This window comes from Carassius auratus, chromosome 30 (assembly GCF_003368295.1).
Source record: "Carassius auratus strain Wakin chromosome 30, ASM336829v1, whole genome shotgun sequence".
Taxonomy (NCBI): Eukaryota; Metazoa; Chordata; class Actinopteri; order Cypriniformes; family Cyprinidae; genus Carassius; species Carassius auratus.
This window is the reverse complement of record NC_039272.1, coordinates 15,354,515-15,484,658: the sequence shown is the minus strand read 5'-3', so window position 1 is coordinate 15,484,658 and position 130,144 is coordinate 15,354,515. Positions and strand designations below refer to the sequence as shown.

The 130,144-nt window shown below is 37.0% G+C and overlaps 11 protein-coding genes, 1 long non-coding RNA gene and 2 other non-coding genes across 26 annotated transcripts in view; 6 read left to right on the top strand and 8 right to left on the bottom strand.

Annotated features, from left to right (window-relative positions):
- glipr2 (GLI pathogenesis-related 2) overlaps positions 1-5,630 on the top strand; it is a 7,301-nt gene extending 1,671 nt beyond the window's left edge. Inside the window, exons 2-13 of one of the 2 annotated variants that reach the window (XM_026211674.1) lie at positions 311-337; positions 637-846; positions 1,131-1,208; positions 1,292-1,474; positions 1,558-1,680; positions 1,944-2,153; positions 2,313-2,390; positions 2,469-2,651; positions 3,912-4,034; positions 4,587-4,805; positions 4,895-4,972; positions 5,154-5,630. In XM_026211674.1, coding sequence (XP_026067459.1) covers positions 331-337; positions 637-846; positions 1,131-1,208; positions 1,292-1,474; positions 1,558-1,680; positions 1,944-2,153; positions 2,313-2,390; positions 2,469-2,651; positions 3,912-4,034; positions 4,587-4,805; positions 4,895-4,972; positions 5,154-5,314 — 1,653 coding nt within the window. In that variant the 5' untranslated portion in view covers positions 311-330 and the 3' untranslated portion in view covers positions 5,315-5,630. Of the gene's footprint in view, positions 1-310; positions 338-636; positions 847-1,130; positions 1,209-1,291; positions 1,475-1,557; positions 1,681-1,940; positions 2,154-2,312; positions 2,391-2,468; positions 2,652-3,911; positions 4,035-4,586; positions 4,806-4,894; positions 4,973-5,153 lie in introns of both variants that reach the window. The other variant, XM_026211673.1, reaches the window with a different exon arrangement.
- A 3,781-nt stretch (positions 5,631-9,411) lies between these two features.
- On the top strand, positions 9,412-11,570 carry LOC113049375 (tubulin beta-4B chain). Its single transcript, XM_026211672.1, has 4 exons — positions 9,412-9,604; positions 9,970-10,078; positions 10,167-10,277; positions 10,366-11,570. The coding sequence occupies exons 1-4, from the start codon at positions 9,548-9,550 to the stop codon at positions 11,424-11,426; spliced, it is 1,338 nt and encodes a 445-aa protein (XP_026067457.1). The 5' UTR covers positions 9,412-9,547; the 3' UTR covers positions 11,427-11,570.
- A 23,726-nt stretch (positions 11,571-35,296) lies between these two features.
- On the bottom strand, positions 35,297-48,563 carry lmo4a (LIM domain only 4a). Of its 5 annotated transcripts, none has more exons than XM_026211667.1 (6): positions 48,170-48,563; positions 42,589-42,675; positions 41,546-41,791; positions 38,236-38,332; positions 36,436-36,594; positions 35,297-36,229 (listed from the first exon to the last, which is right to left on the bottom strand). In XM_026211667.1, exons 2-6 carry the CDS (start codon positions 42,603-42,605, stop codon positions 36,221-36,223), a joined length of 528 nt encoding a protein of 175 aa, XP_026067452.1. In that variant the 5' UTR covers positions 42,606-42,675; positions 48,170-48,563; the 3' UTR covers positions 35,297-36,220. The 5 variants fall into 5 exon arrangements, with proteins under 5 accessions (XP_026067452.1, XP_026067453.1, XP_026067455.1 ...); XM_026211668.1 differs by having other exon boundaries at positions 42,589-42,672; XM_026211670.1 differs by lacking the exon at positions 42,589-42,675 and having other exon boundaries at positions 48,170-48,562.
- A 2,630-nt stretch (positions 48,564-51,193) lies between these two features.
- On the bottom strand, positions 51,194-55,473 carry ccn1l1 (cellular communication network factor 1, like 1). The gene is made up of 5 exons (XM_026211666.1): positions 55,197-55,473; positions 54,194-54,407; positions 53,209-53,550; positions 52,777-52,979; positions 51,194-52,010 (listed from the first exon to the last, which is right to left on the bottom strand). Exons 1-5 carry the CDS (start codon positions 55,269-55,271, stop codon positions 51,693-51,695), a joined length of 1,152 nt encoding a protein of 383 aa, XP_026067451.1. The 5' UTR covers positions 55,272-55,473; the 3' UTR covers positions 51,194-51,692.
- A 9,277-nt stretch (positions 55,474-64,750) lies between these two features.
- pole3 (polymerase (DNA directed), epsilon 3 (p17 subunit)) lies at positions 64,751-66,576 on the top strand. 2 transcript variants are annotated; one of them, XM_026211664.1, is made up of 5 exons: positions 64,751-64,914; positions 65,118-65,198; positions 65,376-65,461; positions 65,547-65,665; positions 65,768-66,576. In XM_026211664.1, the coding sequence occupies exons 2-5, from the start codon at positions 65,133-65,135 to the stop codon at positions 65,941-65,943; spliced, it is 447 nt and encodes a 148-aa protein (XP_026067449.1). In that variant the 5' UTR covers positions 64,751-64,914; positions 65,118-65,132; the 3' UTR covers positions 65,944-66,576. The 2 variants fall into 2 exon arrangements, with proteins under 2 accessions (XP_026067449.1, XP_026067450.1); XM_026211665.1 differs by having other exon boundaries at positions 64,751-65,198.
- Positions 66,577-67,798: 1,222 nt separating this feature from the next.
- rpl12 (ribosomal protein L12) lies at positions 67,799-70,506 on the bottom strand. 2 transcript variants are annotated; one of them, XM_026211662.1, is made up of 7 exons: positions 70,323-70,506; positions 69,514-69,587; positions 69,183-69,281; positions 69,013-69,094; positions 68,284-68,370; positions 67,936-68,048; positions 67,799-67,843 (listed from the first exon to the last, which is right to left on the bottom strand). In XM_026211662.1, the coding sequence occupies exons 1-7, from the start codon at positions 70,357-70,359 to the stop codon at positions 67,838-67,840; spliced, it is 498 nt and encodes a 165-aa protein (XP_026067447.1). In that variant the 5' UTR covers positions 70,360-70,506; the 3' UTR covers positions 67,799-67,837. The 2 variants fall into 2 exon arrangements, with proteins under 2 accessions (XP_026067447.1, XP_026067448.1); XM_026211663.1 differs by having other exon boundaries at positions 70,219-70,494.
- On the bottom strand, positions 68,118-68,244 carry LOC113050086 (small nucleolar RNA SNORA65). The gene has a single exon (XR_003276728.1). It is a non-coding gene; the product is annotated as a small nucleolar RNA SNORA65 (small nucleolar RNA).
- LOC113050087 (small nucleolar RNA SNORA65) lies at positions 68,808-68,934 on the bottom strand. Its single transcript, XR_003276729.1, has one exon. It is a non-coding gene; the product is annotated as a small nucleolar RNA SNORA65 (small nucleolar RNA).
- Positions 70,507-70,568: 62 nt separating the features above from the next.
- Positions 70,569-80,999, top strand: lrsam1 (leucine rich repeat and sterile alpha motif containing 1). Of its 2 annotated transcripts, none has more exons than XM_026211659.1 (25): positions 70,569-70,729; positions 70,951-71,107; positions 71,208-71,264; positions 71,387-71,431; positions 71,514-71,591; positions 71,684-71,752; positions 72,603-72,687; positions 72,772-72,893; positions 73,017-73,107; positions 73,295-73,404; positions 73,503-73,532; positions 73,619-73,741; positions 74,213-74,352; positions 74,494-74,538; positions 75,232-75,302; positions 75,603-75,702; positions 75,990-76,077; positions 76,267-76,341; positions 77,062-77,142; positions 77,421-77,516; positions 78,282-78,380; positions 78,468-78,599; positions 78,715-78,784; positions 78,889-79,058; positions 79,185-80,999. In XM_026211659.1, exons 2-25 carry the CDS (start codon positions 71,036-71,038, stop codon positions 79,305-79,307), a joined length of 2,172 nt encoding a protein of 723 aa, XP_026067444.1. In that variant the 5' UTR covers positions 70,569-70,729; positions 70,951-71,035; the 3' UTR covers positions 79,308-80,999. The 2 variants fall into 2 exon arrangements, with proteins under 2 accessions (XP_026067444.1, XP_026067445.1); XM_026211660.1 differs by having other exon boundaries at positions 70,583-70,620.
- Positions 81,000-81,326: 327 nt separating this feature from the next.
- fkbp15a (FKBP prolyl isomerase family member 15a) lies at positions 81,327-88,798 on the bottom strand. 2 transcript variants are annotated; one of them, XM_026211661.1, is made up of 22 exons: positions 87,904-88,787; positions 87,221-87,327; positions 87,024-87,102; positions 86,861-86,930; positions 86,348-86,422; positions 86,163-86,261; positions 85,849-85,998; positions 85,361-85,429; positions 85,118-85,261; positions 84,906-85,018; positions 84,504-84,546; positions 84,291-84,410; positions 84,120-84,204; positions 83,938-84,017; positions 83,425-83,512; positions 83,157-83,263; positions 82,961-83,059; positions 82,777-82,865; positions 82,591-82,645; positions 82,256-82,432; positions 81,974-82,081; positions 81,327-81,901 (listed from the first exon to the last, which is right to left on the bottom strand). In XM_026211661.1, exons 1-22 carry the CDS (start codon positions 87,948-87,950, stop codon positions 81,809-81,811), a joined length of 2,097 nt encoding a protein of 698 aa, XP_026067446.1. In that variant the 5' UTR covers positions 87,951-88,787; the 3' UTR covers positions 81,327-81,808. The 2 variants fall into 2 exon arrangements, 1 of the variants encoding a protein (XP_026067446.1); XR_003276602.1 differs by lacking the exon at positions 81,327-81,901 and having other exon boundaries at positions 82,256-82,488; positions 87,904-88,798.
- Positions 88,799-89,449: 651 nt separating this feature from the next.
- Positions 89,450-96,004, bottom strand: crata (carnitine O-acetyltransferase a). The gene is made up of 14 exons (XM_026211658.1): positions 95,844-96,004; positions 94,991-95,269; positions 94,782-94,900; positions 93,617-93,670; positions 93,304-93,469; positions 92,900-93,074; positions 92,428-92,606; positions 92,230-92,330; positions 92,010-92,129; positions 91,775-91,897; positions 91,522-91,657; positions 90,815-90,877; positions 90,562-90,699; positions 89,450-90,327 (listed from the first exon to the last, which is right to left on the bottom strand). Exons 1-14 carry the CDS (start codon positions 95,868-95,870, stop codon positions 90,112-90,114), a joined length of 1,896 nt encoding a protein of 631 aa, XP_026067443.1. The 5' UTR covers positions 95,871-96,004; the 3' UTR covers positions 89,450-90,111.
- An 886-nt stretch (positions 96,005-96,890) lies between these two features.
- ptpa (protein phosphatase 2 phosphatase activator) lies at positions 96,891-111,562 on the top strand. Of its 2 annotated transcripts, XM_026211655.1 has the most exons (10): positions 96,891-96,962; positions 98,190-98,299; positions 102,734-102,820; positions 102,956-103,081; positions 103,365-103,482; positions 105,416-105,515; positions 105,672-105,796; positions 106,168-106,268; positions 107,669-107,776; positions 109,564-111,562. In XM_026211655.1, exons 1-10 carry the CDS (start codon positions 96,938-96,940, stop codon positions 109,636-109,638), a joined length of 975 nt encoding a protein of 324 aa, XP_026067440.1. In that variant the 5' UTR covers positions 96,891-96,937; the 3' UTR covers positions 109,639-111,562. The 2 variants fall into 2 exon arrangements, with proteins under 2 accessions (XP_026067440.1, XP_026067441.1); XM_026211656.1 differs by lacking the exon at positions 96,891-96,962 and having other exon boundaries at positions 102,731-102,820.
- A 2,073-nt stretch (positions 111,563-113,635) lies between these two features.
- Positions 113,636-115,935, bottom strand: ier5l (immediate early response 5-like). Its single transcript, XM_026211657.1, has one exon. The coding sequence runs from the start codon at positions 115,751-115,753 to the stop codon at positions 114,845-114,847; it is 909 nt and encodes a 302-aa protein (XP_026067442.1). The 5' UTR covers positions 115,754-115,935; the 3' UTR covers positions 113,636-114,844.
- Positions 115,936-118,528: 2,593 nt separating this feature from the next.
- On the top strand, positions 118,529-128,116 carry LOC113049363 (uncharacterized). 3 transcript variants are annotated; one of them, XR_003276600.1, is made up of 3 exons: positions 118,529-118,844; positions 122,665-122,897; positions 124,877-128,116. It is a non-coding gene; the product is annotated as an uncharacterized LOC113049363 (long non-coding RNA). The 3 variants fall into 3 exon arrangements; XR_003276601.1 differs by having other exon boundaries at positions 122,665-125,041; positions 125,958-128,116; XR_003276599.1 differs by having other exon boundaries at positions 122,665-126,046; positions 126,739-128,116.
- The last annotated feature ends 2,028 nt before the right edge of the window (positions 128,117-130,144 follow it).

Below are 130,144 nucleotides of genomic sequence, written 5' to 3'. Positions count from 1 at the left end.
CCTTTCTTCATGAGCTAAACTCAAAGATATAAGACTTTTTCTATATACACAAAAGGCCTATTTCTCTCAAATATTGTTCACAAACCTGTCTAAATCGGTGTTAGTGAGCACTTCTCCCTTACCGAGATTATCCATCCACCTCACAGGTGTGGCATATCAAGATGAGCCACAATATTACCACAATAAAAGGACACTCTAAAACGTGCAGTTTTAATGTACTGGGGGGGGGGGGGGTCCGAAAACCGAAAAAATCTTTGAAAATTATCACTGTGGTTTATGTAACTGTCATGTTGATGTGTTTGTTTTGCAGTCTGTCATACATCTTTCTGCATGGCGGGTGAGTCTAGACAACTTTTTTACTCTTGTTTTTACTCCTTTTTATCCATGTATGATTTATTTATTTATTGTTTATTTGTTTATTTGCTTGCTTAATTGTTTTATTATTAATATTTTGTAGCATTCGTCCAGTTTTAATTTAAGTAGCTAAAGTTTTAACATTTCATTTATCTAAACTCATCCAAAGCTGATACTGAATATTACCCGGCTACGAGTAATTGAAATACACCTTTATACAATATATAGCTAAATGTTCTTTTAATTCAGTTCATTATTAAACTCTGTGTTCTTTTGTGCCAGGCAACAGCTTTGAAGCTGAGTTTCTACAGACTCACAATGCATATCGCAAACAGCATGGAGCGCCGCCCCTCACCATAAACAAAAACCTGTCCCGCACCGCACAGGCATGGGCAGAGCATCTGCTGTCAATCAGGACCCTCAAACACAGCAACAAGGACTACGGGGAAAATCTGTATTATGCTTGGAGTTCAGCTACCAAAAAACTCATAGGTTAGCTTTCGATGCAGTCAAATTCTTCTAAGAGGCAAATCAGGGACAAATGCTATCAGACATTTAATTTGATCAGTCATTTCCAGTTAAACCGCTCTGGTCAAAGTTGAATGAATTAGAATTAGAAGCCATTATGCAGGTGTAAGAACTTTTTAAGACATTACACTGGAGATATATAAAAAGCATTAGTGTTTTGCTTTAATAAACGTCATTTGTATTGCACACTGTGAAGAAATCCATTGTTTTAGAAGCAATTACATACCCTTGTTCTCCACTCTCTTCAGGGCATGAAGCAGTGGAAAGCTGGTACAGTGAAATTAAAGATTACAACTTCAGCAGGCCTGGATTTAGCTCCGAAACAGGTGAATCCACCTTTAAACATACTGGTGTGCCTAGAGTTTGCACTAGTCTCTTTTACAACACTGACTCCTATTGGTTTCTCCAGGTCACTTCACACAGGTGGTGTGGAAGGACACTAAGGAGGTGGGCATTGGACTGGCCACTGACGGCAACGCAACATTTGTGGTGGGTCAGTACCTCCCAGCAGGAAACATCACAAATCCTGGTTATTTTGAAAAAAATGTCTTACCGGCAGGTGCCAAAGTAGATTCAAAGTCCACTGGCACAAGTGAGTAAACTTTCAAACAAAAATTTTTGTATTGTATTTTTATTACAGTATAGTAAATATTTGATAAATCTGGAAACATTCAGCTGACAAAGTGGGGCAAGTGCATGGTGGCACTTATTCAAACAAAGCACCTTCAGTTCAGCGCAGTACTGAAAAAGCACCACCAGGGGTTCGAGGAGAGCATCAAGTTCAAAGCAGCTTAAAGGGTAAGTTGGGTAAGGTTATTTGTTTCATGTAAATGCTGTATTATGATTTCAGCTATTTTATTCTGGTGGAATCATCTTCTTTACACAAATACTAACATGGACTGTGGTTAAAACGGACCTTTCATCATATTTATCTAGGCTTAATGTAATGAAATATGATAGTCCATTCAGTGTACTAATGCTTTATGGCTTCTGAAATGAAGCATGTGCACCACAATACATAAAAAAAACTTCAAATGACTCTTTATGTTTGTCTGTAGCAGGCAGCAGCTTTGAAGCCGAGTTCCTGCAAACTCACAATGCATATCGCAAACAGCATGGAGCACCGCCCCTCACCATTAACAAAAACCTGTGCCGCTCTGCACAGGAGTGGGCCAAACACCTGCTGTCAATCAGGACCCTCATGCATAGCACTGGAGATTATGGAGAGAATGTGTATTATGCTTGGAGCTCAGCTAACAAAAAACTCACAGGTCAGAATTTAGTAGCAACTGTATCTGTAACATTTGCTCACTTTGCAGTCAGCCGTCTTAGATATAACCGGAACTTGGGTCATGATCTAGTTAATTGCCATTGTTGTTTTATGAATTTACTTGCATGTTTTCAACATTTTATGTTTGTAATTTATACAGGACGTGAGGCAGTGGAAAGCTGGTACAGTGAAATTAAAGACTACAACTTCAGCAGGCCTGGATTCACCTCCCAAACAGGTAAATCCATCTGTAAACACTCTGTGGTGGTTAGACATTTGCTCCAGTCTCTGTTCTGACATCTGTTGGTTCTTCCAGGTCACTTCACACAGGTGGTGTGGAAGGACACGAATGAGGTGGGGGTTGGACTGGCCACTGATGGGAACACAACTTTTGTAGTCGGGCAGTACCTCCCAGCAGGAAACATCAGCAATGCTGGATATTTTGAAAGAAACGTCCTACCAGTAGGCTCCAAAGTAGACTTCAAACCCACCCCATCTGGTGAGTTTAATATGACTATATGTGCATGGATTTAATACTGAATAAAATGTAGACTGAAAGTGTGACCATATACATTTTTCTTATATTAATATTCATATATTCATATTTTGTACTATATATATATATATATATATATATATATATATATATATATATATATATATATATATATCTATCTATGCTTTTTTCATAGAGGTTGAGCAAACTACTTGAACCCCATTCTGATGATCACAGCACACTAATTTTTAATATAACATTGTTAATTTTTATATATATATACACTCAAAAAAATGTACTTTCACCTTTGCTAATTTTACTTAATCCGTTCATGTTATGATTACTTAAAAAAAATTATTTAACAATGTGAACTTGATTTAATCTAGTTCATTCAACAAAAAAGTGTGTATTGTCAGCTTTACTTAAAAATTATTTGTTCAGCCAACATAACATTTTTGCGTAAAGGTAACATATTAGTGAAACCAACACAGACTTGCATCTCATTGGCTGAGGATTTCTGCAGTGTATTATGGGTAATTGTTATTCTGTCACCCTCTTGGAGAAGTGTAGCACCATTAGATAGGTAGATGAGTAATACAATTTACAGCAATTAAGTTGTTCTAATAAGTTTTAGAACAAAACAAAGAAAGAAACAAATGGTTTGTAATTTAAATTTGTTTGTGATATGCTTGATAAGCTGTACTTATAGAAAGGTTTTAATGAAAAGTAATTTTAATCAGCTGCTCATGATCCTAATGCAAGGGGGTGGCATTCCTAAAATGGCATTATTCAAATTTTATGTCATCATTATTTAACTTTTTCAGGTACAATTAACTCATTTGTTGTTTGTTGACTCTATTAAGGGTTGTTAAGTTTACTTAAACTTATTTTGTAAAATGAACTTAATTATTAAAAACATTGTCCAAAACATTGCAGATTAGTTGGGCTGACACTATTAAATTAAGCTTTGCCCAACCATAGTAAATAAGTTGAATCAACCTTAATAAATTAAGTTGACCCAATGTAAGTACATTAAATTGGAGTAACAGAATTGCATAATGCTGAAATAAAGCAAATTAATCATGTGGAAATCCTTTCCATGATTTTTTTTATGTTCGTTCAAAGAGTTATTTTTTTGAGTGTATATATATATATATATATATATATATATATATATATATATATATATATATATATATAGTATCATTGATTAGACATTTACTGAACAATATTGACAGTTTTAAACATATTTCTGGTGTTCAGCTGACAGAGTTGGACAAGCACTTGCAGCTCTGAGCATCAAATCAAACCAATCACCTTCATCTCCTCAAAATTCTGGACCAGCTCCACGTAAGAGTCAGTGTCCACAGAGCAGCAGTTCACAAGGTAAGCACTCAAACAGAGACTATGGAAGCTTATTTCGAGTTTTGACCATATTAGAAAAAAGCATGCTTTGATAAAACAGAATTATGATGTAAAAAGTCATAAATATTAAGTCAAGATGTTGATAAAATGTGGAAATACAATTATGAGATTAGAAGTCATAATGAGATTTTTATGAGAATTTTAATTAGAAGTTATAATAGTTACCAGTAATTGGTAATTTTTTTTTTTTAACCTTTATTTAACCAAAAAAAGCTCTCTGAGATTAAAAATCTCTTTCACAGGAGTGTCCTGGCCAAAATGTGCAGCAGTACAATCAATTCCATCACAGATAAACATCACACAAACAGATTAAAAACACTTAAAAGCAGTTGCATATAGTTAGATCAACTTCCATTTGTCGAATAACTGATTTGAAATGGTCTAGGGTCAGCAGATTTTCTAATTTTAATTTAGATTGGAGGAAATTCCAATCAAACGGCGCTGCATACATAAAAGACTTCTTTTATTTTCCACTCACAATGATTCACAGTTCTTTCTTTTCCTGTGATGAAGGTGAGAACTTGTCCCAGTTTCGTCAGTCTCTCCTTGAAGCTCAAAATGATTACAGACGGCAACACGGAGCACGGCCTCTGTCACTATGCTCTGTCCTCAGTAAAGAGGCCCAGGATTGGGCAGCACATCTGATTAGCATTAATGCCCTTAAGAACAGCAGCAAAGGTTATGGAGAGACTATGTCATACAAGTGGACGTCCACCATGGTGCCTCCAACAGGTAAATTGGTTATTCATCCAAATTAGCCTACTTAAATGTAACACATTGTAATTACAATGTTCATAGAGCAACTTATATTTTTCAACTAGGAAAAGAAGTGGCTGAATCATGGTACCAGGAAAATGTGAAGTACAACTTTGCAAACCCTGGCTTTCAGAATGGAACTGGTAGGCTTTATGCACTAAAATGCAATAAATTGTCAAATATTGAGCACATATTTAAGAAATGGTTATGTTAATTTAGATATCAAAGGCAATACAATCAAATTATAGTTAAAGTTAAATTACATTGCAATCCATCACAATCTATGAAAATGTGGGTCAGAAAACCAGTTTTATATGTGCATAGGTAACTTCACCCAGATGATCTGGAAGTCTACAGAGCAGGTTGGGGTCGGCCTAGCATCGGATGGAAAGGGCAAATTTATCACTGTGGCCTTTTACAAACCTCCTGGCAACATTACCAACCCTGGCTACTTCAGTGATAATGTCAAACCTGCTGGGAGGTGATCTGTTGAATAAGAAACATTAAGTAGGTCTAATGCATTTTACTAATGCAATTTTTAAAAAATGATCCGAGATGTTATTCTTATGTTAACAGGAAGTCAATCATCAAGATATATTTCATATACAAAAACTCAGAACTGCCCATTTGACAGTATGTTTGTTTTATTTTTCATGCTTTTTATTGTTGGTTCTGATTCTCATTCTTTGCTGAGGTGGTATTCCTTCCTTCACTGTGACTTATAATGTATAGAAAGATGATAAATCCTAATAAAATCTCAAAATATATTTTTGACTGAATAAGACATAAGACAAATGCAAATGTTCTGTCTGTGTAGTCTTTTATCTCTTCCCCAAATGCACACATCCACACAGATTTCATTCCCATAAATATGCACTTTGACATATGCATCTAGATGTGAACACTTATCTTGCATAGCCCCAGAGAGCTTGGGTGGGAATGCAAAACTGAAACGAAGGTGTCATGTTGCAGGAGCATCTCATCACATTGTGTTGCTGGCGAAATATGAGATGCTCTTATCTTCATTTTTCATGCCCTCTTTCATGAACACTCACCCTGAATAACATAAAGGTCCAAAACTCCTTTAATAAACTGAAAAGTAAATACCTTTACTGGTGTTCAGGTTTTTGTAGCAGTATGGTGCTTGTTGTTCAAAAAGAAACACGTAAAATTGCTTTATCAATAACATAAGTAGACTTTAAGATAACATTTTGATTTTAAAACTATCATAAGAGCATTGCATTTTAAAATAAGAGTATGTAAAAGAGTGTAAAGTGACAATATACAAGAAAGGCACTGAGAATGTTTTCAGACCCATGCAATTGTTAATATAAATTTTACTTCAATGTGTTTTAGGTCTGTTCCAACTTCAATAGAACAAGGAAATGAACATAGAATGATCAAAAAGGTTTTCTTGTGTACATGTGTATGTTGGAGAGCAAACAAAGGAAAAATTGCTTTGTTTTGCGTTTCCTTGGTCGTGAATGTACAATACATAGACATGTATCACTGTATGAGTCTGAAAGTAGACCTCTGTGTGTGGAGAGTTTCTATAGCACTACTGCTGTTTCTATAGAGCTGTTTATGTTGTGGCTTTGGATGGTGGAGAATGTTTTCCAGCTAGGTTAGCTTTCCTCAGAGGGTTCACCAGCAACAGGTGGGAAATGAGAACAGGGTAAAACTTTGTCAAAAAAAAACACCTGCAAACCATAACATATCTTATATTGTCAAATTAAACTAAAGAAGGTGAAATCATAAAGTTTCAGGTCAGCTACAGTGAGCGTGCATGATGTCCCACTTTGCCTAAAGTTCCTATCCATATTTTTACCTGGTTAAAGGTAAAAAGGTGTGTGCTGTGTGTGTGTGTGTGTGTGTGTGTGCAAAGCAGCTGCTTCCAGAGTTGTTACATGTACAGAGGTGTCATGCATAGTTTTGCCTTACACACACACGCGCACACACACACACACACACACATGCAGCGCACATACAGTATACATAGCCTCTCAAGTTCAGACTTTCCCCATCCCTGGGGGAGTACCTCATTCACACATCAGTGTCCTAGTTTCGAGTCTTGCAGAATACTGAGCAGAGGACATGCATTAATACAAAAAAAAAAAAGAAAAAAAATACCATTAATATCTTGAAAATACACTAATGGTAAGAATTGTTAATGTTTTTGAATATCTTCTGTGCTCACTAAGGCTTCATTTATTTGATCAAAAACACAGTACAGTAATATTGTGAAATATTATTACAGTTTAAAACAATGGTTTTCTGTTTTAATATATTTTAATTCATTCCTGATATGGCAAACCATTTTTTTTTTTTTTTTTTTTTTGCTGTTTTCTTTTGCAGCCATTACTCCAGTCTTCAGTATCACCTAATCCTTCAGAAATCATTCTAGCTGCTCAATAATTTTTTCATTATTATTATCAAACTTGAATATTTAAAGAAAATCATTTGCTGGATTCTTTGACGAATAGAGAAAAAAAGAAACAAAACTTTTGCAGTCAAAATGTCTTCACTGTCCCTTTTGATCAATTTAATTTAATGCATGCTTGCAGAAGAAAAATTTAATAAAAAAATAGATAAATACTGACCCCAAACTTTTGAACAGCTGGTGGGTATCATGTTTAAGAGTTGATAGAATTGCTCTTTTGCACTTGCATAGGCACATAGTCGGAACAACTATAAAACAGTATTTATGAAGGTTTAAACTATCCTCTTACATGTCATAAAATCTTGGATCCCTTGGTCTAAAACATGCTTTTGGTCTTTTTTGTGGTCTGACAAAATGCTGATAAGTAGACTTGCTTATTACAAAGTATGTTGAATGTTGTACATCAACTGCTAGCAACAACTTGTAGAATTGCAACAATACATCCTGCTGTGAAAATCCATCCTGCCTTCGTCATTAATCCTATTTTGTTTTGTGCTTGCTCAGCCTACGTGTGCTGCTGTCATAGCATGCATGAACTGAATCCCCTCTAAAGATGTATAACACCTGTGATACTCATAAATAATGAATCGATGTCACAAATCCTTATTGTGCTAGTGCTACAATTTAGGCTTTCCCAAATACTTTGCTCTATTAGAAATTTGAGAAATCTTGCAAAAGTAAGAAATAATTAACTACTTTTGAGTAATTGTGTTTTATAGCATGTAATGTGTATATTTGTGAACGTGTGTGTGTTTCTGTCCGTGCCTATATTGACAAGTCTGTCAAAGTGTCAAATTAAATAAAGTTGCTGAAATAGGGTCAAACATGTTCATTTCAAAGCCACAGGGTATTATAACTATTTTCTCATGCTCTCATTCAGTTGTTATTTTCATCAGCATCTATGTATCATTATCAGAATGGGGCAACTATTTTACTGTTATTCAGAAAATACAAAAAACTATTCCAGCACGTACATATTTTTTGTGAGCTCTCATTGATAAAGACACAGACATCTTAATGTTGAGATGTGGGCTACAGTTGTTTGCACTGGGCTTACAGGGGAAGAAAAGGTGAGTGTCAAGAAGATAACCCCTGAATTAATTTCAGAAGGCAACACTCTCATGGCATATTTCTTACTATTTAAATTTTTTCAAATCTGTGGGTTATTTAAAATCATTCAGGCTTACGTTTTTTTTTTCTTTCTCATTAATTCGGGAGGCATGAGGCAAAAATGAATTGTAAATATAAAGGTATTTAGAGTCTTGCATGACTCTCAACTGTGTGCATGACTCAGAATTTACACTGTATATCACACTAAAATAAAAAATTTACCCAACAAGCCCAACAATATGCACTACTATATAACAGTCTGGAAATGAAAATGGACCCTTTTGGTTTCTATGTCAGCCACGGATGTTAAATAAGTAGCTTACTTTGATTTTTCACATTTGAGTTTTTCAAGTGTATGTCTTTACAAGCAACTCCCCCAGCCATATCACTGGTGCTTTACATGCACATTTCAAAACCCAGCAAATGTAGCTTCCCTTCCATTAATTATCTTTTTATCTTGCCATTTGAGCTGGCATGCCTGAAATTAAAAATAAGCAAATGTCAAACTGATTACAATTTTAAAAATTGTTTTTAATGATTAATAATATGGTTGTTCTGAACAGCAATGCAAAATAAATAATAATAATGAAAAAAAATATAAAAGAATATCTACCACGTAACCTAAGTATGCATGTAATCAATGTTCAAATGCTTTCACTTTATGGTAATTTATTTGACATTTAAATACTGTCAAGCGCTAGAAACTGTGCCAGTTAAGCAAACGCTTTCAATTTAATGTACCAACCATAGACGGTATGGTACCAACACAATTATACTCAACAAGTTCAAACATAACATGCACTGTTTGTTGAAGGTGGTGCTTGGCAACTTGATTCTCGATTAGAAAACATTGAGGTCTGTTCAATAATAAAAGCCGTTATATTATCTGGTTACCAATACAAAACGGCTTCTGTGGGGCGCTGTAACCATTGACAACATCCAATCAAAGGCAAACGCGTCATGAGAGCGCGTGCACCTCAACCAATCATAAGCGGTCATAGAATGATTGACATCTCGTTCATCCACCTGTGTTTGAATGCGAAGGTTGGCATTATTTAAAACTGGGAACCGTTGCCGTGCGCTGCAGTTTAGTCGAATCGCGGTGGAAGAGAGTTCACTGTATTTGTTTTAGAACAAGTGTTTTTTTCTTCCCCTATAACAATTCAACATGAGGGAAATTGTTCACCTGCAAGCTGGTCAGTGTGGAAACCAAATCGGTGCCAAAGTGAGTTTTAAGGGTAACGTTATTGATTACGATATCACCCCCCCCCAAAAAAAACCTGGTCGCGAGGGGCATAGTTTGTATGTTGTGTTGTTATTATATTTAAATAACTAATTTCCGTTCAGTAATTATATTAACATGTTCTTTTTCTTTTTATATTTTATTAAGTGTAACTAACGATCTGACTCATTGTAGATGTACATAGTTTGGTTTTATTCTTCTGTAAACTTGTGTTTACGCTAACCTAGCGAGTTGCCATGACAACAGTGCAAAAGAGGACGTTATTTAAACGTTTTATATATATATTTTCGATATTAATTTTATACAAAGTGATAATTTTACTTTAATAATAACTCCTTTTCCTTCAGTTTTGGGAGGTGATTAGTGATGAGCACGGGATTGACCCGACGGGAACTTACCATGGAGACAGTGATCTGCAGTTGGAGCGGATTAATGTGTACTACAACGAAGCCACTGGTCAGTTTTCAATTGCAATATATAAAACACAAATAACTTGCAAATAATAAAAAAAAAATTAAGTTTGTAATTTTTTTCTCTGTAACAGGTGGAAAGTATGTACCCCGTGCTGTTCTTGTGGACCTGGAGCCTGGAACCATGGATTCAGTGAGATCTGGACCATTTGGGCAGATCTTCCGACCGGATAATTTTGTCTTTGGTAAGTCTGGAATAATATGTCATTTTAATTGAATAATAAATTCTAGAGCAATATGAGCCTGGTATGATCTGGGTTTCTTGAATCATAGGCCAGAGTGGTGCTGGAAACAACTGGGCCAAGGGTCACTACACAGAAGGAGCTGAGCTTGTAGACTCCGTCCTCGATGTGGTCCGTAAGGAAGCAGAAAGCTGTGATTGCCTTCAAGGCTTCCAGCTCACACATTCCCTTGGAGGCGGCACTGGGTCAGGCATGGGCACGCTCCTCATCAGTAAAATCCGTGAGGAGTACCCAGACCGCATCATGAACACCTTCAGCGTGGTGCCTTCACCCAAAGTCTCAGACACCGTTGTGGAGCCTTATAATGCCACGCTGTCTGTCCATCAACTGGTGGAGAACACAGATGAAACGTATTGCATCGACAACGAGGCACTGTATGACATCTGTTTCCGTACGCTCAAACTCACTACTCCCACCTACGGTGATCTCAACCACCTTGTGTCTGCCACGATGAGCGGGGTCACCACCTGTCTGCGCTTCCCTGGTCAGCTCAACGCTGATCTGCGCAAACTGGCTGTCAACATGGTACCTTTCCCCCGTCTGCATTTCTTCATGCCGGGCTTCGCCCCCCTCACCAGCAGGGGGAGCCAGCAATACCGGGCTCTTACGGTGCCCGAGCTCACCCAGCAGATGTTCGATGCCAAGAACATGATGGCTGCTTGTGACCCCCGCCACGGCCGCTACCTCACCGTTGCTGCTGTTTTCCGAGGCCGCATGTCCATGAAGGAAGTGGATGAGCAGATGCTGAATGTCCAGAACAAGAACAGCAGCTATTTTGTGGAATGGATCCCCAATAACGTCAAGACCGCTGTGTGTGACATCCCACCTCGAGGTCTCAAAATGGCAGCCACGTTCATCGGCAACAGCACTGCCATTCAGGAGCTGTTCAAGCGCATCTCTGAGCAGTTCACTGCTATGTTCAGGCGCAAGGCCTTCTTGCATTGGTACACAGGTGAGGGGATGGATGAGATGGAGTTCACAGAGGCTGAGAGCAACATGAATGACTTGGTGTCTGAGTACCAGCAGTACCAAGATGCCACTGCCGAAGAGGAGGGAGAATTTGAAGAAGAGGGAGAGGAGGAGCTGGCATAAAAGGGTTGAATGCTAAAGTTTTTGTTCACTGTTCTGTTCAGTTTCCTTGTTCTTCGTTTTGTCTTCCTGTTCTCTTACTTTCACAAGCAGCTAAAAGCTCTCCATGTAAACAAATGTGTAATAAAAGTTTTAAATTTGACCGCATTCTTTTGGGTGTCTTGTCTTTGGCTTCTTTTCCTTGTATTATACCCTTTGTTAGTTGAATAGCGATACAAAAAATTTGTAAGATTAGTGGCTTCTTTAAAAATGAAAAACATCCCATTTTAATACTTAAATCAGTGTGCAGATCATTAAATGATGCAAGAGTGCCAATCTCATTCAAAATGAGATTTCACACACAGATACAACACTGGTAGATTTCAAAGTGCTTTTTAAAGTTCCTAGTTAAGAAAATGCACTCTCAAAATCCCCCTCAGATTTAATGAAATGTAGCATTGGCCATTTTGTCTTGTGTAAAAGCCTAGAAAATGTATAACAATCTACACTGTATATATTTAGAAAAGTATTTTTAAGGTTGATACGCACTAAGTCAAGAATATTAAATCATTGTATAAATGTATTATAGCCTGTTATAGAAAAATCCTTATCAAATATTGAGATTATTTTTTTTTATGTATATTGTCTTGTTAAAAAGTCTATAAAAACGCAGAAGCTAGTTAAGGAATCTTTAGAGAAGTATTTTTAAGGTCAATACACAGTAAGTCAAGAATATGAAATGACCTATATAAACGTATAAATATACGTATAAACTTATTATAGCCTGTTATAATAACATCCATATCCTTGGCAGATGCTTTTATCCTAAATGAATTATATTGCAGTCAATATTTTTTATTTTTTATTTTTTTTACTTCATTTTCTGGGAGTCAGACCCCATGACCTTTGTATTGCTAGTGTCATGCTTTGCTGGAGATTCATAGATGAATATGAAAAGTTTCAGTCTGCAAATATTAGAAATAGTTGATTAATGCAATTTTTTTTTCAATGTTTTGATTACTGCTGGTATTTTAATTTTTAGCTAAATGTAAAATACCACTGTTATTTTTGTGTCGATTTCCTGTTCTCGCCGGCAGATGGCGATAGAAAGTTACTAAAAAGAACGCTCGTGAGGTATAACTAATTCCAATTCAAATCCTGTGGTCTTTTAAACTATGATTGGTGACGAGATGTTCTGTCTTAAAACTGGAAAGGTATGTGAACCAGATTTACACAGCTTATTCAGTTTAGTATGTTACTCATGTAAAAGAGAAAACGTATGAAACCACATACAATTTTGCATAAGAGTGTTGTCACTCTGCTGAGTCTTCCACACCTTTCTTAATCTCGATTTGTTGAACTTTGCTAAAATAAACAAAATGTAATCAAAGCATATCTAATTATTAACTTGAAGCTCCTTCAATGCAACAAAGATTACATTAATTAACGTGACACAACAATCTGGCCCAATTTCATGGAACATTGAAGGAAGAAAGCTCCTAGTTGAATTGCTTTCAGTCAACACCGGAGGAGAGGGGGAAGGAACATTAATTGAGTCAACTAGCAGATCGCAGATGAGGGCTTCATTTATTGAGTAATGGTGTCTTAAGTTTGTAATTTTTAGATGCTTCCAGTCACCATTGGTATTGCCTTTCTCTGATCAGTTTCCTGTAGATTGACAAGTGTCATACTTCAATCTACAGACTAGCTTTAATGCTCTAAATTTATTATATTTGAGGATGGACAGTTTATCAGTAGGCCACCATATCAGTTATTGGCCTGTATTGGATATTTAATTTAGTTTGGATATTATACATTTAGATTACATTTGCTGTAAGTTTAACACATTAAGTTAATCCATAAAAAAAAACTAATGCAATGTAATGAATATAAGTTTTTAAACTGTACATCATAATGTTGTGATGCCTAAAATTATATTAAATTGATTGAACAGTTTCACAATTAATTAATTCATTTATTTATCACACAAATAGTTTTTTTTATATATCCACCATTCATCATTGCTCAGCCATAACATGATCAATTTACAGAATTTTAACATTGGTGCATCCCAATTTATTTATGTATTTTTTTTTTTTTTATGGCAAATGTTTGACAAAATCCAGCATGTATTGCTATACATTTATTAATAGTAAAATTAAATAATGACATAAAACAATTTTATTATCATGAATTTTAATACAATACTGTTATTTTCATTTGGAGTATATAGAAGTACATAGAAGTACAGTACCATGGTAAAGTACCACAGAAGTTTCTTGTAAGTTCTATTTTAGAGTCTCTGTAATCCATATCTTGGATTACATAGAAAGAGGTAATACAAGTAAAATACAATAAAATTAAATAAAAAGCATAGAGCAAAAGGCAAGACTTTTATACCATAAAAAAAATGAAGAATTGGTTTTGTAAAAGGTTCGAAACAGATTGTAGTCTGATACTGTGAGCACCAGCTCATGTGAGAGCCGCTAATGTGATCTTTTGTTGTCTCAGCTTTCACAACCTAATGCATGCATGTTATTCCTTTTAATTGGTTTTTGTGATTTTATACCTCATCCATATGGCACTGGAAAAAGCTTCTGTCTGAGCAACATAAATCCTCTGTTTTAGCACTGCTATGTACACAATGTTGATGAAGCTCTCTAAACAGATGATGGATTGCTCTTTAACAGCCAAAGCAACTTCACTGTCACTGCCACTGAAAAGAGAGATGCGGGGAGAGAGAGAGATAGTATGTGCTATGAGATGCAGAGCGTGGCGGCAGCAAGAGGTGTGAAACATAAATTAGGATGGTTTTAGGCTGCACAGATGGGCCTCTGCCACTCTATATACTGCATACAAATGCTTAGAGCCTGAGGAGCACCTCTTCATACAAACAGATTGAATGGGCCACCCGTATAAGCCAGTCCACAATGACTGTGACTGTACATGAGGACACAGACTGTTGAAAGGATAAATTTAATGAATATGTGCTTTATGACTCTCACAAATTAATTTTTTTTTTTTTTTTTTTTTTTTTTTTTTTTGCATAGTCTTTTTTTTACCTTCTGAAATTTCTTCTTGTCTGTTTTGGCTTTTGACAAGGCCTTTTTAGAAACCCATCCAAAAGCTATTAGAGCCATATGTGCTAAATTTATCAAGTAAAATTGATCTGGCAGGGAATAAATATGAATAATGAAATCTAGGAATGACAAATAAGAAGCAAGTTGAGCTGCAGACGTTTGATAAAGTTACTGTATACTCTGAAATAAAGGTACAAAAAGTTGTCACTGGGGCTAGTACCTTTTAGGTAGTAATATGTACTCTTGAGGTACTAATATTGACCTTTTAGGTACAAAGGTGAAACTTTTGAAAAGGTACCACCCCAGTGACAGTTTTTGAACCTTAATTTCTGAGTGTGTTTATGTATTTCAAAATGAAAACAATTATAAGTAGCCTACTTCATTATAAATACAGCTCATTCAATACAAGTACTGCATTCTTGGTAATGTGTGTCTTTTTTCAAAAAGTTCATCAAAGTTGTCCTAAGACAAGAATGCTCTTTGGGTTTAGGTTTTAGGACAACTTTGATGAAAGGTTTTGATCCACTTCAAATGTTGACTAATATAAATTTAGTTAATACTGTACACTACTGTTCAAATGTTTGGGGTCTGTAAGATAAGAAGTCTCTTAAGATGTAGTCACATTTACTGTTTGAAACAAAATGCAGTAATTTCAGTAGGAATCTAAAGGCCTATAAATTGTAAAAGTTCAAGGCCTTTTTAAACTTTGTAAAATTCGAAGCTTTCAACACAATATTAAAAGTTTGCTTTGAAAAGCTTTTCTTGTTAAATGAATTTCTCTGATTTTTGGTTCATTTTAATTCTGCATCCCATTTGCTACCTCATTTCCAATACAATTCAAGTGCATGAATGGAAATAGAACTCACAAAGAAATTCTAAATTCAATTCCAAGTGTGGCACGACCATGCGTCACAGGCCTCCAAATACTCCCCATCCCAAGCTGCTTCGAAAAATATCACATTGCCCTACTTGCTTTGTTCTTGACAGTTCACTTTGACGTGAGGAGATTGGCCAAGCGGCACTTCTCCCCTATTTTTTCCCTCTCTCCAGTCGCTCTCCTCCTCGCCCGAGGCGCGTGTGTGTGGTTGTCAACACACGTGTCTATGTGCGGAGCTGATGGCTTCCGTCGCGCAGGGTGCCACACATGCAAAAGGGGTCCTGTCACTCACTCAGAGCGGCCATATGTGTGCCTGCGTGAGCTCAATGCCAGCGGCAGAGGCTCCCGCCAGAAGACATTAGGGGAGCAGTGGGGCGTCATTACCCAGGCACCATGATTGATTAACCGTGAATCAGGAGCACCAGGGCCCCTTGAAAGCCCAGTGTCGATAGGAGGAGGGAGCCCCCTGCAGATGTGGGGGTGTAATTGCATCAAGGCTTGGCAGGAGGAAAAGTAGGCAGGGGAGACAAACACACAGTTGAGTGCCCTCATTAGTGAGGGAATGAGATCAGTGTTTCTCCTGATGGAGCCGGTCGGGTATGTGGCAGGGATCGTTTAAATATAGCTATTAGATGGCTGAGCTGAATCTTGGGGATCTCGGCGCTCCAAACACACGAAATTAAATAAGCAAATAGCAACTGAGGCCTTTGAAAAAAAAAAAACATAATTATTTCATGTGTATCTACATTTAGGTTCAGATTCACAAGGTCTCGCAGTGAGCAGCAGAGCTGATCAGAAACTGCTGAAGAATAAGGACATTTTCTCTTTTTTTTGTCTCCTCTAACACTCTGATCCTTAGCGGTAGGGAAGCTCGGATGAGATGATGATCCCTTAATGGCCCCCTGCCCTTCCTCTCCCTCTCTGCCTCTCTCTCTTCTCCATGTCCCGGAGCCATGCAGCGCATTTGTGTGCTGTGGAGGGGTGACTAATGAAATCCAGTGAGAGGCAGCCAGCCCTGGGAATCCGACACTAATGTTTTGTTTGGTATTAAGATGCGCAAAGGCAACTCAAACTCCCACTGACTTGGACGCGAAAACATTTGGAATGGGCTCATCAATCAAGCCCCTCCACGCTGGAACTGTCTAATCCTGGGGTGCGTCACGCGCCGTGGCGACACATTGAACACGGCGCACACACATTAAATGTCATTCACACATGTATGAATTTAAAGTTAAAAAAAAGTGTCTTACAAACTGACATTAGTGGAAAAGTCTTTGGCTGCTTGGATTTTCCCTCTGGAGTTTGTGCTCTCCTGAGACGCCGGGATTAGATTCGGTTAATTTGTAAAACATCATTTTATCAGATGAAACCATGTGGTTCTCCAGTAGACAGAAAGCTAGATAAAGTGAAATCCATCCATATATTTATATATTTGGATTTTATTTCTTTGTACCGTAAGGAAGGTTTCCTAATACAGGAACCAACAGATTATCGAATGAAAAGCTATATAAAAACACCAGTGAGTTAGATATGTAGGTTCTAACAATGATTCATTCTCATTTGACACACTGTGCTGTGAATAATACATATGTGTGTTTGTTTAGGAGCCACAACAGCAATGACAACTACCTATGAAACTACCAATATTGTACTATAAAGTACTTCAATGTATTATATACTGGTTGTATATAGAGTTTGATACTCTAAATTGTACACTATATATTATGTTGTGTAAAAAAAGGTGTGGGGGGTGGGGTATTCTTTCCCTTGCATCTATATTGTACAGTTTTCCTATTTGGAAATGGATTAAGGTTTGTGGAATTCCTCAAACCAATCAGTCTCTCAACGGTTAGTGAGCGAGGGCTGGTGCGTCAGTCAGCTGAGATTAGGGCCCGTGATGACAGAGATTTAGGTTGACTGGAGCACACACTGTCACACCTCTCTGTGGTGGGCTTTAATCAGAAGAGTACACATCACTAATGCCATACATTGATTGATGAGTGAACGTTCTCTGGGGGCTTTTCCTCCTGATTGTGACTCGCAATACAAAACCAACTTTGTTTTTTCGCAATCTAGTCCACTTTCTTTCACAATATGGAGTAACGAGGACATGATTACAGTGAAATTCCGGTTCACATTTCTTTTGAGCAAACTGGTAGGGGACTTCTTTGGGAGATTTGTTGGTGTGTCTTGCTTAAGACGGTATCTGAACCAGTGGATCATTTTTTCATACCACAACCTCATCATTGTTTGTTTTTAAAGGCTTATTTGCTATTCTTTTATATAAATCTGTCTGATCTATCTCATCATTCCCTTATAAATTCATTTGAAAAACAAAAGTAGATGCTTGATGGACCTAGATGGCAGATACGACTTTGAGGTTGCATGATTTTAACCACCAGGAGGCAGCGGCAGGCAACCACTGGAGAAGATTGAGACACACTCAGCTTTTGTTGTAAATTAGCCGGTACTAAACACACCTGGAAAATGATCCGTTTCAAATAGGGTGGCCATTTTATAGCAGGGGGAAATTTGTATTTCTGCAGTCAAACAATACTCAATTGCAAAAAACACATGAATGCATATCAATTAGTTCAACAGCTTGTAGAAATTATAACTGTTTGGAAAACCATACTATTCATTGTTTTCATCTAAGGCTGAGGTGTCTGATTTCTCATTTTTCTATCTTCAGAATGTCCTGGGAGACTGAGAGCCTCACTGGCGAAAGCAGAATAATGAAAAGGTGGGATTTTGGCCATTTGACTTCAGTGGCAGCCTTTAAGATATTGCACCAAAGAAATGTCAGACCAGATCTTATCAGTGTGGTGATAAGAGGACAGCGCCCCCTAGGTGGCACTTTTTACTGAAGGTCAGAACGGGGTCAGGGTGGCAAGGCAAAGGGAGATCCAGGTTCAGGACTGGCCACCCACTGTGTACTATCCAGTTCCCGTTGAGGGATGGGAATAGAGGAGACACAGATGGGAGAGAAAGAGTCGGAGTGGAAGGGGGAGAGCAGACAAATCTGAAATCATGGAGCTTCTCTGTCCTGTATCCATCCACAGTGCTTTATCTCTCTCCCTTGTCTCTCTCTCTCTCTCTCTCTCCCACGCTGATTATTTCCTTGTCTGAAGCCCCTGTGGTTTTCCAAATGATTTTAAAATGGATTTCATTTCCTGTTGGGGGGAAGGGGGGTAGCGATAGTAGTAGGACAAACCCGAATGCTACTTGTGTGGGAGAGAGATGAGGAAGGGAGATGGAGAGCAGAGGATCTGAGAGAAATAGAGAGAGAGGGGGCTTCTTTTTCCTGGATATGAGGTTTTAAGTTGTGCCCTCAGGCCTCAACACCACGCAGCATTCAGTTACAATGCTCATTTCCTCGCACAGACCCTGGAAGACTTCTCTTATTTGGCACCATCCTTATTTCTTCCTTATTTAGCCTTTTTTTTGAAGAAGAAGAAACAAGAATTGCCAGGTTTAATATTGCTCTGCTGCTTTTAGTTTGTAAAATCACTTCACACAGTTCACCCAAAAAAGATAAGGCTGTCATCATTTATTCACCCTCATGTCATTCCAAAACTGTATAACTTACATTGTTTTATTTAGATGTTTTTTTTTTTTTTTTGCATTAAATTTTTTTTACAGTGTTTTTTCCTCCAAAAAAAAAAAAAAAGTTAATTGTTAATTCTTAAAAATATCTTCTTATGTGTTCTGCCAAGGAAGGTTTTGAAATGACACACGGTGAATAATTTATGAATGTATTTTCATTTTTTGGTTGAATTATCGCTTTAATTATCCCTGTATTTTGTGAATCACCTTGAATGCACCTTTTCCCACTTCTCTCTCAATGTATTGCTTTCAATTCTTTCTCCCACAAGGCCCGGGGAATCGGCATGACATAAGCGCCTTCCTCTCGAGGCGGAGGTCGGAAGACAGAAGGAGAGGAGGAAGGAGGAAAAGAGAGACGGGGCTCGATAAGCACCACTATCAGAACGCACCCAAACACAGCGTCCGGCTGTTCTCCCTTCTGCAGGCAGAGGAAAACAGATACCCTGAGCAGGTTTGGGCACTTTTCCATGCTGTCTCTTCCCTCTTTTGTCACCCATTTCAATAGGTAGGACTCAAAGAGGATGTCTGTTAGGATGTTCGTGACAAAGAGTAAATACAGCAATTGTCTTCTGCACAAGAGGTTTTATCGTGTGTGTGAAACTCTCCAGAGTAAGCTGAGGGAATAAAGGCTTGTTCAGTGTGTGTTGTTGGCTGTTTTAGACAAGTAGAAATAATTCAAGAAAGAAATGAAAAAACAAGCATGTGAACAAATACACGTGTCATTACTTATTTCACTCACATCTTTCTTTAGCTTATCCTATATCCGCTCATCCTGTATCCCCCACTGAGCCATCACTTTCCTGATCTCTCCATCTCTCCTAATGAGCAGACACTCTTCTTAACCTGTGCCGCCATCTACTAATGTCTTAAATCTAATTACCATCGGTTTGTCACAGCTTATGCAGATGGAGCTCACTCATTCCCCTCAGGTTCAATATAGCACCTCTCACGAACTAGTGTGAAACCAGGCAATGAACATATGTTTGGTGGATCTTTGATAAGACTTTTTCCCAAAAAGTTTACCAGGTTTAAAATGCACCACCACAGAGCGGATGCAAAACAAAAATGAGTTGTCTTATGACGCATGTATTGACATGTTAAAGAGTTTAAAAAAGTAAATGTGTTAGGGATAGCTCACCCAAAAAAGAAAATTGTCATCATTTAAACTCCCTTGAATCGTTCTATACAAGAATATTTATATGTAATAACCAGGATTGTTGTTTTATATATATATATTTATGTCCAAAACAGTTTTTGGGGAAGGCCTTCCCCTGGCCATGTAGACATCGGGTAAAAATGCCACTAAATTGGGCAAAAACGCCCCAGCACAAACAAATTAAATCTATTACATCTGTTGCTAACAAAGTGAAAATGAACAGACAGTGTCAATTGTGGCATCCAGTTAAAATCTGCTCATGTTGCACCACATTTCATTTTAGGCATTTTTATAGTGTTGCACATTTTACCCAATCACACGCAATTCTGTTGAGCTTAGGAATTCAATGACCAATCAGAGGCGTTCAGATGAGTCATCGCCAAAACTCATCAATTTTGAGTGTGCGCTGTATTCCACGTAATTCTCTCATTATAAACAACAAAGTGCAGATGCATGTACTGTACAATGTAAGTAAAGATTCATTTCACAGTGTATACAGCTTCAGTGACTATTATGAAAGTTGGTTCACCCTCCGCCTATGCCTACAATGCTCTACATGAAGAACCCTGGCATTAATTACTGTTTCAGGTTTGACAGTGCGACTCTGATTGTGTGTTAGTCAACCTGGGAAATTTCCCTCTGCGATGGCCAAAATCTTGATTTGAAACAGAATGTACAGCATCTAACGCCCATAGCTGTAACACGGGAAGTAAGGCCACCCTAAAAGTGCCTCTCAAACAATAACCAGGAGGGCTGTGCACTGGCCAGATATTTTTATATGTGGACTTAGGACTTATGTTGATAGAAGGAAACCCAATCGAGCATCATACAGAAGTGGAGAGAGAGAGAGATATAGCAAGAGCTAGAGAGAGAAATAGCTCATGTGTGACCTTGACCACCAGCATAAACAGTAGCATCCTGTGAAACCGGATTGCATTCACAAACCGGATTGCATCAGTGGTCAGCAGGTAACCAACAGGAGGTTCTTAGTTCAGCTTTGTTTATGAAAAATTAAGGGAAAGCAACACCTTTGCTCTCTTGCGATCTATGCCTTATGTCCACTCCTTATCAACAGAGATAATGAACAAGTGTGTGTGTGTGTGAGTGAGAGGAACACAAGCTGTTTGTCATTAATTAAAGGAATATTCCGGGTTCAGTCAACACCACTTATTTCCACTTGAACCTCCTTTTCCTTTTAAAGTCAAAACCTGGGTTACAATGGAAGTCAATAGTGCCAATCTATACATTTTAAAATGCTCACTGTTTCAATAGTACAGCCACCACAAGACATATATTATATATTTCTACCATTGCAACATCGCTTACTAACCTTTTCTTTATAAATATATGTTAAATTTTAAATCTTTTTTGAAATGACACCATATTAACCCTATGTAGCCCTAAAATAACTATAAAAAATGTTACCAGAAGACTATATTTAGGTTAAGCTTCACATTTCTGCCTTTAAGGCATCCAAACAATTTGCCATCATTGTAACCCTGGTATTTATTTATTTGAGAAAACGAGGGGTGATTTTTATTTTTATTTTTTTAAAGGTAATCAACATTATACAATGGCGTTGACTAATCTTAACTTATATATGATCCGGTATATTCCTGTAAGTGCAAAGACTAATGCCAAACCCCAAGAATGGATCTACTGAAGGTGCTCGTTCCTTCGGTTTCCTCAAGGTGGAGCAGGGCGTTGGAAAGGAGAATCTTCAAATGCACAAAGAATTCAGTCAGTTAGTAGGAGGTTTCTGGGATGGATGAAGCCTGTTTCAGGGTGGGGGGGTGTGAGTGTAGGGAGGGATGGGGTTGGCCTTGGCTGCACTCGGCGGGGTTTGATCAGCCTGGCTCAGGGCTAATCACACTCGCGTTGATTAACAAGCTGCGCAAACACACTGGGCATGATTGAGCTGCCCGGGTAAAGAAAATAACCGGCAATCTACGAGAAGCCCAGGACACACATGCCTTTCACTCGTCTCTCCTCAACCCCAAACAGCCTCATACATACACGCACACATCAGAAACAGCTCTCTCCTTGCTTTAGTTCCTCTCGTCAGAAATCTTTCTGTCTTTCCCAATCATTTTTCACCCCCACTGTTTTGCTTTGCTTAAATATGCATTGCACAAAGTGCTGAGGTAATCACATACTCTCCATAGTCTATCATATGGCTATTCATAGTGGTGATCCCTCATGACTTTTTTTTCTCAACTTTGTTGACTGTAACTTAGCTTGTCTAAAGCTCACTGATCACACTGGGGCAGCAATCTGTGGACATACACCCACACACACACTAGATTTCTACTTAAGCATTGTGTTTAGGTACTTGTGGGGGGTTAAAAAAAGAGGGCGCACCTCCGCCTCCTCACTCTCCTTCACACACACACACACACACACACACACACACACACACACTTACCCTCCTGCTTTTGCAAACTGCAAATGAAACCAGATGGACTCATTTATTGCCAATTAGCTCCAACGCTGTAAGAGAAGCCTCACCTATACAGTTAAAACTTTTTTATTGAAACCTCCCAGCACCTCTAACACTGCATCTCAATAAGAGGGCCTAACATCTTTATAACCTCCACCTCCCACCAGTGCCGGGAAAGAAAGAGAAAGAGGCAGGAATCTTTGAGGTTTCTTTCCAGGCAGATTTAAATGTATACAGAAATATATACCTATACCGTTGGCTCATTTGCTTACAAGGCTGAATTTATTTGATCAGAAGTAGGCCTACATTGAAAACTAAAATATTGTGAAATATTATTACCATTTAAAATTATTGTTTTCTATTTTAATATACTTTAAAATGCCATCATATCTATGGTGGCAATGCAGACTTTTCAACAGCCATTACTCGTCATAAATCATTCTAATATGCTGATTTGCATCGTGAAACTTTTTTTTCCGGAATTCTTTAAACAAGAAACACTTAGAAATATTTTGTAAAAATGTCAAATAAAAATAAATGAATCTCAAATTTATATTCCATGGCTGTGTATTTATTCAACTGATTAATTATCCCTCACATATCTTTATTTGCTCAGTGTTCGTTAAATGTCTAATACGTTTGTTTAGTTTGGATTTATATACACACATCAGTCATAGTTATAATGTGGTTCTGAAATGTATAGAAAGAACACGGGACAGCATTGAAGACTCAGAAGGTCTTTGCACAACTTTACACCCACGGTAGTGAGCAAACAGGAAACGGCTAAAGAGGGGTGAACACATGTCATTAATCCATGGAGCCACACATTTGGAGTTCCCAAGAGGAGGATTTCCCATTAACATGTCTTTTTAGTCATTTAGGCCAGATGTACACTGTGAACTCCAAACCAGTTTCAAACAATAATGCTTTCTTTTCATTCTTGTGGCATGCTGTTACTCAGTTAATTTGTAAACTGCAATGATGTTAAGGTTGAGGAGCAGACCTTTGGTGTTTCTTTAATCTAAAGGCCATCTGTATGCATTCATGCAGCTCTAACTTGGTGGAGCCAAGGTCATGGGTTTTCCTTGAAAATGCCAAATTTTAGGCTAAATGTATGATGATTTATTGAAGATTTATAAAGTGATTTATATTTGGTCATTTATGACATGTTTACTCTGTGGCCTTGCTTTGTCTACCATTTAATTTCCTGTTGATCTCACCATGGGTATCGAACAATTTGATGTTTAATTTAATGAATAGGCATCCAATCGCTTTCCATTAATTGTCAGATGCATGGCAGCTGGTTTTATAGACTTTGGGGCTGAAATTTTTTCAAATGCCAGAGCAATAAAGTCTGAAAAGTCGCACATGTAAATGCAGCCCCTTGCATGCTTGCTTATTAAATATTTGGGCTTCATTGATTATGCTTTCAGCTAACAATTCATTGTAATATTGGCAGCTCTACTTAACACATTTCATAATGGTGAGGTCCGTTTCCCTACAAAATCTGCATGAAAAATGTAAGGGGGAAAGGTCCACCCATTTAATCTCTGCTCTTTAGGTTTCAGTTTTGTGGAATGCTAGCTTCTGTAAGTTGGGAACATTAAATGTTCCACATACAATCTAATTAAGTACAGGGCCTACCACTGAAACCTCATATCAGACACACGCACCTCATGACTTTAATTAAGACTTCACATAACTCTGACTGACTGTCCCTTGATCAATTATTTGACTCGTTTTGTCACTGTTTTGAATGTGTGTCGATGGACATGAACCATTAGCCTCGTGTTCCATGTGACTTCGCTCTTGTTTTATTTTTCTCTCCACCCTTTCTAAGCAAAGCCATATGTCTGCTGACTTGCATGTCACACGGCTCATTGGCACACAGCCCCACCCACCTCCTAACATGTCCTGCCCCCTTTCTGCTCTCGTCCAATCAGTTTGCTGCTAACCCAAAATCACTGTGGGGAGCATTTTAAAGTCATTTTCATTTTATAATGTTATTTTCTTCACCATTTTTTATTTTTATCAGTGCTACTCTTCTGTTAGCCAATGTAAGTGCTCAAAGAGAGAATGAAAAGTTTCTTGTCATTTTCTCATTTAATTTCAAACCTGTGGAACCAAAAGGGAGTGTTTTTTAAAAATATATATTGTTCACTGTTTTTGCCTATAGACACGATGGAGTGCAAAAATTTTTGCTTTAAGGGTACAGGAGTCTGTAAGATAGCAACCATTTTTGCACTTTCCTTTCTGATAGTTTATGACAGAGACATTAAACATAAAAAAAATTAGCCACTGGATAAGTTAACAGACTCAAAAAGAATCCACACAAGTACTGTGAGGGAAGAAGACTCATTGACGAAGCACTGAAGTTATTTGTGTCCAGGCTGAAGGAAACACATCCAGCTAAATTGTGTGTGTGCTGTTTCAGTGGACTGAAAATGATGAGGAAGAGGTTATTTTCAGTGCTCCTCATTGAGACTGGCGCTAATTGTCCCTGCAATGCTAATCAGTTCCGCCAATCCCTAGTGGGCCAGAAAGAGAGACCAATTTTCCTGTTACTGATCTCAAGTGTGTGTGTGTGGGGGGGTTGGGGGGTGAAGGTATGTGTGTGAATTTATATGTGTGTCTTTACATTTATGTTTATGTGTGAATCCACAGATTCAAAGAAGTGCAAAACACCCAAAGAGTTCCCCGGAGAGTCACAGTATAGGTGCTTGGTTAGTGGGTCTAGCCACTTTGCTATTGACATCTTTTAAATTCAATTTTAAAGAAATTATTTCAGGCATGGGTGTGATTTAAATAACCTTTTACAACCCATTTGAAACTAAATTATAAATGAAACCTTAATAGCCAATCGGGGATTAACCTGATCTAAAAAGTTAACCGTTCTGTGGCAGGCTTGATCAGCACATGACCAGATGGACAAGATTATTTCTGTTGTGTTTACAGTTTTAGTTACAAGATTGTGCATGGGTGCAACTAACATTAAATACATTAAATGTGGAAACACCATAGCGGCAATTTCAATCTGGTCAACCAGCTGGATTCTCCCTGGAGGATTTAGCCCAGCGAGTGCAATTTATGTCTGACAAACTATCACAACACATTACATGTGACTATGTGGAGCTACACAACGCACCCGGTGGCTACTGCACAGATGTTAGAATCACAGTGGAACTATATCTGATTTCTGTATTCAGTCTTTATGAAGTCCTTTGAGTCATGCTAAGATGAAATTGTAGGTCTTGAGTATGTTAACAGCGCAATCAACCAACCTAACATTTAAATTAAGTTCTACCTACTATATAGAAATATGTAAACAGATGAAGACCATCTTGCTCCATTCCTATATCCTCATACTTAATTACTCATAAAAATAACAAATAAAAGTTGCCAGACAGATGGTGGAAATGAGACCTGAAAAAGTCATTAACAAACTGGATTTCTTCACTCAAAGCAAACATAATTCTTAGCACTGACGACTATATGGTTACGGTCATTAGTTCACCCATTTAGGGTTGGCTCTTTACCAATTATTTACCTTTATATCATTCCAAATGTGCATTGTGCATTTCTTAGTCTATGGAACATGTTTTGTTTTTGTATCCCATTGACTCTCACTGTATATGGGCAAAAACTGTCTTTTAAAAATTCTTGAAAATATCTTTTGTGTTTTAGAATGACATGAGGGTGAGTTACAGAAGTTGTAGTTTTGAGTGAACGATCCCTATAAGGCAGAGTGCAAGTGAAGCTCTGCTTTGTTCTTAGTGGAGAGCATTTACATCTCATAGTATGTGGCATAACATCTTCTCAGAAGAATATTTATAGAAGCAGTGTATATAACAGGTGATGTGATTTCAGCAGGACATTTAAAAGTGTGACGTCTGACCAGTCTTTCCTGCCAACAGTAGCCTTTTCTAGATGAGGAGTGCTGTGGAGACGTGGGAGGGGTGGAAGGGGTGTTAGCGGCCTTAATCAACAAATGACTGTAGCACTATTGTCAGCTCCAGTCCCCCTCATTAAAACATTCCCCAAACTGCCCACGTTGCCCGTAAAGTCCCCTCTTTATTTTTAGGTGTCTAATTAGGGGCCTTTGGCTTAGGCTTCTCACTCTGTGTCGACTTTAAAGGGGTAATTAGGGAGATTATGTCTAGGCTGCTGTGAGAGTTTAGGGAAAACCGACCAAATGGATGGATGGATCAGGCTGGAAGTCTGGAGCAGGCAGAAGAGCATAAGGTTGCGTTCCTATTCGGTACCAGCTTGGCATTATGAGGCTGGCAAGACAAACGTCCCACAAACCAGAAGTTATGAATAACCACTGTTTCCATTACAGTTCTTGAAAATGAAGTAACAAACACTTTTGTATTAAAGTAAATGTATTAAACAAAATATCTGATTCAATATATCAAATAAAGATCAATAAAATATTTTTGGAAGTAATGGCTTAGTACAATCAGTTTACATTTAAGATTTGGGTTCATCTGTTAACTTGTGTAAAGACTGGTATGGAGGTTGATTTATACAATGGTGCTTTTTATTCATCTCAGTTACGCTCCTCCAGAACAATACACCACTCTTTTGTATTTGTTCCATTTTGCTCTTTATTTCTCAGACTAAATTTGAGAGAGGAATCTGCTAGATGAGTTTTCTCTCACGGTACAGTTTTTTTCAGTGATATATTAATGCTTTATATTAATAATATATTAATTCATCTTTAAAAGAGAGTCATTGCAATATTGAATTCATCTTTAAAAGAGAGTCATTGCAATATTGAACGTTAATATTATTAATGCAAATGCTAAATGACATGCCATTTAATATTATTTAAAAGGAATGCATTTTCTGTTTTGTGTCAATGAATGACACTTGAGCCTTCCTGGTGGCACTGTAGGGGAACATAATACAATCAAGTTTTGGAAAAACTGAGAAATGTGATATTGAAAGTGTAATTAGCAAATCTAGTATAAATTCCTAGCTTGTCTTAAACAGCATGCATGCTGTTTTCAAATACCCAGATAAAAATTCCTAGCAATTTCCTTTAAATTCCCACAGGGATGTCTGCAGAGGCACTCATTACAAATGCATACACTGCCCTTTTTAGGAGACAGCTGAGTCAGGCTAAGATTTGGTGCAAAATCTGAGGTCCATTTAATTTCTAGCTCTAGTCCTTAGAGAGTGGAATTATACATTATAAATAAAAGCCATTTCTGGCTTTAGCATGGAGCGAATCTTTACTAGAGCCAGACAGAAAAACAGAGGGGGAGTGGGAAGGGTGGCACTGGACCAGCATGGTGTAATGGAGTTGGAAGTGTCCTTAAATACACATGTGGCTCTGTGACTGTGCAAGTGTGAGGTGAGTGAATCTGCTTGAGAGAGATAGAGACACACTGTCAGAATAATCAAAAGTATAAACCATAACGGAAGACATAAGCATCATTATCAAAATCATAAACCTAAAAAAAGGAGAAAAAAAAAAGATTCTAGAAAGAGAAATAAAATGATTCTGTATGTAGACAGAAAAGAAAGAGGAAGCAGAAAAACAGGGAGGAAGGAAGAGAGAGGAGTGCTGCTTGGTGTGGGCCCCGTGCTGTAAATTGCATCTGTTCCTAATTAGGGAGTGCTAATGAAGGCCCGTGTTCGTCCCGGTCCCACTGAGAGACGGGCTGGCTCACAGCCTTCATCACAGAGAAACGGAAAAAAGCGAGCGAGAGCGACTTTAATATCATTTGGTTACTTAACACAGTACCAACTTTATTCCAAACAAAAGACTGAAAGGAAATACGATGGTAAGTGCAGACAATTTCATCTATTTGGATACTCGGGTGATGGTGTCTTGTCTCTTTTTAGGCTTACACACTTGCCTGTGTAAGTGTGTGCATGCACGTTTGTAAGCAGCAGGTGTAATTAGCAGGGATTTCTCAGATAACAAGTTTTTCCACACGGTAAGGTCAGGCTGAGTCGGACATTCCCACACCCTGCAGTGAATACAGGTGGCCTTCCTCTTCACCACACCCTCCATGGTGCACACACGCTCACTCGTTTTTGTTGATCACAAGCTCATTGCTAGCATAAAGTCACCATTCCTAAAGGGCAAGTCCATTCCAGTCTTTCAAATACTTTAAACCCAAACAGTGAAATTAACTAAATGAAATAGAGTTAATTTTACTCAAATGTTACTTAATGTTTATTAGACTTAACACTCTCTGAAGAAAAGGTGCAAGAGCTGTCACTGGGGTGGTCGAATGAAGTGCTCATATGCTCATATGGACCGTTTACGGGTAAACGAGGTACGAAGGTGAACCTTTTGAAAGGGTAATGTCCCAGGGACAGCTTTGTTTTTCTGAGAGTGAATGCAAAAAAAGTTCTGTGAGCTCAATATTACTTAATGATTTCTATTTAGGGTTAGGGTTTGTATTTTTGCATAAGATCAATGCAGGGAGAGATATGTTGATGCACTGCTGTCTATGGAGGGTCATAAATTCTCAGAAACCTCTCAGATTTCATCAAAAATATCTTAAATTGTGTTCTAAAGATGAACAAAGGTCCCCCACCTACAATCCCCGCCCATACCTGAGACTCAAACCCACAACCTTTGGGTTACAAGGTTGACTCTTTGGGGGTTCGGTGCCTTGCTCAAGGGTCACACTTCAGTCGTGGTATTGAAGGTGGATGAGAGCGCCGGTTATTCACTTCCCCCACCTACAATCCCCGCCCATACCTGAGACTCAAACCCACAACCTTTGGGATACAATGTTGACTCTTTAACCATTAGGCCATGACTGCCCCATTATCATTACCATAAATGAAATTTTGGGAGCAAATTCCTATAATTTCTACAGGAATTTTTTGGAATTAGTTTCACATAAGGCCAAAAGATTTCCCCACAGTTTTCACTCAATTTCAAGCTTGTTGTATACACCAACAAAAAGCTACTTGGTTTGAAAGTGAATTCTGTGTGAGCTGTACATTGTACGTTCATAACCTCTACGCTATTGGCAATAAATGATGGACCTTTTTTGTCACAAAATTTGGTCTCACCCTTAATCTATGAGTTTGAATTGATGTAGCTAATTATCGCAAATGTTTTGATCTCTGCTAACTTATTATAGTTTACAGTAAAGCTAAAAAAAAAAAAAAAAAACATCAGGAAGTGGTCTGGAAAGGGTCAGCACTCCCTGACTGGAAGCACCATTTGACCAGAGGATGGAATGCAACCAAAGTGTAACGCTATTGGTGTGGCCCTCTCACAGTCCTTAGTAAAGGTATTTAACTCACACAATAGGAACAGCTTGTGCGCTTCCCCTCCCAATTACTGACCACGAAAGGGGTAAACAGAGCTCCCCTCCAATCTCTCCTACATCTCCCGCCACCCAGGCCAAACTGCGGCCCTTTGATCAGCCTGGAGCTCATTAATGCTCTTATCTGCTTTAATTAGCTCCCAGGGTCACGGCGGCCCCTCTAAAGCCGACCCTAGACCAGCTGTTCAAGAACTCAGATCAGCACGCCATGGAGGGCGGGTCTGGGTGGAAGTTGCTTCCAAAAGCGGATACAGGATCAGTTTTTCTGGCTGTAAGTTCAATCATGAAGCTTTATGCGTGTGGAAGTGGAACAAGACCTGGATCAGTAGCTTTAAAGTTTTTACTTGTCATTCCTTTAGATGGGTCAAATGTTATTCCACATACCTTATTTATGTTTTAATATGCCTGCATTTGTGCATGACAAAATCCTAATTAAGGAGTTTTTTGGAAGATTAGCTCCAGATTAGGTCATCCCACCCAATGTTACCCATCGGCCAAGAGCCACACACTATCAAGTTTCATGAGGTCCACTGACTATAAAAGCTTACAAAGTTACTCAAGCGTTCAGCTGTGCTGCTGGAACTGAGGACAAACATTTGTGTCATTCAAAACGTGTTGTGTTCATGCATACATGTATACAAGCAGGTGTCGGTCCATAGTTGTATAAACGAGCACACAGCATGTCTCTACTGTACTCACAAGAGAGGGGAATAGTGCATACAAACCAAAGCAATTAATCCACAGCATGCTCTCCTGCTGCTCTGTAGGACAAACTGCCTTTGAGGCAACTGAAGGTAACCCAGACAATTAACTAGAGGGATCAGGTCTGGACAGAGCCCCCAGATGCAGAGACACAGGGAACTGAGAAGACATTACACGGAGAGTTTTTAATATAAATAAATGGGTCATTGTTGTTATGAAGTACATTTTGAGCTCTATACAGTACAAATCGCAAAGCCTTAGTATTAAAATTTAAACAAAGTGCTCTATATTTTAATATATTTTAAATATTGTTATTTATTCTGGAAAGCTGAATTTTCAGCAGATATTACTCCAAACTTCAGTGTCACATGATCTTTCAGAAATCATTCCAATATGCTGATTTGGGACTCAATAAAATGTTCTTATTATTATCCATGTTGAAAACAATTGTGCTGCAAAATAGTTTGATCAGTTCTTTTCAAAGCAGCAGCCACACTCACTGAGGTGAGTCTACACATTGCTCGTGGCATCTGCAAGCACCTGTAAGTTTGTGACAGTGTATCAATAATGATTCATTTCATTAACAGCAGACGTGTCGGGTACTCAAATGTGTGCATGCAGCATGTGCACAAAGTTATTCGTAAGAAGTGAAGGTGGGTTGTTAAAAAAAATGAAGCGAAGACCCTCGATGTTGCTAATTCATTTACAGATTTAATTAGATGGATGGAGCCCCTCGCAGTTATTAAAACAGAGGGGAGAAAATGTTGCCAGCACCACAGCACTTTTTAATTATGACTCCAGATCCCTGCTTGCTGACGTCTGGGGAACTGCTTAATTAAAATCCTCATTATTTTACTTTTAATTAGTTCCCCCCTCTTTTGTTTCCTCTCACCATATGGCCATGTTCCATGGTCAAATCAACTTAATTGAGCTAATTAAGCTGATCAGTTTAATTATTCAAAGTCTTCTGATTGGATGGAATTGCTGTCCAGCATCCGTGCACCCCCATCCCCCCTTCATCACCCCCTAATGAAGCAGTTTTGTCATTCTCTTCTCCTCTTGCAACTGGCTGTCTCCTTCTCGGTTATGCTCAGATCACGCTCATTTCTTTATCAGTGACGTACAAACTATGTCCAGTGACCTCAAAGCCCCTGCTGCTGGGACAACAGGCTACTATTTTTATGTCCCTGAGGTGCTTTACTGACACATAAACCAACCAAAAACGAAGGCTACTTTGACCATAAGTAAATTATATTCTCACAATATTTATCTGTTAATAAAAACTGACACTTGCACTCTAGTGTTGTCTTCTGAATCTGACTGGACTGTCTGAGTAAAGTAGGCTAGTTATGACCATTAGGAGCATTAAGGCTGCTAGGCTTAACTCTTCTAATGAGAGCCACTAATGAGGGCTGACCTGTTACCTTTCATTCTTCTTACAGATTTATTTTTGTGTTAAAAGAAAGGATACTGCTGTGTCCTAACCAGCTACATTCACGGTAATCTTACTGACGCATTTTATTGATCTCTTGCTTCATGCTTCTGCTGTGTCACGCCAGGTTGCCCCGCCCACACTACAATCTCATTGGACCGAGGTATTGTTGCTCGATGACGAGTTTTCGCTGCTTGTAAAAGCTCGGTTATCGGGTCTGACAAATCCTTCACATTCCACAGGGAAACATAACGTCTTAAAGCATATCCATACTGTGTGCTGAAGCATTACAGAAGTCATGAAAATACAACGTTTACGTCCTTGGTTTTACGCTCTTCAGCTCAGCTGTGGTGCATTGCGAGTGCAAAAGAGTGTTCAAACAGATCCACTTTTGATTGGATGCATCTTGTGATTTATTGCATCACGTCAATAATTAATTAATGACCTATTAATAAAGCATACTATGGACAAACGAGTAGACAAACCCAGAATATAAATGCATCATGCAAATTTTCATGTTAAGTGAAAATAAAATACCATTATTACAAAAAAAAAAATACCATTGCATGTTTTGTGTTTGTATTCTTGCCTGTGCATCTACTTTCCTACGCATCATCAATAAGGTGTATTGGGTATATACCAAATTTAATCTTTTAATAACAATAGCCTATAATATTTAATATTCTAATGTTAAGCATTTTAGAATATCCCAAAGACTGGTTGCACCTGGTTTAAACACAGTGTCTATATTTTCTCCTGGAGTTTTTACTGTAAGATTTTTTTGAAGGAGATGCTATACAAACAGCATTCTGCATCCTAAACTGACTGTAACGTTTCCTAACCCGTCTTCAGTCACTCTCTCCCGTCTCTTTCTCTCCAGTATGCTGTTTGGCACTGTTCTTCACTGCTTCTCTAACACTGAAGCCAAACAGCTGTGGACTTTATGATGCTGGCAGCTTAAAAACAGAGCCGAGTCAAGTAAGGAGGTCTGACCATGGCCATATATATATCACAGACAGGCAACAGGATCTGACTCCACAGGCTGCTGAAACAAAAGATAGGTCAAATACTCTGAAGTAACATAGGCAGGGTATTAAACCAAAAGCCTTTTCCTATGACTTATTATACTAAATGACTGAGCGTTGGATTAGATTTTCAGAATTTGTAACCTTTGTGGGACATTATTATTTATTAGAGTTAGTTACTGTGGTTAGCACACACTCGACGACACATGGGCATAATGGACCATTCCACAGAGAGAGTGAGAGAGAGAGAGAGAGAGAGGTTCCCAAAAGGTATATTTTTCTATATTTATGAATCTGGCTGATTCATCGAAAGGGACTTGCATTACAATCAATGCTACATTTATTAAGTTCTAAACCCTTGTCACAGATCTGAACAGTCTGAATATTTTTAGAACAACATCACATAAACTTCACACAGAACAATACATAATCTATAATAGCGTTTGTTTAGGTTGTAGGTTATCACAGAGTGGTTGACCACTGATTTGTAGAAGCCATGCTGGCCTATTGCTGTGATTTGATACCTGATGTTCTTAAAGAGTAATCTAGAACTCTATGCTCTGTGCCGCCCTCAATGTCTGATAAAAAATATCCCTTCTTCATCTGTTCTGCGTTTTCCCCATCTTCACACAACATGAGGTGAGGAAACAATGTAATTACACCAATTTGCATGTGTTAATTGGATTAATTAGTGAATTGAAGAAAGAAGGGGGGAAATCTATATGCCTCTGTCCTCACAGACAAGGGCTTCTGGAAATCAGTGCACTTAAAAATAAAGTTTCTCCTTTTACAAGTTGGCAAAACCTTGTGGTAAAGCTCTGATTTGAGAAACCGTTAATTGGCTTTTGAATATGTCAGACTAATTAGAAATGCACAGTTGAAGTATGATCCATTTGAATGCAAAGAGCTACTCGAATGGCCAAGGGAGTTTTTATTTTATTTTTGAGATTCGCTATCCCCTCCTCTCACTTATCAAGATTTGGAGATAATTGCAATTAGGATAATTTGCATAAGTTAATGAATTTCTTTTCTACTTTCTTTAATGATCTCAGGCCACAGAATATTTATGGAGCACCGAATACATGGACTCAAGATGTCAGGATGCATGGGACGCCAGATTGGCTTTATGAGAACCTCCAAATGATTTGAGTTGGTTAAATGGTAGATTTGACAATCTGAATGCAAATGCATAATACTGTAAATATTCACCATAATGTGACTGTGACACAGGAGTTTTCATTGCAAGCTTTTTTCCTGATTTATGTTTGCACTGATAGTGATACCTGAGATTTTTATTTATTTATTTCTTTATTGTTATTTTTTACCTTTTTGATGCCAAAACTTCCAAAATGTGATCCCTGGGAGAAGAAATTTTAATTATTTTAAGATAACATTTAACATTAAAAACAGATTTTAGCATAATTATTTTCATAAAAGCCATTTTCATAATATACAGGGAAACGTCATTTTTTAAAAAATTTAGGTTGTTTTTTTTTTCCTCAGTGTGATTTAACTCCGCACGGTTAAGATTCCACAAACACACATGTAATTCTTCAATGTGAAAAGTCACAGCTGGCTTTTACACCTCCTTCCCATCACACACACACCAACAGCCATAATGAGGGAAGTTTGGCTTCCATTTTTCTCATAAGAAACGCAAAGAAAAGGAACATTTTTTATTAATCGTAAAAGTAAATTGGAAAGGAACACCTTGTGATTGCAGGCCAAAGGTAGTTGAAAAAAAGAGAGATGGGTTTAATTAGCTAATTAAATAAACAAGATATGGGGGAGTTTAATGCCAAAAAGCAATTACCAGAAATGCCATAATGAGAAATCTTCTCGAACCTCAGCAAATCAGATCAGAAAAAGGCAGATTTTGAAGTAGTAAATGAAATCTTGAGAGGATAGCCGGAAGAAAGAAAAGGGCAGAAATATATCATTCCTTTCTGTAGCGACGTTCACAAAGACGCACAAGAACTCCCTTTAGCAAGACCCGCAGACTGAAGTCACTGCAAGAGGAATAAAAAGTGCCAGCTCAAATGCCTTTCATTACTCTCTATAACGATGTGGATGCAAGAGTGTGTGTTGAAATCTGGAGGTAATGAACCATGCTTTTGGCCAAGGACTATTGGAGAGCCATCTCGACTTCCAATGAGTGTCCAACACACCGAGCCAAAACCATTAAATGTTGATGTACACAGAGCAGAGATGTCAAGACTGTATTTGTAATGATTATAGTTTTTTAATTAAGTACTTTTCTTTTACAGACATCTTTTTTTTTTAACGCTCCTCCGTTTAAACAGAGGACACAAGGAAACAGGTCAACCATTGAACACGATACAACAGCACATGGGATATGTACAATTTTACTCTCCATCTCCCTCACGCTCCCAAAAGTCTTGGCAGACACTGAATAGCAGTCTCTATTAGAGAATATGCATACAGACATAATTTATTCTACCAAACCATGGAAAAAAAAACATGCTGTTTCCTCTGGAGACTCTGACTCTTTCAAAAAGAGCACTTCATACATCATAAACGCGAGTAGACAAAACAATACATTTTCACGTGTCTGTACTGTGTATGTGTATAATTACTTGCTAAGAAGAAGTAAATGACAAAGGAGAAAAAACTGGACATGAAAATGTTTTTTTTTTTAGAAACCAAAGATGACAGAATGTTTTCAAAAAATATCAAATTACACTTAAAGTGAAAAGGGCTTGTAAGCTAAAGGCAGCCACCACTGAAACAAAACTGTGAGTTTTAACAGTCTTTTGATCTTTGAATGTCATTTTGTGGGCAAGAAGTGATAGCTTTCATAATCCATAGACCCATGCAGTCCAAAAAGTCAGGTAACGTCCACAACATTGCTTGAGAAACTTCTCAAAAGGGAACAAAATCACCCCAGCTTTAATTAGCTGCTCTTTAATAGAGTAAGGCTTCAGCCATCCCAGCCATAACCAGATGGACCACATATGAGGGATCATTCTCAGATTTCTCCAATTTGATTGTGTTTCCCTCATTAGGGGTGATTGTCTTGCAAGTGACCCACAGTACTTGCCTAGTTCTGGCTGGATGCACGAAAGAAAAGTGGACATCTTGGGTGTGGGTGGACATTCACAATGATGGATTGAAGGGAAGATGTGAGGAAAAATACGAAGAGAAGGCACGCCGCAAATCATACATCCTTGTTTTCTCAGCACACCTGAGTAAAAAGATCAAATAGCCAATCAGTTTCATTTTTTTAAATAATGCAGTATAGCAATCTCTATTCGTTTTTGTCATGTTTTTCTACCAACTGATACAAATTTACATTTGCAACCTTTGTTAAATTTACAGCTTTAAATGCAAGTTGAGGGATATCATTGACACTAAAAGGTTTCTTATCAATTCGGCGTGTTTTTATCATACCTTTTGGTCGGGTAGGAGGGTGTTGTTCTGCAGGGGGGTCAGGTGACTACTGAGCAAAGCTCCACCGGGTCGGTCATGTTCACAAAAGATGGTGCCGTTGATGTAGTGAAATCGGTCACCAGGCACCAAGCGATTTCGACATGTGGCACAGGTGAAACACTGTGAAGAGAAGAAAAACAAAGCAAAAGGTTATTTTACTGGACGTCTGGTGTGCCATTTAATGAATGTCTTCAACTAAACTAAAAAACAATTCAAGTTGAGAGCAAATGGAAGTAGTGACATCTTGTGTATTTTTAGATATGAGAAAGAAAGTCCTATAGATATATAAAGTGTCCTATATGGAAAGTCATATAGATAAACAGTTTTTCCACTACTAGAAGAAATAGGTGAGGGAAAAAAGAGACCAGAAGAATAACACATATGGTACATTTGCATTGTTTGAAAAAATCTGTTACACTCCATGCTCACATTTCTTCAGATCCTCACAAATTAGAAATATTGTCAGGATGTAGTTACCCAATTTTGCAAACTTATGCAAACATGGACCACTGGGAAACCAAACTGATCCACTCAGCTTAATCATGGAATGGTTTCCTTTTCCAATCAAATATTATTAAGACAGGTTGACACCTACACGACTATAATTAAGAAGGAATGTGTGGCGCAGTTGGGAAAACGGTTAGTTGATGAGTTTCGGTCGATATCTCTTGAGACTATCCTGCTATCAGTGTTCACTGAATGCAAGACTTCAGCTGACAATTCAAAGAGAAATGTATTTCCTCAAAAAAAGGCTACTTCAAGTCTTTGCAGATGTTTCCATTCCAACCAAATAATGTGAAGTATAAACACATATGTTAATATGAAAATCCTTTTATTCTCATTCTGGAGATATGGGATGATGGTCCAAGTCATTGTTTTGCAAGAATTATAAATCTCAGTCTTTCAACTTTTCCAGTCTTAAGGGAGTTGCAATACAATACTCAAAAATAATAAAATTTCATAAATCTAAATATGAATCATCAACTTATGTTGAGCAATTCCTGCTGGCTTACATGCCAGTGTCAAAGGGAATTAGGTAATTGCAATGTATAAAAACAAATGCCTTCATGTTTTGGACTGGTTCATAAATTGCAACGGTACGATATTCGATGTTGAGTAATTCGATCTATAACCTGTCCTGTGACAGATAGGTTTGGCTCATCTTTTCTCAGATTCAACAGTGAAAATCCACATCAAATCATTTTTTTCAAGCTAGTCACATGCTACTGTGTTCTGCAAATGTAGGGCAGTACAACAATTTTGTGTCTATGCAGTCTGATCACAAAAGATTCATAAAGAGAATTTAGTCAACTGTAAATAATTGAGTCTATGACAAATTGCTATCCATCTATAATGTACGTTATATATAGTACAATAAAAAGTGTATCCCTGCTGTGTATAATGAAAAATAATGACAGCTACATCTTTTCTATATTCTGGTCTTTATCCTGTTTGTTTCTACTAATTTGTTGTCAAAGTAGCAACATATATTTTCTTCTGACGTACATCTGTTTGAAAAAAAGCGTTGATAAGGGACTTGGTTCTATTCATCAGTACATGTGAGCTTGCAATCATTGTAAGAAAGAAGTAGGGTTTAGGTAGAGAAAATTATTGGATAAGTCTAGAATGAGTCTCCAGAGAAAAGTCTATAGTTCCACTGACTGAGCTCAAAATAAAAGGAACCTATGGACAGGTGTTTCGTTCATTAATAATTTTTAATACTGACAATGCATGAGTGTTTTCTAACAGGCTATGGCTCACCTTTAGATGGTAGACATTACCCTGGGCCCTCATCACCATCTCACTGGCAGGGATAGACTGTCCACATGCACTGCAGGCTCCACTGTGACCAAACAACCTGCACAGCCAGGGGAAAAACAATTATGAATTAAATATATAATAATATTTAAACAGTGACAAAATATCAGTTGAAAGTCAACACATTTAAACATCCAAAATACATGTTTCCTTAAGTGATTTCTCATTTGAGGGATACAAAAAATATGTTTCCCATATTGCAGAATCACCCTGAAAATAAAAGACTTAAACTGATCCACTTCTTTTCCTTCCACAATTGGGGAAATTGATTTTTGCATCCGTAGCTTGAGTGCTTTTGCAATGTGTGTGTTTGTGAGTGTGTGGCTTGGATGGCAGGGCACCAAAGCCCCTCTAGTCCTAGACTGCAGCCTATCAGCTAATCTGGAGTGGCAGTGTAATTGGTGGCAATGGGTGGGGGGTGGCTGTAGGAGCCTCTGATCCATCCTTGGCTCCTAATTAGGGTGCACTTGATTACTCAGCTGCCTGAGCTTGAGGTTGTTATGGGCAATTTTAGGAGAACACTCAAATGAGTTCAAGTCGCGCTCTTGATGAGCTGAAAGAAAAAAAATGCATCTACACACACTCAGCCATATAGAGATAAAATCCAGATGCACACAAACAACACGCAACATACATGCATTCCACTCACACACATGCACACAAACAACTTGTTTTCATTCAGAACACCTGGAGCCACCATGACACAGTCATGTTTCAATAGGAAACATTTCTTCCCTCTCTGGGGTCTTTATAGTGACAGTAACCAGACCAGTTTGGCAGCTAATTCTCACCGCCTCACTTTCTCCTCTTCCCCCTGCCCTTTCTCTACCCCTCCTCCGCTATCACTGTCCCAGCTCTGACTGCTCGCAGTAATGAATTTTTGATCTTAATCCAAACAGTAATTTAATAAGAGACGGCAGAAAGGAGCCCTGTTCTCCCTAATTAATGCACCCTACTTTTATCAGACCTCAGGCTCCACGCTGTGTCATTTTGTAATGAAGCTCTGCCCTTTTGATTAGCTGTATTATACATATTTAATACACTGCAGATTGAGTACACCTTACATGCACTCTTAAAGGAAATATCCATAAGAACACCCTTGACATGTAGGCCTATAACATGTTTGCTAAATTACAGTGTTGTAAGAGATAAGTTCTTTACCAATGAGATTTTCTTTCTCAGTTGAGTTGTTATAGAACCCAATGTTGTCTTAAAACAACAACTTATCATAAGATGTCTGAACAGGTAAAAAGGGATAGATACAGTATATAATATTCAGAGAACAAATCTTGACCAGGGGTGCATCAGGTACTCGCAGACAAAACTATGGGTGCTTCAGAGAGGGAAAAAATTTCAAAAAAGAAAAATGGATCCTATTGCTTAATACAAAAAAATCCACATATAGGCACTCGCAATATGATCCACTTTTCTTTTTTTGACAGTATAATATAATGCATCACAAAAGTACCAACAAAAACAATAACAACAACAGTAATTTTATTTTAAAGTATTTTTTGGCAGGTGAGCCAGCCTTACATGCTAAACTATTTTTAAGATTATGTAGGTGTAATAATAAGAAGAGCATCTTTAATAAATAATGTAATAATAATAATAATTTTAAACAATTTTTAAATCATTTGTTTATTACAAATTGTATATACTTTTATATAAAGTAAATAATATTTCAATGTTTAATTTTATTCTAAAATATTTTTAACAATGTATAGTTATATTAATATGAATAATAATATGAATAAACATATATTAATAAATAATTATTTAATAATTTAATTGACATTTAAATAGATTAATATAAATAAACAGATATAATAATTCTAATAATATATACAGTGTATAATCTTATATTTTATATTTATTTATATATATATATATTATACATTTGTATAATAACATGGGAATGATTGAAAACTGTACACTGTCTTACAATTAACGATAACTCTTCTGCGTCTTTCATTTTTATTTTAAATATGGCAGGGCTGCACAATTTCTTTTCAATTTGGGATCTATGAGATTGTTTGACTTTTCAGCAGGCATCTCTGGCACTTCTACAGCAATCACAGACAAAAAAAATATCTGTGTGGCAATGCCAAATAGTCAGACATCCCTGGTTGAGGTCCAAAACAGACCAGTGTGGGTCTAACAGGCAACAATGCCGTGCCGTCATGGCCCGATGCATCACTGCACACATCCAAACACACAGAGGTCAATTTCAAAGCCTCAGCAATTCTAAACAAATCTAATCTCCGCACCTCTGGAGCCTTCAGCTCAAAATATACAAGGGAATAGAGGCCAAATTCAATCAAAGGGCTATGTAATCATCATACAGACATACAAGCAATCATAGACCCCAGCGAAAACCACCAGAAAAATAAACGAATGATTTTTAGGATTTGCAAAACAAGGTTATGGTTGTTTTGTAGACTGGTCAAACTTTATAACAAAATTACAATTCTGAGTTGACTTCTAATTTGATCACCGACCATGTGGTTAAACAGGACGGCTTGAGTCTAAAGTGGTGTATGGCACATGAAAAGCATGTGGGGAGTCTTTGAGGAATATGGCTGCTCCAGATGCCATGTTAAATGCACCCACACACTTCCTGTCATGATCGGTGCACTTCTCATGTCCTTTTCTTGTACAGTTTATGCAGTAACATGAGTTCTTAAGTGAGGCCTCAAAAAAGATGTTCAATATCAGTATGACAGACAAAGCTCTATAGTCATCCCAACAAAATCTGCTAATTTCAGATGAAGTTATTTTTCACAAATGGACAAATTAACATTTGGTTTATTCATTTAAATGTAAACTTAAAATGATAGTTTTGTTCAAAATAAATATGAAATAATAAATAGAAAAACCTTGCACAACTAAAAGTCATACAAGACAACATAATCATTTTTTTTTTTTTTTAAAGGCTGTTTACGTAAGATCTGGTAGTGTGTGGGGTTTTATCTATTTTCTTCAGTTTAGGCCAAAATAAATATCAACACGTTTCTAAATATCCTCTGTCTGGTAAATCAGAAAAGGAGATTTGCCAAATGATATGAAAGAACGATCAAGTTTACAAATTGAAGACATTTTATTGATTTGTCCCAGTTAAATCCGCAGATTTCCTATCCTTCTTGAGTAACATTACGACTCATGCTGTGACCAGAAACATTATTTATTTGCTCTTATTCAGCATTTCTACAGCAGTCCAACCAAATCCCCTACTGGCCGTTTCTTTTAGTACCTGATGTAATCGTTCTTGCAGAGGATCATTCCTCCTTTGCTGAAGCAGGTGCTGCCGATCTCTCCCAGCTGAGCCTGGCAGCAGGAGCACTTGAGGCAGCGCGTGTGCCAGTACCGATCCATGGAGAAGAGCAGGAAGCGATCCGAGATCCGACCTCCGCAGCCTGCACAGGAGCGCACTGCCCCGCCGCTGCCTCCTGTTACTGCAACGGCTGCGGTTTCCACACGGCTGTTCACCATCGCCTGCCTGCACACAAAAAAAGAGCGGAGAAACTCGTAAATCAGCAGATGTGGCCTGTGTTATCCAGAGGCATCGTTCTACCACTATCAGAAGATCAGCCATTAGAGATGTTCCTCCAATCCTCTTCAAACAAATCACCATAATACATTCTTATCATCCTGAGGAAATGTCATAGCAGAATGAGGGGACAGATGTACTTCTCGCCCTGTTGTTGATTGCATTTTCAATGTCTCCATCCAGACAAGTGAAAAAAGGATCAAATTGACTGACCAATTGGGATTGGGGGGGGGGGGTACTACCCTGTACCCTAACTTACCTGTAATAGGGATAAGTTTACAGTACTACCCTGAATTTACAGCAACTTGAACACATTATGTGGTTACATAATGTTGTTGTTTTCTCTTTGCCATTTTACTTCTTTCTATTGTGGCTGTGGTCACCTTTAGGTTCTTGTTCCGTAATGTTCAATGTTTTATTACAGCTAAAATTATGTCTGTTGTTTACCACCATTTATAGTATTACAAAAATGTATTTGTTGAATGTGGAATATTCAAGTTTTCAATTACACATAAAAGTCAGTTATAACATTTAACTTATTTTCTCAATGTAACATGGTGCAACCAATTGTACTCTATAACATTTTTATACTGGCTAAATGGAAAAAAATTAAACTAAGGTTCCCACTCACAGGAAACAAAAATCAGCATAACAAAATATTTTTTATCCCACAATAGGTGCAGCAAGAAAAGAAAGCATTTGTGGTTTATATCATAAACGGTTAATGAAACTGAGAGCAAACTTCCCTGTATGTCATTGTCATCACCAGTGCAGAGGTACACAAGACCTGTCCAGAAAACCACCCTCTCTTAGCACGAGAACCTGTGGAGCTACTGAAATGAATGAATAACAGATAAAGTCATTTCTCGGTATGAAAATGTCTTATCACGATTATAGAGACCAAAATTATCATGGTTAAAATTTGTTGGAAATGTTAAAAAAATATTACTGACCTAAATCACTTCACCAAGTTTTGCATTTAAAAAAAATAAAATAAAAAATAAAAAAAATTACTTTTTGTTTGCATTGTCACCAAAACAGTAACATTATCAATCATGTCTGGATTTTAAAAGACAAAATGACTGACAACAACTTATCTAATAGCATGTTCAAATATTCAATGTAAATGTTAAAATAAAGCTTTGAAAACGTTTCATAAAAAATATAAAAACTTCACATTTAAGTCTCTAAATAAAGCAAAAGGTTGAGTAAGTCAAAATGATAATTGATTAATAAATGATTATATGTATTTTATCTGCTCCATAAATAATTCTAGGTAACTTATATGAATTATTTTAAATGTGTAGAATCCACATAAGCTTGTTTTTCATCAACCAGTCAAAATTTACAGCACGACATACAAATTTGGTCTTTTTTTTTTGGCCAGACAAAACCCACTGCACACAAGCTGAATATAAATATATCGAATAAGTCTCTGTGTATCCACTCTATGACAGTAGGTGGCGCTTATGGAAAAGCTGAATTACAGCTGTTTCCCCTTGACCTCTGTGGGCAAGACAGCACTGCGATTAAGAACACTTCTTTAGGTATTACAAAGAGCGAAGATGTTTTTTCTAATGACAGTAAGAACCCTTCAGAGGTACATTCATATAATTAATTGATTCATATACTTTTTTGTATTGTCTCTTTAAAAACCTCAAAGCTTTTCCGCCATGTTCTCACTCAAAATGAAAGTATTCTGCGTGCAGTGCACACGTGAGACTGTTACTCAAAACTATACATTTTATACTGGATAGTATTTATTTATCCATTCTCGGTTGTTCAAATCGCGCTAATCGAATACGGTTATAATGATAATTAAATTATGAAGTGGTAATACTAACCATGAGGAATTTTATCATGATTTATTATCAAACTGGTTATCGTTACATCTCTAAATCTGTATTAATAACAAATGCATTTAAAATATGTTTGTACAAACATACTGGTGTTGAAGTACCTCTTGGAAAAAAAAAGTCACATTTTAAAAGTTAAAAGAAAAAAACAAATCTTAAAGTGCAATGTTATTGCCACGGAACCACAATAAAACTCATGCTGCAGGCAATTCTATGGAAATGATGTAGTCCACAGATTTTTATATCTGCCTTAACATTATCAGTTTATATCTACAGCTCATTTCCAGAACTTTCATTGCAAATATGAGTGGAGATCAAGCCCAGCTGGAGGCAGTGCAGCTCTCAAATGGCAGTAACTGGAACCATAAGGACAAACTTAAGTCTGTTCCCTTTCAGAGTACGCAATCTCAGAGTCTGAATGCTGATCCAAGAACAAGGGTCATATCTATATGTTGTTTCTAAATAAGAATGCTAATCTAAATCAGAATTTTCACTTTTCCCTTTTTTCATGGTATGTCCAAGTTGTAGTAAGTATGCCTAGTGGTAAACAGCCTTCAACCAATATGAGAACTCAAACTAACTATTCCCGCTTTCAATAAACAGCCTTATACAGTTCCAGAAGGATGAATTCAGACTAACCACCAACCATCTTCACCACACACAGTACAGTGTTAGTACCTCTAGCTTCAGACCAACATATTACCTTTTCTAACTTTATTTAAATAAGCACGAAGACTGTGGTTTGGAGACGGTTAGACTGTCTAAGCAAAAGACATTTAGACTCAATACACCTAACACTTATAATACACTTGCTTGAACACATTTGGAAATGCTTGCACATTTTATTTCTAAAAATAACTTTGTATCTCTGCATTGTTTTCTGAACAGACACAAAGCGAGCTTCCCTGCTGCATTTGGAGAACTTCTGCGAAATCCAGTGAGGAACAGACGGTGCAGTCTGCTCTTTTTGGAAGGCAGCAGCAATGTGAGGAAGAGGTTTTGGACATCTGGCAGAGGCTATATCACTTGTTATTTCCTCCCTCTGTTGTTCTGAAGGAGAGGTCAGTCGGCAGCAGACTGGAGATAGAGGCCAGGTTAGAGGTCACAACTGAGCCCTGTTGATTGGTAGGGTTGACCAGGGGTCAAAAGAGGACAGGAAAGAAACAGGAAAGCTCTTTGTGCTTCACTCTAAAGGATTGGGAATGCTTTCCTCTGCTCCTATCTGTTTTCCTATCCTTGTGTCGGACATAAGATTTTGGCCGCCACGTGTTTTCCCAAAAAACAGAAGCATGAACATCAGGTATGGTAGAGTCAGCCCAAAAATGAAAATTCTGTCATCGTTTACTCACCCTCACGACACAAAAAATGTATATTTTGAATAGATTTTTTTGACTGTACTTTTAAAATATATTTTTTTGTGTTACACTGAAGAAAGTAAAGGCTGGATTACACTACACAGCTTTTGCCCAGATTTGTGCCCTTATAGTCTGGATGAGCTGACACTGGTTGCATAAAGTCAAAGAGTTGACAGATTTCACAGAAAATCAAATAGAGTTTGATGGGCATGAGTCTTTTAGCATCAGACTATGATTCTGTATATTCTGAGGATGTCAAAGTTGTTTGAGATTTTGAGCCGATTTGTCATGTGTCTCCTACTAATGAAGTGAGTGTTCTGTATAAATTAGTTTTGTTTGGAAAAACTTGAAAGTCTAGTAGTCTTTTAGTGATTTAATTTATTATCTCTAGTTTTTCCTCAGTAACCCTTTATGCAGCTGACAAGTTCATAATGCCTTGTGTTTTAAAATCATTTCAGATTTTAAAAGTCAGTGTATGACAGTGTAGGCAAAATGACAGAATATTGATTTTGGGGGGAACTATCCCTTTAAATTTTTAATGATTCAGGGGTTTATAACACAGTCTATATAGTAAAAAAAAATGGTGGAAATCCTAAAAGCCAAGCATTAGCAGTCTGCAGAAAAATAACCAGGAAAGAGAGACCTTGTGTGCACGTGGTGAACATTCCCTCACCTAACCTAGTAAAACTGACCGAGCAGGTCTAATACAAAGCTCAGAGAGCTGCGTAAGCATTTCCTCCACAAACACAAGTATCCTGAAACTGACATGAACCTACATGCCTGAATTCATATTGGAGAATTTGCCAAGCAATGGTTTAAACCAATTCCTGACACCCTCAGCTCTAATCTTTTCATTGTCATGTCAGAGTTGGGGATATTTGTAAGTCATACATGAACTATGAGCCTGATATCTTATTAAATGCATCGGGACCCGCTGTACAAGATTACAAACCTGAACCAAAAGTACATTTATTCAGCGCTTCTACACAAACAGATTTTGCCTCGGGACCTTTTCTCCATAACTGACACTGGTAACAAGCAAAATACATTGTCATTCCCACACACCTGCAGAAGTGCAAAGCAGGTTGCCAAATAACTTTGCAACAGCTAATTTCATGAAAATGCAAATCCCCCGTTTTTAATCATGCCTTTCCTGCAGACCTGAGAGCGAGAGAGACAATGCTGCCGAATGGGACCCTGGGGGAATATCACACGCTTTGAGGCTTGGCTGTTTCAATACAGAACAATTACATTATCCCTCTAATAACTTAGGTAAGTTAATCCTTCACTGGAAACGCTCGACGACAAGCTTTTTTAAGCTATGAGGCTTAATGTAGTGTGTTATCACAGAGTAGCAGGAGTTTGCGATGCTATAGGCCTACATCTTTGGCATTCTGCATTGTGTTATGACCAATTCTTGACTTAAAAGGCAAGCCAAAATATAGCATACAGTACATACTGCTTAAGCAGAGTGCAAAGTTTGTTTAAAGGTCACTGCTAACTTAAAACAGGCAAATCTAGGCAAATAGGTAATATATGAGCACAGTTGTACATCAATGGGCAGATTTATCAAAGAGTTTGATATATGCCAACATTTTTGGCAAGAGTGGAGAATGTCATAAAAGCTCTACAGACTCACTTTAACTATTTTTTATACCTATTTTAAGAGTTTTTTAGTAATTTATATCCTATGTGAGTTTAATATACCAAATGTTTAAAGCATAAATATCAATTAAAAACGTAAATATCTAAACAAAAACTGGCGTGTATGTCGAGAATTCATCCTGTTTTCCCAAACGTAACTGAAACGGTCAACCAAGTTCTGCTAGTTTCGAAGTGAGGAGCTAACGTTACTCTGGAAATAGACCAAACTCTTTCTTTCTCTCGTTATTTAAACGCTGTCATCAGAAAGGTCAGAGAGGGGGAGGCTCGTTCAGTTCCACTTGACTAACGGGCTGATTGATGAAATGAGAGGCAAAAACAGAAGCTAATGAAGAGAAACACAATACCGTCGCTGTCCGAGCGCAGACTGATGGATTGGTGTCGGCTTGACGGAGCAAATGATGGGTCTCCGCCACGAGACAAATCACATATCATCAATTACTAGCCTAATGGTGTAGTAGGAGACTTAAGAACACACTATTATGTTTTTATGGTTAAGCTTCAACTTTTCCTTTTGTTGGGCGGAACGTCTGTTGAGAACTAACCGCACGGTCACCATAGAAACTCGGCAACGCGAGAGAACGACCGTATAATCAAGTGACTTGTTTAATGCTGTATCTGTGAATGTTTAGTGTCATAACACGTCGCTTAAGACAGCATATAACTGCGCAAAAACCCAGTGTGAGTCCCTGATAATTAAAATAAATGAGCATAAAACCACGGTTCGCAGCCTCTAAAAATAGTAAGTTAGCGAGTCCAACGAGCAAATGACCAAACCCTGGTTGGCACCGCCGCAGATTAGCAGTATATCCTTCTATTTTAATAATGCGCTCTGGGGCCATATAACTACACGCTTCGCCGTTTCATTAAAACAGGTCTCTTTTTAATTAACACTCCGCGCACAACTCCCCATTGTGCACAATTCTCTGCTTCAGTGACAGCATACATCAAGGCGCTGTCTCAAAAAATAGTGTGCTTCCTACCTAGACTGCACTTTAACCTAGACCCCAACTGAGCCCAGCCGTCTAGGTTGACAGCTCACTACGATTTGAGATACAGCCTGCGAGTTACAGTACAGTGAAGTTGCAGCCAATGCGTAGCAATGTAAAGTTTGGTTAAACAAGGTTGGGGAATAAAATAAATTATAATCATAAAACTTACATTTTTGGTCCATAGTTCAAGTGTGGAACTTGCAACCCCAAATGTATTGTCACCAATGGTCTCTATGATCTATTTGCGCAATTAGGACGTTTTTGAGAAACGAAACTCTGGTAAATGTGGTGCAAACAGCATTACATGAAAGGTTCTAAATGACAAATAACTATGTTGAGGTGCGTGTTTGAGTGGAAACTGTTAAAACAGAAAGCCATCGAAACATCGGGACAGTAACGTTACTCCAACGATATTGGAATTATCTTTACCAGTTCACAATCTTTATTAATGTTTTTACTCACCGCTATTTGTAAGTTACGGAGTCTGGAAAGAAGCCAAAAGTTGGTGGGATCAATCTCAAAGTTATTGTGAGTTGATAAACAGTGAGAGACTGTCTGTTTTTTGTATATGTATTTTGTTTTCGTCCAGCAAAAGAAAATCGTTGAAGAAAATGCGCTGTTGATAATCCGAGTGTCGCGTGTTCCAACAAACTTCAGAATCGTCCCCCTCTCAGAAGCGCTCTGCTGCCACCGTCAAACTCATATTAATGTAGAGCCTTTGCCTTTGCACGTGATCTTTCTGTCGCTTTCTTAAAACTAAAATGTATAACTTGCTTTCTTATGACTTAATGTCTAAAACCTCCTATGAGCTGCAAAATCAGTTTACACTGAAATTACATACGAACGAACAGGGAGAAATTTTTAAAGTCACTCCTCTGATGACGTGCCATAGGTGCAACCCCAACAGCCAATGAGCGGCAAGGGGGCGTGGCATTTGACAGGATGATGGATGGCTGTTTGGGCAACTTTAAACTATTTGAAAGTGAACTAATTTTAAATTGTCTATAATCACCACGGCTGAGTTATGCTGAAATGGCTTAAAAGCCGTCTTTATCCACAACATTTAAGCCTGCTGACGACTGGCGCGGCCACGTTTATTAATTATTCACCTACGCGCTGACACAAACGGAGTTTTCTATAGCATCAATTTATAAATAAACCGACAATAGATGCAAAAACAGACAGTCCAAATAACAGATGTGCTCACGCAAGAGGAAAACAGGCAGCTGTTAAATTGAACACTACCACGTGTCTCAACTTATATTTGCTGCGTCTCTCGGCACGATCGAAGCTGCGAACATCTGTCCAAGATGGAAAGCCAATTACCTCTGGCGCCGTAAATCTTTATTTAACCAATGCAAAACCGTCCAATCTGCCTTGATTTACCATCACAGGCTAAAATGAACTAGCCTTGGCCTCTCATTTACAGACAGTGCTACTACAAAGAAATATTGTGGCTTATTATGTCAACTAAACACACCTGCGAGGCCAAATCACTACTTAACTGTTAATGCTCTTCTTTGTTCTAAGTACTATGTTCATAGTGTAAGTTGCATGATAAGTTTATTTTTTTAAAAATATTTGTTTACCTGTCCTATATGATGCAAAGGCATTGTATAATACTTAATGTACTACATTTTTATTTTCATGAAGGAGGGACAATATCACATTTAGCAGATTTGAAAAATAAATACATAAAATTCTAGTTGTATAAAACAACACTTGTTAGACTCCCTGTCTAAAACTAACAAGGAATCAAATTTCAGTAAGCTATACAACTATTATTCAGACAATAGTTTAAAAGTATGGATCAAGGTCCTTGTGTAAGGTTCACAAACATTATTTTTTTATCATAAATGGGGCACAGCCGACATAACTTTGTCAAGATTTTCACACAGGAGATGTACATGTGCTTGGCCCCTATATACAGACACTGGGCCCATTGCATTTAAAAGTGTTATTATTCTTGCTCAGGAATTAAGGGGACTAGCGACATCTAGTGGAGGGTTCTATGATCTATTTCGTGTGCACTTGAGGCCAGAACTAGAGGCATAATTAAATAAAAACATAAATATAATTAGTGAAAAAAGTATAGAAAATTAGAGTGAAAATATATAATGGAATTATTTTGTCTACTTTTGAATTTGCTCATTTGCCAACAAAATTAGCAATCTATTATCATTATCCTGTTAGTATCATGAGAACACAAATAAGTGAATATATAAGGGGTCAAAGATGGGTCATAGAAGGATCTATCAGTTCTATTCTGATGCAAGGCAATGACATTTGTTTATAAAAGGGGGGAATAGTGTGATTCTATTCAAATCCAGGCTCTGCATACAAAGACTTTAAAGCAAGCAGCTCTTAGATACACACACACTCTCTGCCTTGGGGATCACCTGAGCAGACTGGTCTTTGATGAGACACTGTGGAGTCCCCTGCCACTCTTACAAAGGTAAATGTATCCACCCCTCCTTTCCCCCAACCCCCTGGTACCAATCTCCCTGGTGGCCCCATTGTTTCATAGAAACTCTACCCTTTGCATGAGATAGAGAAAGGAAGTAGATGGAAAGAAGACCATGAGACATGAACAGGACACATCAGTAGGGGTGAGGAAATATCTAAGCCAGGGAGGGAAAGAGATAAAGAGGCTGACAGAAAGAAAGGGAAAAAAACGGAATACTTGAAAATCAGAGGACACTTAGATACATTTTTATTGTGGAAATTGCTTTAATGCTTCTTATTAAGAATCTATTTTTAATATAAATGGATAACCTCTCTCTCTCTTATGAATGCTACAAACAAAAATTTGGGTTTTTTCGACATCTCAAAAGGGATTTTATGTTTTAATGTCGAAATTAGACATGAAGGGTAAATCGTTATGTCCTGCTCAGTTATGCTCATCCATAATTATTTCTAAATTCCATTGGAATGGTGAAGAATAAACTACACAGAACATTCCAATGGAAGACTGTGGCTGTGTGTCATAGTGACTGTGTTTTCACTGCCACAGTATATTTAATAGATTCTGTCATAAGCAGTGGTTGTGTTACCCGAGTCCTGACATACAGACAAAACATGTGCTGACTCATCAAAGAGTGACAAATGTTCACAGCATGTGTGGCTCGAATGTTCTGTGAAAGTATCTGTGGGATTGTGCAGCCATCGTCACTTATTTACACCTGCCATCCTGCACATTCTCAACAATTTCAGGCATTTTCTGTTCCCCTGTCATGTCAGGGCTGAAAGTCTCAGATGTCTGTGAGAAAGTGAGAGACGGAGATAAAGCAGAGAGAAATATAACATTGGCAACACCAAAGTCATTTAGAAAAATTGACCTGGCCATGTTCGTGTGTTCTGATGGAGATATCAGTGAATGTGTTTTGTAACTCAAAAGACACATCTTTTTTATGATTAATGGCAATTCTATTCTGTTCTGATCACTTATTTGTCAATATCAGACACAAAGAACCCAAAGACAAAAGGTAAATTGTAATAAATTTAATTTACAAAATGAATCTATTGTAATTATACATATGCATGTATTTGCTCCATATTTGTTATTTGCCATTCACCTCAAAAAAAGTGAGGTTTGAATATGACACTTCACAAGAGTTGAAGTCTATTAAATATTATAAAATAGAAATAAAACATCATATTTGTACAGTGGCATTAAAACATATTTATACTATATACAGTAAATCTGTTTTTATGAATACAACAAAAGGGCCTAAATATTGAATTATTAGTGTGTGTGTACGCTATATAATGGTATGGATTATACTATTGTATGTTTTTCCTCAAACAACTGCTTTACAGTCATTATTTTTCCCTTGTGTCACTACAGCATACTTGATAAAACAGCAATGATAAACCTGTTTCTAAGCTTTGTACATTTTGTTGAATTCTGGGCTAAAACATTTCCACAGAAAATCTGGTACAGTAGATAGGAAAGTGAGAAAATGCTTCTGAATGTGCTCCTGAGCTAACGCCAGTGTGTGTGTATGTGTATATCATTTGGCAGATTGAAGAACTCTGCTTGTGATGACAGGCCCTGTCTGCTGTCTCTTTGACTGCAGCTGCAGCTCTGTATCCACATGACGTTGCGGGTAAAGTCGTCTCGTTCTGGCTCAGGACAGTGAAAGTGTAAAGGGACTGTACGGGTCACAGAGGGAACACAGAAGCGACCATCTGAGCAGGATCCACAGGAACGAGGCCGGTAGCGGCGAGCAGTGAAGCATCCTGCAAATACGATCTGCACAGGTTTCGCTGATCGTGTGGTTCTCTGACACTTCTTTCCTTTCTAAGTGAATGAGAAAGAGAGAGAGAAATCTACTTCAATACAGAACAAAAGCAATTGATCAAACATTAAAATGAAAATATCAAAATTATTAATATTTTTTAAATTATAAAAATCTAAGCAGATATTTGTTTTGATCATTTTATATTGTTTAAAAATTATACAGTTTAAATTTTATATTTATATTCTTTATGGTATTCACAGATAAAGTTTCAATTTTACACGTATATATACATTTACAAGTTTACAAAGACAAATATTACATCTGTGTTATTTTATTGTATTTGTGTTATAGTATTTATTAATAATTAGAATTCATTTTACAGTTTTAATTTTATTTTAGTTTTAATATTTAATATTAAGTTTTAATAAATGGGTAACAAGCAGTTTTAGACATTTTAGTTCATATTTAATTCAGTTTTTCATCTAATATAATGTCTATTTTTTTCTGCTTTATTTAGCTAAAATAAATATTAAAAGTTTTAGTTTTTTTAATAAATAAAATTTATATATATTGTAATTTTATATTGTTTAAATATTATATTTAAATATTATATTTTATGATGCTTAAATATTATAGCCTATTACAAAGCTGAAAATATTTAGAAAATTACTACTACTAAATATATCTTTTTATTATTTTATAATGTTAAATAAATGAAAAAATCTTATCATATATATATATGATAGTATGACATATGTATATGTATATATATATATATATATATATATATATATATATATATATATGTCTACAGACAACACTTACCTTCAATGATGGTGCAGGGTTGACACCACATTCTCGTATCTGACAGAGCCTAGTTTCGCTGACGAGCCGACACTCAGGATTACTATTGGTTACACGGCTGGACACGCCCATTCCACAGGTGGCTGAGCACGGGGACCAATCAGTGACTTGCAGTAAGCAGGTGGTTGGAAGGATGGGGTGGGACTTAGAGGATGAAATCCACTCTTAAAAAAAAAAGAATATGATGAATACCTTGTAATTCCTAAACTATGATGAACATAGCAAACCATATATATTCAGTATTTATTTAACCATGATAAAAAAAATTCTGTGCGCAAAAGTTAGAAAACACTGCTGTAGATCATAATATCAATTTATTTTTTATGTCATTTGTTTTTCTTTATCAGTTTTTTTCTATACATTATATATTTTAATGCGATGTTATGCATCTACCTTGATTAGGGGCTGTTGCACTGCTGTCCCAAGAAGAAGATACAAGTAAGTCATTGCCTGTTAGGTCTGTGTGTTCTTGTAGATGTGCATCAGGCAACGGCTCCACTTCAGCAATGCGGTTGTCATCATCGCACACCCACTCCTGGCAGCAGCTGCCGGGCAGTTTGGTGAGGCGGGGGCGGGAACAGCGCCAGTCGGGTAGAGAGATGTGGTGTGGGCACAGTGGGACGCAGCCGACTACTCCATCAACACACGTGCACTGATGCTCACAAGTTGGCTGAAAGTCCTCGCCATGCTGATAGACCCGTCCATCCAGCTCACATGGGCGACCCTGAGCCTCAGCTGGACCGAATTAAAAGTAATATTGCTTGATTAGCATGAGTATAATACATTTTAGACCAGATTAAGCAGGCTAAGTCCAGTAAATCACTTCAGACCTTTTTTAAATGTTTTTATCTAGTATTTATATATTTCAGTGAGCGAAAATTATTTTTAATAGTTTAGTTTTAACAGTGACAGCACTGTTTAATGTGACACTGGACCACAAAACCAGTCATAAGGGTCAATTGTTTAAAATTAAGATTATCTGAATAAACAAGCTTTCCAATGATGTAGTTTGTTAGGATAGGACAGCATTTGGCTGAGGTATCTCATTTTTCGAGGAAAATCTGGAATCTGCAAAAAAAAAAAAAAAAAAAAAAAGGGTGCAAAAAAAATCTAAAAATTTTTTATTGAGAAAATCACCTTTAAAGTTGTCCAAATGAAATTCTTAGCAATGCCTATTAGTTACTAATCAAACATGAAGTGTTGATGTGTAGGAAATGTACAAAATATCTTCATGGAACATGATCTTTACTTAACATCCTAATGATTTATGAAAAAATCGATAATTTTGACCCATACATGTATTTTTGGCTTGAAATATACCCATGCTACTTATAACTGGTTTTGTGGTCCAGGGTCACGGTGTCTTTATTGCTCTTACCTCTACACAAGCCTCTGTTAGGGTCTCCACCGGCCTTTAGGTGGCAGCGCAGTCCTTTGATGTGGTCGCAGGGCTCGGCAGGGCTGCAGTCTTGGTTAAACTGCCTGGCACAGACCCGACAGCACCCACATGAGTCCAGCACCGAACTGATACCAGGAGGACACGAGGGGGGCGAGGAAGGACAAGAGCATTTCACTGGACAGCCTCTCTGCGCCTGAGAAAGCACAGAAGGAAACGAGTAAGGACTGATGTTGAAATACACTAGCCTATGTGAGACATTTTTCTTTCTTCCATCCCATAAATCAAGAGGTAATAAGTTGCTTTCACTTAAAAATGTAAAAAAAAAAAAAAAAAAAAAAAAAAAAGTTTAAAATGCCACAGTTTTGCAATAAAGGAGATGATTTATTGTAGTAACCTCCTTAACCTCCTTATAAGGTCATTATACACAGTAAATTCATTCTGCCTCTATTAGACCGCATTCAAGAATAGTACTTGCTCTGTGAGCCAAAAACCTGACACAAATAAGGTGAAAAGTGGATTCAGTGCCCTATCACTCCCTGTACTAAAATGTTGCAATAAGGTGCTAAATATAAAGATTTTATCTGCAATCGAAAACTGACATTGTGATTAGAACATTTTTTTATGTGGAAAAAATATTTCCTTAAACACTATATGTTTATTAGGGTAATAAACAAACAGTGCTTAAGGAAGTGTGCAGTTATTTATTATTTTTTTCTTTATTTAATCTACTCCTTTAACTTGCTCCTCAAAAGGTGTGCATTTGTTTTACTACTTTATTATACCTGTGCGTATTATAACACTATGACCTTATTCAAATTATTGATCAATAAAAGTCTCAGATCATCGTTTACAGAAGAGCAGTAAAACTATTTAATGTTCGCTTAATTGTTATGGTAGTTTGCTACATTTATTTTCAATTAAATTAGAGTCTACCTGAATGTACATTCAAGTTCAAACCATCAAACGGAGCACAAAAACTCACCTCCACAGCGGCCCATGACAGCAGCACTAGTGTGATCAAATGTCCTTGCTTCAGTAGGCTCCTCAGATGGGACATAGTTTCATTCAAGATGTTTCAGTTGGTGCTGTTTGGATGAGTTACAAGTAGTCTTTCAGATGTTCATAAAGTGCCTTCTGATTTAGTTGTCAGTTCAAAAAGAAATTGACCGGTTGGCAATCCACACTCGCCCCTTTCTCTTGAAGCCTGTTTGGGAATTGCTTAATGCATAAAACTGTAAAGCTCTGCTCACACTGGATTTCCTTAGAAACTGCCACTTTTATAGACAGCTGTGCACAACCCCCCTCTGACATCACACACTCGCACACACACACACACACACACACAGATTTGACAGGTTACTTTAGACATAGAAAGAAAAAGGTAAACGTTTATTTTCCTTTTTCCTTGTCTCTTTTATTATGAATTAATGGTAAGATCAAAATCTTTAGATATATACTTCTAATAATAGTAGTGCATTAACCTTCTCTAACTATCATATTAGATAGACAGCAAATGAAAACTAGAGCTGGAGAAACTGCTAGAAATATTGAAAGGTGTTTGTATCTGATTTCACGAGCTAGTCTGGGTTGTTGTGAAATACAGGAAAGGTAGTCTAGTCCATTTTGCTCAGAGTTAAGTCCAGTGACACACTGAGCAATCCCTCTCACCTCCCCTGCAGACAGCACAGACGGTTCATGAGCGACACTCGCTCTCACCGCAGCAGTGGCGAGACATATCACACACATGGCACATAGCTGCCAGCCTGTTCAGTGGCGTACTGCATCCACTCACAAAATCTGAGTAAGAGAGAAGGAAAGAAAGAGAGGAAAATCATATGTATGACAGAGTAGGTGGTGTGGAAATGTCACTGTGTGGAGCTTTTCGTGCATTCCTGTGACCAACGTGTCAGAAGAGCAGCTGGAATGACGTTCCCCTGATGAAGCACTGATGTTACATCTACAGGGTCAGGGCTGAAGTCTGATGGAGATGAGTCAAAGCATATGCAGAAAATGGCTGTAATGACTGATGATAGAGTCATACAGCAGGAATTTGAACGAGTTCAAGGAGACACCAAACAAGTGAATCTTAGTTAGGACACACACTGTAAGGATGTATTTGTGGCACCATGACACAAATGCTTGTAATTCATCTGCAGTTCATAATGAGACCATCAATGGTTAGAAAGCCTTTAAGGAAGTTAGTGATTTCTGTGTGGATATTGAAATTTCTCTATAATAACAATAGTGGTATTAGTGTGTGTGTGTGTGTGTGTGTGTGTGTGTGTGTGTGTGTGTGTGTGTGTTAAAATCCAGGTCACTGCTCTTCTCTTAAAGAGTTCATTCAGAAAACAAATTCTAGGCATCATTTACACACCTTCATGATACCCAAAAGAAGATATTCTCAAATAGTTTTGTCCATACAATGAAAGTCAGTTGTGGATTTCATTAGACATTAATGGTTCAAAATTCTTCAGAATATCTTCTTCTGTGTTCAACAGAAGAAGAAAAAAGGTCAGACAAGTTGGGAATAGCATGAGGATGAGTCAAAAAATGTTGCACTTTGATTTGTTTATTTAACTTTAATCTGTGCATAACATCACAAAAGTATTATTTCTCTGAACGTCATGAAAATTTCCACCACAGTGTCATCTTGTTTTGTGGTTAATAATTTTTCTCTGGGTCCAACGCAAGTCATAATAAAGCACTGGTCACACTTAATTTTAAGGTTCTTGCTGTTAACAAACCATTAACTACACATTTTGCCACAATAACCTATTAATTTGCTGCTTATAAATTAGTATGGTAGTTGTTATAAGTTTAGGTATTAGGTAAGATTAGGGATGTAGAATATGGTCATGCACATTATGTGCTTTATAAGTACTAATAAACATCCAATATGTTAATATAGGCATGCAAAGCAACTAGTTATATTTCTATATAAGACTGTTTCCAAAGTGCTTTACCAAGAGAATAAATAATATTCACATTCTACCATAAAATTATCAAATTATAAAGAAAAAATAATAGTAAATGCAATTTACTGTTTTTAAATTGTCAGTACGATACTTCAGACCAACGAATGAGACCACAATGACATGACAAAACAATTAGGAGCTAGAAATGTATTCATCAAATCTTGGGTGTCCAATATTACTCAATATCTTAGGTTACCTTAACTGACCCTTGTTCCTACACGTACTTCTAATTTTAAGTATGAGTTTGAGTATTTGTCAGACAAAACAGATGGCCATCCTGAATGCTAAAAGAAGGTAGAATAAAGATAAAAACATCTTTGTTGAATTCTGGAACATCTACAGTGCATTGCTATGAAAACAGTCAAGTGAGGGATCAGCAGCTTTGCATATTAGCAAGAGAAGCATGTCAAAACTGCACAGTGGGAAATCAGTGTGTATATATTCGTCTGTCTGCCTGGGGACAGAATAATAAAAGTCTTGCCTAAAAATAGAAGTAAAAAAGCAATAGAGATTGAACCACCTAATAAACTAATACCATGGCAACACTTAGACTTGCCGCACAGATTCTGCAAAGCAATGGAAACTACATCTGCTGAAACTAAAACAATCCCAAAACAGTATGAATCAAAATCACTGAAACATTTTTTTATCTAAAGACAAGCATTTATACTTGAGGAATACTGACCTAATTCCTTTTAATGTGGAAAAAGAACTAAGATCTCAAGAAATATCCAGGTCACATTTGACTCAGAACCAAAAGAAAAACATACTGTACTCATATTTTACATGAAGCAAACAGTAAACAGATTACAACCTTAGATTGGTTTTGCATTGTGCTGTTGGCTGCAATTGGCATTTTATTAAATTGATTCTATTTTTTACTCAGTTCTCATTTTTTCTAATGGATTTTTCATAAACATGACTGTACAAATACTGTAAATAATTGTTTTGCCATTTGTATTAATTCAACTCAATTCATTCATAAACAAAGACACATCAAATGTTACCATAATATATAAATACAATAAAATGTATAAGGTAATCAATAATTAAGAGAATTTGGAAGGGGGTAAATGAGTTAAACTGTTCTAAATATTTACAACACAAACTTTCAAAGTGTTCTAATAATAGACGTTTTCTTTTAAATATAAAATGTGACCTTGAGACCCTTTCGTGAGATTGTTGTTAGATCAAATATGAAACTTCCACTCAGAATATGACTAAGAGTTGCAGCTGGTAAGTGTGTGAGAGGGAAACTGCTGGGAACCGATTTGTACCCCTGGAGCTGTTTAGCTTTGCTGTTTAATGCAACAACATCTTTAAATGTTCCTGGAAATAATCCGCTAAACACACCAGCGATGGAAAAAATTAAGCCACATGTGCCAATATTAACTCCCCAAATATGTATCTTTCTCCTCTATACATCCGTTTTTCAACACAAACTCACCTTGTATCAACAACACCTCTTTTATGATATTGTTCAGAGGGCAGCTGAAGTATGCCACTTTCAGGCCAACATAATCAAACAGACAGTTCTTCCGTTGATGAGTCAAAAAAAACTGAAAGGGTTCAAAATGCTGGCATGAAATACCAGGCATGGTGTGAAACACATCTAGCAGATACCAAGGATACTTTAGTGTTTGCAGGATTTGACGATTCGCTTAAGAATGCTCAATGCTCGTAAATCACACAGATGTTGGGGAGGGACCTTAGAGAGTTGGATATAAATTATTTTTGCAGTTGAGTATTTTGCAAAGGTTACAGTAGCTATGTTAGGTCTAAGAAGAATAGACTCATCAGGAAGTCAAACAACCCTTTGTGTTTGCATACGTGTATATGTTTGTGTGTGCACGCAGATTAGACTTTTAGTTATTGAAATATGTTCTCAGGGCATTCTTGTCTGGATATACTTCAGTTTCCAGAGAGTGAAGTTCAGCTTATCGGGTGAATGTGCATACATGAGATTGAATGTGTATATGAGGGAAGCAGCTTGTGATGGAAAGAGAATTTCAGGTTCCATCGGACCCTACACTGCTGGTCTGTATTCAGTGCTGGGTGCTCTCTGACAGGCTCATGCATCATCACAGAGCCGCCTCTGTTTGTTTGCTTCTGATGAGCCCTGTGCCCAATGTGTACCGAGCATCTCAACTTTTTCCACTGCCAGTGCTGTGCAAAAAGACATTCCTCAAATGACGTCTGTTCAGAATGCTTCATTTCATTTCAAAACTGCCACATTGATCGGAATCATTTTTGAGCCAAGGTACACTTCTGGAGTCAAGCTGCTTTGACTAGTCTAAAGAAGTTGGATTTTGTCAATTGTTAATTTTCTCAAAATATTACAGTAGAATATATATATATATATATATATATATATATATATATATATATATATATACACATAGACATTTGGTTTGAAACTTACAATCCAAACATAAAAAAGAGGTTTTTGTAATGATATGTATGACATTCATATTGCATTTGTGCAATGTTGTAACTGTCACAGTTGTGTCACTTCAACTGCCATTCACAGTTTTTCACCTAGTAGTGTCTATTGAATTCTCCAGAATCTTGGTGGACTTTTTACTTTTTTGCCAGCTATTTTCAGACATTCTACTCTTTCAGAGTATTGTACTTCCATAATATAGTATGGAAGTAGGCATATTTAAATGCAGCATGTGACAAAAATGGCACCAGCTGCATTTGTATGAAATGTGAGAAAGCGAGTCTGAGGTGTGATATGAGAGACATGAAAGTAGCACCGCATGGTGGGGTATGATGGTGCTTTCAAGGAGTTGGAAGTTTTCATACACATGTATGACCAAGCAAAGTCGAATGGGAATTTGAATTTTAGATACAAGTTGCTGAGCTGTGCCGTTGGAAAGGGTGTCAATTTGAAACATTACAGAAACACTGATCTATATGACATATCAATATTTATAACAGTAAACAGCAAAAATTGCAATATCAAGCTGGAGAACAAGCTATTTTGTACAGCTAAAAGTGATGACACCAGAAGCCAGACACATTTAATATAAAAAATAAGATGGATGGAGTGATTAGTGAGAAGAAACCACATCTTTAGTAAATGGTAAAGAGTTCATAATTTTCAAGGTCTTCTTTAACAAAAATATTTAGATTTAAATTTTGTAAAAAAAAATACCACATACCATACCATAGACTCCGTAAGTGAGAGAAATGATAAATTATCATAGTTTTAAATTCAGATGTAGTTGTTTGGATGAAATGTTGAAAAAATGTTGGAAGCAGTTAATGCAACATTTGTGGTGATTTTAATGTCATAAATGTGTGTATCTGTGTGTGTGTGTGTGTGTGTGTGTGTGTGTGTTTGTGTTTAATTTACAATAACACTAGGCTAAGATATATGAAGTCTGTACAAATGTTGCCTGGGAAAAAAAATCTACTGTAAAGTATATTTTTATCTGAACCTTCACTCCCCACTTTTTTTTTTTTTTTTGCAGACCATGTCAAAGTTTGCAGACAGAGACTGAACACTTCACCTTTCTAAGCATAACTTATTGGCAGAGCTTGCACCTCTTCCTTCAGATCTTTAGCTTTCTTTTGCTTTGGAATGCCAGTCACAACTCCTTACCTATGGTCTGTGTATAGTAAGTGTCCACTGGGTATGAACATCAGAATCTTGTTTGTTGAAAGATCTTTCCCCCATATTCATAAGTGCATAATGTGAATCAGCTGTCTTCGCTGGCTTGAGTAGGAGTTTTCAATGCACATTCCCTTGCATTGCAGCATGTGCCCCCTTAACCTCATAAATGGGTCAGAAGTTCAAACAGGTGAAGGTGGTGTTCTCCACAGGTGTGTTTCAATGAGATTCATTCAGACATTCGCTTCTCATCACTCACGTGAGCCTGTTATTTATTCAGTTTGAGTTCCTTTACTCTTTCAAAATGGAGGTGTTGACAGCCGTAGGGAGAGCATGAACCACCCTCCTCCACTCCTCCACTGCCCAAACCTTCAACAAAATAACTGTCCTCTGTGAAAGACGAGATCTCCAGGTGTGCAGCAGATATGAGGTGTAATAGAGGCATGGGTGAAGATGAGGATTAGAGCCAAGGCTGAGGTAACTGTTGATGGCAACTTGCAGCCAATGTTTTGGTTCTGCACTTGGAAGCTAAAATATGTTATGACCGGGAGAAATTCAGACTGCATAAGTTTTATCTTGCAAAAACCTGGGTCAATCAATGTAATAATAATAAAAAAATGTAATCAGTCCTTCATAGAACACTCAGTAATTTTTTGTTAATTGTGTGCCGGCCACTATGGTAATCATTTTGGATTGACACATGCAGAGAAGATAGATTTAGTTATGCTGATCATACTGTATACTTTGATTTTAGCAGTCCCCTATAAGTCTTTTTATTTTTCATTTTTCAACTTTCATAAAGCAGTTGTCTCTTTTATGCTATTTCCAGTTTGTAGAAAAGTATAAAAAAAGGTCACATTAGATTCACAAAAAGACTGTTTTCACTTATGAAAATGCTTTTTCCCACATGGAAACAGTGACTCAGGATGCATAAAAGAAAGCAGATTTTCGTAATATAAAGAAAACACAAATGATATGTTTATGATCTTTTAAAAAGGCTCCATGGATAGAGTTGTCATGTATTTTGATTGATTGCAGACTCAATGACAGCAATTGTGGTGATCAAGTTGAATGTTTTATGTAGTGTTCTTTGTCAACTAAAGAACTGAAAAAATAAAACGGAAACCACTGCAAGAGAAAAAAAAAGTACAAGCAAGTGGTATGTCAAGTATCTAAGTTATGTAATGCAATACAAATATTTAATACAAATTATTTTTTATTAATTATTTTTTCATTCAGTATTAGAGGTAAAAAGATTCATGATCTATGAGACGTTTGAATCCATTATAATGATTGTACTCTGTAAAGATGCAAAGTAAAGATAAAAGTAAAATGTTCAGCGTTGAAACCCTATAATCCTCAGCCAATTTACATAACATAAGACCACTGCAATCTCTTCACTTAGATAATTATTGTAAATCTAAGATATATTCCAATGCAAATTTCCATCAACATACAGTAAGCCTTTGGGTAACTTCTTGAGAGGGAGGCCTGTCTGTCTTGAAGCAGAAGCAGACAAATGTCCAGACAATGACGGCAGTATTTATGTATTCTTTTGGTTGTGCCCTTTCCTGAGAACATCTATTGTAGAGGGCTGGTCGTTGGACTTGTTTCCTGTTTCTGTTAAGACTTTCTTGGTTGAACCTTAAAGGAAATGAATGAGACTGGGGAACTCTGACTTCCTATTCTTCCTTAGGAACTGTGGCCTGTGGAAGCACGTGACTAGGAGTAATAGACGTAATAAGTGATGGCCTTTATTGTGGAAGGTGAAAATTCTTATTGATTGGATTGTGACAAACACATTCTCTGAACTCATGGAAATGCACTTTTTAAGAAAATGTTTGAGGAGTGTGATTGGCCAATAAATATTATTTATCTTTTAGTTCAGCTCAACTAAAAATTGTGGAAATTTCCATTTAATTAACACTAGAGTTTTGCTGTCTGGAATCTTGATAAAAAATCTGACCAAGCCTACACATGTCCCTATTTTTGCCACTTGTATTAGTCATCTGAATTTGTGGAACAATGGATTTTATTGTGGAATCCAGATACTAAACTGGATTTAATTTAGTATTTAATTTCAGGAAACTCCTAAAGACTCTTAAATGAAGTCATGATTAACTGGTTAAAAGCAACAGCAACAATTACACATCACCTTTTATAAAAACAATGATTTAGTCTCTGTTCCATTTAACTTTACCTCACTACAAAAATAATAATAATAATAAATCAAAAAAAAAAAAACACTCTACATTTAAGTTACTGCTGAATGGGTGAAAAGCATAAATAAATTCATTTTACTAATTAATTAAAAAGTATTTCTACAATAGAGATGGTCTTAATTAAACAAGAGAGAAATATTATCGGTATTATTAGTGACACCTGGTGTTAAGATTGTTAAATGTGATGTCCTTCCTTAGATTGAATTAGATCCCTGTTATTAAATCTGATTTAGCCTAATTAGGCTAATCCAAACTCCAAACCTACTCTTAGTTCACAAGCTAATGTAAACTGCAGCCATACTAAGTCATACATTCAGATCTAAAGATGTCATTTAAAACGTGACCATTTGAATGACATCATTTTCCAGAGGGTGAAAAAGAATGAAACATTACCAGTCTCTTTAAAAAGACAACATGGTGTTAAATGTTAATTGGTTTATGAGCTAATATGTAAAGCTAACTTCAACACATTTGATGAGCATCAAAGAAAGTGGGGGGAAATATCATCGAAAGTCTTTACAATTTACCACAGCTGAGGTTGACACGATTGTATGGCAATCATTAAAGCTTGATAAAGATGTAAAAAAAAAAAAGCCACGCCCACCAGCAGTTCACTTTTATGGGTCTGTTCATTATGGAAAAATCTACATGCAATACTTTATATATCCTTAACTACCATTTCAGGGGGACCACACATGGAGACCAGAATGTTTTATAAACATTAATTATTTATTTATTTAATCAATAATTAATTAATTAATCAATTTTTTGCCTCACCATGTAGCCAAATAGTTTTATATAAATAAATATATAGATCAGATACATAATTTAGGTAAATCAGGGAAATGTGATGCAATGGAAAAAACGAGTTAAGGAAAAATATATATACTATCTCAAATGTTTTTCCATTGCATCACATTTATATATATATTCTTCTTCGTTTGCTTCTGCAGCAAAGCAGTGTTTCACGTTTCACATTCATTCTCACGCAAGCAATAGCCTCTCAAATATTTGAAACATATGCTATAATTGGTGATCTGAGAACATTAACAAACGCACTTGCAAGACCATGAAATTACTACAATATACATTCCGTGTAAATTGAGCATTTGCACTGTATTGCTACGTGACCACTGCTTCAGAAAGTCCCGCTAATAGGAAAATAAACACATTATTCAATGTGGACTTGTTTTAAGATTAAATGAGCAAGAGGGAGAATTGTAAAGAAAAACAAAACGTTCCGTTTGTACAGAGGTCCATTCTGACATTCTGAGTTTATTTCACACGATCTGAGATGCAGATAAATAGAATTGCCATCTGAATGTTGCCTAGTGGCCCAAAAACAACAGCCCATAAGCCAACTGAAATCAACCACTGAAACCGCAAACTTGATATATGATATAGATGTTTGGGATCCTTGGGAATTTGCTATGATTTTTTGGAAGATTAATGTTCAATATATTACTAAAATAAAAGCCTAAACCGCATTGACTTTTTCCCCAAAACGTATGCTAAATAAGGACTGACAGGACTACAACTACCAGGATGTGAACTGTCGTAGTGATTTACTGGTAACGTTAGCGACTTAAAAAAACAAAAACAAAACAAAGCGACCATAAGATTCACATTTGAGGTATTCCGTGTAATTATAAATAAAACGTAAAAGTGTCTCTTATATGCAACCACGCACACCAGTGTATATTCCATGTTTAATACTGAGCCGTTCATTGGTTGGAGGAGCAGCAGTGTGAGAGGTGAAAGGTTAACGCATGGGTTTGGATGATCGAGCGGGCTGCAGAGCAGTGAAGCACATTATTTTTTTTACATATTCGCTTGTTTTGTAGGGAACTGATTCGCGGATATTTCATCTCACGCATATTTAAGGTAACGAAATTCGTTATTTAACGCACTTCAATCGTTTTAGATTGTAACTGATGTCAATTCACCCCTCGGATAAGTTAGACGGCTAAGCTAACACAAAGTTTTCGCGGTTGTTCAGTTTGACGTCTGATCAGGCATCTTAAACAGCACAAATCGGTTAAAATAAACCAAAATACATTACATTGTCGTGTTGCATCTCTTTTAAGTGTGTATTCAGTGTAATGGCCGAGAGACCAGAGGACCTCAATCTCCCCAATGCTGTCATCACGCGGATTATAAAGGAGGCAGTAAGTGTCATCACACAGCTAACGTTAGTTATTATATAGCACGCGTTTAATAGCTGAAAAGCAGCTTTAGAGAAAACCATAGAAATGAAAGTGCTAAGTAAATTGTCTCTTTCAGTCACTGCAGGCAGTTTTTATTGTTTATTAGTATACAGTCAACCTGTTCTCTTTCGTGTTCAGTTGCCAGATGGCGTTAACGTCTCCAAGGAGGCTAGACGAGCGATATCTCAAGCTGCCAGTGTTTTCGTTCTCTATGCAACATCTTGGTAAGTCAGACGTTTAGTTTCTTTATGAGAAGCTGTGCTCTGGCAACCTACCCAAATGTAACCTCCATTTTTTTGTTGACACCAGTGCAAACAATTTTGCTATGAAAGCAAAAAGGAAGACACTCAACGCTGGAGATGTGATGTCAGCTATGGAGGAGATGGAGTTTGAGCGTTTCTTGCAACCCTTGCGGGAAGCACTTGAAGGTAAATGCTATATGAAACTGAAGAGTTCAGGTCCAGAGAGCTATGAATTATTTAAAAGCATCTGACATATGTGTATAACTGGTTTATGTGGTGTTCTTTCAGCTTACAAAAAAGGTCAGAAAGGCAAGAAGGAGGCATCTGAGCAAAAACGTAAGGACAAGGAGAAGAAGAGCAGCACAGATGAGAACGACAAGAGTAGAGATGAAGAGGAAGAAGAGCACATGGATGATGAGCAGGAGGGAGAGAATGAAGGAGAGGAAGAAGATGTGGAGAACTGAGAGCAAGCAGGATTTTTGTATTTGTTCAGTCCGTCCTGGTTTTTGTTAACCATGGCAAATAAAAGTTTCCACATTAATGGTGGGACAAGGACAAGCCTATGGTACTGAATACAAGTGTTTCACTTTATGAAATTGAGCAACTGTACAAAAACGATTGTGGCAACTTTCCTGCGGGGTGCTCCTTTGAATACAGTGAGGTATAGTTCAAGAGAAACTGCACATTGTCTCCTCATATTCACTTTAATCAGTTGTACGTAACGCAGTAGTCCCCACACAGTTACTGATAAATTTACAGTTACTGGAGTCAAGAAATGGAAAAACCTCATGTGTGTTAATGATTTATGAGGAATGAGATGTGAGCGGCTTGAAGTACTTAAACATTTTGTTTCTGCAGTTGTGAAACATTCTATGCCATTCCCATTTTAAAAGTCAGGCTTTTGTTCTAGGGCAACACATACCCAAGCTTACATTCTTTTGTACTGAGTCTTTGTATAACTTGGGAATTTGAGTACATGTTAGCTTTTTTATTTTCCCTTAAATAAAGAGTTGTAATTTTAAAATGTTCTCTTTTATTTCGTCAATGTATCTGCTTAATGTAATATTGTACTTCTAAATACATTTATTCCACTCATAGCCAATGAAGTACTTTTTGAGGTCCCCCATATACAGGTGCTGGTCATATAATTAGAATATCATCAAAAAGTTGATTTCACTAATTCCATTCAAAAAGTGAAACTTGTATATTCATTCATTCCACTCAGACTGATATATTTCAAATGTTTGATTTGACCAGATTTGATTAACCCTGCTGTGGGCTATACAATCATGGGGAAGACTACTGACTTGACAGTTGTTCAAAAGACAACCATTGACACATTGCACAAGGAGGGAAAGACACAAAAGGGAGAGGCACACAATCCACGTTGCTTGAGGTCCAGTGTAGCGTTTCCACAGTCAGTGATGGTTTGCGGTGCCATGTGATCCGCTGGTGTTGGTCCACTGTGTTTTCTGAGGTCCAAGATCAATGCAGCCATATACCAGTAAATTTTAGAGCACTTCATGCTTCCTGCTGCTGACAAACTTTGAGATGCAGATTTCACCAGCACACAGTGCCAAAGCTTCCAGTACCTGGTTTAAGGACCATGGTGTCCCTGTTCTTAATTGTCCAGCAAACTCACCTGACCCTAACCCCATAGAAAATCTAAGGGGTATTGGGAATAGGAAGATGCGATACGTCAGACCCAGCAATGCAGAAGAGCTGAAGGCCACTATCAGAGCAACCTGGGCTTTCATAACACCTGAGCAGCAGTGCCACAGACTGATCCACTCCATGCCACACCACATTGCAGTAATTTAAACAAAAGGAGCCTCAACTAAGTACTGAGTGCTGTACATGCTCACACTTTTCATTCTTTTTAGTTGGCCAAGATTTCTAAAAATCCTCTTTGCATTGGTCTTAAGCTATATTCTAGTTTTCCGAGATACAGAATATGGGATTGTCCTTAATTGTCAGTTATGATTAAAAATTAAACTGAAACATTTGAAATATGTCGGTGTAACTAAAGTATGTAATATAAAAGTTTCTCTATTTGAATGGAATTAGTGAAATAAAATCAACTTTTTGATGATATTCTAATTACATGACCAGCACCTATAGTCCTGTGTTCTGGTAATGCATTATGACAGTGTTACTCGGTTACAAGCTTAAAGAAAAATTGGGAGGAGTTAAAGTTAAAGTATGACTATGAAAAAAAAAAAAAAAAATTACATCTTGGTTTGGTTTTCTAGCATCCTAATTCCTGTTTGACAACCACCGAGAAAGACATAAAAAAAGAAATAAAACGCCAACACTGACTTGTCATTAAAAATGGTTTTATTGTCTTTGATCCTCTTTTTACTCCTGCAAGAAAGAAAATGTACAGTTAAAACCAGCAAGTAAAAGGCAAATAAAGAAGATACACATATCCAATGCATGATGACATTAATACTTACAGCTGGGCATTCAATTTTACCACTGTTGATGTCATCAATGACATCATGGGGAGGGCGACCATCAATGGTGCAGCCCACAGACTGAGCTGTGCCAAGAATCTCTTTAATGGTACCTGATAAACAGAACAAGTTCAGTTTGTAAGGTCATCCAAATCAAGCTCTCATTCATACATGGTTAGAATGCATGTTCCAGTCTTTTTGGCACAGGGTTAACCACGGAGTTGATTAGTCCTGCTTCCTAGAGCTGGGTTGTTATTAGCCTCCTCTGGACAGTACACAGTCCCTTTTACAGACTAGCACAGTGGCGGGAGGCTGATCGATAAATATTGCTCACAGATAAATACATACCACTAAGTTCCCTGGCAATAGATCGTGGCCTCATGACACGGGCGACGTTGATGATCTCATCAAAAGAAACACTTCCAGAGTGCTTAACTACAAAAGAAAAATGCAAACATTATACAAACATCATGCACATATTAGTTTGTTATAAGCATTCTATACCATCTACATTAACTTTAAGAAGTTTTAGGTTAGTGAGACTTCTAAACATTTTAAGACAAGTCTCATGCTTAAAACTTGTGTACTTTTGGAAAAACTTGAATGCATCCTAGCTGAATTCAATTGTACGGAAACATCAAGGAGCTTATGTTTTGATCATAATTCAGCAGTCATTTGCCTATTTGTCTCTTCGCATTAGGCATGTCCATTTTTTGTAGTTAATTGTGTTACTTTGTAAAATAAGTTGTTTTTACTGACAATTTATTTAGTTTAATGTATCCTGGCTGAATTAAGAGTTCATCCTTTCGGAACAAACTTCTGAACGGCAGTGTGCGTCAAACAACATTCTGGCCAGCAAGAACTGGAATAGAACTTGTTCCAGACCTTTCGGCACAGAGTCACCCATTAAGTTAGGTAGCCCTGTTTCCTAGAGCTGGGTCACTATTAGCCTTCCTTTGGCAGTACAAAGTCACTTTTACAGACCTGCACAGTGGCGGGAGGCTTACACAATTATCACAAAAGGTCAGAATCCACAAAGTCATGTGTATTATTGAGGTGGGGTGAAAAGCTACTTACTGTTCTTGACCTTCTTCCTGTCACGGGGAGGTTCCTTCAGTGCCTTGATGATGAGGGCGGAGGCTGATGGCACCACCTCAATCTGAAGCAACAACAAAACCTGTTAAGTATCTAGAGGCTAGATGACTGCAAGAGCCAAATGTAGAGACTGAAACGATTCGAGGGCTTACCGCTGCTTGCCTGTTCTGAATGGTCAGTTTCACAGTGATTCGGAGGCCCTTCCAGTCACCGGTGGCCTTTGCAATGTCATCACCCACCTTTTTAGGGGACTGAGAAAAATAGTGAAAGATGAGCATACAGCATGGAAGTGCGTCAATGTGATGCAACAGCTTGTTTGTTCCAAGCCTTTCGGCACGGAATTGCGTGCCCTGCTTCCATTGGCAGGGTCACTAGGAGCCTTAACTGGATTGTTCAATTTCACTTTTAAAGACCAAGACAGTGGCAGGGACTTATGATAAACAATAGGATCAAACATTAAAAACTGAACCAAGCTATACTTACAAGACCTAAAGGTCCAATTTTGGGGGCCAGAGAGGAAGTGGCACCAACCTCTCCACCGGTGCATCTCATGTACACTAGAAGGAAAAAAAATAAAGTTGTGTACTTTTACTACACTTTCATTGAAGAACTACCAGATTGTGCAATACATTACAAAACAATCTTATTCCTAAACTTTGGGGTGGGAAAGATCCTTTAGGGAATCTTTTTCCAGCACCGAGCGTCGTGGTTGCTGTGCCGTCTATGGAGGGTCTCATATCTTATCAAAAAAATTAATTTGCGTTCAGATGATGAGTCACTTCTGGGTCGACGTGAGGGTGAGTAATCAATACATAGCTATAGTTTTCGGGTGACTTAACCCTTTACGGAATATCTAAACATTTAGCTTCAAGTAGTTGTTTTACAGCAGCAGCACGTGGAAACGCACCATCTTTCTATCCTGAGTGCGCTGAAAATACAGCAAGAAACTGGGACTTTATCAAAGACCACAGAATTGATAAAGTCAGGGACTTTGCGTTTTAAATTCACAATGTCGGATCGATTGGTTCACAACGTCACATGCACGGAGAGTTACAGCTAGCAAAGAATAGATAGCATTTAAAATACACGCCCCTAGGATAAACTACAAATATCTCATGTTGAACATTAACCTCCTTATCTTAAATCATTTAACGAAACTATACCGTTAGGTCCTTTTTGTAGTTTTACCTTTCTACTCATTTCGGTCCCAGCACGCGAGAGGCCAAGCCGCAGACATGGCCGCTCAGACCTAATCAAAAATCCGTCAAACGGTTACCGTATTCCACACATACCAACTTTAATCTCGTTGGGGTCGAATTTAGGAGGCATGGTGTATCAGATGAAGCTGAGCTCAGTTCGACTTGAATTGGTGAGGGTGTCGGATGAACCCGGATTCGGGACGACCGAAAAGCGTTGCACCTTCACCACAAAAGAGAAACTGGAAAAGGCCGATAAACCATGATTCCACCTATATATAGGCCACGAAGTATCGCGAGAACTAGACAACCTTTCACACTGCGTCGAAGCATTACGTCATTCACAACATTCGGTTCCTGGTGTATGTGTACAGCCAGTGAGGGAGTAAACTAGGTAACAATGACTAGAAATTAAAACTGAAACATTTGAAGAAGCCCATGTTTTAATGAAATTATTTAGTTAATTAAGCGGTTAATCGAGTATATTCGCCTTTTCGCATAAGGTATGTACATTTTTTTTATCACGAGCTATTTGGCTTCGAGACCAGGTTTCAGCAACAATCAAAGTCTAGTCAAAAAGTCACATTTTAAAGTCCTATGAATATCGAGGGACTATAATTTATAATATAACAAGTGTTTATTTGTGTGTTTCTTGTCATACTTAACTTTGTTCACACTGTTCTACTCTTTCTGTTTTTTGTTTTTTTGGAAATGTCAACACCAGCCAGTCAAGTGTCACACTAACATCCAGTGGCTTTTGTGGATGTTGTGGGGGTTTGACTAGGCAAAAAAATCTAACTTGCCTCAGGATGTTTCTGTTCTCCAAAAAGAAGAAACCCAGTGAGGATTCCATAAAACGCCTGGAATACCAGCTATGCTTGGTGAGTGGTTTTTTTTTTTTTTTTTGGAGGGGGGGCAACATCCTACTTTTTTTCACAGTGCACTGCTTCAAATCATAACACACATGCCTGTTTTGTGCAGGCCAAAGAAGCAGGTGCGGATGATATTCTGGACATTTCTGCCTGTGAGCTTGCAGAGGTGATTTAATATCATTATTTACATATTGGTGAAATTTTCATCTAAGACAGAAGATTAATCATTACTGGATATCTGAGCTTCTATCCATATTGCAGCAGTTCTTACACAATGCTTGTCTGCAGGTTCCCTCCAGTGCCTTTTCCATATGTAAAGTCCTCCAGAAGAAAGTGAGTCTATTTATTGCAGTGTTTTTCTCTGAACCTTTGGTGGGAATCAGATCTTTCACAGCAGTTTCCACTTTAATTGCAGGTGTTAATTCTTCATGGAAACGACCTGAGGTCACTTGTTCCTAAAGGTTGCTTCATTGGTGCCTTAGCAACTTTAAAGGTGAGACAAATTGATTGAAGATAACAGTCCCAAGCAAATAACCATCTTGCACTTCTGTCCAGTGACAACATCTCTGTGTGTCAATTCTTAAGGTGTTGGACCTGCATGAAAATAAGCTCATATCACTTCCTGATGACATCGGGCAGCTTTTGTCCTTGCAGGTATTTTTATTGTATATGAACAAAGCTGATGTGAATTGTTGTTACTTAGGTGGCATTTAAAAGCAGAATACTGTTTTTAATGCTGATTTGTAAAAGACTCATTGGCATAATTGCTATATATATCACTGTGTAGCACTAGATAGGTTAGTTGTTTCAAAAAGTTTGGGGTCACTTTGGGGGATTTTTATTTAGCAGGAATGCATTACATTTGATCAAATGTGAGTGTAAAGACCTGTATTAAAAAACAGTAAAAAACATTTATTTATCAAAGAATTGTGAACATGTGTTTCATGGTTTTACAGGAATATGAAATGGCACAAATATTTTAAACATTGATAATAATAAGAAATGTACCTTGGACACCAAATCAGCATATAATGATTTCTGAAGGATCATGCGACATTGAAAATGAAAAATCAAGTCATTGAAAAATGAATTGATGAAAATAATAATAATAATAAAATCAGCTTTGCCATCACTGGAATAAATTACTTAGTACAATAATTAAAATGGAAAACACCCCCACCACACACACACACACGTTTATATAATGCAGTCTAATTTAATAACACAGTAAAACAGTTTTGTGAAATACTATTAGAAAAAAATATATATTTCACAAAACTGTTTTACTGTGTTATTAAATTAGACTGCATTATTGTTAAATGCAGCCTTGGTGAGTATAAGAGACATCTATCAAAAACAATAAAAAAAGTGTCTTGCCAGTACACAAGTGAAGTGAGAATCTTCTAGAGCAAGGATCAATTTTCTTTAAATATATATATTCTTAATTGATAATTAGTGTCCTTCATATTTATTGCTTACACACTACCTTGATTTCTTCTCTAAGGTGCTGAATGTAGAAAAGAACCACATTAAACAGCTGCCAGACTCTATTGGGGATTTACGGCATCTACAGACACTTAATGTGAAAGGTATGTTATGTGCTTTTTAAAAATAATAATAGTCATATGAAAGCGTAAACCATTTAAATTAACAATATGTTTTGATGGATACAGGGAACAGCCTTACTGTCATTCCTGTGTCTGTGGGACGCATGGGGAGCCTGCGTACACTAGACATAAGTGAGAACAGCATTCAAGAATTACCTAAAGAACTGGCCAATGTTCGCACTTTGGAAGTGAGTATTTTAAATCAAAAGACTATTTTTTAAGATGGAGGAATATATTTGTACAAGCTCAAATAGCAATTTGATATCTGCAAAAACATCCTCATGACTTTATGTGTATATGTGGTGTGGCAGAGCCTGATTCTGGATGCACAGGTTATGAGATATCCACCTGCATCAGTGTGCACGGCTGGCACAGAGGAAGTCCAGCGCTACCTCTGTTCAGGTATGGTTCTGTTTTAAAACAATACTTAACACAATATGCTATTATTACTGTCTGATTAGATATAGACTGATATATACAGGCTGTGCACAATACAGATTATGCACAAGATTTGGTTAAATATTAATATGTAACCCCATGTGATGGTACAAGGCCATTCTGTGTAGCTGTTTTGTTTAATTGGATTTAGAGATTGGTCTGGAGTATTGCCCTCCATCCCAGTATCTGCTGCCTGTGCTGGAGGATGATGGAGGGAAGCTGGAGGTGGATTGTGTTGATGGTGAAGAGATGGCCTGGCAGGTCAGTCATCACTATTTATCAGCCATTTCAAACAGTGCCTAAAATATATGGTGTGCCATTTGATCTGTTAATGTAATATATTCTGTCTGACACTGCAGAGTAAATTCATGGACTATGAGAAACGAAAGGTATGTTTGATTTGGTTTCTTTTTGTTATTGTTGGATCCTCCAGTGACGTAGTATTTACATCTCATTCTCTCTGTTTCTCCACTAGGTGCAGAAACATCTGGAAAAGTTGAACTTTGAGAAAGATCTTGAAGAGAAACAAAGAGAGCACACTCAGCTCCTCCTCCTCAACAATTCCCACAAAGAGGATGTCCTGCTGTCTGTCAAACTGGTAACAATTTCTATTGTAGAGTTGAATGTGTTTTACAAATATATGACACATTTGAGTGAATTACACTACCACTGAAAAGTTTAGGGTGTATTTATTTGAGTTTAATATACTTAAATATAGTAAGTCAGTAGTATTGTAAAATATTATTCAAACATAAAATAACTTTTTTTCTATTTTAATAGAACATCTTCAGTATTACAAGATCCTATAATTCTAAAATGTTGTAAATGTTGAAAACAATTGTGTTTTTTAATATTTTTGTGGAAATGTGAGACTTTTTTCAGGAACTTTTGTTACATTATAAATGTCTTTACTGCCACATTTTATCAATTTAATGAACTCTTGCTGAAGAAAAGTATGAATGTAACAGGTTGTACTATCATTACACTTAGCTAGCTAATAAAAATACGTTTTCATTTGCAATTACCTTATTATCAGAAAGACTCGTCTTTGTGCTTTTCTGTCTCTCAGGAGCAGCAGCGGTTGGAGTTAGGTGTGTCTCAGCAGCAAAAGGCACAGGAAACAGAGAGGCAGAAAATACTGGATAAAGCACGTCTGGCAGAGATCAATATCATGAGTCGCATCTCTGACCTCCTACTTGATAACAAACGGTGAGGGTACCGTGTGAACCATTTTTGAAATATCTCGCTTTTTCTTTGGCTATCATTATCATTTTAGTCATGTTAAGTCCATTAGTATTCTGTAGTTGAAGGGTGGTTATTTATTGTGCATTTGTGCTTATTTGATTATAGCCAGGCAAAGAGCGCCGAATTTCTGCAAGCTCTGGAGGAAGACCGGTGAGTGGAAATTACATGTGGGTCGAACTCTGTAATGGAGTATGGGCTCCTGCCATCATTGGAGCTCATGCTAAGTGAATTTCTTACTGCCTATTCGTGCCACTTAAGAAAACCTCAATCCAGATTTAGTGCAAGTACTGAACTGTTTAGACAGTGCCACAGATTGAAGTTCGACATTTACCGTTACATTCAGCTATTTTTGGAGATGTCAGAAAGATCTGGAGTGCTACTTTAAGTCGTGGTTTCACAGACACTGCAGTGGGGTGTTAGTTGTGTATCAGAATCTGTTGTTTGTAATGTATACACTACCGTTCAAAAGTTTGGGGTTGAAACATAAAAAAAAAGAAGACATCTATGCTCACCAGAGCCACACTTATTTAATCAAAAATACAGTAATATTGTGAAATTATTTTAAATAGATTTTTTTTTTACTGATAAATGCATTTACTGCCACTTTCGATCTATATAATGCATCCTAGTTTAATAATAATAATAGTAATAATAATAAAATAAAACAGTTATAAAAAGTAAAAGTAATAAAAAAGTCCTTAACAAATATTACTGACCCTAAACTTTTGAACTGTAGTGTATTTAGATGTTCATCACGCACTTGGTGAAATGGTGAAATTACTTTGATGTTTTTTGTTTTTATTTTAGAACAGAGATACAGTTATGTATTTGTTGTTTTTTTAGTATACGAATGGAACACCTTACTGCCATCACACAGGATGAAGCCAACTCTCTAAGGAAGAAGGAAGTGGCAGGTGAGTTTAGAAATTACATTATCATCAAAATTCTCTTATTTTACAGTTATTCGGTTTTAGATTTATTAGGCAATTCATTAGAAGCTCTGACCAAACAAGCTGCTTCAGAAAAGGTAGTTATTTGGTACTCATAGTTTGAATTAGACCTGTATCATGTTCCAATCTCACTTTTCCTCTGGTTCCCCATATTTTCTTTCATATCTACTGCCTCTATCAGTAAAAAAAAAAGTCTCATAAAAAGTGAATAACATTTAAATGAAACTTAGCTATTGTGGTTCTGAAAAGTCTACATGTTTGCAGGTGCCATGCAGAGGATGCTGTCAGAGAGCTACTCTTTAAGGTTACTTCAGGAGGCCAGGGAAGCCAAGACACAGGTTCTGGTGTCAGAGACCTGCAGGAGGTGCTTCAGTTCCCACCAATACATATGGTTTTGAACTCTATCCAGCAATTGATCAATCTGTTTACACCTGATATTAACATCCGTCTCTGTGATCTGACCATATATGGTCAGGCGAGACTGTTTTCTCTTGGAAACACTAATTTCAAATCCATATTCTATGACCACTCGGATTTCAGAGTGACATTCTGATTTTGAAATCACTTTCTATGTTACAATGCTAATTGTTAATAAAAAAAACTCCCTTTTTTCTTGTGTCTTAATTTTTTCTTTTTTGCCCCTTTATTTAGTTTGGACTGTATGGATAGGAAATTTGAACAAGTGTTGTCCCTGCAGCAGCTTGACAAAAACAAAGCCATTAGTCAGATCCTTCAAGAGGTAACTATTTAAATCAATAACCTACTATGTATGTGAATTGAAAACTGTTATCAAAACTAGTTTGCTCTCCATCCACCCATTCTCTCCACAGGCAAAATATATGAATGTACTAGTGTAGATATTACAGGTGGTGGATTGTTAGTTTAGTAAGGCTTGAATGATTAACACTAATTGGCTTTTTGTTTGCAGGAGGAAATGCAGAAGGCTGCCTTTGAAGCACTCCAACTCCAGAAAGACAGTGTGCATGCTTATATCCGTAATCAGGTATGCTGATTAAATTTCCTTTAGGATAGAAGAGCCAATAATACCCCACAGACACAGGGATTTATATCATACTACTGGTTGATTGAAGGAGTTTTAACTTAATCAGCATTGTCATTTCTTAACATATACATCACCATTCAGAAGTTTTGGGTTGATTTTTTTTTTTTTTAAGAATTCGCTTATGCTTACAAAGGCTAAATGTATTTGAGCAAAAATACAGTAAAAACCGTAATACAGTAATCAATGTTTCCTATTTAGAAATTTCATTTATTTCATTCTGTTATGTTGATTTGGTGCCCAAGAAACTTTTCTTATAAATGCTGAAAATAATGCTGCGTCTTATTTTTGTTAAAAACATTTATTTGAAAAAGAAATATTTGTAATTTCTAAATGTATTTACTCTGGATTTTGATACTTTTAATTTGTTCTTGCTGAATAATTGATTAATTTCCTAGTAAAAATGACTGACCTCAAACCTTTGAATGGTAGTGTAATTATTAACAAAGTTATTTGGGCGATATTTCATAGTCAGCTTATATAATGTTAAAGCAAGTCATGTTTCGGATAGTCTGGTGTAGTCATTAAAAGCTTTTTTTGGTTTCAGTCAGCCCATGCTTCTCACATCCCACTTCTCATTGAATGCAGAACCCAAAGGTGGCTGTTTTATCATGTCTCCATCATGGGGCCATTCACACCCCCACTGTATGCTTGTATCCATAGATTAAACTCATAGAGGGAGAGTTAATGCAGTTGACAAAGCTGGAGGTTAAGAGGAAAAATTTGGACACGGAGAACCTGCAGGTACGTAGCAGCAGTAGATGATGTGGTGTTTTCCTGTCAGTGCTTCATCATGCTGTAGAGTGTAGAGAGGAGTAATAATGACTCTGTCATTGCACATCACTTTTCTTCCTTGGTTATACATTTCTCTTTTACTCTCAGATTTCTTGGTCATTTTGTCCCTATTTTTTTGACCCGTTTAAATATCATGCTCACACCACCTCTATGAGTTCTCACAGTATTCTGGGGTTATGAATCCTTTGTGTGTTTTTTGGTGAGTGTATTTACTGTGTGTGTGTCAGGAGGTGCTAGCTGACCAGAGGACTGCTCTGACCGACCTCCTGCAGCAGTTACTCAAACAGAAGGACCAAAGGGAGGAGGAGCTCAGGATGGTTTTGGTAAGTGATCATGGACCGACTTTCTTGATTTCTCAAAAGAGACATTTGAAATTAGATCAGTTAACTGAAACATTTCACATACCTCCGTCACTGATGCAGAAATCACATTTTTAGCTCATATCAATATTGTCAAAAAACAGCATTTTAAATTTGGTGTAAATGTGTGTGGAGAAAAAAAAACTTTAGTATCTGAAGAATACATTATCTTTGGCAGGCTTTTATTTTTTTTAGTAAAGCTGTTAAATAGTACAACTGTTTATTTGTTTTTTTAATGCTCTGCTCTAATTTTATTTTATTGCAGTGCCTTATATTTTACTGCTTATTTTATGTAATTTGTTGGATATTTTATTATCAGATAAATACACATTAACTTTGACAGCCTTCAAAACAACAGTAAAATCCTTATATTTTTGGTCAAAACTTTACCTCTTTATTATTTCATTATTTTAGACATTATTCGGTTCTAATTTTATTTTATTTCAATGGATCAATTATATTTAAGTGCTTAATATATGTCATTTGTTGAGGCTTTGATATTTAACATTTGTTATTCAGTGTAGAAAAATAAAGAAATACAGGCCAATTAAAAAAAAAAACTATAATGTTTAGCTACCTAGCTTGGTAGTCACCACTGGGTTAGAAAAAATATACTACCTCATAGTGTTGGATTTGTGTAGGACTTTGAAGAAAGCAACAGATATATATGTATGTTGCTTGTAATTTGTAAGTTATGGTGCTGAGTTTGTTGTTGTTGTTTTTGTTCAGGTGGCGATGGAGCAGAAAAGCGAATCCAATCAGCAGAACTACTGGATGATCCAGTATCAGAGGCTCCTGGATGCCAAACCTCTGTCTCTGAGGATGCAGGTCAGAACAGCTCTCCAACAGGTTCAAAGTCCCTGTGTTTAAATCACAAAATCATGGGTGCTCTGCTGACCTCTCCTTTCTCCTCAGGAGGCAGCTGTAGATGCGGATCTGGGTAATCTGCTGTGTAACCTCTCTGCTCAACACTACCTGCCAATCATAGCTCACCACCGAATCACTGCTGAGGCCTTGCGACACATGACCACAAAAGACCTTCAAAAGGTCTGCCCAAGTTTCCTTCTCTGGTTTAGCACACAGAAGCTTTAAGTAGTGTGTGTCTCTAGGAATTTGTCATCAGATGTTTACGTCCATTAAAATCTTTTCTGTTTTACTACAGTTGGGGATCAATGAGGTTGGGGTGCAGAAAGCTCTTCTCCACTGGGCCAGAGAACGAACTCTGTCTGATCGTAAGAACATACATTTTCTTTTAAGGACGTGTTATTTTTAATTAGGTGACATTTGTGGATGCTTCTCAGTGATTGTTGGTATCGTAACATGTTTGCCCCACTAGCATTGCCTAAAACAGCAAAAGAGATGCAGGAAGCTGGTCCATCCACTCCAAGCGCCCCACTCCAACAGCAGCTCACTCCCCCACTGACCCCCAGCACCCCCCTCACCCCCACTGCCCCAAGTCCTGATAGATGGAGCGGTTCTGAGTGTGTGGTGTGCATGGAGCACGAGGTAAGCTCTCAGTTCTATTTCAGTATATTTTTTAAAAGAACAATGTTTGTTTGAAATATAAACAATGCAGAAGATATGCTTTGAAAGAAACCGTAATTTGCTCTCCTGTTCTGCTTTGTGTCACAGTCACAGGTGATCTTCCTGCCGTGTGGGCATGTATGCTGTTGCCAGACTTGCAGCGCTGCCCTGCAGTCCTGCCCTCTGTGCCGTGCCTCTGTGTCTCAGCGGGTCCGTCTTTACCACGGCTAAAGCCGGCGAGTGTCCTTCCGTGGTCAGGATCATACCTCATGTGTCATTGTTGTTCGTTCCTCCTATCATTTGCTGCATGAAATTGTAGTCTGTGAACCTTCAAGCACTTAAGGGTGTATACTCACACTAGGCTTTTTGAACCGTGCCCGAGCGTGTTTGACTAGTGTGGTGCGGTCAGTTTAGCGGTCCCTGATAATCGTTACTGGATTTTTCCTTCCACTCCAATTACAACTAGCCAGTCAAAGAGGCACTTACACAGCAAGACATTTGTCTAATAGGATAAGGTTTTATTGTTCATCATAAGCTAGTCACATTCCAATAAATTAACATCAAGAAAGTATTGGATAATGGTTCATTTAACTGAAACCTAATAGGAATAGATAATAATAAGACTGTTGAGCTTTAGTATCACCATTGATGTACCCACTCTAAGCACTTGTGCCTCTTCTGTAATTGAACTCACCCCCACCCCCCAACTAAATTTTAAATATCTGTAGGTTTGCTATATTAAAGGTAAATCTTCATGCCCTGCCCTCCATGTTATTCTATCAACATTGTAGTACAGTAAGACCAAATTGATCACCATTCAGGGATTTTCATACCAAGGGCAATATCGGTAATATTTTTTAAGTTTTAATCATAATTCAAATTTTATCAGAATTGGGGCATCACACCACAGCTATAATGACAAGACAGAGGAACTATATCATTGGAATCATCACAACAAAATTCTACCGGCTGATAAACGGTAAAAAATATTTACAGGCCAATCAAAATCTGCAGAGATTGAGCATTTAAAGTGGCAGCTGACATAACTACAGTATGCGCTTATAATAAATAGATTGTCTATTGGTTTGGATGCTAATACATTTATTGTTAAAGCTGTCTTTATACTTTTCTTGGTGTGTAAGGGGCTATACCCTGCAGTACCAGAGTATTTGAATACTTCAACCAGTTAAGTTAAAGTACTTTTTAATTTTCATTTTTAATCTAAGATTTTAATTTTAGTTTAAATGTGACTCTTTACACTTAAATTTAAACATTTAAATGTTTTGAACTGACTTGGCAACACAACAGAATAGACAAATATAGGTTGAAGGCAAAACCTTTCTTAAGGCACTGCACTTAAACACTCCAGACACTCATCCTAACAAATGCACTATTAGTCCATTTTACATCGTCAACTATCTAAGTATTGCACACACACAATAATGTTTCCTAAATCTGTGTACTTCTGTGAACCTCTCTTCGTCCAAGTGCTCTTATGTGGAAGTCTGCTTCTCTCTGAACATGTACAGAATTTAAAAAAGAACTTAATTACATATTCATTTGATTTCCTATCTCAGCATGATACAAAATGTTAACCTGTGTGCTTTGTGTGGTGCAGTTATGCTGTATGGATCAGACTGGACAAATATGTCTTTTTTTTGCTGTGCATCTACCATTTAAGAAAAAAAAAACATGAAATCATCAGAATGTTTAGTAGAAGTTACTGTAGTATAAACTACCCTCTGGTGGCAGGTTATTATTAATTTATGTACACACTAGTCTTCCTGCTCTTATTTTATTTCATAAGAACTGATGCAGTTTGTGGTCATTTTATAAACACAAATGGCACCTTATCTGTGATATTATCAGTGAGATTAAATATCTGTGTTACATTCATTTACAATAAATGTTCTGCCTTTATGCATTTTCTGTTGTTGTCTACATATTCATAATGTATTTTCATTTTATTTAGGTTTTATAATTGTACCTAACCAACCACATTCATTGAAATGCTGCCTATTCATTTTGAAGTGTTATCACACCTGTGTCAGACCTCTGCAAAATAAAACTCCTAGACAATATGTTCTAGTTTTTTCACAATTTAGAGGTTATTTTTTGAAACCGCATACTGCGATTAAGATGCATTTGTTTACATACAAAATATCATAAGTGTTAGTTTGCAATTATGTTAGATTTTCTATTTACTTCTTACATTTTGCCTAGTGTCATTCTTATTTTCCCTGTTCAATAAATCAATATTAGTCCAGAATTCCTGAAATGTCAAGTTGATCAGATAAGTATTTTGCAATCTTATAAATAAAACCTAAATACTATATTAAATAATGTTCTCATGATGAAACAAACTCAAGATTACATTTGCGTGTATCTAGTTAACCTGACTTAAAACCTTGTAGTTATATCCAATTGTATCATAGTCAGGACACTGTTGTTATAGATCAGGGTTCTTCCAGTTCAATGACTGAAGAACTGCTTGCCTTGAAACACTGAGAAAGTATCAGCTGTCCACGGATTGGACATTAATTAGCCTTCTTAACTGTGATCGGACAGTACCATTTGCCCTTTCTCAGTACGTGAAATTATGGCCAAACAGACTGCAATATGGAGGTGTTCTGATCTACAGATGTTCTGTTAGCATAAATGCTTCATTTTAATGTTGACCTTTTCCCACTATTTCACTGCTTTCCTTCTCCATATTTTTTGATTTGCAAACACTATTCAGTTGACAAGTACTCTTCCTCTGCTTTATCTTCATCTATGCCTGATTTAAGCTCCTGCGGTTCTGAGAGAAGTTCCACGGTGATACTCTGAAATGGAAAAGCAGGCGTCAGCAAAACCTGAAATCACTGTATAACTGAACCTGCTTGGTTGAACAGTACCTTGATGGTGTTTTGGAGAATCTCGAGCACGGTGTGTCCACTGTAAGACTCGTGGCAATCAAACTCAGTCCTGAGAGACTGAAACACTTCATTCAGCAATCGCTTCACCTGCACCAAATACACCAGCTCAGTTTAGGTGCACTTTACTAAATGCAAAATAAGATCTTTTAACCCCTCATCTGAACAGCTAACTGTGTCTCAAACTTTATTTAACTAAAATATTTCAAATGAATGTAAATAAAGACAGGTTAAAACTTTTGTATAGACTCAAATCATACACACCTGATCCAGATTCGCCTTTTCAGCCCTCAGATCTTGCATCTCCTTCTCCATGTTTTGTCTGATGTCCCTCATCTGTGTGCACTTCTGCTTCTCTGCCCTCTGCTGGAGACTGAGCACCTCCTGCTCCAGCCGATGTGCTTGTGCGGTGGAGGAATCACATTCTCCTGATATAGGAACCTGAAAGAGAGATGATTTATGGCATTTTCCTGATCACACCATTCTCCAGCACACACCTACAATCAGATCAAAATGGAAACATAGCAAGTTTAACATACATAAAAATTATAATATACTAAGCTAATAAACCCAAAAAGCTTTTAGCAAGTTCACTTTACCTTTTCCTGCTCAGCGTGAAGAAGGCAAGTCTGGCTGTGTTTCTGCTCCATATACCTGCACTCAAGGAGTAAACCAATTGGTTGTATGTCAATATACAGAACCCTGTTTATAGAAGTTTTTTTTTTTTGCCTTCGATCTGACTGGAAAGCAGGAAATTGGAGTGTGAAGAAAAGGGGATGACACACCTCACACTTTTCTCTGTTTTGTGGTTCTGTTCCTCCACTACACTGTTCCTACTCTTCTCCAGAACCTCCTTTTTCAGACACATACTCTCCTAAAACACAGATGGCATTTAAAAGGCTATTTATTTGCATCTAAACATTACAACACAAACATTATCGTTAATAAAAGTATCCTTTGTATTCAAACCTGAATAATTCTCTGAATGTTGTGTAGGATCATGTTTGTCTCTGAGGACACAGATGAGTGTCTGAAAGAGAAGTGAGCCTCTTTTCGCAGCTCATACACCTGAGAAAAATGAATCAAATCAGGTTTTTTTTAACCTAAATAACTAAGAATTAATTAAATAATAATAATAATAATAATCCATATTGCACCAATATACCTTGCAGCTAAGCTGGTCTACCCTGTGTGCCAGCTTTTCAATAGCCAGTAGAATTTCTGTGTTGTGTTGGCGAGCATCAGACATCAAGAATGATGTAATATCAGGTGCTATTTGAAACATAATGTTTGCATTTGGTGAAAAAATGGCAGTGACAGCATGCAGTAATTACATGCTAAAAATGATAAGTGAATATAAGTATAATAAGTAAAATAAAGAGACACATTTCAGCCAGAATTGCGTGTACAAAAGTAATAGGCTCAGATCTTACTCTGGTATGGAATGTGCTGGGATGGGAAGACTGAGGCAAATGAATCTAACTGTGATGGAAAATAAGGATTTTGTCTGAAAGAATTTGGCTGTTGAAAAAAATAATAATTAATTATTATTTTTATTGTTATTGCAATCCTGTTTTTGTATTATTATTTTAATGTATTTAAAAATGTCATTTATTTTTTTTATCCAATGCTGAATTTTCAGCTGCCAGACATCATTTTAATATTAATAAAAAAAATTATAATCTATGTTGAAAACAGTGGTGCATAATATTTTTCTGCAAACATGCATTTTTTTCCATGTTGAAATGTTCATAAATGACATTTTTCATTTTTTTTGATAAATATAGTAAAAGTAGCTTTTTTGTTACAATGTACAAGTCTTTACTGTCACTTTTAATCAAGTTCATGCATCGTCTTAAAAGTATATATTTCTTTAAGAATTAGTCCTGCTCATGCTAATCAATAAAATGAAATCATACTTGTAAAAAAACAAGATTGGATCTCACCTGAAAGCCTTGTGTAGCGTTTAAATCTGCTTCTGGCACCACTGCTTCCTGTTTCTGAGCATCATAAGGCCAATATGACACTACAGTACATGAAAGCAAAGATCCTGTCAGCTCCTATATTATAGGAAGAGTTAACTAATAGATGATGTTTTGTGTTTTTATATATTTATATATATACATACAAGATGGAGATCTACAGGGCATTTGTGCAGGTTTTGGTGAGTGCGAATGTGAAGGAGAGGGATCACAAGTCAATTCACTTGTATCCTACACAGAGAGACATAATAGATTTAAATAGCATTACATTCACATACAGTATGTGTAATGTAAACAAGCTCTCCAGTCCTCCTGACCTCTGTTTCTGAGTCACTGGGGTCAGGCTGAGCTGGAATGGCCCCAGTGAGAAAGGGAAGCATGGGTTGACCCATCTTGGCTATACGGGAGATTAGCTTGGATTTGGAAGCACCTGAACTCTACAAGAAAAAGAAAATACATTTGGAGCTTCAGCATTTTAGCCACTCCTGGCACATGGCATCTGTCTGAATGTTAAGGTTGATGTTACTCACTGTCGGGGATACAGATTCCACTTTCCCCTTAGGTGCTTGGACTCTGAATACAAATGATCAATAACTTGCATGAATTCATAACAATCTGCTTACTGATGTATGTCATAAAGTCACCTAATTAAAACACCTGTCTAACAAAAAAAATTATATTTAACCTTTGAATATGTATAATGCTTTAAAAAAATCTTTGTTTTTGTTTGTTTAAAATAAACATCATGTTTTGAGGTCTCTCTCTCGCTCTATATATACATACAGATAGATAGATGATAGATAGATAAATAGATAGATAGATAGATAGATAGATAGATAGATAGATAGATAGATAGATAGATAGATAGATAGATAGATAGATAGATAGATAGATAGATAGATAGATAGATAGATTATTCTATCTGTACACACTTTGACTCATCTGTGTCAGTGACCGATTGGCTGGTGTTCTCTTCTAGTGTACTTGGAGATGCACTGAAGGTGTCAACTGATCCCTGACTTTGTCGGTCTTTGGAAAATTTAACCTACGTGTAGATAAATATACAAACAAAAAAGCAGTTAGAGAGAGAGATTAAAGATGTTTGCTGGTATATTAAATTATATTCACACTGTCAGTGCCTTACTCTGTGAATCTCAACATCAAACACCAGAGTGCTGTTTGCTGGCACATGCTGAAGGACGCCCTTCGAACCATGACCCATACTAGGAGGGACGATAAGGAGCCGTCGACCTCCTTTCTGCATGCCAAGCATCCCTTCCTCCCATCCCTGTGAGAAAGAGCAATGGCACAACAGCTCCACCATTTTTCTGTTTGAAATATCTTTCATTCTCATTTTAAAACATTGTTTTGTTCAAGAGCTGCTCACCCTCTGAGCTTTGCCTGCTCCGAGCTTTACTCGCTGCAGCTTTTCTTTGCCCAGATTGGAATCAAATACCTGAAAAAACAGACAGAGACACTGGACTTTCACATTTATAGATCTCCAGCTGCACAGGAAACATGCCAGACAGACTCATTTAAATTGCCAGTGAACTGATTAGTTCACTGAGTGCATGACTTATATTGAGCTGTGACTAATCAACAAGAATGTGCACAATGAGCTGCTGTGTTGTGCTCAACTACTATTTAAGAAGGTTAAGCAAAAAAAAAAAAAGTGTCCATTTAGAAAAAAATAGTGATTCCTCTAAGCATTATTTACTAAGAATAAAAAACTTCTCTAGAAATGCTATAAACTTTTTAACATTCATTTATTATTTCTTTTTTGATACAATGTCATTCAGCTGTACAAAACTACCATAATGCATTTAAAAAGTGCTCTTTGAATATGATAACAATTACAAAATTGAGAGTAAGCACCTGTCCTAAAGAATGGTTCTGTAAAAGCCTTCCAGAATAGGCCACCTCCACTGTGTCCCCGACATCAACAGCTTGACCTTCTCCTTGGACCAGGTCCTGAGTGACCAGAGAGTCTGATGAAGCCTCACTGTTCCACCTGGCCACGCACACCTGAGAGAAACATGCTCAGAGGTCATCTCACCAAATACATTTTACAATGCATCTGTATAAATGTAAAGATGGAGAACCCTGAAGCTTTGAAGTGAATAAGATACAGAATAATTTATTCCAAAACCAGAATCTTTATTAAACAAACAATTCAGTTTAAGTATTACCTCCTTACAGAACTCAGGCCTGGACTTTGCTGAGTCAAACATCAAAGACCAGTTTTGTTGCTGGTCGTCATAGAAAGTGACATAGTTACAGGGCTGAACCTGTGGACAGGTATAAAGAGCTGATGAGTGCAGTATCAAACAACGAAGAATAGATTAGAATAGAATAGAATACTATCAACACTCACTGTGAGGGCAAATCCGCGATGGATTCGAGCCGTACTCATCTGTTTTTGTTTACTGTTGTACAACAGAATCTTGTACTTTAAATGCAGATAGAAAAAAATGAATACAATTTTTAAAAAAGACAGTGCAGTGGGAAAAAAAATACTTAAATATATTTGAAATTCATTTATGTCATAGTAAGGACACTTCAAATACATTTAAATTTTTAATTACTTAAAAATACCCTAAAGTTTTACTTTTAGTATGCTAAATTATTATAATTAATAAAGTGGAACAACTTATTTTGTACTACATGCACTTTAATTGTGCGGAAGTAGTGCTGCAGTCTAACTAAGGATATAATGTATAGTTGATTTTATTAAAGTGGAAATATTGCACGTAATTATATACATATATATATATATATATATATATATATATATATATATATATATATATATATATATATATATATATATATATATATATTTCTTTTCTTTACTGTAGATAAGCTTCTGTTAATTAGCTTCTCGTACCTCTTTGGTGACATGGTTTCCTAAAACAGCAGCTCCTATCTTGCCTTGCTTCACATATTGTCCATTCACACTAGCGGAAAATCAAAGCTCATTTAAGAAATGTGTGAACTAATGTTAATTCAAAGTCTCATAAACATCCTTTAATTGCCATATTTATACTAACAAGCTGAATGCATGAACAGCTGTAGCAAACAGCACAGCTGGAGCACATGGAGGAGGGATGGACTTCTGAGGAGGCGGGCCTTAAGAAAAACACTGATTAAACCATGAGCAATTATGTGCACATATTTAGATTTAAAATGAACAAAACATAAAACTGTGCCAAAAAAAGGCTATGTAACTATTTGCTGTACCACCTACCTAAGATGGCGCAGGACTTTTTTGGCTGTTTAGGGGCGGTGAATTGGAAGGACTCGTTTCCCTGACTCTGTGCTCGGTCCAGACCAAAGAGAGAGGCCAACTTTGCCCTTAGAAATGCAAACACACACACACACACACACACACATTATAGCTTTACGTCATTTTTAATTTAATGTATACAGATGTAAAAATCTCACAATATGAATTTGTCACATGCAGCTTATTTTAAACTTGATCACAATTACCCATTTATTGTTTTACATCTTTCAAACTGCCTTCCAAATTTTTCTAATCTGTTGTGATTTTAAATTCTCATGAATGTTTCAAATGTATGAAAACAAGCTATTGTTTACTACTCAGTTGAAAACCATCTATGCAGACTTTCAATCAACCAAAACAGCTGAAGAATTATGTTATGTGGAAATTCCACATCACATGTTTTGACTGAACATTGAACCACAGATCTAGAATAGCCAGATGCATGTGAAAAGTTTAACAGTACATGCTAATCTTTTTAAAATATTAATTACTTTAAAAATGACAGTAAGTTACTACATTGATGGCATGCACACAAGAAGCACCAGACCAACATGGATCAGAAATACAGCTACAGAACAGCAAGATCCTGGCATCTATGATTAAATCCACATGAAAGAAGACACATTAGACCTGTTTGCACTGACCCTTGGACCTCTCTCCACAGATAGTCAGTGTCCCATACAGCTGACATGGCCGCCAGCTTTCTGTCACTGCACAGCTTTCTGAACAGGCTAAGAAGCCTCAAAAAGTATATATATATATATATATATATATATATAAATCTTCTCCTTTTTTCTTCCTGTTCCGGTATTTAAGTTGGGATCAGCAACAGTGGGTTCAGATTTGAAGCAGCCCAAATAAAATGCACTGTAATCACTAACATGTGAATTAAATTATTGAAGGAGGAGCCTCACCTCATCATCATGGTTACAAGCAGAAAATGAAATGGCAAAAAAGAAAAAGAAAAAACATCTTCTTTTTTGCTCTATGTCTGTGAAATTAAATCAGAACATATAACAAATTCCAGTGACCTTAAGAAAAAAAGAAGAAAGGGAGGGAACAGAAAAAAAGAAAGAAAAAAGAAAGAAAGAAAGCATAAAGAAAGACAGAAAGAAAGAAAGAAACTGATTGAGGTTAAATGTGAGGTTAAATTCATTTTATAGTGTTATCAGGAAATGAAAAAAAAATTTAAATAAAAAATTCTGTGGAGTAATTACACGGAGTAATCTAAGAAAATTAAGAGAAAATGCTATAGTTAAAGAATTTGAGGAAAAGGACACCTTAAACGTCTGTCTTAAACTCAAGTTACTGTGTTTGCTATATTCAAATTTAACAACTAATAAAAACACTATTTTCACATTCAGTAAAGTTTGTACAAAATCAAAGATTAGGCTTAATGAGACACAATCAGACTATAATACGATAAACACTCACTTCAGTAGATCGTTTGAAAAACAATAATTCTATAAAATTATTTATTTTTATTTATTAAAATATTATTTAACACGTGCTAATTCAAAGATTAGGATATGAGTGTGACAACAACATGATATATATATTTTTTTTCACAACACTTACCCACTTTTAGGACACAGAAAGTCTCCATCGTAATAATCAGGAATGATGTCTTTAACTTTTCCATACTATAATTTTTGAGTATTGTACAACTGAGTCAACAGCGCAGGCTTGTGTGAGGGGCTTGATGTGCACAAATATTCTGTACTTGTGCGATATGATGAGCACAGGTATGCGCGAGGACACCGCTGCTCACTGATAGAACCATAACACACACACACACACACAAACACACACACACACACACACACACACAACCAAACAAATACAGGAGCATGTGACTAGTTTGACAGATAATAGAGGATCATTTGGAGACTCCAGTGGGTCAGTGATTGAACTGCAGCTTTCAAAGAAATGTCGTATTTATATATATATATATATATATATATATATATATATATATATATATATATATATATATATATATATATTAAAGCGATTGTTTATCTAATCCATTAAGCATATAACAATATGTAATGTTGTAAAATTGATGTTTAACAAAAGGTAAACCATAAAATAAATAGTAATTGTTACTCATCAATTCATATATTTATTACAAGGCACAGAGTCCATAGTTGAGTATGTATATTTGTTTTCTGATGAATTTTTATCTTGTGTGTGTCCATTTATAAAAACCATTGCAGTGATATTTTATATAATTATATATCTAACTTTACATAGACCCAAAGAGGACAGCTATGCACAGTAACATTATGTACAATAACAAATTTTGATGAATAATCACCAAATCTAAACAGAATTTAAAATGTTATTGAAGACTTGATATTTATTAAAAAATTGTTGATGTGCAAATTTACAACATTGTACAAAGAACTAATAAACATAGGAACTAAGAAAATGCTTTGCAGATGTCATTATTTACATTATGGCAATAAAAGAAAATCTGATTTAATTACATTTAATATCTAATATACAGTATAGAATCACATGAGTTTTTTTTTAACCAGTGGTTCAGTATAATGCACATATTCTCAGAAAAAATAAATCAGCAAAACCTGTTGACAAACCTAATTGATCCGTTTGTTTGAACAAATAAAAGCCAGAGCACATAAACATAGAAAAGTTAAGGATTATTATTTCGTGTTAAGGCTTGTATAATACCACAGACCAATGGAGTCCAGGCATCTCTGGTCTGGACTGGTCAAATGCTAAATAAAAATCTCTTTTTAAAATTCCTGTTCCTTTTGAAGGCTGTTGTTAATTCAAACTTCTTGACTGAACTGGTCAAAGATCAAGTCTAATTTACATAATCATCTTTAAAGCTTGGCTTTGGGCGTCTGCTCCAGCAGGGTCTTCATGTCTAACAGTGCGTCCTCTAGTGCTTGGGCCAGACGTGCTGCGTTAGTGTCCTGGCAGCTGTTGAAAGCAGAGACTGCAAAGTTAATGTGGGCATCCATGGGATTGTAGCACACACCGTAACCGTCTGGTACCACCGGGCCAAAGCACATCACACAGTCAGTTTTTGCTGGCACCTAGTAGAGCGGCAAAATTAAAATGCACAATTCAAGATCCTGAATTTCACATGATGTGAAGATTTCAAGTTTACAGCAATATGATTTTAGCAGATTTGAACAGTCATTGTTGTCAGCCCCAAAAATGAAGAATTAATGGCACAGTACATTCATTACTTAACAGGGTTGGTTCTGCAAATAAGTGTATGTTAACATGCACATAACCCTGGACCAGAGAGCTTTGTTTGACAGTACCTGGCTGGTGGAGAGGTTGAAGTGCAGTGCCACAGCATATGAGGTATCCATGAATATCTCTGGCAGGGCGGCCAGGTCCTCAATAGCCTGCAATTTCAGTCCGAGCAAATGTCTGTCGATCGCTTGACCTCGGATGGCCTGCACATCCACACATAGGATGGAGAATGAGGGATTTATTTAGTGCAGACCAATAATGACTGATACACATACTTACTGGAGATCAGTTGAACATCACCAGCATGCACTTACTCACCATGTCTGTGTAAGCTCTGTGCGCTTTAACTGCTTTGTCTAGCAGAGCCACTTTCTCTGTGTTCTGTCAATCAAAATGAGATTGTTACATTTTCTTTCATGCTGGATCAAATGCAATTGGAAAATAATAAGATGATACTGAAATTGATAATCTCCATAGCAAAATATTTATAAAGCAGCCTATTTACAGTCATGATGTATGATGTTGCATCATGATGCAAACTACTTTTTTTTTTGTAATGTTTTGGAAAGAAGTTCCTTATGCCCACCAAGACTGCATTAATTTAATAAAAACTGAAAATTGCGATTTTCTATTTCAATATATTTTCGTTTTTAATTTACTCCTATAATGGCAAAACTTAACTGTCAGCAGCCATTACTCCCGTCTTTAGTGTCACATGATCCTTCAGAAATCATTCTAATATGCTGATTTGGTGCTCAAGATACATTTCATCTTATTACTATTATCAGTGTGGAGAACAGTTTTGCTGCTTAATATCTTTGTGGAAACACTGATACAGTTTTTTAGTATTCATTTATGAACAGAAAGTTCAAAAGTAAAGTATTTATTTGAAAAAAGAATGTGCGAGCCTTTGCGATCATATTAATTTCTTTCCAAAAACATTATCTTACTGACCCACAAACTTTGGAACTGTAGTGTAATGCAAATGTGGATTCAACCAAAATGTCTACTAGAGGTGACCATACATGTTTGGCTGGGTCATCCATGGCCTTGACAAATTTAGCAGAGTCAATGGACGTTGAGCGTATAGTGTCGGTTCGGCCCAGTCTGAACATGCGGAGGGAAGCGCTCTCATAGGTAGGACAACAGCGCTTGTAAATCCTGAAACAGTGAGCCCGTGAATGAACTGAATAAGCTAAACTAATCATTAACTTCCTATTAATAACAGAATTAATAAACAGAGCAAGCATCATCATTAGCATGGCTGGTGAAGTTTACCTGTAGTACGCCAGCTGGAGAGCAACCTGAATAAAGGCATCAGGGCTCATCTTCTGCGACTTTGGGAAATCTTTGCCAAAATGGGAAAACACACTGACTTTCATGTCCAGCTCATGTACCATTCTGCAGAGAAGGAGAAGAGAAACTGGCAAACTTTCAACATTTAACATACTGCAAATGTTGCTTGTCCAATAAAGCAATCAATCAATCAGGGTGGAATGTCTGGATTTCTTACATGTTCATGTTTTGTTTGGCCTCCTCAATGTCCTTTTTGATTTCTGGTGTGATGTTAAATCGAAGCTTCTGTGGCATACGCAGCGGGACCATTGGGGTACGGACCATCTCTGACGACTTCCTGTACAAATATGCAGTAAATCTTATCTGCGTTAGCCATACTTACAATCTAGCCATGATGACAAAACAGCTTTTCCACATTTAATCACTGTTAATCTTACATGTATTCCACCACATGGTCGATCAGTGACACGATGGGAGGGCCCTCAGCGGGGGCGTGTTCATAGATCAGCCCACATGTCCCGTCCTCTCCAATAATAAACTAGAAACCATATTAATCATCATGACAGCATCAGGATCTTGATTTAGGCTTCATTTCTCAGTGAGAGCTCACACACATCAACTCATGGGTCTCTAACCTGCAATGTTTTGTCAAACCAGCGGTTTCCGCTGTTCCACCTGCTTCCCCCTCCATGCAGCATCTGAACTCCAGCACGGGTGCGGTACATGTCATCAGACGCACGCGGCATGGGAGCATCCAGACAGACTGTAAAGATACTCTTCTGAATGGCTCTCACAGACTCCTTGTTTGTTTTATCTGAAAGTGACACAAAAGGAATTAAGAATCAACCTAAATTTAACCCTAGCCCTACATTTATTTTCTTTTAATGAGCTGAAATCCTTTAACATTATGCCTGCAAAAGTATAAATGTCGGATCAATGTGTCCTGGCTGAATTTATTTATCAATTTCTTTCAAAAATAATATAGTATAGTTTTGTGATTCCAAACTTTTAAACTGTGGTGTTTATAATACTGTATATAGGTTTTAAAAATTTAGTTCCCAGAATTGAAGACACTAATTTGTCTAGCTACGTGTTGGCAGTGCCCACCCTTAACGAGGTTGTTGTAAGCTTTGCCCCAGCTGTTGCGGTGGTGGGAGGTGAGGATGCCAATAGGCTCTTTGTTGCTCTGTAAAGAGGAGTTCCAGATCTTCTCCAGCTGTATGTAGATCTGGTCTACAGTCAGTGGCGTGCCGTCACTGTTATATACATCTAGCACAAAGAACTGTATAATGAGAAAGAAAAAAACAATAAAACAGTAAATTGTTTGATTCTAGCCTGTCATTAACAGATCACAGTCCTTGATGCAAGAAAATGTATTAAATATATTTTTTTATAAAAGAAATGCAAAACACATATTTTATTTTGTACCCCCCCCCCCCATTTAACTACCATTGGAAGTTTTTGGAACATATTTGGAACAGGGACTGTTATATTTTCTAGCATGGACGGACCTGAAAGTTGTGCACTACAGTGATATGTGTGGGGGGTCTCTTGTCCAAGGCATAGTTGACCACGCTGTCCCTCTTTGTTCCAGGGATCCGGCAAGACGAGAGCACTTGATAGTACTGGTTCATACAGAGTGGCTTTCCACCCAGATACTCCACTGGCAATGTTTCACTAATCAAAAAGGTAAGACATTACATCTGACTGGACCATCTGAACTTTACGCATGATGAATTCAATCAATAGTAACAGTCAAGGATATCTTAACAAGGACTGAATGACTTATGACTGCACAGGAAAAGTAAGAAATGTGTCACTCACTTGTCAATCATGCTCTTGAAATCTAAAACTCCAGCGATTAATTTTGCTGCATATCTGTGAGGGAAAAAATACTTTGACTTTCTTACAGACATTTTAAACCCTTTTGACATCAACATACTGCAAATGAATGCTTCTACTATAAATACAGGGAGCCTGCTGTGCTGTATGACTTATGATATTGACAGAACAAACCTTACTGCTGATCTCTGAGCAGTTTTAGCAGTTATATGTGAGAGCTGTCATTATAGTTAACGTGGGAAGACTGGCTTTAGGCCAGCACTTTACGGAGAGCAACAGTTCGTACTCTCTGAATTGCAAAGCTCAACTTTGAGAGAGGGTTAGTCTGTGTAAAGGTCACCACAGAGGTAACTGAAAACAACTGCCTCACTCCGCAGTAATGCCACTCTGGGTCACTGCGTGTGGATTTAATTCATGTGAATGACCGTTGACTAATATTTAGAATGTGTTAAAGTTCCTGTAACAGCCACTAGCAACACCAAGGTCATGGTTTTGATTCCCAGGGAGCACAAATACTAAATATAAAATGAACATGCAAAAAATAATCAGTATTTTTTACCCCACTGGTAAACATTTTTTTTTTAACAATCTAGATTGTAAGGTTTATACTTTAAACAATAATTAAAAAAATATATATTATATTTATTATCTCAAGTTTGCTGGATGATTTTTAGATAATTCACTTGATAATACATATTAAATGAATTTATATATTCTAATATAAACATTTTATATTTTTAAGAAATATATCTGAAATACAAAACACAAAAATAATGTTTAGGAATATTTATAAATATATTCATGATAAAATACAAGTACATTTCATATTTTCAAGTAAAATATATCAATACATAAATAAAATACTAAAAGTGCATGCCTTTAATCAGTTTCGTAATGTTCTATGCATATACATATATTTCTATTTTAAAATATAAATAAGTTAGATTTTAAATAAAATATATTTTTACGCATAAATATATAAATAAAACATTTAAACAATTCATTGTATGCCTTTAATAAGTTGCTATTAAAAACTTTGTAGGCACATAACAACACACCTTTAGTTCTAAAGAACAATTACAGACCAATTAAATGACCTATGTTAAATTTCATTGACTATTCGAATATGAATCCACACTGGTCTGACCTCATTTGGCCTTGACGGTCACTGAACTCCGTACGGGGGAGAACGACCCCAGGACTGGAATGGACAACAACAGGCATCCGGTAGTCTAGGTAGGCTGTTTGTAACCACCAGTCTGAGAGCTAGGTGTGGAAATTATAGAGAGACAAGAAGACTTAAGAAGAAGCCCTTTAAAAAAAAAAAACACTAAGCGTCACCTAACAAGTTTTTACCCAGTTCTCCATCTTCTTGGATCGTTGTTCCAGGCCCTTCTGTAGTCTCTCTCCAACACCACCCGGCTTCTGAAACTCCTCCAGCAGCTGCCGGGTGTGATTCAGCTCCTCCGGGTCCACGATGGGCGTCAGGGCAGTCAGATAGCGTTCGCATGTTTGTTGCAGTGGTGGCACTGGAAGCTTAGGCAGACCCTTCTGGTGGGCCAAGTAGCGCCCCGCGATCCGTGTCACTGACACTGGCTTTACCAGGCCGGAGGGCTTCACCATGCCAGCCTTGACCTAAACACATCCCAGAAGACATAACAGCAGCTTTGTTATATCATAGATAAGATACATAGATAATATATAACTTCTCAGTTCTCAATGACGGACAAGTTAATAGTTTAATCTTTTTTTTTTCAGTTTCTGATAATCAGATATTATTATACTAGTATCCAGTAGTGCAATTAGTCTGCAATTAGTATTATAATTTACACAAATGCACATTAACAAGCTAATACAGTCCAACATTTATAAATAACTGGAAATGTTATCTGTAGTAATACTCACATATAAAACACATGAGTAAGCACATGACTGGCAGTGATGTAACATGATTCTTATGCTGTCATTAAAACACTAAAGGCCATACACATTGACACGATGTGTTAAGTATTTAAGCAACTGTCAGTGAACAATGTTTCTTTCTATCATTGCCATGAACTGTATCAGCACTTCCTACTGTTCTTAGCACTTCCCCTATCTAAACCATACACATCATGAATGTCACGCAGCTAGCATTACCCTTGTTTATGTCAAAAAAAAAAAATCGACCATGTTTAAAAACCCGGCCATATATGTATTGGATACTCACCATAGTCCTGGCTAGAATGCCCAACATTACTGAAGTTCACTAATACGCCCCCAAAATCAAGGCCTGAGAGGAGGGACAGAAACGACCAGAGCGATCAGAGTCCACCGAGAGAGAGCTGCAGGGAACCCACGAGCGCCATCGCTACTGCGCTGCTCCGCTTCACCGCTAGACGGCGCTCGAGACCAAGCTCCTTTTTGCGTCATCATCTTGGTAATTTGAAAGACTTTTTATTGATTAAAAATAAAGAAGATAAAGCCTTTGATCTTTTGATCTTTGATCTACTTATTAACTAAATTTATTACCTAAATTACACATTTATAAACCAAATTACATTCCAAGGTCCGGAAATATCGTTTTTCCTCCCAAATGAACATTGTTCTATTACTGCTTTTACTTTTCTGTAATTGTATGATACAACGCAGAACGCATGCACTTACTAAATAATAATACATCACAAATAACAAACATAATAATTTCTAAATAAATAAAAAATCACTGATAATTATTAAGTTTATATAATAATTAAGAATACGTCATTTAATTCTTAAAATTGAAATTGTGAAATAAAAGACTACATTTACATATTGAAATAGAGTAACATTGCAGTAACACTTTCTCACATTCGCAAATGTATGTTCTCCTGCAAAATAAATACAATCTTTTTATTTTAGGAAGGAAATTTAGCATTATATTGATAATGCACGATTTTATATTACCACAAAAACAAATTAAAACGGTGAAAGCTTATATATTTTGTATAACGCTTTATTATTTTTTTGATATTATTTCTATTTGTATACAGCCCCTCTAGTGTATGATTTTTTTATATCATGTATTTATGCTCAACTGAGAAATGCGTTAGCAAGCGCAAGGTTGGGGGTTCGAATCCCAGGGAACACATGATAGTAGAAAATTGTTAGCCTGTATGCAATGTAAGTCGCTTTGGATAAAAGCGTCTGCTAAATACTAATATATATAAGTGTGTGTGTGTGTGTATATATAAAATATATATATATTATTATTTTTTTATTTTTTTTACGCGAAACTGCGGATGAGAGTTGAAGGTTCGTGTTTCATGTTCACACACAGTAAACATGGCGGAGACTGAGCATCCGTCAGGTAACTCACAACAATCAAACTTTCATTTATACACGTATAATATTAAAAAGGCGTTATATCCGCAGATTATACATGCTGTTGTTCAACACCTTAAAGAGGGTGAAAGAGATATGCAGGAAACCGCTTAATTGTGGCCTCAGCGCGCCTCGTGTAATTAATCGATGATGAGAGTCTGACAGAACTGCGCCGTACGCCTTTTCTGCGAAGAAATGACACAAATTAATATTTATTTACAATGTTAATGTACTTACACTGCTGTTTAAAATATATTTAAGTGAGAGTGATTGGCATAGTGGTTGAACACATTTAGTTTTAAACTTAGTTGGGTAAACCTAACTTTCTCATGAGCAAATTAAGTTTTCAATTCTAGTGTAACGTTAGCATGTTATGTTAGCATGTTTGATATGTTTGTGTATAATGGGATGTATATGCCAATAAGATATGCATATTATAAATTGGATGTGTTATTTTTGTTAAGAGAAGTATGAAAATTGCCTCTATAGGACAGTGTTAAAGGCTCATATTTCCTGATCAGAGCCAATTGAAGTCTTTCAGGTTCGGGTACACCCTCAGACTACCTTTTATATTATCTTTGGGCTTTGTGTAAGATAATTAATATAAGGATGATTTTTTTTTTAACTCGGCACTTATTCTTCCCACTATTCGTAGAAATATATGTATGAAAATAAAACTAAAAGTCAAACCACAGAATGTTGTGTTTAGACATTCTGTTATAAAAAAAAATTGCTATAAATTTATAACTTAAAAATAAAAATTTTTAAACTCTTAATAAACACACACTGAAGTGTTGTGTTCATTGCCTCACAAAGTCACGAAGTGCACTTTCTAACCCACAAGAAATACAAATTCTGCCACTGTGTAATTAACATGAATAATTAATATGTTAGGTGAGATGTGTGAGACTTCTATTACTTGTTAAATCCTTTCCAGAAATTACCTTATAAATGCTGGGAATTAATAATTGGTATTGCTATTTTTGGTATTTTTTGTGGTATTTGACACGTCCTCGAAAGTTTTAAAAAATAAATTCTAATCAGTTTATTTAATCTCTGATACATGCAATTTATATATATATATATAGAATTGCAGAAAACACTTTTAACAAGTTTGAATCAGTTATTAATAGTTTAATTATTAGTATTAATAAAATTTAATTTTGACACTACATTTGGATGTGTCCATCATATTTTTCTGTATTTTGCATAGGTTCCTCCCATGATGATGACAAGCCTCCCAGTCCTGTCAGTTTCAACTTCATGCTGCCAAAGAAGGAGATCAGCATGGGGTCTGGTATGGGCAAATGGAAAAGATCACAGGTATGTTGTTAAACCTCACTTAAACCTCACTTAACCTCACATTAGGCCACGAGGGGAAGTCGTGGCCTAATGGTTTGAGGGTTGGACTCCCAATCGAAGGGTTGTGAGTAGAGATGTTCCGATACCCTTTTTCTCTTCCCGATACCGATTCCGATACCTGGGCTCAGGGTATCGGCCGATACCGAGTACTGATCCGATACCTGGGTGTATATCTGTATATACAGCTGTATATACTACTAGCCCTGTGTAAATTGCTAGAATTTTTTTATGGTGTGCTTCAGACAGATCCCTCAATAAAACATGAACAAATACATGGTGAACTACTGTATTTATTACAGTATTTTTATTATCTAACATGAATTTGACAGTATTATTTATTTTCTTATGCAAAAAAGAACTTCAAATGCAGCCAAAAATCTAACACCGCAAACTAAAAAAAGGTATTTAAGTTTTACAATATAACTGTATAAAAAAACTGCAACAAATAAGTCTAGGAATATAAAAAAGATCTATTAATCAGATAATCTCTAACAAGTAAAAAACAAGTAAAAAACAAGCAACCATCTAGGCATAATTATTATTATTATAGAGATGTATTATTATTACTGTAGGCTACAACAGTAGCTTTATATATTGTCAATTTACTCATGTAAACCAAACATTTATTTTAATGGGCTGCCATGAAGATCTTTGAGTGTCTGTGTTTATGATATGACAGTATTCTCAAATGAAACGGTAAATTCTCATGAAGTGACGGTTTATGCGTTCGTGTCCTCATGACACACAGCAGAGACTACAAAACAGCGAGCTCTCGCGCATCTGTGCCAGTCACCCACAGAGATGTAGATTTTGCGGGAGTAATATTTAAATAGTATTTTGCAGTTTAATATTCACAGACACTAGTATATATTTGGCTACTGTCTGGAGCCCTGCGTTTTGACTTACACGGAAGCGACTGAACGCAGTTGCCGGTACTGAATATACTCGAGAGTCTGTAACTACCGGTACTACAGAGACATACTGCTAACCACTGATCTATAATATAGTAGCGGCTTCACTGTCTTTTGGCAGTTTAGAATGTGATGAGTGATCCAGTCATATATAGATAAGGGCTGCTAACGCGTTTTCATTTCTTCTTCCCTGCTCTAAACAGGGGTTGCTTGTGGCAACACAGCACAACTTCCTGTGTTTTCAATGCATTTTGAGCAGCGAAGAAGAACCGTGCAGCGGTTAGGCAAAGCTTGCGGTCATAACTAGGTCTTTTTTAAGAAAATGGTATCGGATCGGTATATGGGTTCATGTACTCGCCGATGCCGATGCCAGAATTTGTTGTGGTATCGGAGATATTTCCGATACTAGTATCGGAATCGGAACAACTCTAGTTGTGAGTTCTAGTCTCAGGCCAGACGGAATTGTGGGTGGGGGTAGTACATGAACAGCTCTCTCTTATGGAGCCAAAAGAGTCTCAATAAAGATAAATGCACACACTACATTCACATATGCACACACGGGATTCATACATGCACACACATGATTCATGAATACACACTCAGGATACACAAATGTGCACAAAATTTACAAATGCACACACAAAATTTAAAAAGCACAGAAGATTCACAAATGCATACAAAATTCAGAAATGCACACAAAATTCAGAAATACACACACAATTCAGAAATGCAAACAACATTTACAAATGCACTCAAGATTCACAAATGCACAGAACAAGATTCAGAAATGTATTTCTAATGCACACACACATATATCTTGATTTACAAACTGCTTGCGGTCTGTGAACTTCACTGCATTTGTGTGTGAATTTTGAGACTCCTCTGACTTGGCTCGACACACAAATGCATGGAATGATCAGCAACCAATCAGATGTCTCCCTTCTTTTAGCCAATCACAAGAACGCACTCCACGTGGTTGTTTACTTATAAGCCAATCACATGAACGCGTTCACACAGCCTATTTATGAAATTGTATGGAAATACAGATGTTTAGATTACAATTCAGGTTTATTTTTTATTATTTTTTACAAAATATAAATTTAAAAATGTCTCAATACATATAGCCCAGACTGTGACTGCAGAAAAAAAGTTAACCATGGATTCATGAATTTGCAATAGGCAATTATTTCATTTTATTGAAATATTTTAATGAAAGTAAAAAAAAAATTTACACCTTTTTGAATATTTTAAGTATATCTAAATATACTTTTGGATGCAATATAGAAGTGACTTTAATTATAATATTCGGTCCCTACATGAAGAGAGAGTCAGTGGTCCGCTGAGAGAGGAAAGTGACTCTCCGGCTGCACAAAGTGAGTCGCTGCTGCGAGAGGAAAGGGAATCGTTCGCTCAACTTCGCTGGGTGAGGAAAGTGAATCGTTCACTGAGGAAAGTGAGTCGCTCGCTGCGTGACTCGTGAGGAAAGTGAGTCTCCTGCTGCGCAAAGTGGGTGTCCGGCTGCGCAAAGTTAGTCGCCGGCTGCGTGAGGTAAGTGAGTCGTTCGCTAAGGAAAGTGAGTCGTTCACTGCGTGAGGAAAGTGAATCGTTCGCTGAGGAAAGTGAGTCGTTCGCTGATTGAGGAAAGTGAGTCGTTCGCTGATTTGCTTGTAAGTAAACAATCCCCCACGTGGGGTGCATTCTTGTGATTGGCTCAAACAAGGGAGATATCTGATTGGTTGCAGATCATTCCCTGTTTAAAAAAAGGCATTTGTGTGTCAAGCCAAGTCAGAGGAGTTTCAAAATTCACACACAAATGCAGTGAAGTTCACAGACCGTAAGCAGTTTGTAAATCAAGATATATGTGTGTGTGCATCACAAATACATTTCTGAATCTTGTCCTGTGCATTTGTGAATCTTGAGTGCTTTTGTAAATGTTGTTTGCATTTCTGAATTGTGTGTGCATTTCTGAATTTTGTATGCATTTGTGAATCTTCTGTGCTTTTTAAATTTTGTGTGTGCATTTGTGAATTTTGTGCGCATTTGTGTATCCTGTGTGTGTATTTATGAATCATGTGTGTGCATGTATGAATCCTATGTGTGCATATGGGAATGTAGTGTGTGCATTTATCTTTATTGATACTCTTTTGGCTCCATACTCTCTCCACCTTCAATACCATGACTTAGGTGCCCTTGAGCAAGGCATCGAACCCCCAACTGCTCCCCGGGCGCCGCAGCATAAATGGCTGCCCACTGCTCCGGGTGTGTGCTCACAGTGTGTGTGTGTGTGTGTTCACTGCTCTGTGTGTTTGCATTTCGGATGGGTTAAATGCAGAGCACAAATTCTGAGTATGGGTCACCATACTTGGCTGAATGTCACTTCACTTAAGAGCAGTTTATCTGCTACTTTGAGAGATGAAAAGATAGCTCATTATTAGTCTCTTTTCTCAGTATCTCTGGAGTTTAAAGATATTAATAGCAGGGCTCTAGACTGCAACCTTTTTTTGAGAATGTACAAGTTAAAATTTGACGTGGTTGCATTTGAGCGAGTGCATGGTCTGCTCTGCTCTAAAGCGACTGCTCCATGCTGTGCGCTGTGGTGCATTGTAGCAGGCATCAGTTTCACCGATGATGTGAAGAGAGACACTTTTCAGCATGAGAGCTTCGGGTGTGCACAGCCATTTTCATTTTAAAATGAACAAAAGCTTGCTATCTCTGCTGTTTACCTCATGTTACTCTATGGAGGTTTTCTTGAATTTGAGTTTCTTTATTTAGGTTATTTGATTCCTCAGTGTTTGCTAAATATGCTGTAATTTATTAGTCGGTATATAATACATCATGTGGTCTATACCATGCCTCATCTTATTTGTTTTTTGTTAATAAAGTTTTGTAAGCTAGTTTGTCAGTATAGTCTACTGTTTTATTGTTGTTGTGCTTTTTAATTAAGAATAAAAATGAATCAGTCTTTTGTTTTAGCCGTGACACCAAGATTGCAAATTCCAAAGTCCGGCTTATAACACAGCAAAAGAGGAATTCCTAATTCACAAAATTTAAATCACAAATAATATTGAAGAAAAAGAACGGATTGACACACTTTTTGTTATGTGGCTAGTTGCAGAAGCAGCACCATTACATTTTAAAGGGGCAGTCCTAAAAAAATATATATAATGAGAACCTCATATATTAAAGGTGCACTCAGTGCTTTTCCTCATTAGAAATGTGTAAATACAGAAATGAACATTTCTGGTCTGTAAAGAGCCATTTTATTCTAGATTAACAGTAGCCTTGTTAAAATCACACAACCTAATGACTTAAACTTTCAGTAAAACAAATTACAACCTTTATTGCAAAGGCATAGTAATAATAATTAAATCAATAATAATAATTTTATTGGTCATTTTTAAATAAGACATATATTGCTTGCTAACATCTCCCTTAAAAGTCATTCAAGCTTGTCTTTGGGCATGTTTCTGTTTTGTGTAAGTAGGCATATGCAGACTACATGGGATTCATTCTGACCCTGAATGAGGGTGTGAAGGGAAAGAAACTTACATGTGAATACCATGTGTCTGAGGTGGGTCACTGTCCGGCTTTTTTCTACACTGCTGTATGTTGGACTGTATTTGACAGATGAAGTAATTGGTACATATTTTCATCACAAAAATGCCTATTCATAGAAATATGCTTGCATGCTTTTCATTGCTATTAGACAGTCGAGAAGTTGCTTGCTATGCTGGCAACATTAGATCGCTGGATCGATGAGACACCCCCGGTCGACCAGCCTTTTCGCTTCGGCAATAAAGCTTACCGCACATGGTATGCTAAACTAGACCAGGTGAGTGCCTGTATATGACCATTGTTTACCTTTATACTTGTTTAATTTGCTTTGGCATCAGTTTTTGGCCAAGCATTAAGCATGCAGTGCCTTCAGAAAATATTCACCATCCATTTGATTATTTCTTCTTCTGTTGTGTTTCTTCAAATTAAAACAGTTTTTTTTGTGTGTGTGTGTGCTGTAGTTAAATGAGAGAATTGGTTAAGGTGAATATTTTTTGATAGTAATTTCTCTGCTGTCCATATGAGGTGAAATCCTGTAACAGGTTTTTTTGTGTGTGCAGGAAGCAGAGGCTCTTGTCACAGCCATTCTGCCATCACAGCGTCATGATGCTGCTCCAGAGATTGCCGTCTACCTGAAAGAGGCTGTGGGCAACTCCACCAGGATCGACTACGGCACAGGTCTGTGTGGGGAAACACAAATAGAAGTGTTCATTGTATTTTTTATATGTTGCTGACTGTGTTTTTCCATAGTAGTCTTTGAAGAGAAATGATAACTTTTCACACTTTTATCTGTCACTCATTAATAAATTGAACTGTCACATCAGAGAGAATAATGAAGACAAAAATGAACTATTCTTTTAGATTTTTACTTTCAAAACATCAGCTATATGGACTCTTTTTACAGACTGTGATGATGCATTTTCACAGTTAAGTTTTTTTGTATTTTCAATTTTTAAAAAAATTGTATTTCTAACACTATACTAATTAACACAGCTGCATTAGTGTTTCTAATAAAGCGGCTGAGGGATTGATGGCAAATTTGACATCTTTCTCTCTACTGACCAATTTAATCGATTTCTCAATGTTTTTTTGTTTTTTTTTTTCACAGAGGCATGATTTTTTTTTTTTTTAAATATTAGCTGTAGTTTCTGTTTACCACTGTAGAAGTTTACCAAACTATAACGTTCGGAGAACTCTGGAAATGTAAAAAGGGTCCATTTATATACAAACGTCAATGTATTTAATGTTGTTCTTCTGGATGAACACTAGAGGGTGCTGTTGAAACAGTAAACGTGGATGCTTTTGAGAGCTTAACTTGATCTAGCTACAGATTTTAAGGGTTACAAATCTTAAATACACTAAACAGTACTTGTTTCATATGAAGTCTGACATGATGCACACTGATAACAGTGAAAGGTTAATGAGAATCAACTATTTGTAATTAAATTACACTGGTTCTGTTTGTTTTTGAGTGTTACCAGCAATGACAATGCAAACAGAAATATAATTGCTATGCCATTATTTTGCTGTAGAGTGCCATTTGGTATAATCACATCCAATTCACACATCCAATCAGGTAAAATGCTGTGGTGAGGCCATCCTTAAAAATATTTTGGTTTGCAGTAACAGTAAAAAAAAATTTTTTAAAGGGTCGGTAGGTAGATCTTTTTTTTTTTTTTTTTAAGTTTCAATGTAAAAAAAAAAAAAAAGTAAAATTTGGGTGATGGTGATTACATAGGTATGAATTTAAACAAATTAGCATATTGTGACGTCACTGACTGGGTCTTCAACCCTTGCCTTCGGGTGCATCATTGCGAACCTCACTGCTCCTTATGCATTAAAATCACTCTCTTGGTACTTTGGTGTCATACAATGATCGGTGCGCAGCAATGCTTCAAGTTGAATGAACGAACAAACACCTAACATGTACTTGTATTTGTATTGTTTTGATCGATTTCTGTAGATCTCACCTTCTCACAGGCTACGATTGGTTGATTATGTACCATACCTACATGTTATTGGTCAAACTACTTTGAATGTTTTAGGCAATATAGAAATCCTGGCAAGGACGCGTCCTGGGAAATGGCTCATATGGTCACCCTAGACTAGACGGGAGAAGGGATGGGAAAAGATCTGGGCACAGTTTTTCCAGAACTTCGTGCCGAATTAAAGCAGTGTCGAGCTGTTTTAATGAATTTTTTACATGTATTATGGTGCCCGAACCCATATGACTTTGAACAGTGACCGCAAACATTTTCTTTACTGCAGCCGCAGCCATCATTACCAAGCTTAAACCGTTGACTCTGACAGTAAATGAGAATTTACCATACTTACTAAAATATAATTCATATTACTTTATTGTTTTTGTATTAGTTGTTTGAAGAGTAAAAAAAATGTTTCGGTCTTAAAGCAAATGTACAACCGGCAAGTCGGTCGGACTTAAAGCAAAAAAAAATTATAATAATTGAGTCGGTCCTAAATTGACTGGGTCGGTTGGGTTACGGCAAACAAGAATATTTTTAAGGATGGCCTGATTTAGAACTGCTTCAGCTGTGTAGGCAACCGCTGGTTGCATTGTTTAGCAGAAGAAATAACATGTTTCTGTGTGCAGGTCATGAGGCGGCATTTGCTGCGTTCCTCTGCTGTCTTTGTAAGGTGGGAGCTCTGCGCATTGAGGACAGGCTGGCCATCGTATTTAAAGTTTTTGACAAGTTAGTGCATCTTTTTGCTTGACTTCTTATTTTGAATCCGTTAAATCTGTAACTTCCAGCAAGTCTGCACTTTACTGCACACTAATGCATGGCCGTTGATGGTCTAAAACTGTGAAGAACTCATTTGCATTAAGCATTATGATCTTATCGGTGTAGGTATCTGCGAGTGATGCGCAAACTGCAGAAGACGTATAGGATGGAGCCGGCAGGGAGTCAGGGTGTGTGGGGTCTTGACGACTTTCAGTTCCTTCCCTTCATATGGGGGAGCTCACAACTTATAGGTAACGACTCCTTCTTTGTTGCACATTTTATTGATAATGTGTTCTGGCCTGGAGATGCCTTCTTTTTTAGTCTTTAACAAAAGCAAGTTCAACTTTTTGTTAGATCTAGACTGTGATATTTTTCTATTATTTAGATATTCTATGTTCATTAGTTTTTTACATAGACTTCAGTTTCTTTATATTTCCGATTTCATTTGTTTCTGTCTAATATTTACATTTAATTTGAGTTTTATAGCCGTTTTTTTAATAGTTTTAGTATGCATTAAAACACTGTAAAAAGACTACCTAGAGCTGGCTAAAGTGACTAACATGCAGACATCTAGTGGTCACACTGTGTTACTGAAGTGTGTTTGTTCTTGTGTTGTGTGTAGACCACCCAACCCTGGAGCCCAGACACTTTGTGGAGGAGAAGGTTGTAAACGAGAATCACCAAGACTACATGTTTCTGGAGAGCATTAAATTCATCAATGAGGTGTGTGTCATCTGATGGTGTCTGCTCGTGGAAAGACCGATTTTCCCTTCATTGTCATTTTTTGTAAGAAATTTAGCTCACACGCAAGCAAAAACTCAGAAGTTCCATTCATGTAAATACTTACAATATATAGTTTAAACTTTCTCTCTCTCAGGGAGGTTGTGTTTGGACTCCACTCACATGAGTCATTTCCTTCCTTCCCTGCATGTTGTTGTGAATCACTCCTAAAGCCCCTAGGGCCCACCCCCTCCTTTCTCTTTCTCTTTCCTCTGTCTCTCTCTCTCTTTCTCTCCTCCCTTTCCTTCCCTCCATTCCTCTTTGTGGGGCTAGTAGGTCTCTGGAAAGTCTGGCTTGATGAGAGCAGTGTGTGTGTGTGTGTGTGTGTGTAGACTAAAGCCACACAGCACTGCCATTCATAAAGTGCTCTTTCCCAAGGGCAGCCCACATGCCTCTCTCTCGTAAACTCTCATGAATAGACTTCATAGTACAGTGAATTAATGATGACTTTCAAATTACCAATACTACAGAAGAGTTAATAATCTTTTGATAATATTATCATAATGTTATTATGTTTATTTACGTCACACACACATATACTACCAATTTAAAAGTTTGGAGTCAGTAATGTATATTTTTTTGCATCTATTTTGCAATAGATGCAAAACTGTCGGTTAAGACATTTATAAAGTAAATGTTATTTTAAATGAATTCTGTTCTTTTGAAATTACTATTCATCAAAGAATCCTGAAGAAAACATAAATGTATCACAGTTTCAGCATGCTAAAATGATTTCTGAAGGGTCATGTGACTCTAAACACTGGAGTAATGACTACTGAAAATTCAGCTTTGCAATCACAGGACTAGCTTTTATTTTAAAATATATTAAGTTAGAAAACGGCTTTTTTACTTTTCAATAATATTGATCACATAAATGCAGCTTTGGTGAACATAAGAGATTTCTTTCAACAATATGAAAAAAATCGTATCCACCGCAAACTTTTGAACATCAGTGCATTTTGATTTCCTCCGCAATCAAAACATTATTTATTGTATAAACTCTATGAACTTTGATTTTCAGTAACTTCATAATTTTTGTTTTAGTTTAGTACTATTTGTACTACTTTGGTAATAGTAGTGCTAAATCTTGTTTATCTGTTTTCTTGTAATCTTTATGTTTCTACAGCTAATTTGACTAAATAAGAATTTATTCTTTTCTCCTCTGCATAAAATCAATTTTTATCTTAGCAACTTTCCACCACAATTAAAAGTGAAATATATTTTTCAAAGTAGAATTTTTATGTTTCAAATTGCTCCATTAAATCCAGCTTTAATGCTGATGGCACTGTATATCTTAAGTTTACTATCATCTTCTTAATCACTATGTATTTTTCCTCTTTTAGATGAAAACGGGCCCTTTTGCTGAACACTCGAATCAGCTTTGGAACATTAGCGCTGTTCCTTCTTGGTCCAAAGTCAATCAAGGTCTCATACGAATGTATAAAGCAGAAGTAAGTAGCATGATATTGTAAGCACTTTTGAATGTCAGGAGTAAACTTGATATGATAGTGACTCCTTATATAGAGTGTGTAAATGGTACACGTTTATATCACAACTTAAAAGAAATACACAAATAAACCTTCCATTCAGAAAGCAGAATGGCAGGCTACCAACTCACACAGTCTACATGTGACATTTATATATGCTTCATTACAAATGCCAAGCGGTGAATTCACAGTTTATGAAGTTTTAAGACCAGGGCTGAAAGGGTTAATTGAGCAAGCATGTGTGTTCGAGGGGAAGAACCGAGTGCCCCACCCCCTCCTCCAAAGCCCACATCCTGTGTTGTTGAGAAGACGGCTGTGCTCCCTCCCCCTTCTCTCCACTCTGCACTAAGGGGCCAGACTGTCTGCAAATTCCCCTCCTCCTTCCCTCTCTCTCTTTCTCTCTCTCTCTCTCTCACCCTGTCTGTCTTTCCCCACCCCCGTATATATCACACTCTCGTTCTCTCTTTGACTCCATCAGCCAGGGACTCATGACTGTTACTGATGTCTTTCAAGATAAATACAAGTTAAAGAGATGTTTTTTTCTGAGTAAGAAAGCTATTCATGTGGACGTTTTATATATATATATATAAAGGCCCTTGCTTCTTGTCTCCATTGGCCTTATGTGTAGTTTGAGGATCCTCTACACTTCAAGAGCATGGATGCATTAAATTGATCAAAAGCGACAGTGGAGACATTTAAAGTGTTACAAAAGATTTCTATTTCAAATAAAAGCTGTTCTTTTGTATGTTCCATTTATCAAAAAATACTGATAGTTTTCCATTAAAATATTAAGAAGCACAACCGTTTTCAGCATTGATAATAATAAGAAATCTTCTTAAACACCAGTGTATTACACTGTGTCCTAACTACACACGCCGCGATACGCGCTAAAAGGTATCTTTTCCAAGTTTATTAGCGTTTTAGTCCTAATCAGCCATGAGATGTGCCATTTCTATTTTAGAAACGGTTTCTATTTCTGCAATGTCACAGCTGGAGCAACACCATACAAACTATGACATTGATCATCTTAGGTACTCATTATGTGCTTTATTTAGTGTTAAAAGTGTCTAATGTGAGTTTGAATATCATTCTGCGTGACATTTAAAGCCACACTGAAAGCAACAATAGATAGCTCACCTCAGATCTTGAAAATAAATGAAAGCAAAGATGTAGGCTACGGTAAACTGTGAACTCAATGCAAATGAACAAGCACATTCTATAACAAAGAGGGTACCAGTCACTCAGTATGTACTTTTAATAATGTTACAAAGGTTTATGAATTAGATTGTAAACATTGTACAATCTTTTGTTTAGAGTAAACCGCGTAAATTTCATTGCGATTGCAGTGCACTTCCAGAGAAAGCCCGCCCACACACGCTTTTGATTGCCTGTGACAATCACTCAAATTGTATGACGCTAACATTTTTTCGCGTTTAGTCAGTACACAGTGTTAGAATAATTTCTGAAGGATCATGTAACACTGAAGACTGGAGTAATGGCTGCTTAAAAAAATCAGCTTTGCTATCACACGATTAAGCTACATTTTATAATAATTTAAAATAAAAAAAATTGTTTTAAATTGTAATAATATTTCACAATAATATTTTATTATTAGTATAAGAGACTTCTTTTAACAGATATATATCCTCTGTATATAGTCTTAATCTGTTTGGAGAACATAGTGTTAGATTTTGTCTTGCTGTAAAGTTGACTGATACTTAAAAAAGTCTTTCTCTGTCATCCTCTCACAGTGTCTAGAAAAATTCCCCGTCATCCAGCATTTCAAGTTTGGCAGCCTGCTCTCCATCCAGCCAGTCAAACCATGAGAGACAAGAGAAAGAATTTGCACCTCAGCAGAGAACACACCCAGACTTCAACTTCGGATGAATCTGCTTCAGCCGCAGTTAACAAACCTAAATATGCATTCTCATCACCAGAGGTGCTTGGTCCTACTGCTGAAGATCTACTTTCCTGGAGACTTCAGTCCCAAACCTGCTCTTATACATTCAACCCTAAAAGATTTCAGTGAATCTGAAGACCGAGATTATCAGGTTCAGGAGTATTTGAGTAGAGTTGAACTAAACTCTGCAGAAAGGTAGATCTAAACAGCCCTGCTCTTCACAATCTACTAGTTCTGCAAATGAAATCCCACCTCTGATATTCCTCTTTAAGTGACGCAGTTTGTCTGTATGGTTTTATTTATCTATTCCCTGAAAGCAGGAAGTTGATCTGCTACTTAGACACCTGCAGTGAGCACTCTCAACGCAGTTATGCACATACATTTTCATCTGGATTGACATTTATATTTATTTGTGTGTATATAAAGAAAGCTTGTCATGATGAACGGTTGAAGGCTTGGTTTTGGTTTAATGGATTCTATTTCCTGTCTGCAGCAATGTGTGTGTGTGTGTGTGGGTGGGTGTGTGTGGGTGGGTGTTTGTGAGTTCATGGAGCATCAGTGGCACTTCTAGTGAACTTCTTGCTGTTCATTTATCAAAGATTGCTGTGGCATGTGGTGTTGTGAATGGTTTTGATGGGTGTCATTTTTACCTATGTAAGACATTAATAAGTTGTCTACCACTTTAGTTTTACATTTTTGGCTGAGCTTGTTTCTTTCACATTCACTTGACTGAAAATGTGAGTGAAAAAGATTAGTAAAATGCTAAAAAGACCCCTTTAGTTTCTAAACAGCCACATGAAGCTAATACATTAGTCTTCTGTTTGCTAATATAAAGCTACGAATTTGGATCCAGCAGTTTAGCATGATGCAACATTAGTAAAGTGTATATATAATTTCTTCATAAAAACTTTATTCTGTGTTAATAAATGATTTTGGTTTGCTTCAGAACCAACACAAGAAGGCACATTATAAACAACCGGGTACAGTCTGCATGTTAAAATTACTGAAATATTGGTGCAAAGCTTTTGTTACTCAAATGCAGTATCTTTTTTTACCATTAAAACCGGGGAATTAGTCTGTGAACACTTTAATGTCATATTTATCCTTCACAGAATAAGTTTTCATAGATCTGCATAATTTGTGAGCATATTAGATTGATGAACCTTATTTTCAAGAATCCAGCCCTTTTGTTTTACATGGGTTAATATGGAACTAACTGACCTTTCCTAAATGCTTTGTAAGCCTAAGTATACTGTTGAAACCATTGGCACCAGTGATCTCTATGATATACTTAGGACTACAATGCTTTTGGGAATTACAGCGGTTGGTGTTAAGTGCTATAAGATCATTCCTATAGCTGGATGCCAGCAGCCAGCTGCAAACATCGCTTTAAATTATGATGTACAAGTTAAAATTACATTATCAATTATTATGACTAAGGATTTGTTTAAAACATTTGTTGCAACCAGATCCATATTAGTCTCAGTTGGAAATGTTTCATAACCATTCAAACCAGTCAAAATCATTAGTGTTTTACAGTTAGCTTTCTGAGTGTCTATTGAGAGTATTTAATAAGAATATTTTTGAGATTGAATGGATCAATGGAATGGAATAATGGGACACATAACACATACTGTTTATCTGCTTCCCAACCAACGCCACTAAGTTTCAAGTTAATTAATCACTAACACTGTGACACTTATACTTGTACAGAGTACATTTTTAAAGCATTTTCAAGTTCACACAAATGTATTTATTTCAGCAGTGTCCTGTTATGTGACATGCTATAATTTATCTAAATCTGTATATAATTCAAATAAATGGTTTCACATACCTCAAAGGGAAAGATATGAAGGACAAATGTCCATTTATTTCCCTTTTTTTAAGCTTATAATATCAGGTAAAATTGTCAAGTCTATATATGCACATTCAAACCTGAAATCGTGATGCTAAAAAATATTTTGAGTTTCGTTATAAAAAGAAACGACATTCCTCACGCAAATTTGGTTCTATGTTTTTATTATTATTATTATTGTTGTTGTTGTTATTTTTTATTTACTTATTTTTAGGACAAAACTTACATGCAGGCCAGGCCAATTCACATTCTGTAGTTTCAGTCAAGTCATTTTCGGTGGTTACCAAATTCAGCATCTGCCCAGTCACTGTAGTCCAGCCCCCCCCCCCCCCCCTGTGAAACTCCGCACAGCTTGCTGAGTAATTGACATGAGCACACGTCGATTTTACCCCCAGCACCCATCCGCCTCCCCCGTTTCTATTCAGCTGTATTAAGACGCAGGCTCCACTGCTGGGTTCAACAGGCGCAGCTGAGATAAGATAAGATTAAAGTCTTGCCTTTTGTCTTCATTAACATTTGATGTTACCAATGAGCCCGTTTCACAAGGCTGCTCTTTTTGGAAGGTGTAAACAGAAGTGTATTTAGTACATATATCACGTCCATCTACTAATGAAACGCGCTATCTATGTTGAATGTTCTGTGTGTGTGTGTAATTGAAGGCGCACGGATCCTTCCATCATGTAAAATGAGAAAATCTGCATTCGCTCTCCACGGTAGCGTTTCTCGCCTTGGCCACGCGGAGGAGCTCGCCACACACCACTGACCTGGTTGTGCATCGCCCTGTCAAAAATTAAACGAATATACAAACAAACGGTATTTTTATATATATAAAAAAATTGGTAACGCTATCATAGACACCATTCCCCAAAGATCAGTCCATTTGTGGGTAAAAACGCCCAAAAAATTATCAAACATAGCGTTTTACGCTTATTATATAGCCGACATTAATTTAACCTTGTTGAATCATTCAGTAATCTCACAGACGTGTCGTCCATGCAAACCAAACTCGATGCAACCGTACAACAAATGTGCCCGATTTTAAACGCCTCGTTATAATGTAGCTACTACATAACATACCGCGCAACCGAATTACCTGCGTTTTAGCTAGATTTAAACGCGCGCGAAGCAGCTCGTCGAAAATAGACATGACAACGACATGATAACAGCCTATGCATGTTGGACATTGATGTGTCGGGTGTAGTGAAGTATCTCAGATTGAGAGGAGTCGGGAGGTTTCGGCTGGAGATGAGAGAGAGAGACCAGAGAGAGGACAGGGAGGGGAGGGTGGAGGGGGTTACAGGGAGCAGCGGATTCGAGGTCAGCCCGAGGTGCCGCTACATAGGCGCTCTGATACCTTCATTCATTGATTTTGAAGAACACCACCATGTGGCATACAGCAGAGATAACACAGTCTGCAAGTTTAGCGAAAGTTTCTGGCTAAAAAAAAAGTGAACACTGTGCCCGCCAATAGGACGTGACGCGTGTGTCAGGAGAAAGTTTGCTTTAAGGGGTCTGATCCTTGCTTCAAAACCCTAGTTTTGAATGTTGGCTTTACTGAATGATATGCTGATGTTTTATTTTCTTTATGGTGTATGTACGTATACTTTCCTTTTAATTATATGTTCTATTCTTGGCCTGCAGGTGACAGTTTAATATCCCACAGGTAAAGGCATAGGCCTATATATAAAATTAAAATTCAGGTGATCCAAACAATACTGAGAATATTCATAGGAGCTTAAATACACAGTATTGTGCATTTTGGAGCCACTGAGTTCTAGAAACCTTTGCCATTTAGTTCTGTAGGCTAATACTTGATTAAAAGGTCTAAGATTTTCTGTTAAAGTGAGGTGTGGAAAATATGGCAAATAAATAATGCATATGACCTTGATTATTGTAGATATGGCAGATGAGAACTGCCAAGGATGTTGGATTTTGCATGTAACCTTTCTGTTGTGTTGGCTAATTGAGCCAAGCTCAAGATCATCAGGCCTTCATTTTAAGGCAGCTATAATGAACACTTGGTTTATCCCAAAAAAAAAAAAAAAAAAAAAAAAGAGGCAATGCAAAGTAAGTTTCATTTTTTATTAAGGTTATAAATTTTAAACAAATACTTTCTAAAACAGTTTTACCCGGTGATATACAATTTAATATGCACAAAAATACAAGAATACCAACAAAATATGGAGAATACGTCTGAAAACGTCTTTAATTCAGTACACATAGTGCTTATATAATGTGAGGACGTATGGCTAATTTATGAGATTGCCTTTTTAGAACAAAAGGTCTAAGTTTGTAGAAAATAAAATCAAACCCACAAAACCAAGCAAATGCTGGCATCATGAATTACTGTGAAGGCTTACACTTTTTCTGAGAGTAGGGGGGCGGGAAATGGTTAACGCTGGAGACTGGACTAGTCAACAAAAATACCTGGCAGATTAAATCACGGCGTGCATTATGGGAGTTGTAGTGTTAATTAATGGCCCCAACGTTCAGTGTTGATGAGGTGACTGGCATTGGCGAACTACAAACACACTCGGAGGAACTGGAGCTGTAGGTCAGTGCAGTCAACAAAACGCTCCAGTCCTCGCCACGTTCAACAGCACATTTCAGAATACAGAAAACAACAAACTGCGACAGGGAGAGGGTTCAAATATTGCACCTTCATTAGCCTACTTGATTGCCTTGTGTGATACTACAGAATGTAGTCTTTGTAAGCCAGTTCTCTTCCTGTAGCACGAGCTCAGATAGTCTTGTTGTAGCCTGTTCTACTGGTAAACTGGTAGTCGTTGAGACGTTAGAAAATGTGACACGGCTGCTTAAAGTGTTATATTCTGTGTGAAAAATAAGCGTGCAGTGGGTATAGGCTTCTCCGTTTGCAGCCTGTTATTCCCAGCATTACATTGAATGTAATGTTATTTTACAATACATCTTTGTGAAAGTTCCTGGGTAGGGAGAGAGAAAAAAGAAACAATCCACGAGCGAAACATTCAGATACTTTCCATGTTTGTGGCCATAGCTAGCAGTCTGCGTTGGGTTTAAGGCAACGAAATTCAACTTGGTTTTAAAACGCTTGTTGTAGGCTATCGACATTTGTTTTAAAGGATACATCACAAGTGGTAGGCTACAACCACTGCCGCCTCCCCCACTGAAACGAAACTAAAAACAAACTCAAACAAAAAGGCTTAAATAACTTTGCTGCAAAAATAAAAGTCAATTTGTCTTAGACTTTGTACATTTTTTTTTTCATAGAGTATCTGTATTCGCGTTAACCACAGAGTCAAAAGGCTACAATAGCTCTCGTCCAAGCCCCTAAACTTGCCAGGGCTTGTTTGCTACAAAACTGTCCGTTTAAGGCTTGCTCAAAGTCCGCCTGTCTGCTCACCAGCCCCGAAAACCCCGAGCCGAAGATCGAGATGAGGTTGGAAATGTTCGAAGTGTCCAAGGGCTCCGTGCTCGCGTATGAAGAGTCCTCAAATTTAGCTCTTTTGCACGGCGTAAAATCCGGTACCTCTTCGATCTCGGACACGTAGTACCCAAAGTCAAGCTTGCGTTTCTTGGCCGGGCTCTGCGCGCCCTGGCAGCACTGTTGGAGCGAAGCGCAGCAGTCCTGATGCAAATACCCGTTTTCTACTGTGGTAACGACATGTGTGTCCAAATCGAGCACTGTAGTTTTGTTGCAGTGCATGCTGTTTACCGGCGAAAAGTCACAGTTGGACACGGGGTAGGCTTCCGCGCAGCAGCTACGGTAAAACGAGGGGTCCGGCGCTTTGCAGACCTCCTCGCTTTGGAGAGCTAGGGGTACCGAGCAGGCGCCGCTAGGCTGGATGTGCTGCGCCGAAGGAGCCTGGTGACTGACGGGCAGGAGCGCACCGCAGAGGCTCGCCGACTCGCTCGCGCTGCCGCAGCAGTCCCCCGTCTGCTCCTCGCAGTCCTCCGCCAGTTCCAGAGGGTTCAGCTCCTGGATCTCGTTGCAGACGGTCATCACCTCCTCGTACTGCTGCATTCTGTAGATTTCGGCGTACTTCTCGTTCATGTAGACTTGCCTGGCGTTCCTCAGTACATAGGAGACCAGCAGGTTTTTGTGCAGCTTGATTCCTCCTCTCTGCGTACGGGAGTTGTGAATTTTCCTTAATGATATCGAAATGAGACTTTGTGCATCCACTGCACACTCCATGGTGTTGATCATGGTCGGGGGTCGTGATGTTCTCCCACCACTCCGACGAAGGACACAGACTTTATTTTAGTCAGAATCACGATATTTCGTGCGGGGACGAAGGCTTAAGTCAGCTCTGTGGAGTAACATTGAACGTGGTCGTTTCTGCCTCAGCGTGTGAGCGTAGGCAATCATTAGCCTGCGCTTGCTGCCATAGTATATATATGGCGAAGAACTTTCCGCCCACTTCGCCTCCGTCCAATCAGAAGCCGACAATACCGTTGAGTGACAAGCAAATTCCACCCAGAGGTTTTGATCTCGTCCAATCACAAAGAGGCGGTTCTTCTGTGCTATTCAAATTCCAAACTGACTTTACCAAACTGGAATGTTCTCATGAGGCGAATTGTGCATCGGAGTGCGTGCTCTTGTCATGTGGGCTGGAGAGACTGCTTGAAGGATCTGACACAAATTCACTAAAATCTTTTCTTTCGTAAGTTAACAAGTACTAAGCGCTGTAAGTTTAATACAACTGAAAAAACACGCTGTATGAGTCATTACAACCTGGCACTTTAAAAGGTCATTAAAACTAAACTTTCTCGGTTTTGGCTAATCGATATTTTAAAAACCTTATACTCATTTACACCATACATACAGACCGTACCAGCATATGAAACGTTACATTATTGATCATAAATATGTAAATACAGATTTTTTGTTGTTGTTGTGAAAAACAAGAATATAATGGATGATTCAGATGGAAAGACAGCAAATGAAATTGACATATGTAATATAAACTTTATTATATATGTATTAAATATTAGTCTTAAAATTATTGTATTATGTTTCTCTAATATAGATTCTTTATAGTTTAACTCTTTGTGCAAGAAAATTTTATGTCTCATTTATTTATCTAATTGCTGTTCATTCTTCCCTGCACTAGTAACCGATGACAGTAGTTTTTTAGGGAATAATTTCGATATTACTCTCATCCCCCCCACCCCCCTCTCTCTCTCACACACACACACACACACACACACACACGCACAAACTCAGATCTCCAGTGAATGCTAAAGCTAATATCAGGTATACCCAAAATGTATTAAACGTATAAATAATCAATAAACAATAACCAACACACACTACCAAACATAAATGAAGAAAAGAGTAGCGACATTACAATCATGCATTAAAAAAAATAATAGAATGTGAAAAATATGTAAAAACACTTACAATAAACCTGTTAAAGTAAAGATTATGCCTTAATACCTCATAAGAAGGGTAATTTTTTTGCAATAAGAAGAGATATTGTTTAACATATAGAGTTTGGCAGTGAGTTCTGTCATGCAACATTACTTTCAGGGAAGCTATCCATGAAGTACAGTAACAATATGTAGGGGTCTTCTGAAGAGATTTAGAAAATTAGCTAATTTAATAATAAACAGTTGTAAATCAGCACTAAATGGAAAGATATAACTTGATATAACTAAAGAAATAGTTGCTTCGGACCAGAATGCAGACATTCAGATTTTGAGTTGCAAAACCTTTATACTGACTGACAAATAAATCTGCCAAGTGTAGTTCATAACATTAAGTATGTGATTTTAAAGTTAAAAATGATCAAATAAGCAGGCTTTCTACCTTTAAGAGAACAGCTGCATTATATACCGTCACTTTACAGCTATGCCATAAGAGGTTTGAGACACATCAGAATTCTACACAGATATTTAGTGACTGCAGACTATTAGTCCTAATGCAGGCTAATTTTGTCTAATGGGCCTCTAAACATAGAGCTGAATTAAGTTGCTTCACCTCTCATTTAGTGTCATACCATTCTATTATATATTCCCTATTACCATAAAAGTATCTTCAGAATATGTCTATCTATCTATCTGTCTGTCCATCTATCTATAATATATATGATATAAAAATCTATAAAATCTAAATTTATATATATCTATATCTAAAAAATTACATAAAATTAAGCAGCTACCTACTGTACGAATAATAACATATATAAAGGCTGTGAGAACAATCCTTAAATTTGTATTACAGCTTAAAAAAACACTTATGGAAACACTTTCTAATTTCTCACCTAAATCTGAAAGACTTCAGATAAAGATTTGCTTGCATCTTCCTCTAGAACACCAGAATGTAGAATATAATATTTGAACTGTTTTTGTTAGTTTTTTTACAGTCACATAAAAACGTTTATTTACAACACATTCTGTCATGTCCTATAGTCTCATATATAACCTATCAGTAAACAGAAAAAGCATAAACACTACTCCGTCGACAGTGAATCATCAGTCAATGGTATCTTATTGTCTTCCATGAGAGTTATGATTGCTCCAGTGACATACTTCAGTGGAATCAGAACAAAGATGATAAAAGCATGCAACAACGATGCAAGTGTCCGAAAGTAATATTTACTGATTTAGAAAAACTAAGGTTACTATGAATGTCATGGATCACTAAAATCACTAATCCCAGTTTTTTTATTTATTCATTGGTCCTTTACCATGAAGGTTTGTGTTTGTATGACTAATGTAGTGATTGAAAGAACGTTTAAAATTCTTATTGATGACTTTAAAAAACGATGTAATACATGGATTGCAGAAATACACTTTAATATTGACATAAAACATTCACTTTTCAGTACATTTATAATCATTGTACAGGCTCACCTAAGGCAGTTTTCTGTTCTTTGCTGCGTTGTCAAATAAGAAAAACTCAGATATAATCAGAATTCAAAAATAGCATTTTTATTTTTAATGAGCGTAATACTAAATTAATGTGAGAAAAACTACATTCCCCGGTCTTCTGGCGTCACTGAAGCTCTTTTATCAAAGGAGGAGCATTGTGGGATTTGAAGTGTGATTTGCGTTGCACAGGACACTCGCGGGCATTCCGGTGGCAGGAGGACCAGTGGGTGAAATATCAGGGCGGAGCTTTCCATGCTTGGCAGATGGATGCCTTGTGAACTTAAAGGCAAAGTAATCAACTTAACATAAATCGCAAGATGCAATTTCACAGGGTCGGACGCCACCATACGCTCTAGCATGTAGTTGCTACACATTTGTTGACGACAGTAGCCTACTATAGCGTGACTGACAATGCTGCTGAGGTAAAAATAAATCTTGTCACATCTCAAAAGACGTAAATGAATTACCCACGAGACAAGTGCATTGATCTGTAACATATTTATCTTAATCGAAGTAGATCAAACTTACCGGTATGACGCGATGTTGTTTTATACGGTAAGATGTTTCTGTGTCTGTGGATACTTTTGAACATTCGAAATTGGTTAAAGTGTGTCGGTGCTTTGTTACATTTGATCACGTTGCGCTTTTAAAAAATAGTAACGTTCTTGACAAATAGCCTCAATAAAATGAAAATCTTGTATTGCAAGTTAGATTATTAGCCTACAGATCTTTTTAATAATAATAATAATAATAATAAAGTTATCTGTGCATTCTTGTGTGGAGAGGGTTTACAAGTCAAACATTTATTCTTTGAGTTTTGCGATAGCTGCAGAATTGTATCCCCCATAAACACAACAGCTCTCAGGTCCCTTCTGCATTTGTCTGCTGCGCAGTTCTCTTTATTTTTTGTAACGTAGAGCAGAAGGACCGGTCACAGACATTTTACCAAATAAGTCTGCTTAGTCTATATTCGTGTAGCATTTTGACTTATCATTTGCTTAAGTATTTTTAGCCCCGGTTCACAAATCGTGTTTTATTTCCCCTTTAAGAGCACGAACTGTGTTGGGAGGGAGGTGTCAAGCCCAGAGGCTGAATTTCGGCCAATTAAAGTCGTCGACCCCCTTTGCAATACGTCAGCCCGCTAAGGGAGGGCTCTGAGCGTGAGCGATGTGTGCGGTTTCCAAGGCAACCACTTGTCCTGACCTCCCCATCCCCATCCTCCTCAGGCAAGATTGGTTTCCATGGTAATGATTGTATCTCCCCGCATGTTTCTATTCCCGTAAAGCAAGCTGAGCGAACGGTCGGAAAGTCGCCTGCTTTCCTCCAAAGTCTGTTGGAAAATTTCACATTAGTTCTGCAGGAAAATGCCATGATATTATACTATGCTATAGCTTATAGGGCAGGGTAAAAACATATGTGATTATTTTCCCTAACAAAGATAAAGTATAGCCTATTTTTATTTATTTATATGTGAATAAATACAAAGCTGCAAACATTTAATAACTGCAAAATGCATGGTTTTAAATTGCCCTCTATTTGGGCTGGCTACTCTTGTTCTCGTCTGGCAACAAACAGCCTAAGCAGAACACCTTTAATGATCTAATTAATTAAAAATAAAGAGCCCTGCTTAAGATGCAGCCTAGTTTTTAAGTAGAATCAATGACTTTCTTAAGAAATCTTTGAGAGTTGATGTCATATGTGACAAATGAGCCTCTCCTGTCTGAGCCTTTCTAGCTCTTCTGGAATTTCAGCTTCCTGTAACCTGTTGAGACTCATCTGCATGCCACGGACTGAGGGTGTGTTCACCAAAGGGATGGGGGCGGATGGGGTGGGGGGTGGTGGGGACTGGAGAGATACAGAGAATGAAAGAAAGAGGGAGCTGTATCTTTCCCTCACACAGGTACACACACACACACACACACACACACACACACACACAATCTCTTTTTATAGCTCTTTTTTATCTCCAATACAAGCACACACACACACACACATGCATATGCTTATATTTTCGATAAAGAACACAGGCTGCCTTTAAATAATATTATTTTAAGTTCATTTGATTTAGTTTTTATTCAAACTATGCTCAAAGTTAAGTAGTATTGTATTTTATTAGGTTAACTCAGCTATGAAATGTGCTATAATGGTTTCTTCTAACATAAGGTGTTTGCTTTTTAGGTGTTATCTTCAGTTACATTTATAAAGTTACTCTTGATATTTTGTTGCTATGCCTTTATGATTGTGTAGCAGATTACATGTATCAAACGTCTGTCAAAAACATACCAAATTAAGACAAATTAAAATCTGTTAATACATTCCATTAAGAATATCTACAAACTGTACATTTTCTCTATAATGCATATTTACAAATGTTTATATGTGTACATCTCATAAAATCTGTAGCTATCCTTTATTTCAGAGTTTTAGTAAAAAAACATTTTTGTTTTTAACAGCTAGAAGAGGGTTTTTCTTTGGCTCTGTCCTTGATCTGGTAATCAATTTAATTGATTTCCACATGAATGACAGCCTTGGTTCAGACCAAAGTACAAATAATGACCCTAAGGATTTTAAAGATGCACCAAGACTTTCTAGTAGTTTACCCTAGTTAAAAAATCATCTGGTTAATTATGTAGTGTCACAGTGCCAGAATTTATTCACCTCAATACCCTCTTCAGTCGAAGGGGGGTGCATTTTTGATGACTTCTAGGTGGATATGGACATTGAGGTGCGCGCGCAAGGACGCACGCACGCCACCGTAAACCTTTTCACACGTGGAAAACAAAATAACCGTACAAAGTAAGCAAGCAAGCAAACAAAACAAAAACATACTGTATGTATATACAATTGTAATATTAACGTCAAATGTTTACGTTACAGTTATCTTTTGCTATTTTATGTAAAAATTTTAAATATTTCTTCGAAAACAACCAAAGAGCAAACAAATAATTGATAATATAGATCCTTAATAAAATACGTTCTATAATGCAGTAGCGACACACAAGTGAAATAATGCTCATGTCAGGATGCATCCAGCTCTACAGAGCGTGCGCGGGCTCGCCTACGTGCGCGCGCTGCAGGGTGACAGCGGAAGATAAAGGTTGCGCGTGCAGCATGCACCACTTTAGAAGCGAAGGAATGAGTGAATTCGCAGGAAATGCTGTTTTATCTCCAAACTGTACTTCATAACATATATTTTGCACCGAGATTTGAGCGCCCGTGGAAGTGTCATCTATACAGCCATTCTCAAGAGTGTAGCCGGTGCCCTATTTTTATTCTCCAGCTTGTGTGCGTCACGAATCCGATGGCTGTGGTGACACTTTGGGTTGATTTCGAGGTTCGCCTACTAATGCTCTCCTGCAGAGGGCCCATTTCTCCTTGAAGTGCTTAGACCGCTGTGTGTATGTGCGAGTGAAATATTTAGAAGTAACAATTTCCTCGGAAAATGCGAACATCAAATCAGCTAACGCAGGAAAAAAAGCACATCTAAAAGATACTAAAAGCATGCCCCAATTTGTCTAGAGTTGTTTTCTAGTAGTATATTGATCCACATATTTTGGCAGATTATTTAGGCTAGTAAACACAAAAAGTAGTATTAAAATTGATAACATATGTGACCCTGGACCACAAAACCACATTTTTTTTAAACCTTATACATATACATATACAGATTTATACATTATCTGAATAAATAAGCTTTCCGTTGATGTATGGTTTGTTAGGATATAACAATATTTGGCTGAGATACAATTATTTGAAAATCTGGAATCTGAGGGTGCAAAAAAAAATTTTTTATATATATATATATATATATATATATATATATATATATATATATATATATATATATATATATATTTGTTATATATATTTGTTATATATATTATTATTATTAATTTTTTTTTGTTTTTTTTTGACCCATACAATGTATTGTTGGCTATTGCTACAAATATACCTGTGCTACTTATGACTGTTTTTTCTGGTCCAGGGTCACAGATAAACAAATGGTCATATAATTTAAGACAAAATAGTTCTGTTAGAAATTGCATCTCAAAAATCTTTCACTTAATGTTAATGTTTTCGAAACATTTGCATTTGTGTCATAAATGTTTATGAGTATAAATGCTGTTATGAGCAATATTATATTTTTAGTTTAAACAGAAACTGCATGCCTTTAACATGTTATTCAAGGTGTGGCATTCTTCTTTATTTCTCATATGCTCTTGTTTCTTCGCATTCATATAGGCTATGCACACAAGCTCGGACGTACAGGACTATGTTTGGAACGCTAAACAAACATGGCCTTCTCTCCTTCAGAAGCTTGCTGTGTTGGTTGCTGCTGGATGCGTTGTGTGCCCCTGTAGGGAGTGTCTCTGTACTGAGGAAATTCTTCTCAGGAAGTGGCGTATAGGTTGGTTACATGTGCAGTCCACTCTTCATACGCTCCCTCTACTGGTGTCCACTCTGTCACCCTCCCGGTCAGTATTAAATGGTTTTACCCTACAGAACATGAGGGAGGGGGGATTGAGAGAGTGTTTGTATAGCCAACAATTGGTTGAATGTGAAATTCTAATCTAATTTTAGACACCTTGACCTGTTTATTTGACCTTCTTAAATTGAAATGTATTTATTTCAGTTAAACTGACTTCTCACAGCTGTTTTGAAATACTATTTTGCACTGTATTCATTTCTTGTTCCTCATGCCAGTATTTTAGACAACACTGAAATGCTTAATTTGTCCAATGCAAAAGAAGCATTTCCTGTTCATAGTTTTGTAAGCCAAAAGGATTAACAAGACATGTTTGTCTGCTGAGAGTAGCAGAGAGAGGAAGACGGAAAGAAAGAGAGGGGAGGGGGGTCGAAAGCAGACACAGTTGTGTTTCAGACATTTTTTTGTCCTATAAAAAGTTGAGAAAATTTGAGTTTTCCCTTTGCTAACAGAAATAAATGCTGAATTTAATTTATTTAGCATTGAAATTATAAAGCTACACGTGTGTTTAAAAACTCTGCAGTTTTGGATAAAAAAAAAGAAAAGTGAGACGTGGTCTTAGAGTTAGTGGAATCAGGTCAAAGAATTCCTGAACCATGTTCGGGAAATATGGAACACCCGGAATTCCAGGGGTGGGGCCATAGCGAGCGAGAGAGCACTCCATAAACAAGAACTCCGGCAAATGTTAATCGAACACACATGCTCTCTCTCACGAAGAAGAGGGGAAGAAAAGGGAGGGAGCGGGTACTTTCCAAGTCTCCTAGAGAAAGTTTGCAAAGTTCTTGTTAATAATGTGCGCCTCGTTCTGTTCTGCAAAGAGTGCAAAACTCTGTGATACTTGAAATGCATTTCATTTTATGCTTTATCCTTTTTATCAACCACCCCTTTAGGCCTCTGACTGATCCACATCTAAATAAAGCTTCATTTAAGAGAGAAAAAATTGGTGTTGTAAACATATTTGACAAACTGTGAACTGAAGCCCAGAACTCATCGGAAATAGACAGAGTTGTTTGCACATTGTTGCCTCGGTATAAAGTCACTAATGCTCATAAAGGTGAAGCACTGTTTTAATCCTAAATGACTGCTAAAAATTAAATGTCATTCACCTTTTTCTTCAGATTCAGTACTGGAAACAATTTGCTCAGAGCTTGTGACTGTATATAGTGCTCTAGTGTGGGTTGCCTGAATCTAGGGCAGAGAGTAAGTACTCCACTGAAGTCAGCACTTAATGTAGCACTAGTAAGCGCTCTTATTCTCATATGAGGGCCGACAATCAAAATTGTGCTATATTAGAGACGCTGTCTATCTCTCTCTCTCTCTCTTCTCTCTTTTTTCTTTTTTAATAAATGCCTGTAAAGCCTATTTGAATATTTGAAACATGAAATGTTTCACCACAAATAATAAAGTCAGTATGTAATTTATATAAAATATATGCCACATAGCATAGTTGACATATTTTAGAAGTATTTCCTTACATATTAAAAATGTTAAGGACACCTTTTTAAAATTGTATTTGTTAATACTTACAGGGATAATTAAAACTGAAATTAAAATTCTATCATCATTTACACGTCCTCATCACTTACATTTGGGGTTTAAAAAAGCAAGTGGAGTCATTCTTGTTTTTGTTTTTTGACCACTTGACTTTCAATGTGTAGACAAAATGGTTAAATAAATGTTCAAACATCTTCTGCAGAAGAAACTCATGAGGTTGAGTAAAGGAGTAAAAGGTGATAATTAAAAATTTTGCATGAAATATTCCTATAAGTGTCATCCTTTGACTGAAAGATATAGTTCTTGGCATAATGTTGCTATGCAACAAATTCATTTTTTAAAAAATGTAATGTTACTATACTGTGAATTTCAGCATTATAGCTGATGAAAAAAATGTCTCTATCAGTCAGAAGCAATGTCCTTGACTAATTGTTTTATATAATTGTTCTGTACACGTTTCACCTTTTCCAATAGCGGTTTCGAAAATTAGGTCAGCAGAGTCCATCCGTCTTCGATATTGTGAAGAATTGAAATTACTACTATGAAGTTTTCCAGAGCCATTTCAGGAGAAAGTTCTGAAAGGCTGCATTCAGAAATGTGTCAGAACATTAGAATGGAGCTCTGTGCAAGTGTGTACATGTAAGTTTGTGTGTTTGCACCTTTTGTGTACATGTATGTGCTTGTGTTTGCGCTGTCTGTCTCCGTGCTGTGTGCAGCTCCTCCAGTCCTCCGCTCACAGGGTGTGGGTGAGCTGTTTGAACTCGGTGGTTAAGCTGGTAGACTGAGATGAATGCAAGAAGAGCTCAGTCTCCTCTTTGAAGTTTGACACGGGGGGTTACCCCTCCCACCAGGAGGGGCTTCAGCAGAGAAAGAGAGAATGGGGGGGGGGGGGAGAAAAACTTTACTCTTGTTTTTTGTGAGAAACACTAGAGGTCCAGCTTGACTCTCAAATTGTCAGAAGGCTTCTTCTTGTTTTAATTATCTACTCTGAGAACAGCTACGCTATTACGCTATGCTTTCACCTAGTATCTTAGAATAGGAAAACTTTCCCAAGACAGATGTTGGAAAGCTGAGTTTTTTAAATATTGTATTACAAACAGTTGTAAGTGTTCAAAGTTGTTGTCTGTCAAATAAGACACAAGTAATCTAGCGGGAAAGTCCCTTTTAAAGAAATGAGTACATTACTTGAAGACCTCCCGCTCTCGCTGTCTCTCACAAACACACACACATATGCATGCTGTGTCGTGTCTGGGAGTCACCTAAAAGAGAGGCCTGGCCAGGTGTGCAGCAGAGACTGAGGATGATACAGGTATGAGCAAGTTCCTTGACAGATCCAGCAACAGGCTCAAGGACTCTGCTCTGGCTTGTTATCCCTCATCTGTTTCTCCTTCTTCTTTACTGGGTTTTTAAACATGCTGCTATATCTTTTATATTTTTACATATCTAAAAAATCTTTAAAATAACAATATACCATTCCACGCCAGTAGAAAAAAAACAAATTTGTAATTGTTAGTGTTTTCCCCAACCATATCATTTATAGGTATTTTTGTTTTAGGACCTATTTTTTATAAGAAGACAGTGGGGAAAGGACCGGAAATATTTCAAGCCAAATTCGAACTTGTGTTGTCCATATGATCACCACAGGTCAGTGTTTGAAGGCATGTACCACAAAGCCATAGCTCTAGATATAATGGAAGTTTTTCGATCATAAATGATTTAAATTTACACTACCATTAAAAAATGTGGAATTAATAAAACAGTATTTAAATTTTACAAAGTCTCCTTCACCAAGGCTGCATTTAAAAGTAAAAACTAATATTGTGGAATATTATCACAATTTAAAGTTTTCTTTTCACATTTCTTTTTAATGTAATCTATTTCTATGGCAGCAGCCATTACTCCAGTCTTCAGTGTCACACGATCCTTCATTCTAATCATTCTAATAAGCTGATTAGAGCTAAACATAAATCTTCCTATTATCAGTTTTGAAAACAGTATCAGGATTCTTCAAAGAGTGGAATGTTAGGAATAATTTAATTCAAGTTCATTTGTAAACCCCTTTTACGATACAAATCAAGTTTCTACAATATTTAGTAGAAGAGTGAAATGTTAAAAAGAACAGCATTTATTTGAAATACTGAAGAAATCTTTTGTAACATTATAAATGTTTTTATTGTCACTTTTGATCAAATTAATACATAATAACTGAATGAAAATATAAATACAACAACTACAAAAATGTATTTATTTATTTCTAAAATGATTTTAAAGTCATAATATCTTGTACTTATACCTTCCCACCACTTGAACTAATAAAATCTATTCCTCGAACACAGTGTCTGCTGCTTTTTGGATAAAAGCACTTACATTAGCACATTGGACCTTTGCTCAGAAAGATCCAACTCTGTTTTGGGTTGCAGTACCTGACCAACAACTACCAGCATTGTTTCTGAAGCTCTGCCACACCCTCACATTGCCCGGGGCTCTATGGGTCACCCTATCCCACTGTCCTCATCGAAGACAATGACTTCCTCAGAATCCCTCATTGTAAGACACATGGTATAGGTCTCAGTTTTCTTGTTAGATTTGGGAGGTGTGGCCTTTGAGGATGTTTTTGCCAAGAGGCAGCATCAGCACATCTAAAAAAAATGACTAACAGCCGTTGTCATATGTGTGTGTACAAATGTCAGAGTTTGTCTGTTCAAAGATGCCTTCAAATAGCCACTTACTGAGCATTTACCTTCTAAAGTGTGAGACTGTCTGAAGCCAAGCAAGTCACAGTCATCTCTTTGTGTGTTATAAGGGTCTTAATAAATGAAGTAAAACAATCGTTTAAGCATCTCTACAATTTTTTTTTGTTTTTGCTGAGTAAATTCATCTGTGTTGATGGGCAAATAAGTTTGCTGTGTTTTCCCATGACAGTCATCTGTATGTACATGTTCCTCTGTGTGTGTGTGTGTGTGTGTGCGTGTGTGTTCGGGACATGTCAGGTGTCTACACACACTGTAGATGCAGTGACTGTGGTGCCTCCAGTGGCAGATTTACGACAGTGTCTTTTAAACCATGATTGCAGACATACACACACTGATATACTGCTTTGTAGGAGGTTAGATTAGTTTTGCCTCCCGCTGTTAAAATGATATTGAAACAATCTTAAAATAGTCTTCTATAGTGAGGGAATAACAAAAAACATAATCTCTTGATCACTTATCTATACACTATAAAGTGTATGTTGCTGCTGAAGTGTTAGTAATCTGCATATATGTGGGGTCGTAGTGTTTCAAACAGTCCAGCAGTCAAATATGTTCAATTGTGTATCTTGTCTCACTGAAAGCAGGGCAGGCTGAATATGTAGAATGACTGGGCTTCTGGTTTGTTTATGATATGACTGATATTCAAACTGTAAGCACAGAAGAGTAACACACACTTAATCCAATCAGAAAGTGACATATGAACACTCGTAATTATATGAACAAATGTACTCTATGCAATAATTAATAATTAAAAGTTTCGATTTTTGATTTCATAACTATATGTACAAATGTTCAATATGGTTTATGGTTAGTGAAAGATGAGTATAAGAAATATTGTTTAAGATAATCATATTTATGCTAGCAACGTGGGGGAAAATATTCAAAAACAGCAGGCCAATTCCAGGAAAGAAGTCATTTCAAGAATGAGCTTTTTTGGTTCTATAATGAGAAACGTGCTGAAAATAATATGCGGTAAAACAGTGTGCATGTTCAAGTATGTTCAAAATAATTTTTTTTAATTATATATATATATATATATATATATATATATATATATATATATATATTATTTTTATTTTTTATTTATTTATTTTTTTACTTTTAAACACTTTGAAATACAGCCTATTACAGTCATGGCCAAAAGTCTTGGCAGTGACATAAATTTTGTGTTTTGCTAAGTTTGCTGCTTAAGCTGTTGTGGTATTCATTCACATTGTTTCTAGATTATTGTGTAGTGATCAGATGCATTTTAAATAATTGCTAAAAGTTTCACAGGCCCAAAAAATGTACTTTTCACACACACTGTTTTTTTATCCTGACACAAAATGACCAGCTACAATTAATTGACTAATCATATCAGCAGCACATCTGAAAGTGTAACTGAGTTCTAGTCAGGTCAAATGACTACTAATTAGATTGTAAGAGCAGACTGATTGCTATAAAAGGAAGGAAGAAACGCTTACAATCATTGTGTTCTTGTTAACAAATGTTACCTCCAAAGAAACAAATTGAGCCATCATTGCTTTGCATCAAAAGGGCCTCACATGCAAGGAAATTGCTACAAAGAATATTGCACTCATCGAGAACTTTAAGGAGAGTTTCGACTGCAGTGAAGATGTCTTCAGGACGTCCCAGAGTGTCTAGCAAGAGCCAGGATCGTCTCCTCCTGAGTATTCAGCTACAGAATCCTGTCTCCAGCAGTGCAGGGCTTGCTCAGGTTCACCAACTGTTTGGGACATATGGAAAATCAATTGTTCGGAGTAGAAAAGGTAAATGCTATGAGTCCTGGGACCTGCCAACAATGAAGCATCCTGAGACCATCTATGTGTGGGTTTGATTTTCAACCAAGGGAGTGGGCTCTCTCATAATTCTACCCAGAAACGCTGCCATGAATAAACAATGGTGTCAAAACGTCCTGCAAGAGTGTCGTCTTCCAAAAATCCATGTCCAATTTAGTGATGATACATGCATTTTGCAGCATGATGGAGCCCTATGTCACAAAGCAAGTATGATGAAGAATTGGTTTGAAGATCATTACATTGACATCATTACATTGAAACTCCCCAGATCTCACTCACCACCTCAGTTGATGTTGCAAGTGAACTGTACCACTACCAAAATGTGACGTGTAAACTCGTGATCATGGAGAGTATTTCCACAACCTGCGTCACTGAACTTGCAATACAAGACACAAAATACCTGCTAGATTTAAATCTAAAAGCAGTGAATCGAATGCAACTGTTTTGAATGAGCGCACCTTTTTTAACCTGATAACTGTCACTCACGTTTTTGAATATAGACTTGAATGTGCATGATACAAACCTAAATTTTTATATTTCATGACTGAAAACATTTTGTAACATGATTTTGATGTGCCATTTACATGGTAATGCAATGTCTGATTTTAAAATGGGTTTTGAAGGATTAATTTTGAGATTTTATGTTTTCAAGTGATATATAACTTCTGATGATTTCTAAAATGTTATAGAGAAAAAGGCAACGAGGAAGTCTTTTTTTTAAACAAAGGTCAAAGCTCCTTTTGTAATGTAGATTTCTGAGGGTGCACTCTTGTCATAAATTCATCTATTACTTTTCCTACATAATTTTTAACAAACAATATTGGTATAATATATATTTGGGAGTCTTATACCTTTCCAACGATATATAGTTTGTCAAGATTAGATTAAATTTGATTGTAATATAGTATAGTCAACGTAGGCGTCCCGTATACGGGACGGGGTGACATTTAACAGGTTAACCACCAAAAACATCTCTCTATCTATCTATCTATCTATCTATCTATCTATCTATCTATCTATCTATCTATCTATCTATCTATCTATCTATCTATCTATCTATCTATCTATCTATCTATCTATCTATCCATCTATCTATCTATCTATCTATCTTATTTTAGCAGCTTAAGCAACCATGGGCAAAATATTGTCTTCATTTAAATGTTAGTTTATTGCACAGCTGTCTGTTGTGG

Excerpts from the sequence above, each read along its gene's own strand:
- LOC113049375 (XM_026211672.1), top strand. The coding sequence starts at position 9,548 with ATGAGGGAAATTGTTCACCTGCAAGCTGGTCAGTGTGGAAACCAAATC. Across the intron at positions 9,605-9,969 it reads GAAACCAAATCGGTGCCAAA|TTTTGGGAGGTGATTAGTGA; the intron begins GTGAGTTTTAAG and ends CTTTTCCTTCAG. Across the intron at positions 10,278-10,365 it reads ACCGGATAATTTTGTCTTTG|GCCAGAGTGGTGCTGGAAAC; the intron begins GTAAGTCTGGAA and ends CTTGAATCATAG.
- lmo4a (XM_026211667.1), bottom strand. Across the intron at positions 38,333-41,545 it reads TGCAAGAACGATTACATCAG|GTTGTTTGGTCACAGTGGAG; the intron begins GTACTAAAAGAA and ends CTGGCTGTGCAG. Across the intron at positions 36,595-38,235 it reads GTAATGTCTACCATCTAAAG|TGTTTCACCTGTGCCACATG; the intron begins GTGAGCCATAGC and ends TTCTCTTCACAG.
- ccn1l1 (XM_026211666.1), bottom strand. The coding sequence starts at position 55,271 with ATGTCCCATCTGAGGAGCCTACTGAAGCAAGGACATTTGATCACACTA. Across the intron at positions 54,408-55,196 it reads TGTCATGGGCCGCTGTGGAG|GCGCAGAGAGGCTGTCCAGT; the intron begins GTGAGTTTTTGT and ends GTGCTTTCTCAG. Across the intron at positions 52,011-52,776 it reads ACCCTGCACCATCATTGAAG|AAAGGAAAGAAGTGTCAGAG; the intron begins GTAAGTGTTGTC and ends TCATTCACTTAG.
- pole3 (XM_026211664.1), top strand. The coding sequence starts at position 65,133 with ATGGCCGAGAGACCAGAGGACCTCAATCTCCCCAATGCTGTCATCACG. Across the intron at positions 65,199-65,375 it reads CGCGGATTATAAAGGAGGCA|TTGCCAGATGGCGTTAACGT; the intron begins GTAAGTGTCATC and ends TTTCGTGTTCAG. Across the intron at positions 65,462-65,546 it reads GTTCTCTATGCAACATCTTG|TGCAAACAATTTTGCTATGA; the intron begins GTAAGTCAGACG and ends TGTTGACACCAG.
- rpl12 (XM_026211662.1), bottom strand. The coding sequence starts at position 70,359 with ATGCCTCCTAAATTCGACCCCAACGAGATTAAAGTTG. Across the intron at positions 69,095-69,182 it reads TTCAGAACAGGCAAGCAGCG|ATTGAGGTGGTGCCATCAGC; the intron begins GTAAGCCCTCGA and ends TTGTTGCTTCAG. Across the intron at positions 68,371-69,012 it reads CAGGAAGAAGGTCAAGAACA|TTAAGCACTCTGGAAGTGTT; the intron begins GTAAGTAGCTTT and ends TTTCTTTTGTAG.
- lrsam1 (XM_026211659.1), top strand. The coding sequence starts at position 71,036 with ATGTTTCTGTTCTCCAAAAAGAAGAAACCCAGTGAGGATTCCATAAAA. Across the intron at positions 73,108-73,294 it reads CCAGCGCTACCTCTGTTCAG|AGATTGGTCTGGAGTATTGC; the intron begins GTATGGTTCTGT and ends AATTGGATTTAG. Across the intron at positions 74,539-75,231 it reads CAAGCTCTGGAGGAAGACCG|TATACGAATGGAACACCTTA; the intron begins GTGAGTGGAAAT and ends TTGTTTTTTTAG.
- fkbp15a (XM_026211661.1), bottom strand. The coding sequence starts at position 87,950 with ATGTCAGCTGTATGGGACACTGACTATCTGTGGAGAGAGGTCCAAGG. Across the intron at positions 86,423-86,860 it reads GAAACCATGTCACCAAAGAG|TACAAGATTCTGTTGTACAA; the intron begins GTACGAGAAGCT and ends CTGCATTTAAAG. Across the intron at positions 81,902-81,973 it reads TTCTCCAAAACACCATCAAG|AGTATCACCGTGGAACTTCT; the intron begins GTACTGTTCAAC and ends TTTCCATTTCAG.
- crata (XM_026211658.1), bottom strand. The coding sequence starts at position 95,870 with ATGTTGGGCATTCTAGCCAGGACTATG. Across the intron at positions 93,671-94,781 it reads GACCGTCAAGGCCAAATGAG|ATATGCAGCAAAATTAATCG; the intron begins GTCAGACCAGTG and ends TTTCCCTCACAG. Across the intron at positions 90,328-90,561 it reads TCAACCTCTCCACCAGCCAG|GTGCCAGCAAAAACTGACTG; the intron begins GTACTGTCAAAC and ends CCGCTCTACTAG.
- ptpa (XM_026211655.1), top strand. The coding sequence starts at position 96,938 with ATGGCGGAGACTGAGCATCCGTCAG. Across the intron at positions 105,797-106,167 it reads GGGGAGCTCACAACTTATAG|ACCACCCAACCCTGGAGCCC; the intron begins GTAACGACTCCT and ends TGTTGTGTGTAG. Across the intron at positions 106,269-107,668 it reads GCATTAAATTCATCAATGAG|ATGAAAACGGGCCCTTTTGC; the intron begins GTGTGTGTCATC and ends TTCCTCTTTTAG.
- ier5l (XM_026211657.1), bottom strand. The coding sequence starts at position 115,753 with ATGATCAACACCATGGAGTGTGCAGTGGATGCACAAAGTCTCATTTCG.